Here is a 144,179-nt window from a genome sequence, read left to right as displayed (position 1 = left end):
GCCGCCGTCTCCGCTGCCTCCATCACCTCCGACTCCGACTCCACACCCGCCATCGTCTCCACCGTCTCCTGGGTCACTGCGTGCGGTCGCTCGTGAGGTGGACCCTACACCCATGGACGTGGATGCCTTGTCCGGGCCAGGATTCTTCTCTCCCGCCGACCCGGGGCCGGACATCGACATGGGCTGGCCGCCGATTCAGGCCGTGGGGGTGGGGGGTAGGTCTGCTGTGGCCTTCTCCACCAGACATCACGGCGCCTAGAGTATCAGCAACCAAACTGACAACCTGCAGAAACGGGTTGCCCTCTTCGCAGGCACACGAAAGCACTACACAACCGACAGGCAATATTGATGAACGGCCACAACATCAACAACAACAACACAGCAAAGACACTACCAGCCCATAAGGAAGAGGTCGCTGCAGATCCCAGAACTATTTTCACACGTCAAACCACGTGATGGAAAATAGTTCCGAGGTACTCATCCGCCGAAGTGCTATAAAGGCTGGCGCTCGGCCGCACATCGACAGTTCATCGACCGCCAGCAGACGCGGATAGCTGCCGCCGCGACAGCCCGGCTTGGATCTTCTTGCTGATCTTTGGATTAGGCTTGGTATATCGAACTTTGATTGTTAGTTTCTTCAGCTTATGCAGACATATCAGTTCTTTCTGCTCCTGAGTTATGTAAGGAAACCAGTTCCAGGAGACCTACTTTTGCGAAATTTTCACAAAGAATTTACCTAAACATTTTACTTGGAAGAACGGACTGAAGTATACTTTGATTATTTTAGACCCCAAAAACCAGTTTCACTATCAAACGTAGCGAAATGAGCTCTGATCGAATATGACAAGCAAATCCAAAAGCATATGTACTGCAAAATCCTGTAATCTCTGTGTAAACAATAGTGAAACAGACTGTAACATTACTTAATCATAAGCATGAAATTCCAGTATAAACAAAGAGTCGCTCGAACACGCTGTGAACATAGTTCTTGTAAATGGTCAGTTGTCAAATATAAAGTTTCCATCGATTTCATTACTTGTTCCAGTTTCAGTCGAATAGCCTTGCTTCCATTGCTCAGAGCCCAGAAGCTAATGGTAGACGCCACAAATTACGCGATTTAGCACAAACAAACTGTAATACGTAACTGTATATAACAGAAACAATGCATATGTGTCAAAAACGTCCTCTTCAAAAAATACGTAATAACGTTTGAATTGAGAACCAAAACAAAATATAAGAGAATGACTACATTTCATTATAGGTTAAACAATATCAGAACTAAATCGTGATTGTTCTCATTGAAAAACTACACTCATTTACAGCAAAACATGATCGTAAAATCTACTCACAAAAAGTTACAATCGCAATCCTCTAAAACGTTTTCTGAATATTTATAGAAAGAAAGAGCTTTGTGTTTCGGCTCATCTGTCACGTAGGTATTGACATGCGAAGGCGTCGGCAGCTTGTTGGTGGTGGTGACGACTTAACTAAACTACTTTCGTTGGCGATAAAATTTACCCACCTTCTTGCTTGTTATGTGATCCGGTCGGTGATGGTGTTATCCTCCCGTCATCTACCTTTCAGTGTAGGACGATAGGTTGTAACTGCTAATGCTGTTTGGACTGGAGTCCATTAGTGTACGCCAATAACGGTACTGACACACTCGCTACCTCTTTTAACATTAAATTCATGGCTTCGACGGAATGTAATATCCACTTTACAGTTTTAGCAATATGTAGTAAATAGTTTGACAGCTTCTGTGGTGACGGTTAATGATTTACCCCGTAAGGAAGTCCGTTATGTTGCAAATCGAATTACGATTTTAGAGAACCTACGTTAGTCTCTACAACTCCCTCTGGTGTAGAACAACATGGTTCCCAGGACAGCAGTCTCTGTCCACTCGCGTGCGACCTGTCACTACTGTTTATAACACTCCACTAAGATTCAAGCAGTACAACATTCTTTTTTTTTTTTAAACATTCAAATCATAATCAACATCTACGTGATTACGCTGCATTTCACAATTAAGTTCCTGGCTGAGGGTTCATCGAATCACCTACAAGCTAATTCTCTGCAATTGCACTCTCGAATAGCGGGTGAGGAAACTAACACTTAAACCTTTCTGTGCAAGCTCTGATTTCTCTAGTTTTGTTATGATGATCAGTTCTCCCTGGGTAGGTGGGCGCCAAAAAAATGTTTTCACGCTCTGAGGGTAAAGTTGGTGATTGAAATTTTTCTTGAGAAGGTCCTCCTGCAGCGGAAAACGCTTTTTTGTTAGTTATTGCCACCCCAAATCTTGTATCATATCCCTGACGCTCTCTTCCCTATTTCGCAATAGTACAAAACGAAGTTTCTCTTTGTTCCGTCTATCCTATCTGACGCGGATCGCACACCGCACAGCAGTACTCCAGAAGAGAGCCGACAACCCCAGTGCAAGCAGTCTCTTCAGTTGCCCTGTTCATTATTCCAAGTGTTCTGACGGGAAATCATAGTCTTTGGTTTGCTTTCCTCGCAACATATTCCCTGTGATATTCCAGTTGACTTTATTCCTAACTATAATCCTTGCATACTCAACTGAATTTATAACTTTCATATCTGTGTAATTTATCGTGTAACCGAAATTTAGCGGATTCCTTTTAGTACTAACGCGAATGACAACAATTTTCATAATTAAGAGTCACTTACCCCTCGCACATTAGACATATCTTGCCTAAATCGTTTTGAAAACTGGTTTGATCGTCTGATGACTTTAGAAGAAAGAAAATGACACTCTCATCTGTAAACAGTTTAAGTGGGGTCAAATGGTTCAAATGGCTCTGAGCACTATGGGACTTAACTTCTGAGGTCATTAGTTCCCTAGAACTTAGAACTACATAAACCTAAGTAACCTAAGGACATCACACACATCATGCCCGAGGCAGGATACGAACCTGCAACCGTAGCGGTCGCACGGTTCCAGACTGTAGCGCCTAGAACCGCTCGGCCACTCCGGCCGGCGTTTATGTGGGCTACTCAGACTGTGTCGAAAAGCGTTTATGTAGACCAGAAATAGCAGAGAGCGTATGACTCTTCCTTGGGGAATGCCAGATATTAACAGTAGAACATAATAGTCCAAAACAGCATATCCCAGAACAGTACGGAAACAGTAGGTAACAGATTGGACGGTGACCACTTGTTCACGAAAGAATAACAGGTCAGCCGGGAATATGGCGCCTCGTGTTGCACATCGTAAGTGTGGCAAATGAAGTTTGATTTTTGTCAATCACGTAATTATTCCTAATAGCAACAAGTTGCAGAGCAGACGAGCGTTCCGTGCGAACAGGTAGGCCATCGAATTTAATTACCATCAAAGATCATGTCCTTTGTAGGGCACACTGATTGTCAGAGTGTATTTGTGAAAATAATACCATACCAGTTCAGAGACCTAATAGGAGTAGAAGATTTCATTAAAGTGTCATCTACTAAATTTGCAAGCAGTTTTATGAGAAATCCAGATGCGTTAATTTTTATGCTCATTTGTTGTGTGATTACAGAAAGCGTTTTGATGCAGTGACTATTAGTAAGACTAAAAATGAAGATTTGCAATATTCAGGGCCAACATTTTAAGAGCCATTTTGTTTTGCAGTCAGATGCAATGGTTTATTGCATACCAAAAGTTTGATGTACGAGCTAGTCTGGATTTTGCATCGTGTAGGGTGAACTTCACATATTTCCGTCAAAATAATATTTTCACAAAGTTTTGCTGAAGTGGCTTGAGATTTGCGTATTTCGATATCAAATGCTTACACATTTCTCTGAAACCAACTTGACACTTAAGAACACGAGTTCAAATTGATAAGAAATTTTCACACTATTTTATTTTGTGAATTTTCCAAGTCAGACGTTACACTTCATGTTATGTCACTTCCATAACCTACTTTATCATTGAGCTTCACTTAAATAGTTCTCACTGTGTACTCCGTTTATTTTGGGTTGTAATTAAATTCATTTTTATTACTTCAAATTTAGCTTTTCAGTAAGATAAACGTTTTCTTTATCGACACCAAGGGTCAGCATTGCTTAGCAGTTGAATACAATATCTAAAGCACGTTGTAATGTCGAACATTTAATTTGGCACATTAACTGTTATTGTTAGTGTTCTGCTTATACACATAGGCCACTGCATTTGGCAGAAGCAGAAGTGTACACATTTTGCAAGTGATTGTTTCAGCGCAAGCCGAAAAGGACACGAGGAGCACCAAGTACCTTACTGTGTCTCATTACTTTTGCAAACTCACTGGGCCACTTTGTTACAAAGTATCCTTGATATTTTGAAGGTCTCATCCCACTAATGAAGTACAGCGATTTCGAGAAACCACATGAAACCTAAACCTGAATACCTATACGGGGCTATGAACGCACCCAGGTCGCTCAGAATCTAATGGTGGAGCAAATAATTCCCACATTAGAGGAAGAATCTGGCTACTGATTACACACTGCAGTTCAGATACATGCAATACATTGTTTCCTCGTCGCCTTCGGCATCAATTTTGTCATTCAAATCTCATCAGACCTGCACACAATAGCAGTGCATTCAAACGAACGGGGCAGGCTAAGGCTAATGACTGCTCCTCACTCATATATTGGGAAAGGGGTTGTAATGGTGGTCTCTAGACTAGGCTTCTTTGAAAGTTGTGTCGTGCTTTTAAGCTTTGAAGTCTAACGAACTACAGGGCTTCGAAATTCAATTAATCTGCACTCAACTAACTACACGAGAGAGTTGAGGAACAGAATTTTAATGAGCATTTTGTAGGAGCGTAAGTGAAGGAGGCTAAGTTAGCAGGAAATTTCTACGCATTCATGTAAGCGTCTGTGACGTGTAAAAATTCTGAGACAGAGACAGGAGAAGAATTATTCATATGATCTTACTTTTATTTAACAACCTATTTCCACATGTCTCTGACGTGTATTAAATGTCGCAGGTAAACACGAAGCTCTTTAGTTTAGCTCCTCTCACATATCAGCAAACACGTAACTCGGGAAAATGCTTTTTGAAAATTGAAATCCCTTCTTCATTCTTTTTATTCCCAAAGGCCTTTAATTGCAATTAAGGGTCCTTAAGTGGTGGACTATTCATTAAGCTTGCCTTCACTGAACTTGTTCTCTGTACACTGCTTAACCTACTTCTCCATCCTTATTTCTTTCCTGGTTTACCGTAAACGTACACTTTTTCTGCTTTTCCTTGTTCTAGCCGATTTCACTATTTTCATTTGCCCAAAAGCATTGTATTACAATCCTAGACGGGCACACGTCGATAATAACACTGGTCTTGAATCTGCCTTCTCTCATTCTCCCTGTTGCGGCAGTCCAAGTAATGTTGCAGCTTTAGATGGAGAATGCACTGGACTACGATGTAAGGATATAGAACAGTGTGACATGCAATTCTGGGGCTGCCATCGGAGCATGAACGGATAGTTGAAGTAGTTAAGACGACTGTTCGCGATAAGTGAGAAATCCAAACTCGGTCTGGCAGAAATTTTCATATATCTACTGGATTGTAGATCCCTGTCTAATAGAGCTAATTAATTTCAAATTACTTCGTCGTTGGAATGTTATTTCATTATTAGTTTCATTTCTGCTAGTCTTCACTGCTCTCGTCTATCATCGGTTACTCTCAATCCGTATTCTGTACTCATTAGACTGTGCACACCCTTCAACAGGTCCTGTAATTCTCCTGCACTTCACCGAGGATAGCAGAGCCATCAGCATGTCTAATAACTAATATTCTTTCATTCTGTAATTTAATATCACTCTAGAACCTCCCGTTTAGTCCAGTCAAAACTTATTTGAACTGCAGAGGTGAGAAACTACATTCTTGTCTTACAGCCTTTTAAACCAAGACCTTTGTCTTGGACTTCAAATGTCAGAGATAGGGTATTACCTGCTTTTTACTACACCTTTTACTATTTCTCTCAAAGTTTCAATCAGCTTAAACTATTTTACATTGTCAAACGCTTTTTCTATGTCGACAAATCCTATGAATGTGGCTTGATTTTTCTTAAGTCTCGCGAAGAAAGGCTGATATGAACAACACCGACAAGAGGAAGCGATAAGGTTTCTTAAGACATTAGGGAGTAACTTCCATATTATTAGACGGTTTTGTAGAGGGTAAAAACTGCAGAGGAAGTTGGAGATTGGAACAAATGCAACAAACAGACGAGGAAGTGCTAATGTGAAATGAAGAGGGTGGCACAGGAAACGAAATCGTGGCTGTGCGCACCGAACCAGTCAGAAGTCTGATGACTCAAAAAAATAAAATAAATAAATAAATGACATTCTACATGTGCTAAACGGTTTCTTCTGTAGTCGACAAAGGCTGTGTCGTGAAAGTCTGGTCTCTGGTATAGTTGTCTAGCTTAATGGTTGGATTCTGCTTCCGGGAAAATGTGACTTCACCTAGCTTGCATTTTATTTGATGTATTTATTTTTGCTACTCGATCTGATTAGGTTCAACAGGCCCGTTCTTCGATCGGACCAGGGTTTTGCACATACAATACCGTTTTTAAGTTACCCGAGAAATAACCATTACAATATGTGAAATAGTATTAAAATAATTTGGGTGTTTAAAGTGACAATGTAAATAAATAATGGTGGTTATTAAACTACTGGCAGTACTTGCTCTACTACAGCTGCTGGCACTAATACTGACAACGGTAATGACATTATTATAAATAATGATAGTGGCAGCTATAAGAAGAATTTATGGGTGTACGAATCAGGTGTTTTCTAATACAGCGAGTTCCGGGTAAAGGGAATTTAAGTTTACTACGCCACCTATAGATAATGGGAAATGAGGACGATACAATAGTAATGAGTGCATACGGGGACAATGGTAATCATTTGTGTTTCTTTGGTACATATGTCATTAACTGTCTTTTGAAGCTAGAGGTGTTTCTGAGTTCTCAAACACAATGTGGGAGGTTTTCCAGGAGTCAGGTTCCTGCTAGTAAGAAGGACTTCGAAGAAGTGACTGAAAGATGGAGTGTGACAAAGGATTTTGCTCCGATGGGGACGGCTGTTTCTGCAGTGTTGTTCCGACGAGGAGAAGTATGAGGGATATGAGGGACTGTGTACGTTGATAAGAGAGTGGAAAAGACGGAGGGTATGTTATGCGCTTGTCGGCATGGAACCGGAATAGTTATGCTTATGATGGTGAAATATGACGAAAAAGTCAAACACGGATATCACACTGAAAACAGACTATCAGAACCAGCTACAGGGGCCTTGAGTGTTGTATCCTGCCTACTTGTCAAATATTGCGTGCCTAGAAAACCTGCTTTCTCAGATCGCTAGACAACACTTCAAACAAATAAGCAAATCGTTTTAATGACGTTTATTACAAAAGGAAACGTTTACAATACTTAACTTTATGAAGTACAGATGTGTCACAGGCAAAGGGCGACAGACAAAATAAGAAATCTCTTCAGTATGTACATGTCCTAATACAAGTAAAGTAACACAGTTCGCAAGCCGACGCTATACAAGTGCCTATTCTTGATGCCACTGTGGAAATGGGCCGCAGCTGGGCGGTGCAGCTCTTATGTCCTCTTCGCATAGAGGGTGCTGACGTTGCGTTGTCGTCCCGGTGAGGGGTCGATCAGTGTGCAATTGGCTGACGTCATCTCACAGCCCACTCTGCTCTAACGTTCCCGCCTGGCTTGCCAGCGATCGACTTCACGCTGGACCGTTGAGATTTCCTGAGAAAGACCTTGCGGGATGACATCGCTGAAATCACTAAATAGAATAATTATTGTTTGCAAAAATTTATTTTGCAGCTGAAGAGGGAAGAGCTTTTTATATTTTTGTAGGGCACAGAGAAATACTGTGCCTTGTATCGCATTGTAGTTACGTGCTCAGTCCAATTTAGGTTTTCATCTATCATCACTCCTAGATTCTTTGCTGAGGGAGAGAAGTTGATATTTCTCTCATTTAGGGTTAACGATGGTAGACATTCCCCATATTTCTCGCCACTCTGTTTAGAATAACCAGTCAGTACCGGTTGGGTTTTGGTCGGGTCGAGCTTCCACCCTATACCCCGCGACGATTTTGTTAGTACACAGGTCAGTATTGAGATTCTCGGTACTTGTCTTCGGATTTACTGGTTTTACACTCACGTAAGCGGTGGCCGAGCGGTTCTAGGCGCTACAGTCCGGAACCGCGGGACTGCTGCGGTCGCAGGTTCGAATCCTGCCTCGGGCATGGATGTGTGTGATGTCCTTAGGTTAGTTAGGTTTAAGTAGTTCTAAGTTCTAGGGGACTGATGACCACAGATGTTAAGTCCCATAGTGCTCAGAGCCATTTGAACACTTACGTACAACTGGAGATAATCATCGTATATCATCTACTTGTAGTAGGACAACCTTATTGACATACAGTGAACACAGTATAAGACCTAATACCGAACCCTCGCAGAAGTCTGATACTACCTGCTTCCATTGTGACTTCGTGGTATCGCTCATGACGCTTTGCTGGCGATTCGCCACGGATGACCGAAACTATTGCACTGCACTTGTCGAGAACTTGAGGCTGTTAAATTTGGCAAGTAAAATATCAAATATCACAGTGTTGAAACATGAGATAGTTGTCTTGTGTGCATTCTTGGCGAACTTCAGGTCATTTGTTATTTTTATTAAGACAGATGTTGTGCTGTGATGTTTAAGGAAACCTGACTGGTGTTCGTCTAATAGGTCGTTTTAAGTTAGTTAGTTTGTTATGTAGTTGTGGAGTATATATTCTAAGGCCTCGGACACTGCTGGATGATTGCAACTAGGTCTGTAAGAAGAGGTTGCTGTGGCAATGGCCTGTATTGGCTGTTTCCAGGTCTCAGAAGAAATATTTGTGGTTAACGAATTGTTGAAGATTTCTGTTACAGTGGGCCATAGTGTGTCGATGATAAGCTCCATCAACGGGGTTGTTATATCATTGCGTCTAGTAGACGCTGTGGATAATGATTAACGGATTTTTTGGCGGAACTGCGTACAACATGCTTTACACAGAATATTTTGTTGCAACAGCCGTTTACCCCCATAAATTAATCGAAGAGTCTCTGCTTCGTTTGTGGTTCAGTTGTGATTGAAGGTAATGCGAGATACCGGTTCAGTTCTTCTGCTGGACAATGTGTCAGACGCAATTTTATGTTTGTCTACACCAAGGCCCCGCAAGTTTTTGCATTTCTCTCAACTTCACTTTTTTCTGTTCCGCTTCTGCTTGTAAGCAATATGTTTTTCAGACGTGGTGTGCAGAATGCCCGATGCCCGATGTGTAGCGCCTCCCTGAGATTCACGAGCTGTTTTACTTTTCAGTCACCCAGGGTGCAGGCCACCTTCTTACTTTTCCCATCTTCAGGAGAGCATATTTGTCATATAGTTGAGTAGAGGTGTTAGTAAATCCATAAAGTTTTACGTTTATGTCAGACAAGGGAATAGACGACATCCCCTAAACTATTTCTTGCCCCTCAGTTGGAAGTTCAGATAAATCAATATCTCTGAAGTCTTGGTATGTAGTCAGCTCTGGTTTCTTTCTGGGACATTCTAGCATGAAACTTATGACATGGGCAGCCATGCGAGTTGCAAAAATTTGGCAGAAACGAATTACTCTGTTTGTGGATCCACTGCATCTATGAGAGGGTCACCACTGTTCGTACGCTACGTAGGAACTAGCTGGGGTACCGATACGTTTGAAGAAGAAAGCATCTCTTCACACTGGAAGGGATATTGTACTGAAAATTTATGAGAGTGTCACGATCTGTAAGCATACGGTCGTATGTTCATTTGAGAGTCGAAGGAGTAGTTTGAAAGCAGGTAAGCCCGCCTACTTTAGGATCTTTTAGAGGACACATACCAGATATTTTTATTTGAAGGGAATTGACCTGTATGAGCATATATTCTGCTTCTTTATCTTCATTATTGTTGGATCTGTGTAGTGTGGTAGGTGATAAATTAGAGTCTATGTACGCCCCTACACCAGCCCTCGTTCTTCTTACATCTACTGTTAGTTGGTTACTTATGAAACACCATCGCATCTTTGACAGCACATGGTTTGCATTTTCTTCCAGCTCCGGTATGGGATCGGCAGAGACCACCAACAATACTTCATCGACTTAATTCATCACTCTACTCGTTTCATGTGTTCCATCCAACAGTTACTGCAGCAGTTCGGTTGACAATTCCCATAATAACAGTGACCCCACATATCGAACTTTGTGTTCTGTTCTTGGTAATCTCTCTGTTTCGTTGTGGCGCCCAGAAAACTATTCTACTGTGCAACCGTTACCGTAGTTCATGGAACGTAGATGAAGGCATTCTAGGACACGGTGACTTCTTAGGCAATCGAACATCGCTCGTTCCCATTAAAGTCAAAGACGTCAGTAATGCTGGTTATAATGGGAGCAAAATACTTGTTGTTTACCATGTTTACCAATGAGGAAGCCTGTCTGAAGGAGTAATCGACCGATTTACCTCTTCAGGAGCTAAAATGACATCAGCTCTCTGCGTGTTACACAACAGCTGCGTTTGAATTTTTCATAAGATGTCTTTTATACATTTACGTCTATTACTTTCTTTTTGACGAATTTGGGAACACATATAAAGGGATTAGAAATAAAGGTTTACTACAATCGTGTAATTTGAAAGTTGCTGGATTGTACGGTGTGAGAATGAGACTTGGGCATGAGACCAATTTAGAATAACATAGGAAATGGACTTGTGGATTTCGGCTGTTTGGAACAATAACCTGACATGTCCAGGAGTTGCCTTGTCACTACATCAAACACTAGTCAGATACTGCCTTGTGAAAAGAGTAGAATATTACGCAGGGATATCTGCAGTGACATTTCTGTGAGCTGAATGTCACTGTGGTTGATGTGACGCAGTGTATATATTTAGACTTCTCATCCCAATAAGATATACGTTTCATTCTACTGTTAAGAGTGCTGATAATGAGAAACAGTAACATCAGAAATTGAGTCCGCCTTGATGCAAAACACCTTTTTATTCGCTTATTCCTTTATTATCCCAAACTAGTTTCGTCGACAAATACCACCATCATCAATGGGATTTGTTAATCTAAATCATGCAGAAAATGGTATGGTTGTACAAATACAATAAAAAAGATTATTACATTTTTACAAATCGTCTTTTGAAATATAGTTTTATATTGATACTTTCATACTACCTTATTTAATGTATATTACAGCATGTTTTAAGCAATTATTGGAGCTGTTTGTGACATATTTTCTGTGCTCTTTGTTTCTGTGGCCGTCTTTTTACTTAGCGAACATCATGTCATCTGCAACCAAGTGAGCGGCTGTTAGTAAACAAAACCAGTTATTTTGGTGTGTATTGAGCTGTTGCTTAGCTATTGTGTACTCACGTTCGTTGGATGGTATGTGGCTGCTTTTTACACAGAAAATGCAAACTTTTGCACTTTGTTTCCGTTCCAGAATATTACGTCATCTTGCTGTTCGGGTGTGTCGCGAGAGGCGTATCGCATGTGGCGAGAAAGGCTATGAAAAACTAGCGCGAATTACGACGACTTCTGTTCATTATTTATGTCTCCGTGTGTGATGGGGAAGTGGTTCTTTAGCGTGTGTGCTTTCTGTTCTGTGTCAGGGGTCAGTTCTCTCAGAGCGGTAAGGAGTGTGTTGTTGCAGTGTGTTGTGTTTTCATTTATGACATATTTCCCTTCGACTATAGCATTTTGTATGTGGTAATTTTCTTTTATTGTTAGTTGTCGGTATAGACTGTTGCTGTTTCTCAGAATGTGTAGATCCTTCGCGATATTAGTTGGGTTAAGGTTTTTGTTCATTAGATGTTCTGCAAAAGTTGAATGTGTGCTGTCACTTCTTAGAGCTCTCATGTGCTCTGTGTACCTCGTTCGGAAATTTCTGCTTCTTTGTCCTATGTAGTGGGCCTGACAAGAGTTGCAAGTCAGTGGATATATTCCAGCGTTGCTGAATTTGCGATTTTTTTGACTGGTCTTAGTCTTTTCTGAACTGTATTGTTTGCTATTCAATCTGTATATTGAGCAAGCAGTAAAGGAAACAAAAGAAAAATTCAGAGTAGGTATTAAAATCCGTGGAGAAGAAATAAAAACTTTGAGGTTCGCCGATGACATTGTAATTCTGTCAGAGACAGCAAAGGCCTTGGAAGAGCAGTTGAACGGAATGGATGGTGTCTTGAAGGGAGGATATAAGATGAACATCAACAAAAGCAAAACGAGGATAATGGAATGTAGTCGAATTAAGTCGGGTGATGTTGAGGGTATTAGATTAGGAAATGAGACACTTAAAGTAGTAAAGGAGTTCTGCTATTTGGTGAGCAAAATAACTGATGATGGTCGAAGTAGAGAGGATATAAAATGTAGACTGGCAATGGCAAGGAAAGCGTTTCTGAAGAAGAGAAATTTAACATCGAGTATAGATTTAAGTGTCAGGAAGTCATTTCTGAAAGTATTTGTATGGAGTGTAGCCATGTATGGAAGTGAAACATGGACGGTAAATAGTTCGGACAAGAAGAGAGTAGAAGCTTTCGAAATATGTTGCTACAGAAGAATGCTGAAGATTAGATGGGTAGATCACATAACTAATGAGGAGGTACTGAATAGGATTGGGGAGAAGAGGAGTTTGTGGCACAACTTGACCAGAAGAAGGGATCGGTTGGTAGGACATGTTCTGAGGCATCAAGGGACCACCAATTTAGTATTGGAGGGCAGCGTGGAGGGTAAAAATCGTAGGGGGAGACCAAGAGATGAATACACTAAGCAGATTCAGAAGGATGTAGGTTGCAGTAGGTACTGGGAGATGAAGAAGCTTGCACAGGATAGAGTAGCATGGAGAGCTGCATCAAACCAGTCTCAGGACTGAAGACCACAACAACAACAACAATTGTTTGTTCTGAACGTTACTGGGATCCCTTGCTTTTTTAAGATGTTTCCTATTCTATGTGATATTTTGTTATTGTGTGTTAGTGTGTACCATCTCTCTCTTTTTTGTGAAGCGTTGTGGTCTGCTGTGTTGTCTGTGTGTGCTGAATGTTTTTGTTTTACCTTGTTGTTGAGTTTACTTATGATGTCTGTTTTGCAGTCGTTGTCAACAGCAATTTGTTTGAATATGTTTAGTTCCTGTGTGTAGATTTCTGGTTTAAGAGGTGTTCTGTTTATCCTGTGGAGCATGTGTGTGAAACTGGCATATTTATGCGGAGTCGGGAGGTTGGATGAGCTGTGGATAACAGTGCTTGTGGATGTAGGTTTTCTGTAGATGGAGAATTCATGTTGGTGGTTGTTTCTTGTGATTGTAAGATCAAAGAAATTTAATTTATTGTTGTTTTCTATTTTCATTGTGAAGTGGATTTGTGGGTGTACTGTGTTGATGTTACTGTGGGGCTCTGATATTCTGCTATGTGTTCCATCTACAAGTCAGATTATGTCTTCCACATATCGGTACCAGTAGATTATTTTGTACCCTCCTTGTTTTACAATCTTATTGAATATTGTGTTCTCTATATAGTCTACGAAAATGTTGGCTAAGATTCCACTGATGGGGGATCCCATGGGATGCCCCGATTGTTGTAAGTAGATGTTGTTGCTGAAAGTGAAGTAGTTTTGTTCTGTGATTAGCCTAAGGATGGATGAGATATCCTTTATATGTACATCTGGGAATTTCTTGCATTTTAGCTGTTGTTCTATAATAATGTTTGTGTACGTGGATGTTATGTTTTAAGCAACTATTGGCGCTGTTTGGAACACATTTTCTGTGATTTTTTCCCTCTTCTGTTGCCGTCTTTTTACTTAGCGGACATCATGTCATCTGCAAGAAATAAACAAACAACAAGGTGTTTTGCATCAAGACGGACTCAATTTCTGATATTACTGTTTTTCTATGCAAACACGGACAAAATGGAAGAGTTCCAAGGTAATATTATTGATAATGAGAAGTTCATTATTCTTCCTATACTCCAGTCAATACCAGCATCTAGTTCGCTGTAGTGCATCAGTGTCACAACTTACCTATCACGATTTCGTCATTCAGAAAGCCTCAATTACATTGACTTTTTCTGAGAAATAACTTTATAAAGTGACAGTTACATTTGAGGACGTGCCAAGAAATGTGTGCCAGACTCAGATACAGAATTTTATAATAAATTTGTATGTGACGGAACTCATAAGGACGCTACATTTAGATCATCAGAAGGAGAAGCACAATGAACTTCTTATTAACCTTTCACAGCTATTACATTTATTACCGAATTACCTTTTTATAATTCCCTGAATCCTTATAATATTCAGTAACCTGGGCAGTGACATCAGTTGTAGTTTCTTTGGTTATCTGGTTATTCATTCGACATCATATTCATAATATAAAGTTGTTTGGTTCACGACAGAGAGAAGTACAATTTTTAAGGAAGAATAAATGTCATAATAAATCTAATGTAATAAGCTATTACGGTGTGCTGGTGGTGTAAATGAAATTTTGGAAAAGAACACAGCATTTAGTTATCAATGGAGAGACATCTACAGACGTTAAAATAACCTCTGGCGTGCCACAGGGGAGTGTTATGGGACCATTGCTTTTCACAATATATATAAATGACCTAGTAGATAGTGTCGGAAGTTCCATGCGGCTTTTCGCGGATGATGCTGTAGTATACAGAGAAGTTGCAGCATTAGAAAATTGTAGCGAAATGCAGGAAGATCTGCAGCGGATAGGCACTTGGTGCAGGGAGTGGCAACTGTCCCTTAACATAGACAAATGTAATTTATTGCGAACACATAGAAAGAAGGATCCTTTATTGTATGATTATATGATAGCGGAACAAACACTGGTAGCAGTTACTTCTGTAAAATATCTGGGAGTATGCGTGCGGAACGATTTGAAGTGGAATGATCATATAAAATTAATTGTTGGTAAGGCGGGTGCCAGGTTGAGATTCATTGGGAGAGTGCTTAGAAAATGTAGTCCATCAACAAAGGAGGTGGCTTACAAAACACTCGTTCGACCTATACTTGAGTATTGCTCATCAGTGTGGGATCCGTACCAGATCGGGTTGACGGAGGAGATAGAGAAGATCCAAAGAAGAGCGGCGCGTTTCGTCACAGGGTTATTTGGTAACCGTGATAGCGTTACGGAAATGTTTAGCAAACTCAAGTGGCAGACTCTGGAAGAGAGGCGCTCTGCATCGCGGTGTAGCTTGCTCGCCAGGTTTCGAGAGGGTGCGTTTCTGGATGAGGTATCGAGTATATTGCTTCCCCCTACTTATACCTCCCGAGGAGATCACGAATGTAAAATTAGAGAGATTAGAGCGCGCACGGAGGCTTTCAGACAGTCGTTCTTCCCGCGAACCATACGCGACTGGAACAGGAAAGGGAGGTAATGACAGTGGCACGTAAAGTGCCCTCCGCCACACACCGTTGGGTGGCTTGCGGAGTATGAATGTAGATGTAGATGTAGATGTAGATTTAAAATTTTTACAATTTGTGGACAGTTTTTTGTGTTTTACTCGAAACTATCTTAACGTGGTTGTGGCACCAATCCTTCATTTCGTAGTCTCAGGTAGCCTGCCTTGTCCCAGTGCGTCATTCAACACATGCGTTAAGAGCAGCACTATGACTGATCTTATCTTCTGTGTCGTTTTCTTCTGTTCGCCTTCAAAACGAAAACGTCCGAACCGATTTGGCACGTTTTAGTGTGACTATAGCTACAGTTACTTCTTCCTGAACAAACCGGAGTAGGAAATCCTTAGCATGCATCGAACTCATCAAGTCACAAGACGTTGCTCTTTGTCTGGTGTTTGGCAGAGGATACTATGGGTTCCCCTGCCATTTCCCCTTTTTCTGACCGAGTCGCGAATAGTTCTGGGAGGGAACGCTTTCTCGTAAGCCTCCACGTGAGATCGAAAATTTCTAAGTTTCGCCTTCGCGGAGTTTCTCCGAGATATATGTAGGATGATGCCAGATACTGCTTGGCTGAGGTACACTAGTCTCTGTCGTCACCTCAACAAAATGTTTGAAATCGGTTGAAAAATTTCACACACACCAAACTTAAGAACAGAAAATATTTATTTAAATAAAAATCAATTTTCATTACACTGACAAAAAATATAAAGTAATTTCAACCAGCGTCATGAAGATTGCTAACCTCACACTGGTGGTCCTCAAAATTCGTGACTGTGAATTTTTAATAGCAATGAAAACACTTGTAAGACTGAAAACGAAAAAGAAGTTGGGCGCATGCAGTACGAAAATTATGCATGAATAGGTCACCTCCTTACTATTTTCTATTGGTTGCGCATACGTTTTTCTCTATAAATTACGCAGACACTTTCCCATCTATTACAAACTCACGATTACAGATTTTCAGGAGTATCAATAAGGAGTTACTTTTCTACATAATTCCGACCCATATTAGGGCGCTTATAGAAGGGCAGTCGTACAATTCTGCCTACTGATTGGCAACAATTGCGTACAGCTTACTTCTTGACACTTGAGGTTAAGCATCAGATAACGTCAATATCGTAAAACGTCTGTTCTCTCTCATTTTTCGTATCAACTTTCTGCTGCAAATCGTCAATAATGACTGCTGAAGGTCACCCACTTTGTTCCTAATCATGCACATTCGTACGACCATCTTTAAAAGCTCTGATCTTTTTTCCCGCCGTCCCATCGCTTATTGTGTTTTCTTCAAACACTTCACCGGTCTGATGATCAATTTCAGCTTCTTTCGCAACTTTAGCACTAAGAAAACAAATCGCAGATCATATTTCACAGTCAGTGGTATTATCTGTCACAGGAGGCATTTAAAATACAGACGAATGCAGACACGCCTTATATTGGAGGGAATTATGTAGAAAAATTGATTAACGTACAGGATTTTATGTAAAAATAAAATTGCTAAAGTATTCTACTTATTTATTTTTGCCTGCAAACAGTACTTATAAAATTACGCTTCGTATTTAGCCTTCTCTCTCTTAACTCCCACCATACTGAGCGCTGATAATTCCTCCTTACGTTACAGAATATTGTCTGCGTCCCTATGTTCCTATTCCAAAGTGTCCTAAGAACAGCCCTGTATCACCTTTCAGGATGTCATTTGCTTGCATACGTCCAAGGAATTCAGTAAAGGCATGCTGCCTCAGATCTACGTTCTTTGCTAAATGGTGTAGGTCGGAAAAAGCTATTTCTATTTTAAGTACATTCACGTTTGTTGTCTTCAAATACTAGTCCTCCAAGTACGTATCGACTACACTATTTTTAGAGCTTCTGTTACTCTTCTGACATCAAAACATAACCTCCCATTACGTAAAACTATTGCCCGCTGCGGGATGTGTGCTTATATGTATTGGTCTCTGCACTGGTACTAGTTGTAAATATGTCAGACTGCCCTTTATTGATTACAGTCATACCGCGTTCGTCTATTGTTATATTATAACAAAGCAATGTCTTTGCTTTCACATCGGCCCCTATTAGGTGATACGTATCACAGATGATCATTGTCGCAGCACTTGTTTTGCTATAGGGGAAAACGCACTTGCATTCAGTTAGGAATTAACGTCTCTCTTTCTGGACTAGTGAGACATATTTGAATTTCACTGCTCACTCATAACTGCTGAGTAGCCCATAGGACTGGTCTGCGGCTTTGGTATGAACATGGCACATAGATAAGACTAAGGTGACGTCGATACTAAATCGTCCATGGTATGGATGTTCATGGCCGATAACTACATTGTCGGGTGTATAGAGCTTTCTGATTAAATCATAGAGCTGTTTAATATTTGTATGGAGGGTACTGCAGACGTTATCTGGCATGCATATTATTTTGGGTTGCACTGTCAATTCTGTTTCTTACGTAAGTATCGATATGCATAGCTCATACAGAGCAAAACCATGTAGCCACTTAGTCTATGATTGTTGTTACAATATCTTTGTGTTACTACACTGCCTCTGCAAGAGAGCACTATCAAAGTATCGATATGCATAGCTCATACAGAGCAAAACCATGTAGCCACTTAGTCTATGATTGTTGTTACAGTATCGTTGTGTTACTACACTGCCTCTGCCAGAGAGCACTATCAAATTCACGTGCATTCTAATTGGAGCACTGTTCATCTACAGTCCTATTTCGAAGAATGGTCAGGAAATTTTCTTTGCGAGTGTGAAATGCGATTGATGGAATGTGAATATCTTTGATGATAATGACGAGAGAAGCTAAGGAGATTATTTCTGGATATTACTGGAATGTTGAAAAATTGAGGTAAGCACACAAGTACCTAGCATTCTTTTGTGTTACTGAGATTGTAGTAACGAAGCTCAGATAGTTGAATTTTTGTATGGATTGCTCTGACGGGAAGATGAGATTATTTCTTAAAGTAATCTAAATAAGATTGTGAACATTCAGTTAATTTTTGAAGTATTACTATTGAATATAAAGTTTCATTTGAATTTTTTTGGAAGTCATTTCTTACTAGTTTAAATTCCCACCTTTTATTCAGTTTATTATTTACAGCCGCATGTTGCACCTTGTGGTACGGAATTTTCAGTCGTAGTTTTTAATGTTACTTTGCTGCTGTATGCCGACTAATGCCTTCATCACAGCCGTCCCACGACAAGTTTCTTTTCGTTTTTCATTTCCCAGTTGTTATTATACTCAGCATCTCTCCGTTTAGCCCTCAACGTTTCAACTTCCGGTGTGTTCCCGTTACCAATATAAAGAATTCGTATTGACGTTACTCAGCGTAACTCGTCGTTCAGCTGAGTAATACTTAATCGTGCTAGATGAGAGTGATGGCCTTATTTGGTCAGTGATGTTACATTTCAGAGCCTTCACGAAAACGTCATTATTTACAGAAGCAGCTTACTGTCGAAAAGTGATCAGCACCGGATTTCTAGTTATGAAAATTAAATATTGTGGTACTGGTATGAATAGATTGAATGAAATAATATTATAAAGCATTTTGGATATTCCTGATTACAGAAAATCATGAACAGCCTCTTGTGATGGCCATGATTAAAGATTCTATGATCAGGTAGCTTCTCAAGAGGAATCAAGTTAATTTCAACACCGTGAAAAACAATTTCTCCTCCTTTGCATCGTTCTGTCTTCACCAGCTGTATCACAACATTGCTTAGAAGAACTTAATTTTAGCGTCGTAGTGTAATTTTGCACCTGCTTGTTATATTTTTTGCACGAAAGTACTTGCTGCAATTTACTTTGTGTAACAATGATGCCGTGTGGAAATATACTAACGCTGATATAACTATCAAACAAACAACAAGTGCCATAGGCTTTATGAGTAACAGTTGCAGAGTTCCCTTTAAAATGACTGTTTGCATAAGTTCTGTGTCAGTCTGTTTTATGGCAGTTTTCACATATGAAAATCGCTTTCATGGTGCGTGTTTCAATTAAAAGCAAATCAGACTAGTAACTACTGTTTGCTGCATACTCGAAACGGGAATAGACTGTTAATTACAGACTAATAACGAAGTTAATGAACTGTGGAAGTTTTTACACTTGTAATGTTTTCAGCCTAATGTTGTTCTCAAAAAATTCATATCTCTTTGTAAGTAGGCTGTTTGGGTTTTTTTTATTGGTAACGCCACCTCTGTATGAAAATCACTGGCTGTGCTGTGTGCAGTCTATGGCTGCTTTGCATTATTGTAATACTCGCCATTGTAGTGTTAGGCAGCTGGCTGGGAACAGCGCGTAGCATTGCGCAGTTGGAGGTGAGCCGCCAGCAGTGTTGGATGTGGGGAGGGAGATGGCGGAGTTTTGAAATTTGTCATGAACTGCGATATTTATATATGATGATATCAAGGTAAATACATTGTTTGTTCTCTATTAATATCTTTCATTTGCTAACTATCCCTATCAGTAGTTAGTGCCTTCAGTAGTTTGAATCTTTTATTTAGCTGACAGTAGTGGCGTTCGCTGTATTGCAGTAGCTTGAGTAGCGAAGATTTTTGTGAGGTAAGTGATTTGTGAAAGGTATAGTTTACTGTTAGTCAGGGCCATTCTTTTGTAGGGAATTTTGAAAGTTAGATTGCGTTGCGCTAAAAAAATATTGTGTGTCAGTTTAAGCCCAGTCCTGTATAAATGTTCAAAGGGGACGTTTCATCTTCAAAAAAATCTGAAGAGTGGTAATTGGATAATGTTGCGTAGCATTTCCACGCCCTTCAGGATGACTGATCACCATAGCAGCACTCTTTAATCGCATTATTTGGAAATACGTAATATGGCCAGTAACTGGTCAGTCTGAGGTAAATATCCCACTTCTACACTTCTTTAATGAATACTTACTGGAGCCGGCCGCGGTGGTCTAGCGGTTCTAGGCGCGCAGTCCGGAACCGCGCGACTGCTACGGTCGCAGGTTCGAATCCTGCCTCGGGCATGGATGTGTGTGATGTCCTTAGGTTAGTTAGGTTTAAGTAGTTCTAAGTTCTAGGGGACTGATGACCACAGTAGTTAAGTCCCATAGTGCTCAGAGCCAGCAATACTTACTGGAAATGGCTTAAACTGTTATTACTTATTTGAAACTTGTACTTCACAAATTATAAGTTTGGTTGTTCAGATATTAGTCTTTAACTGTCATCAGCTGGTAGCAGACAATTTACTATTACACATTCACTCATTTGAGACGAAAGTAGTGTTCTCATTCACCTACAGATTAAAAAGAAGCACCTTCGATTAAGAGACTTATGTATGTAAATATCAAATGTGTATTCTGATGAGTGTGGGTTCCCTTTAGGCGTTGCGTCTGTCACAGACAGTATTCATTGAATGAGATACGTCTTTTCATTTACCTTTATCGTTACCTTCACTGACCTGCCCATAAAAAGTATGTGGGGTATGCTGCAGTGAACAATGTTGCTCTTCAGCTATGGAGAAAAGAAATTGCTGATGTATAAATTATTTACAAACATTTTAAAAGTATTCACTCACGCTTATTGTGATTTTTAAGATTCTTCTGACGAAACAACATTCTAGTAACGCGAGGTAATGCTGGTTAAGTTTTATTTCTTGCCCTGAAAAAGGCCGTACCACATTCATAAGAGCTGCCCGAAGATAGATGGACACTCATTGCAGGAAAAATCCAAAGACGTCAACGTCTTTTTTTAACACAGTGCTCAAAGAATAGTGATAGCAACGGAAGCACTATATTGAGAAGTACTGACTGGCATCAGTGAAGCATTATTCAGGTGTGGGACTCTTTAATGGTTTGCATTGGTGTATGATTAAGTTTAGGATTATATGTAGACGTAGCACCGGGTGAACTATTGGTATGCTTGTAATTTAGTATGAGAGCCAGAAATAATAGAGGGATTGTCGGAGATGTTGGAAGCGCTGACACGTCAGGAAAGCTGTTGGCAAGTTGTTTAGATAATAAGTACTTTTTCAAAGTGACTACGGGTATTTCATAAACTGGTAAATATATTGACTTTCACTTAAAGCGGCTTAGAGCAAGCCGTTTCTATAGCACCTAATAAGTTATAGTTAGCACAATTTTTAGTTATAGCAGTCGATTTAAGTGCTGAAAATTGTCATCTGACAAAGTAACGTAATGTACATGAGCGCAGAGTTTGCACCCAGTGGAGTTTGGGAGGTTAGATGTGTCAGCTGCTGCACTGTAATGGGAATATAACACAACTACTTTTATTTTCACAAAATCATCTATTTTAGACCACAGGTTAGTTGAAGCTTCCTGGCGGATCCAAACTGTGTGCCGGACCGAGACTCCAACTCGGAACCTTTGCCTTTCGCGTGCAAGTGCTCTAACAACTGAGCTACCCAAGCACGACTCATGCCCCGTCCTCAAAGGTTTACTTCTGCCAGTATCTCGTCTCCTTCCTTCCAAACCTTTCAGAAGCTCTCCTGCGAACCTAGCAGAACTAGCACTCCTGAAAGAATGGATATTGCAGAGGCATAGCTTGGCCACATCCTGGAGGATGTTTCCAGAATGTGACTCGAACTCGGGTCTCGGCCTCGGTCCGGCACACAGTTTTAATCTTCCAGGAAGTTTCATAACAGTGCACACTCGGCTGCAGAGTGAAAATCTCATTCTGGCACAGATAAGTTAATGATGGCTACCATTTACAATACACATGAATACCTTAGCCAAATGTTATTGAGGTAGAAGAATTTAGCTCTTTTCAGTGAAAATTTAGGTTGAAAAACAGTTAACAACCTAAGGGTTGGTTTCCTGCGTGTTAGTTAAGACTGCCTTTGTGATAAATGGGATACTTAATAGCCAAAGTTTTGCTGGGGATATCTTATCCTGAGTCTTGAATAACGCAGCGTTAAGTCATACTGTGTAGTAGAATGCACAGATGCGAAGTCTCTCCTAACAGGGTTCTGTCAAAGTTTCTTTATCTTCCTGGCGACCTGAAGAGATTCATTGTGTGTGTCTGCTTACTTTTGATTAAAGAGTTCAGAGTGTGGTTCTGACATTCGCGTTCTTTGTTAACAGCTTCCGTGGACCTTTATGACAATTTATTTCGATTGGTCTCAACAAAACTCTTATCAAAATGTATTTCCAGCAAAAGGATTCCATAGCAACAGTTAGTTTCTGTCTTGGAATCTGGTTAGATGTGAAACTTTGTGTTACAACTGTTCAGCTTTATTTCTTCTGAAGAGATACGTCGCTGATAATGATTCGCAAACCAACAAAGTCGAAATTCCTCCGATAACTGCTATCATGCATTTAGAGGAAGAAAGAGCGGCTTTGCCTGACGATATTTTTTTCAGGCAGTTTGAGCTCAGCCAGTGTACACACATATCTCAAAGCTATAAGGAATTTATATTCGGGGGTAGCTGGAAATGACAATCAGTATATAACGTTAGAAGATTTGAAGAATCTGAACTATTTACAGATAGCAGAAGTCAACGAGACATTGACTTAGGGAAGGCTAGATAGAATTTGGCTTTATAACGAATAATGGTAGACGACCACAATTGAAATATTATCACAGCTCGTAAGTTTAATCCATTTTCTAATGACTGTTTTTTATTAATAGGTTCTACTTCAGTTTACGATTCTCATTACTCTGGAAAAGTTGCATTTGTTATTTCGAAGGACACTTTTTCTTAATTACTGCCAGAGTTTGATAGCAGTATACCTTAAAAAAGGAACTAGTGCAGAACTCGTGAATACTGAGATTATCATCGAACGTTCGGAAGAAAAGTGAAACCTTACGGAGCCTCTTCATGATATTTGGAATGTTCTTGTTTTAAACATAGAAATACAATAAATCATGTTTACTAATAAAAACTTGGTTGCAAGAACTAAATTACAATCGACCAAAGTATCAGCGCTTAATAGTGGGATGTATTTAGGTTCAATTAATGAGAAGGCATATCTGTCTTCATCTTCAAAAGAACTTAAAAATAATTTAAAAACGAGTAGTAACTAATGTTTACCAGCTAAGCTTCAAAACCAGCTTCTCAAGCATATAAATTACAAGCACACATAAATACCTTTACATATATACATGGATATTCAACCAGCTTTGATATATTCCTGGTGACAACAGCTCACTAAATATTTAAAAATTTAAATGTGACAATTTTAATAAAACTGTATTTGGGCTAACATTGCACTGCACATTTAAAAGTGTGTTAAATAAATAATACTTTTACTAAAATATTACAATGGTTTCACATTGCCTAAAGACACACAACGGAAACACTAGGAATCGATACAAAAGCACTAAGCTTCATACTATTTCCCAAGCAAACGGGATGAGTTAGAAGCTCTGAACTCATATTAAACCTACTCAGCAGTACAGCTTGAAGATACACTATTTTCTTCGAGGAGGCAGCCTCATACCAGACCCACCAAAGACACCATAACTAAGAAAGACAACGCCGTGAGAAACCAAATGCTTAAAGACCAACGACGCACAAACTCCGATCAGGCACAATATAACGTTCCTGTCCACTGCAATGCTTCCACGCCAGGAATGAATATACTGATTAGCCTTCATCAGTAACAGATACATTATTGAACACCGATAACTTGCAAAACAAATTCCACAACTCCGCTTCTTGCAGTCTAATTTCACTGGCAACCACAACTGACAATCACGCTAGCATGGTTGGTTGGTTGGTTGGTTGGTTTGGGAAAGGTAACCAATCGGCGAGGTAACCGGTCCCTTCCGATGGGAAAAGGAAATCGGCCGTGGCATTTCAAAGAAACCATTCCGGCATTTGCCTGAAATGATTTAGGGTAATCACGGAAAACCTAACTCAGGATGGCCGGTCGTGGGTTTGAACCGTCGCCCTCCTGAATGCAACTCCAGTGTGCTAACTACTGCGCCACTTCGCTCGGTCCGACGCTATGTGCAAACTGAATCTTCAGCGTCGCTTCTGTGGAACCGATAACTAAGGTCGTTCCCCAAACAGCTCAAATATCATAAAACTTTGATCATAGCTGCTAAGGTTCAGTGACCGTGTCAGAATTGTATTAGAACAAATAAGCCCTCGGTCACAAATAATAAGTCAAAATTGGCCAGGTTTCGACGCTACTATGAGCGTCGTCTTCAGAATTAAACTAACTGTTCTAAACCCGTGTTCACTCAGGTACGAGCAGCCCTTAGCGGCTCGACATCTTATCTTATTTACAACTTTTAATGACGTCGCCTTTAGGGCTTAGATTTTTTTAGAATGTGACTTGTAAGTACTGCATCTTTTTCCAGTCAGTACACACTTTAGTTTATTAATGTCTTATATACCTATTATGTTATACAACAGTTAGTTTAATTCTGAAGACGACGCACGTAGGCGTCGAAAACTGGTCAATTTTGACTTAATATTTGTGACCGAGGGCTTATATGTTGTTATATAAGCTCAAATATCATTCACACAGTATTGAAGAAAGCAAGATTGAATAAAAATGAAAATTAATATGAAAGTTAACGAAATGGAAGAGGTAGTTCTACCTTTATGCGTACTGATGGAGGTAGGAGTTTAAGAAATAGAAGACACTTTCATTGTTTCTGTTGAACATGACAATGCGAAGTTCAGCAATAGGTGGAAAATCTTAAGAAAAAAGCTATACGCTGCCGGGAAAAGTACAGTGTACAATATTTGCAACTAGGAGAAAACGATGAGATTGAAAGACCGAGAGAGAAATACTTTACCGTAACCTGTAAGACTTGATGAAGGCAATAAAACGAAAGTCTGATTAAGAGTTTGGATGGACGACCATCGTTGATAAGATTCGCTGATGACATTGTCTGCCTCCTTAAGGGATGCCCCTTTAATCGGATGAATAGCCCGCTGAACAGAGAAACTGGACTGGGAGTAAAGAAGGAAAAACGGAAATATGGAGGAGTACCAGAAATGTGATTACTGATTAGCGACATTTTAACGTCTTAATTGGAGAGCATATTTTAGATTAAATGTAGGAATTTCGTTGCTGTGGAACGAACACAACGCATGGGGAAGGATAAAGGTTTACATAAAAGGGTAGACTGGCACACGTAAAGGGAGCATTTATTGCCAAAAGAAGTCAAATATAGGCTTCGTTTTAGGAACAGTTTCACCCCAAGCGACACCGACCACCGCATGGGGTGCCAATCTGAGAGCGGTGCCTCACTCATCACAACTGTAATAATTCTATACAGTATTAGTCATAATCAGTACCGGCCGTTTGAGAACCAAGCTGAGCGGCAAGCCACAGGAGCGAAATGAAATATTTGTAAGCAATGTTTATCAATATAAGTAGCTAAAACTGACACAGGTGGAAGCATGAGAGGTAAAAGATGTGGGGAAGGGGTGCAAAATGAGAAGTAGCTCGTGTGGAAAAATGTTGTCGAGTCGGCCTCGCTTCAGTTAAAGAAGGAAATTTCTGAGGTTGCACGCCTGGAGAACAGCCCTGTAAGGAAGTGACTGTTGACTGCTGGAAAATCGGAAGAGAATTGTAGCGTTCTAACATCGGCTTTACAGGAGTCTGCTGGCACTTAAATCGGCTGATAATGAAAAAAAGGATGCCGCATAGATTGTAAGAGAAGCAAGAATTGCTGGCATCATTCTGGGTTGAAGAGTCAGAGACAGTATAGGAAATCATCACTGGCTGCACCGAACCAGTCGGAAGGCTGAAGGTTAAGAAGAAAAATAATTTGTCACATGGAACGTGGTACGTATGAAAAACTGATTTAATTGTGCCAGGAGACTGGTATAAAACTTGGCCTTGATTTTAGTTGTTGTAGGTAAGTGGCTTTCTAATTTCCATACTGACTGTGGCAGCGAATCTACTGTTTTTGCTTCAGATTCCAACATTTCCTATCGACTTTACTTTGTCGGTAGATTACAATGTTGCCCCTTCATCACTGTATTCCTGTCACGTTCTTGCGCAGGCAATGGCTTATTAAATTTCACTTACGATCTTCATGAGATATTGCGTCAGCCATTTTGCGGTGCAGCCAGCAATAAATGCAAATTTAAATACATCCAACAGAAGGACTACTTGTCCTACCATACCGACACAAATATGTAAACTATGAACTTTATACGCAATCTAGAACAAAACTCTACTAACCGCTTCATCAGAGTTTCTTTTCGAAAGAAATTCGTGTGTAATGAGATGGTTACCCCATGAGGAAACAACAAAGACAGCCCTAAGCCGATTTCAGTTTCAAGCTCATTGTTCCGCGCTAAATCTTTGTGTATTGAAAAAACTTCTCAAATAAATTGTGTTAATTTATAATACACACGGTGAAATTACAAGGATACCGCTTTGTGCACATGAGATCGGTATTCAATGCGAACGCTACAAGATACCAGAAAAACCACCAAGAATACGTTCGTGAACTGTTATGCAATGCCGACCGTTGTGGCCGAGCGGTTCTAGGCGCATTACTCCGGAATCGCACTGGTGCTACGGTCGCAGGTTCGAATCCTGCCTCGGGCATGGATGTGTGTGATGCCCTTAGGTTAGTTAGGTTTAAGTAGTTCTAAGTCTAGGGGACTGATGACCTTAGATGTTAAGTCCCATAGTGCCTAGAGGAATTTGAACCATTTGTTATACATTTCCTTTCTCCTCCCAGAGTTTTGACATTGTGCTATTTTCGCTATGAACCTAGAAAATAACATACTTGCGTCACACCAACACACACGTGTGAGGTAACGTACACCAGATCTGGTTCAAATGGTTCAAATGGCTCTGAGCACTATGGGACTCAACTGCTGAGGACATTAGTCCCCTAGAACTTAGAACTAGTTAAACCTAACTAACCTAAGGACATCACAAACATCCATGCCCGAGGCAGGATTCGAACCTGCGACCGTAGCGGTCTTGCGGTTCCAGACTGCAGCGCCTTTAACCGCACGGCCACTTCGGCCGGCACACCAGATCTGTAACATACATTTAATTCCCTTTGTTGATTCCCACATCGACAACTCCTTACATTTTCCAAGCCAGTACGGACAAGGTAAGAGAAGACTTCTTGAGGTGAAAGTATGATCAATTACATATATATATATATATATATATATATATATATGTGTGTGTGTGTGTGTGTGTGTGTGTGTGTGTGTGTGTGTGCGTGAAAAGATTTCTCTGGAGAAAACTGAGACACTTTTCTCTTTCCTTCAAAGTCGATACGATGTAGCTGGTCCTAACAGAGAAGAGTACAGGTCCGTAATATTAAAGAAAATAACTGTGCCAGGCACGCAAACTTCTTTGGAATAAAAGAACCCTTGCTAAGTCTTCTCTCCATCCAGCTACTGTAAAACCTGCTATTTAGTCCTCAAGTGTCTGCGTTGTGAGTGCAAGACGCCGTTAAAATTCTACTTTATAATATAATTTCCCTTGCGCCACAGTGCACTCACGCTTTCGAGCTGGCTGGATTCTCAGATTGTCGTAATTGGCGGCTCTTTTTAAGGAAGTGCTTTAAAGCGCATTTCGGTGCCGCTATTATGCAGGAATAACAATAGAATCACAAGAAGAAACGGCACACCGACTCGGTGGCATTAAAAGAACTAAAAAGTTCTTCACAGGCAACCGAAAGCTCACTCTTAGTGTTTGAAATTGCACGCGTAGCTCCAGAAAACTCGGAGGGAATGCCGGTGGACGTGGAAGGGGTCGAACATTAAGAGGCGTGGCCCAGTGGGCACGGCTTAATGGAACTATTAAGCCTGCGCCTCTAGACGCCTCCAGAGTCAACGTCGACTGGAGTCGGCAGCTGGCTGCGTCCCCATTACCGCCCTATTACTCCGGAACAATAGACAATGGACGTGTCGGCACAGTGGGTGGTCAGTGCTGGGGCTATCCCAGCACAGTCCGCGCCCAGGTCTCTACTCGAGTTCGTAAGCTTACCAGCTGCTACACACTCATTATCCCTCCTATCTTTCCAACGTTACTGCACTGGTCGTGAGATCTTCAGAGACTAAATACTGGAGTACTGGGTTACTGAATTCGTTTCTTTTTTTTTTCCACAGAAGATACCCACGTGACGCTAAGTCAACGCTAATAATTACGTGGTAGCTGAGAAGCTGCGCTCTTCAAGCTATATCTACAGTAATAAAAGCTGAGATGCGCGGGAACCTCACATCGTACGGTGACGTTATAAACCACTGTAGAACGCTATATCAGTCCACTAGTTCATCTTCAACAAATTTCGACTCTTGGCTGAATTGGTGTCGTCAAGATGCTGGGGGAAGAAATATTTTTACTGCTTACGTAATCGTGTTGCACCGCAGAAATTATCGCACTGCTTGGTCAGACCGAAACCATCACCCTACCTCTTCACATCCTCTCTACCACTCCTCTTCCCCTCCTACTTGTGCCCAATTCCTCCCTCCCCCTGTCAAAATGGCTCTGAGCACTATGGGACTTAACATCTATGGTCATCAGTCCCCTAGAACTTAGAACTACTTAAACCTAACTAACCTAAGGACAGCACACAACACCCAGTCATCACGAGGCAGAGAAAATCCCTGACCCCGCCGGTAATCGAACCCGCGAACACGGGCGTGGGAAGCGAGAACGCTACCGCACGACCACGAGCTGCGGACCCCTCATTGTCTGCCCATCTCCTCCTGCCCCCTTCTCTCTTCACATTGCCGGCCGCTGGTGGCCGAGCGGTTCTAGGCGCTTGTCTGGAACCGCGCGACCGCTACGGTCGCAGGTTCGAATCCTGCCTCGGGCATGGATGTGTGTGACGTCCTTAGGTTAGTTAGGTTTAAGTAGTTCTAAGTTCTAGGGGACTGATGACCTGAGATGTTAAGTCCCATAGTTCTCAGAGCCATTAGAACCATTTTTTTTCTCTTCACATTATCACGCTCACCGCAATAGAACTCTCATGGTTCTTACTCCGACAATATTTCTTTCCAGACTGTAGTAACGAGCTGATATCTTTCCAGGGATTAAGTATGAGTTTTTATCCGTGCCTTTACCGCATACGCACAAGTCAAATATACTTCACATGTACTTTATATACTTTACAAGTATTTTTACACATATTACGCCTGTATCTATAGCGAATTTTGGTATAATTTTCACGATACTCAGTGTTTAAAACGTCCTATATCTTGAACTATAGGCTGTATAGTAATAGACGTTAGCGGGTACATCTAGGGGTATATGAGGCTACTGTCTCAGAAATATGTTGTGAATAATGTTAGTAGCAATGGAGTAATACATTAAAAGTCTTAGATTATGCGATATTTTTCATGCGTCTCATTGTTCATGTCTTCCTATCTCCTGAAATATGAGCCGTACAATGATAGATTTTTCAAGGTGCATTCAGCGGCATGTGTGACCAGTGTCTAGAAAATGTGTCCGAAATATCCTCAGTAGTAAAGAAGTAATAAATTAAAACGACATGCTTCAGTTTTAGTCCATGAACAGTGAAAATGTAGCAAGCGATAAAGGTTTTTCATTTCATCATTTATGGGAGTTGTCAGAGCTGAAAGTTTCGGAAAGGTTTGAAATTATATGTAAGAAATGTGTGGTGTCACCGCCAGATACCACACTTGCTAGGTGGTAGCTTAAATCGGCCGCGGTCCATTAGTACATGTCGGACCCGCGTGTCGCCACTGTCAGGATCGCAGACCGAGCGCCACCACAAGGCAGGTCTCGAGAGATTGACTAGCACTCGACCCAGTTGTACGACGACTTTGCTTGCGACTACACTGACGAAGCCTTTCTCTCATTTGCCGAGAGACAGAATAGCCTTCAGCTAAGTCCATGGCTACGACCTAGCAAGGCGCCATTAGTTACTTCATGAATCTAAAGAGTCTCACTTGTATCATCAAGAATGCTGTAGACCAAAGGACGATATAAAAGTTAAGTGTTCTAGTAGCTACGTTCTTTTCTTAATCACATTCATCACATATCCTGTTCCAGACTTCGCGCCAGTCGGCGTGTGTGTACGCGTGCCCTCTCGGCTACCCGTCACTGTGGACTGTCTGCCTTAACAGTCCACTACATTGGCGACGCGGATTAATCAGGATCTTGTTCTTTCTCATTGCTTACGTTTACTTGTCATGGCTTCGCCACATTCTCCAGATGTACTGTCCGAATTTTATCGCTTGCAGAAGCAGCAGACGCAGGCGTTATTGGATGCCCTGGGACAGCTCGTCCAGGGTCAACGTGCGCTGCAACACGATGCGGCCGCCGCCGCTTCATCGCTACCGCAGCCACAAAACGCAGTTGCACCGTCCTTCCGTAATTTTGATTCAACCCAAGAAACATGGACTGAATAGTCCCGACAATTTGGATTTCATCTCGCCGCCTACAGAATTCAAGGTAATGAGCGGCAGCCGTTTTTGCTTTCGTGTGTAGGTGTGTCCACCTACCGTGTGATAGTGAAATTGTTTCCCCGACGTGACGTAGCAACTCTGTCATACGAAGAAATTTTGTCAGCTTTGGATGCCTATTTCAAGGAAACAGTCAATGTCGTTGCAAAACGGTATACGTTCTTTCGTACAAAACGTGCGGCCGGTCAGACTAATAGGGAGTGGGTTGCAACATTGCAAGGACTTACTAGGGAGTGTGCATTTGAATGTGAATGTGGACTCCCTTATTCAGATACTATGGTGCGTGATGCAATTGCACAGAACGTTTCTGATGTTCGCATAAGGGAACAGATTTTGAAACTAGTCAATCCCTCCCTTCAACAAGTGATAGACATATTGGATAGGCAAGACAACTTGACTTTGCTCAGGAATCATTTGCAACTTCGCCAGCCGTGTGTCACATTAACCGACCCGCCGGGCCCGCTGCACAGAACGCTAACCTGCCCTCGCGCACGTCCGCGCAGCCACGTGTCCCGCGCAAGCAAGCAAATGCAGTGAAATCATGCCCGCGGTGTGCAACTCGACATTCGTATGAGAATTGCCCGTCACGCCAAGCTATTTGCTTTTTCTGTAATAAGAAAGGACGTGTTCAAAGTGTTTGCCAGCTAAAGCTCAGATCAGACACTCACAACCATTCCAGGCCCTTGGCTTCGCGCCGGAATCGAATCACGGACACACAGGCTCGTGAACCTTTGCCCATGGACATTCATGTCGTTCATGCCACTCCGCCCAGTGTTCCTCTCGCTAACAGTGACTGTGTTCGTCCCACAAAAAGTGTGCGTCGACGTCGACGGAAGTCCCGTTACGTCGCGCGTGATTCTGTTCCAGTGTCTGTTCATGTTGCACAAAACAGTCGCTCTTGTCGTCAGCAGGACAATAAACTTTTTGTAGATTTGGACTTTGCCGGACAAGTGATACCATTCCAGCTCGATACCGGAGCTGCAGTTTCATTGCTCAATCACGCCACGTACAAACAACTTTGCGCACCACCGTTGCGTGCTGCACGTGTTCCGTTAAATAGTTATTCCGGACAAGCTATCCCTGTGTTAGGACAGTGCACTCTTCTTGCTACATACAAGGAACAAACAAAACTTGTCATTTTACGTTCTTCGTTCTTCTTCTGCTGTGAACTTGTTTGGGTTAGATTTATTTCAGTTGTTTAACATGTCTATAGTAAATCAGGTCCTATCAGTGAACGAGACTGCCTTCAGACAATGTTTCTCGTCTATGTGAGGAATTTGCAGACTTTTTGCACCGGGCTTTGGTTGCGCTAGGAACTATGAAGCACATTTGGAACTGAAAGTTAACGCGCAACCGAAATTTTTCCGAGCGCGCGATGTTCCCCACGCACTGCGTTATGAGGTCGCCAACCGCTACGATATCTTGTATCGGTCCACTGCTAAGCACGGAAACGCCGATGCGTTGTCCCGTTTGCCTGTTGCTGAGGATCGAGCTTTCGATTCTTCCGAACTTGCTTGCATGTGGTCGAATCGTTTCCGATTGATTTTCGTCGTGTAGCTACAGCCACAGCTGCTGACCCTGTCCTTGCTACTGTTTTGCGTTTTGTTGCTACGCAATGGCCCTTGTCAGAGTCATGGATCGAGAATCCGTTGGTTCGCCGATTTTTTGCTCACAAGGAGAGACTTTTTGTATGACGTGGTGTTTTGTTGTTGCGTTCTGATAATGATCAGGCCAGAGTAGTGGTCCCACGTTCGTTACAGTCCTCTGTCTTACGGCTCCTTCACCAAGGACATTGGGGTATAGTGCGCACGAAACAACTTGCTCGTCAGCACTGTACTTGGTTCGGAATCGATGCTGCGATTACGAATCTGTGCTCTTCTTGCATGGCGTGTGCCGAACAACAATCCGCACCGCCGCGGAAATTCTTTGCATGGCCGAAAGCCAGTTCCCCTTGGCAACACTTGCACATAGATTTTGCCGGTCCATTCTGGAATGCTCGATGGTTGATTGTGGTCGATTCTTTCAGTAATTTTCCTTTTGTTGTCCGGATGTCTTCCACGACGTCATCTGCCACCATACAAGCGTTATCCGCTATTTTTTGCGTTGAAGGTCTTCCGCAGACTATTGTTTCCGACAATGGCCCACAATTCATGTCCGCAGACTTTGTCATTCTGCAAGGCCGATGGTATTCAACATCTGACATCCGCGCCGTTTTCGCCTCAGTCAAACGGTGCCGCTGAACGATTGGTCCGGATTTTCAAGTCACAGATGTTGAAGTTGAATGGGTCGCATTCTCGGGAGGACGCGATATTGCTCTTTTTGTCTTCGTATCGCTCTCAGCCCCGCGATGGTCGCTCGCTGGCTGAGTTGCTCCACGGTCGTCCTCATCGAACCTTGATGTCTTTGCTGCATCCGCCGCATCAGGTTCCTGTGCAGCGGCAGACTCCTGCTTTTGCTCCTGGCGACGTTGTCTATTATCGCAACTATCGCGGTTCCCGGCGTTGGCTCGCAGGGCGCATTCTTCGCTGCCTCGGCCGCGCGATGTATTTGGTTTTGGGGGCCTCTGGTGAGGTGCGTCGGCATCTCAATCAGCTGCGCCTCTGTCGTCGCCCGGGTTCTGCCGCTCCCCGTCTGCTTTCAGCGACGGTGCCGTCCGGTCAGCGCCCTGGGGACCCATCTACTGGCTCGCCTCATCCCCAGGTGTTACCGACGATGCCTTCCATTTTGCCCCATGGCGACGCGCCGCTGCCGCCGCCGCCGGCGCCGCCCGCAGTGGACGCTTCGCTGCAGCCGCCCAGCGCCTCCCTGGGTCGCGCGCCGCCGATCGCTTCCCGTGACCAGCTGTACTCCGCCATGGAACTCTTGCCCGCTCCGGACCAGATGTCGTCATCGCGCGTCGGATCCCCCGACGCAATGGAGGTCGACCCTTCGGCCCCTCCTGTCTCATTACGGGCGCATACACCGCATGTTGACGTGCAACCTGGACTTGGTTTTCAGGCGTTTCCTAGCTCCCCTCGGACCAAATGGCAGGGTGCGGGTGGCACAGCCTCACCTGTTGTTAGGCTCCCCACCCCATCGCATACGTCAAAATGGGGTCCTCCCCACGGCGGGCGGAAGCATTATCACACGACCGTTCGCCGATTTGCGGGGGAGGAATGTGGTGTCACCGCCAGACACCACACTTGCTAGGTGGTAGCTTAAATCGGCCGCGGTCCATTAGTATATGTCGGACCCGCGTGTCGCCACTGTCAGGATCGTGGACCGAGCGCCACCACAAGGCAGGTCTCGAGAGACTGACTAGCACTCGCCCCAGTTGTACGACGACTTTGCTTGCGACTACACTGACGAAGCCTTTCTCTCATTTGCCGAGAGACAGAATAGCCTTCAGCTAAGTCCATGGCTACGACCTAGCAAGGCGCCATTAGTTACTTCATGAATCTAAAGAGTCTCACTTGTATCATCAAGAATGCTGTATACCAAAGGACGATAAAAAAGTTAAGTGTTCTAGTAGCTACGTTCTTTTCTTTATCACATTCATCACGTATCCTGTTCCAGACTTCGCGCCAGTCGGCGTGTGTGTACGCGTGCCCTCTCGGCTACCCGTCACTGTGGACTGGCTGCCTTAACAGTCCACTACAAAATGTTGCATGTTTATAGGCAATCTTGTTTTCAAATACTGGATGATTGGAATATGGGCATTCGTGCGTCGTGAAATACGTTGGTTTTTCAACCCCACACAAACCCCTTTGAATGGCAGGTGATTCTTACCCCCCACAGTGATTCCAGACATTACGGACTTGCTACAAAAAGTGCGCGCGTACGGTCTATCCAAAGACATATGCGGTTGGATAGAAAGTTTTCTAACAGGCAGGGAGCAGTATGTCCTCCTGAAGGGGGTAACTTCAACAGAAACAAGAGTAACTTCAGGTGTGCCCCAGGGCAGCGTAATAGCTCCTCTGCTTTTTACGATTTACATAAACGATCTGGTTGATTGTATTGACGGCGGCCTTAGACTGTTTGTCGATGATGCTGTAGTCTACAGGAATGTAGTATCACACGAAAGTTGTGAACATATCAGTGAGGATTTGCAGAAAATAAATGCATGGTCTAATGACTGGCAGTTATCTCTCAATATTATTAAGTGTAACCTACCGCGTATAACAAGGCGAAAATCCCCATTAATGTATGAGTGCAAAATAAATGATCAGACTTTGGAAGCTGTAACATCACTCAAGTATCTGGGTGTGACTATTCGAAATGATCTCAAATGGAATGATCAGATTACACAAGTAACGGTAAGGCGAACTATAGATTGCGGTTTATTGGTAGAATCCTGAAGTGATGCAGTCCTTCAACAAAGCAAATAGGTTACAATACGTTAGTTCGTCCAGTCTTGGAGTATTGTTCGTCTGTATGGGGTCCTTACCAGTTGGGTCGGATTCAAGAGATTGAGAAGGTCCAAAGAAAAGCGGCAAGATTCGTGACTGGTACATTTAGCCATCGCGAGAGCGTTACAAATCTCATTGAAAGTTTGAAGTGGGACACACTTGCAGCTAGACGACGTGCTAAACGGATGGGGCTGCACACTAAATTCCGAAATCCAATCTTCACCGAGGATGTAGAGCATATAATATTATCACCAACTTTCAAATCGCGCAGTCGGCGAGTGGAGCAGAATGGGGCGGGAGAGGGGGGGGGGGGCGGAAGTATGGCTTTGGCGAAAATTTTGCCCTCCGTCACACACCGCTCGGTGGCTAGCGGAGTATACATGTAGATGTAGATCTAGATACGTCACATGTGTACCATGTTCGGTTGATATCGTTGTAAGGGTTCAGGAGAAGATGTAGAACATACATACGTTGATGTCTACATACTCGTGCATTCATTTAGACTTTACAACATGTATGGAAGGTAACGTAGGAAGACGCTTCAGTTATCACCCCAAAAGAAACAGGCTACTACCACGAAAGGTGGTGATGGGACAAGATCCTGCAACCATAATTGCGACACATTTTTCCTTTTAATGGTTGACGTGGTGCAGGGGTTGGTTATAAAGGTCCACATATGGGCTGTTTAGGAAACGTCCGACTTTGAAAATTACCTTGTTGTCATATTGGAAATGTCTGCCACGCAGTAAGTTCTTCATATGAGGAAAGAGGAAGAAGCACTGGGTGAAACTACGAGGGGTGAGGCAAAATTTGATAGCTGAAAGCAACAGCATGTCCGACTATGCCATGTGCACGAAGAACAGTGACGCTGAAGTATGTGGAACCCGGTTGGTGGCGACCTTTGTGGTGTTCAGAATGTACAAGACGTTGAGAGCCGATCCATGACTCATCGTCACGTCATCCACTATCAACCTCATTGTAATACCCTGATCTTGCACCAACAGGGCCATCACTTCTCTCGTTCTCTTTCTTTTATGATAAATTAAGAAATATCCAGTTGTACAAGCAGCCATATTACGACAAAGAAATGGTTCAAACGGCTCTGAGCACTATGGGACTTAAGTTCTGAGGTCATCAGTCCCCTAGAACTTAGAACTACTTAAACATAATTACCCTAAGGACATCACACACACCCATGCCCGAGGCAGGATTCGAACCTGCGACCGTAGCGGTCGCGCGGTTCCAGACTGAAGCGCCTAGAACCGCTCGGCCACACCGGCCGGCCATATTACGAGAAATAAATATTTTCTCTCTCTCTCTCTCTCTCTCTCCGACACAGACGCAACACATAGACACCTACAAAAGAGTATATATGGTACATGAATAGGCGACTTAGGCCCATGGCAGAAGACAAAAATATACAATTACATGAACATAAAACATAACTAAATTATCAAAATATTAAGTCCACGAACCCTGACAATAAAAATTGTAACATCACAGTTACTGCTTACATACATTCGTCCATTTACGTCTGTCTAGGGCATCCTAAATGCTGGCTGTTGGATCAGTTTCCAGCGTCACCAATGTTATGTCTTTCAACCTCGTTCGCATATGAGCTCTTGCAAGTCTGCCTATTGGCTGATGTACTAGCATGTACTAATACTTTGATAGGGGGAGAACCCTCTGCTCGGAGAACATGTTCTGCCCACTGTAGTCTTCTTCTTGCAATCACTCTCCCAGTATCAGCATTCTTAAACCTCGCATACAGATCTCCACTGTGCCTTCTTTCGGATCTTACAGTTTCTGTGTTGCACATTGGCCCATAAATGTTTCTTAAAATTTTCTTCTCAGATGCACGGATGAGCTCTGTATTGTCAGTGTACTTGCCCTTGTCTCATACCCATACAGTATCACCGGTCGCACTAGTGACATGTACAGATGTGTTTTGCTTTCCTGGGATACAATGCGTGAAATGTATAGGTGTTTCGAACGGTAATACACCAAGTTCTCATTTATTATTGTTTGTTGAATTTCCTTCTCTAGCTCACATTTATTCGACAATATTGATCGTTCGAACCTGAATGTTTCGAATCATTCAAAACTATGACCGTCTGTATTGATGGCATCCATATCACTTTGTCAACAAGATACTACCATATACTTTGTTTTATCGTCGTTGAGCAGTAACACGATTTTGTATGCTTCTAGCATAAATCGGAATGCATTTGCTGTCACCTCATTCAGTGTTTCACCCACATTACCGCATCATCTGCAATCGGAAGGATCGTTTCACTTCCAACCATTTCCATCCTTATATTATAGCCAACTGCCCAACTCATCTTTCCCGGCACCAGAGAACAGAACAGAATCGCCCTGTCTCAATCCATTCCTTACTGTGAACGGTGCCGACAGTTGATACGCAAGGTGTACTTGGCAACTTGAACCACTATAAGAAGCTGCAGTACTTGCTCAGTATGCTGGATTCCTGCGTTATCCCCCGGAGGGCTGGGTGATTAATGTCTCGTATGCCTGTTGGAAGTTAATGAATATAATGTGCAGGTGTTTATGAAAATCATAAAACATCTCCATCATTTATTTCAGTCTGAAGATGTGGTCGGTGGTTGACAGTCCTGGGCCAAATCCACACTGATGTATGCCTACAATCCCTCTGATCAATGCCTTTAGTCGACATAGTGGCAGAGTAGTGTAAATTTTTATGTCCTATCCCCAGCACCGAGATGCCTCGGTATTTATACGCTCTCATGACATCGCACTTTTTAAAAATCGGGCATGCAACAGCCTTTTCCCACTCCGCAGGGATCTCCTCAGCTGGCCATATTTCTGCCATAAGCTGTCTCAGACCTTCTATCGCCGCTTCCACCCCGTCGCCCCATCCCAGTACGGAAACAACTCCGTCTTGAAGTCAATATCGCCTGGAGCCTTATTGTTTTTAAGCGCTTCCAGGATGGTTTTTATCGCATCTGATGTTAGCTCGAGAACTTCTTCCATTATCTGTGATGTCTCCGGTTCTTCGATTTCTACATAATCTTTATGTTTTAGTACTTTGTCAAAAAATCTTCCAAAGGCATCTACTTCCTGCACTTGAAGGAACCATTCTTTACTCATTATCTGTTACGATGTGATCTATAACTGCCTCTGACAATACTGCACAGCAGAAAGGAGCATGATGATTTCCTTGAATTCTCAGTCTGCTTCAATAGTTCTTAGGCATGTTCTCGATTCTTCTGCCATATGATTCTAGCTGTCCGTCTTCTTTCGACCATGTATCTTGTCTTTGTTTTTCAGTTAGATTCTTCAGCCATTCTAATTTAATAGGTGGTGTAGTCTTCACAGCCTCTTTACACTCATAACATATCACCGCTTTTTCATTGGCAATTCCTTGAGGACATTCTGAATAAGTTTAAAAAAGAGTTGATGGAAGAGAACACTTCTGACTGACTTCATTTTATTTGTTCTTTCTATCCGCAATTACTACATAGCGTAGCAAAAGGTTGAGAGCTAAACACATTCGGAGACTATTTTATTCTTATCGACAAGGTACGAAGTTACTCTTGGTCGCAAAACGTGAGGCGTCCTTGCAACTTATGAAAGAGTTCAGAAAGTCAACAGTCTCCTAAAAAAATCACATGTAAATAAGTATCCAACTGAGCTGCTGCAGAGCAAATACGAGAAAATATGGGCTTCTGGTGTCTGGTACACCTTGAGCGTGTTCTGCCTCTGTATAATGTGTGCGAACTCGCTCTCCAGACACGCTAACCAGCAGGATTCATGCCGAGTCTGGTTGCTGACACGGCATGCTGTAAGCTTACATACAGTCTGATGCTCAACCCTTCACTCTTACCCTCTTCCGCACTGGCACTCTTGTTCTCACTACTTTAACATGTGAAACGGGAGAAACTAAAAATATTTTGTTTTGTGCCCACAACGACGTCAATCGTTCAAAAAACCAAACAGAATCAGATGTTTATTGAAATAATCGGTAATGTCTGCTTAAAAATGTAGTAGAACTTGGCAACTGTGTAAGTACAGAAATTCTGATAATTTTCAGGCAGTTGTAAAGCCAACAGTTGCAATGATTTTAGAAACTAACTCTCTAAGACTCTCGTCAAATACTGCTGGTAATATGCTAATCCAAACTCGGTAGGTACGAGTACTTCTCGACCGTAAGCGTAACAGATATTTTGCTACAGTCACCAACTTATCCAGTCACCGATGACTAAATGCTTTCCCTCCATTACAGTTTTCAATTGAAGTTCTTGGTCAATACCCACCCTCTTAGAAGTTTTCCTGTATGCGACTTTATCAAAGAGGCTTATCATAAATCTCTTTGTAACATTTAGTAACCAACGGACAACAGTCAAAGCTTATTTTATTTCGTCACTTTCTGAGACATCGGACTAGAGGCCCTACTTACTTTGCGGCTAACTTTTCCTGGTAATTTTCTTTTCTGTTCGCGCTTAATCCAGGTTCACCAGAGTTCATATTGACACTGCACGGGAAAGCCGATTCATTCACAGTAAACAACCAACTCCAAACACAAAGTGCCACTTGCGGATATTAACAATTTCAAGTAGTATTATCTACCACTGAGGCCACTTGTCTAAAATACAAATGAGGCGCTGAGAGCCATAAGGGCCAAAAGCACAACGTCTTCGACGCCCAAAACTCCCCTTCCCCATATTTAAGTACATATCAGAGGAACCAGAGAGACAGCTTTTCGTGAATGTTCAGATACACGTATGATGTGGACCTACAGTACGGAATCTGACACACCAATAAGATCAATAGAATTCAGAAGCATGAACAAATGCTACAGTCTCATAATATGGTTCTCAGCGCATGAAATGGGTTACTGTATGATAGAATCCAAAACTTAATATACTGTATCGCATTCAGAATTGCACAAAACAGGTTTTTCTCTCAGTGTAACCATAACATATACTGATGCCTGATCTAATTTTACTATATAGTGAGTGAATTGGCGTGTCTGCCCGCATCTCGTGGTCGTGCGGTAGCGTTCTCGCTTCCCACGCCCGGGTTCCCGGGTTCGATTCCCGGCGGGGTCAGAGATTTTCTCTGCCTCGTGATGGCTGGGTGTTGTGTGCTGTCCTTAGGTTAGTTAGGTTTAAGTAGTTCTAAGTTCTAGGGGACTGATGACTATAGATGTTAAGTCCCATAGTGCTCAGAGCCATTTTGAATTGGCGTGTCTGTGGAGTCTGCTACCGCCTAGCGAGATTTATGGCAAACGAATGTGGGTACGTCTCGTGCAATGTGCTTCCACCTGCTGGCATTGATGTCAACTTTGTTGCAGAGTGTAAGGACTAGAAGTGCAAGCCGTGAACCGTGCACATTGTTTGTCAAATCCGTTTGCATTTGGCCCGTTAGGAAATTACGTCAAGCCAGTTGCACATGCGTAGAAGCTCCTAAAAATGTCCACAGGCGAAGGTGTGCTCGCGTCTCTGATGCCAAGTTTCACCGAGTCTAGAGGACCCATGTATCACAGCGCGGTTGACTTAGTGCCATGTATTTCAGATTACTGCATCTACATTACGTTTAACAGCATTCAAAGAAAAATAACCAATAAATCCGCAAAGCGTCAAAAGTTGGGGTGTTCACGTGCTTTTCTGCTCTTACACAACTGTCATCTTTGATGGCTACGATTAAGCCAACTTTGCGTTATAGCTACAACAATAGTTAGAGAAGTTGACACTTCGTCAGAAAGGTACCCAAGGAATTTCATAGAATGAGAAAGAAGAGGCAGATGAAATACACACATCAAAAAATGTTTTGCATCACCTCGGTTCCGAGAGTTACGGAAGGTGTACACAAAATCGGAATACAGATCAGCATAAACATCATTTCCGCCATTTTTATTGTTCATGAAAACCACACATTACATGCTGTACCAACATACAGCGAGACCTTCAAGGTGGTGGTCCAGATTGCTGTAGACACCGGTACCTCTAATACCCCGCAGCACGTCCTCTTGCATTGACGCATGCCTATATTCGTTATGGCATACTATCCACAAGTTCATCAAGGCACTTTTTTATGTGTGTATTAGCATTTTACAAGATGAGTCAGTGGAATGCGTGGTGTCGTATATGCTCGACGCGAGGGCAACGTACATGAGGAGTACAATGATAATGTTATAGACTTAATATATGGCAGTGATATTGAAGCAATAGTCGCGACATGTAGTTCATCGTTCTTATCGGACAGGGAGCCACAAATCCCCTCTCCAGTGAAATGTAGTAAAAGACAATCGTTGTCCAAGGAGCGTGTACACTGAAGACCATGTTAGACGAACAGTAAGTTCTAATTGTAATAAATATAGTATTAATTAGTAAGAACGCGTTCAAACTAAAAACGGGTTTTCACTGTAATATATATACAGCATGTTTCACAATTCATGTTACACGCTACTAGATGTTGTAGAGGGGACTTAATACATCAGGGTTTACATACGAACCCATGTCGAGAAACAGTTCACTCCCCTGTTACAAATGAAAGAATATGTACAGATTTCACTCCTGCTTACTGAGATATTACAAAGTTTGTTCGATATGATGACCATCAAGTACGGTACACACAGTGTGTCTGCGCAGTAAGTTCACATAAACTCTCTACAACTTGCATCGTGTATGGTTATCCACTTCTGCCACTGCCATGATCCGTGCAACCATATCTTCCTCCGGCTGGACAGCAGTCTCGTAAACTTCATACGGCCCAACAAGAAAACGTGCAAAGTGATAAAGTCTGGGGATCTTGGTGGCCACACATGTGCTTCTCCTCGACCAATCCACCTCTCCGTTTGGACTGTGTTCAGATGGTTTCGGAGGCGAACTACAAAATGCACTGTCGCTCCATCTTGCTGGGACCACAATTTGTGTCAAACGTCCAATGGCACATCTTCCATAAACTCCGCCAGCACCGGTTGCAGGAATACTTAAGTTACACTTGGCGTTAGCGTTTTCTTGATCCAAAATCCGTCTATTTAGAGAATTCAAAGCACGTTTCCCGCTGAAAGACGCTTCGTTGGTAAACAAAGTTCGCCTTGAAAACTGAGAAAAATCCCCACAAGGATGCGAAAAATAAGTGCAGAAAATGATAAGTGGCCAAAAATCCGCCGGTAACCGGGCACGTAGCTTCTCAGGGTGATATGAATTGATTTGCTGTTCATGCAGAATTCGCCAGACAGACGAGTGAGACACATACATTTCAAGTGGAATGGCTCGAGAACGCGTCGATGGGTTCTGTTCAACTTGACGGAACACTTTCTTTTCAAATACGACAGTGCGCCGCCAGTTCTCTCTATCACCAGTGAGTTTTTTCCACTACCGTTGCCTTACTCTGGCAAACATGGGATGAGACGGCGTCACACGATTTGGAATGTACTTGTAGTAAAGCCGTTGAGCTTCTCTTCGATTACGGCAAACTTCACCGCAAATTAACAGCATATCGGTGAACTTAGGGAACGTATACTCAAGCATCCTGTTAATGTAGTATTAATCATCGTAATGTCAACTGACGCATCGCCAAGCGTGAGGACAACGCAGAAGGAAATAGGGAACATAACACGATATCATCTAATCGTACCATTCATGAATGTGGGTAGCCAACCATAACAGGCGAACTGCGTAAGAAACATCTACCGCACGATTGAGTAGCTCTTGATTTCCTTGCAACATGGAAACGAACCGTTTAGTGATTGTGGGTTTCTCTGAAAAAATTGATCTACTAAGTTCCCTCTACAACTTCTTTTAGTGTAACATGAGCTGTGAAACACCCTATATTAACGTCTAAATTTAACTATATTTGGATGTAACGTGACTCTTATTGTGTCGCCACTTTGTAATGGGTCTTCTCAGAAGTCAGGACAATGCCATTAGAAGCTGTAGGGATGCACTGGAGTCACCTCGAACGCATAGCCTCGTCAGGGCGGACAATAAGCCCCTCACACAACTTCAGACGGCAATTATTTGTTTCGAAAGTCCTCCTAAATAGAAACAAAGTCAGCAGTAATAAATAACACGTGTTATGGAAATGATGTGCACGAATTAATCATACGACGAAACCGTAAAGAGACTGGTGGAGAACACCTATAGAATTACATTTGATGTCTCTATCGAGGCCCACATGGCTACCGTAAGCTGTTAATATAGATTTACAGCCTGTGAACTATAAGTCTTCTTTGCTGAATATTGATAAGAGAGACATCTAGAAGTTATCTTCTGGTCGTGCACCTGCCGTCAGATGATCTTACTTTTATGCAAAGATTATATTGATCACATACAACTGAAGTGATGATCTCAGTGACGCAAACTAATTGTCAATATAAAAATTGATCCGTCTGTCAACTTTCTGGAGGTTCAACATGCCTCTGTTTGAAATACTCATTCAAACTACAATCACGATTGGGTAAGAAAATGTGGTAAGCAAAAATGTATTCCTTAAGGCCAAGAAACATTATGTTGCTTCAAGAACAGACACCAGTGTACTGACGAAGGACGTTAAATTTGGAGGTCATTCATCTCAATTTTCCTTACTGCTTTAGATGCATTTACTTCTAGAACAGGTACCAGCTTCAGTATCCTTAACATCATTAATCTGTAAATTTTCGGCCAGCAGTCCATCTGCCGAGAGCCTACTAATGTTCCCCTCCATATTCCACACACTCTCCGTTTCAGATTCAAGTATCTGATGAAGATATTACGAGCGCCGACTTCTAAAATCAGCTGTGTGCTGAATATGCAACAAGTTGCGATAGACCGTGACTAACGACAACTATCTGGAATACTCACTAACTCAGGCGTAGGGGGCGCCAGTACCCTTGGTGAAATACACTCCATTGCTTCACCTTCAACAACACAGCGCCGAAATAGACACGTCACGGATTTACGAGATTACCGGTAAACTCGTTGCTCTATATATTCTCCATTCAAATCGCCGACTGCAATTGCTTGCACAGTGGGACCGAGCGGCAACAAAAGCTTAATTTCAGTTCAGTATCTGCTAATGTGACAATACCTAAAAACTGTCTTTAATGTTGAGCTCAGTAAAAGTTGACGTTATGTACAATTATTTCTTTACTGTATCATGCATATGTAGCTGATCTTTGTAACTGTTGATGAAAAATGGTTCAGATTTCTTTTTCTGTTGGGCGCCGTGAATGCATGTCCATGGAATATTGTAGCAGTACGAGGTGGAATACCACAGAGTTCGTTCATATTTTCGCAGGCATAGTCCTTAGGAATTTATTTATTCCTTTGAAAATATGTAAAAACTCTAGACGTATTCAAACACGTGGCCATGAAATCCCGGTAGAAAGCCTGAGTACACGAATTGCGAGAAGTCACTATCCGGAGAACCAAGCAGGCGACTTCGTGTAGCGTGGCAGCCTCGCTTACCTACCTGGAAGAGGCAATGCGGCCTTTCTAAGCCGTCTGAACGCCATTAAACGTGTTGATTGCGGCCATATTTAATTCCAGAAGCCAGGCGCGAAATTCTCGTTAGCCCGGTGGGACGTCCATTCAGCCGGTGGCGCGCCTGAATGTTAATGCTGCGCCCGTAAGTAAATGCTCCTCAATAATTCAGCCCGCCGCAGCCCAAGTTAAGTGTTGATCCATTGAATGGAGGGCCTGCCGTTCATTTGACTCAACAAAAGACGCCGCCAACCCTCGGCTTCGCCCGCTCTTCTGTCGCAGTCTGCGAGAAGCGGTCTGAAGAATCTGTGAGGCGCGCCTATCTGCATCGAGGAAAATCACTGGTGGCTTCCACAACCTCCCACTCTATTGGTTTTCCCAGTCCTTTCAGGAGTCCGAAGCTGTGTCGATATTTTTGGCAGTCGATGCAAATATGAATTGGATGTTAGTCACTTGGAGTGCTTGACAAAGAAACTGTTAAGCCGCCCTCTCACGGGACGTGAAAACGCACGTGGACGAGGAGCTGGTGACGTCACCGCATGGAATTGCACCGTTCCACTACACTGTGGAACGTGAAATGAATGTGACATGTCAGATTTTCGTTTAGAGGCGACGTACTTGTCCAATGGGATGCGACACATTTTTTACCTCACAAGCTGAACTGAGAAGCCGTAATGTTGTATGGCATTAAATTACGTATTTTGTGGGTTTTCATCCTCATAGAATGTGTGGTATGACTATGCTCTGAGGTGATAAATATAGCTTTTACCTGGCGTAGTGCAGCAACTCGAGATGACATGGACTGAAAAATGGTTGGAACTTCCCTGCGAAAATATTGAGCCATGGCTATATGGTCGTTCAAATTGCCAGAGTGTTGCCGGTGCAGGATGCTGTGCAGGTATTAACGTCTCCATTATTGAGCCGTAGTTGTGTCCGGCTCTTCGAAAAGCGCGCCAGGTGGAGTGCTTCCGTTTCGCGTCTAGTGTTTGCGTTGGCGCTTTCGGTTTGGCGCGCTGTTTGGATCGCTACCGCCCTCTGGCGGGAGGTGGAGCAAGTGTAGGGTCGCGTGACGGTCGAGGAGTACGTAGTGGGCGGTGACCGAGAGAGGGGGTGGCGCGAGTGGGGCCCTGTTGTTGGGGGTCGTCAACTGCTCGCCACGTGTTTTGGTCGACCTCTTGGCTGTCAGCGGCTAAGTCTGCCTTACCCGTATGTACGTGGTTTATGATGCTCAGAAGCCGTGGTGTAGGAGATCAGCGCGTGGGACCGTATGTCTTTTTATCGGTCGCGGAGCCGTGCGACTGCTACGGTCGCAGGTTCGAATCCTGCCTCGGGCATGGATGTGTGTGATGTCCTTAGGTTAGTTAGGTTTAAGCAGTTCTAAGTTCTAGGGGACTGATGACCATAGATGTTAAGTCCCATAGTGCTCAGAGCCATTTGAACCATATTTTTTAATCGGTCGTTGAAACCACTGGCAGCAGTTGGCTCTGACGAGCATAAGGAAATGCAACGTCTTCCCGGCGCTGTAGTGGAGTGTGAAAAGTTGACTACTCATTTTATGTAACAGAGTTATATATCTATATAAAAGGTGTTATCCAAGTTCTAGTGAAGTGTATGAGTTTCTTCACTAGTGGTTTTGTTGGGGTCTTCCCACCACAGTTTTCGTTTGCCTGTCCGCGGGAATGTGGTAATTGTTTCTTGGTCGGGCCGTTTCATTCACACCTTGATTGGGTGATTTAGGGTCGGTGTCGTGTGTCTCTGTGGTTCAGAGTCTGTACAGGTACCGCCCTTGCTACATCTTCTGGTTTTGGGTAACTCGGTGAGATGGTGGCTTGTATTGCAAGTTTTGGGGCTGACATGCTGTGGCCCTGTAGACCACCAATAACTATTCCGACTATTGTGATCTGGGCCCCTTTAGACGTGTCACTCCATCACCGAGACATGGAAAATTTTTTGTGACCTGCCTTTAATGTGACGGTTTGTGTGCTGGCTTATTCACATTTATCTTGTAACAACTGACTGGTGTAATGTAAGTTATATAATTGGCAAGAAGCTAGCTACTTCAAGGTTTTTTTAAGGAATTGGTGTGTGTGTGTGTGCGAGTGTGTGTTTATAGAATTAATGTTAGGATTGAGCGACTAACGTTGGATGATAAAGCTAATAAGAAGATATTCGAAGATCAGGGAGCACTAGAGAAAGTCCGCCTAGCTTGCAGTAATAAAATGGGTGCATTTGACCTTAATCCGCAGTTTTCTACTGGTGTTCCATGGCGTAGATATACTAGGAAGAATAGATTTAAGTTTGTAACATATTCTAAACCTGAAACTAGTGCAGATATATCTAAAGTTAAATTATGGACAGATCTAGAGAAAGAATGTAAAGTTAAGAATCGCCTTTTTCAAGGTACTAATCCATTTTATATTGGACTTCAAATAGCTGGAGATGAAGCTGAGAAGTCTGAAAATGTTCAAAGCGAAGTTTAATATGTAACCTATGTAGTAAGAAATAGAGTGTATATGACATTTTGTAAGGGGAAAGGTAATGTTACTTTCTGAATAATTGTTATTGTTTGCAGCAAATGTCTGCGTTGGAATTTTTTTATGCCAACTGGGACCATATCTCATATATATATATATATAATTAGGAAGTTGTTAACGTCATACCTTGTAATCTCCTTTTCATAAAAAAACATTTTCAGCTATTGAAAATTGTTTTTATTATTGAGAAAGTGTTTTAAAATAAAAGGGTATATTTAGCAGTGCGTGTTATTTCACCAGCACCTCCTGGGCCCTACTTCCACGATAACGTTTTGGAATAACATGTGTACTTGAGTAGTTGTTTGTGAACCGCCATAATTGATGGTTCAATTATGTCCCATAAATGTTCGATGACATTCATGTCATGTGGCCAAATCATTATCTCGAATTGTCCAGCATGTTCTTCAAACCACTCACGAAAAACTGTATCCCAATGATATGATATCGTTGTTTGGGAACATAAAGTCCATGCTGCAAATGATCTCCTAGTACCGGAACGTAACCAATGAGTGGTATTGGCTCCATAAACTTTTCCGTCGTAGTGATTGTTTGTACTGAAGTCTGTTCTCCAGCCGGAAAATATCTGCATCTGGACACAATATTTCGGCGGTCCATCTGGCCACCATCTTCAGCTGAGTAGGCCGTCGCACTATCTCGCCGGAACCGAAATCAAATACGGCGAGGCGGCTCCTTTATACATCGACCGTGGGTCCACCGATCGTGCGCGAAATTCACTGCCCTCTAGCGACAGGCACAACGCACCGGTGGTGAAAGTTCGCAGAAACGGTAAATCGATATGAAACGCTACTGACAGTTTTTGATGACCGAAACAAGGACCGTTGATTCTTAATGTCAAACGGAACACGGCTCCAACTCTTACTTAAAAGGGCTGGCCGCGGTGGTCTCGCGGTTCTAAGCGCGCAGTCCGGAGCCGTGCGACTGCTACAGTCGCAGGTTCGAATCCTGCCTCGGGCATGGATGTGTGTGATGTCCTTAGGTTAGTTAGGTTTAAGTAGTTCTAAGTTCTAGGGGACTGATAACCACAGCAGTTGAGTCCCATAGTGCTCAGAGCCATTTGAACCATTTTTTCTTACTTAAAGGGTAACCCCTATCTTTGCTTATAATTTTGTCAGAGAGCCGGATTTCAATGGCTTCTTTCACTACGGTCACAATAACGCGACGCAGGGACAGTCACTTGTGTCTCATCGTACAGCATTTTATGTCCTTCAGTAGTACACTGTTACGTCACTGCAAATTTTTCTGACTGAAATAAACGGATGTGGTGATGATGCACCACGCAGCGATCCTGGACTGTACGAATCGTTTGTCCAATACAGGCTTTTCCACAATGGGAGGGAATCTTGTAGACCCCGAGCTTTTTGAAACTCAAATTATCATTCACTGAGCCCAGCGGAGCTCTGGTCTCAACTGGCAGACGGAAGACACTTTAAATCAAATTTCTTTAAAATTCTTCCTATTTTTAAAGATATGTTCCCCGCATAAGGTAGGAGTGCCAACGATTTGCTTGTATCTTCTGTTGGTTCCCGCGAAAGTCCAATCTGTACAGCTCGACGGATCTGATTGTCAGTATAACTATTATCCTTGAACACAGCTTTTAGATGATCCACTTCTTATGTCATACTATCTGCGTCTGAGATGGCATAGGCTCTTTTTACCAATGTACGTAGGACCCGTTGCATTGTTACCGTGGCTTAACTCAGTTTAAAACGGAAAATGGAATGAAGAGTCAATTAAGATAACAGAGAACTTCTACTAGTATGTGTGTTAGATCGTTGTACAGCATTATTCACTGTTCAAGCCGTCGATGAGTGCAGCATCTTATTCGTGACTTCGTTTCTTCTACAGTCACTAACGTGATTAACACAGCTATTTAGGCGCATCCATGTTCGTGAGGAAACTGTGTGATTTACGCGACAGATGCCGCAGACTGCCGTCGGAGATCACTGAGGTGGCAAATCATGATGAGTACGTCCTGTGAGAAGTATAAAGGTCGTTTCACAGCGTCCAGCAACCACGACGGACTTCACGTCTCCTTGCTTCGAGATGACCAACTCGTTCCGAGCGTGATGTTCTCTACACTAAAAATGGTTTGAGTGGAATGCAGGAAAATCTGACGGATTCAGAACTATGCAGCACCTTATACATCGAAAGCATCAGGAATAAACGGCACAATACACGAAAAATTGTTTAAGTGGAATGCAGCATAACGTGACAGCATCATAACAATACAGCACCTTCTACACCGAAAACGTAACAAGAAAACGGCACAATACACGAGATACGCCCTTAAAAATTGTAATCGTTTTCTGAAATCCGTCTTGCAAAAGACAAATAATAACATCTTGCCTGCCAGCGGCGAAATGTTATTTTGCAAACAAAACGGTACTACAAACAATGTACTAATTACTGTAACTAGGTTACACCAAAGTCACAATGCAGTTTATTATACTAGTGTATTGAAGAAGGTTTTTTTTTCTTTTAATCTACTGTTGTTGGAATGTAAAATAACGGTTTAAATCCTTCATGGCAGTCTAACAATAGCTCGTAACATTTATATTTTCCATATTTCCGATTGTAATGGTACCACAAAAAGACGGCAGCGGACGAGGGAGGCAGACCAACAAACACTCAAACATCACAGAGAATATGAAAGCAAATATTTGAATTTGACAATGGGAAAAATATTCGAAACGCCTCGCGCTGTCCGTGAACAAGCGTTAAGTGCAGTTTCTGCAGTGCTCGTCCAGAGCGTTCGGGCCATCACAATCTGTCCTCAGTCCAACTCTGATAGATCGTGCACCCTCCCCATTCTACACCAGGACAGCATGCTCACTGATACTGATTGCCCCATGAATGTCTGATTAGCAGCCACTCCTCGTCAGGTGACGGTGCTATCGCGTGGACGGGCTTATATGGATAGAAGGTCCATGGTAATAATGTTCTGGACGATCGGTGTTTGTGATCTCTCTCTCTCTCTCTCACACACACACACACACACACATATATATATATATATATATATATATATATATATATATATATATATATATATATATATATCAGCAAAAGATTTTACGTACATACAGTATCTCCAAAGTTCAGTGCAGCAGATGCCTCGAAGAATGAGAGAGAGAGAGAAGGCCACAGCTAGCTGAGCATTTCACAAACATCTATATCTAAATCTACATCTACACACTGTCGTGCATGACAGAACGTCCCACTGCACCAGTTATTAGGATTTCTTCCCGTTCCATTCACGTATGGAGGGCGGGAAGAATGGTAATCTGAATACCTCTGTGCCTGCAGTAATTACTGTAATGTTAACCTCACGATCCCTATTTGAGGGATACGTAGTGTATTCCTGCCGTCATCACTTGAAGCCGGTTATTGAAACTTCGTTAGAAGACTTTTCGGGGTAGTTTACGTCTGTCTTCTAGAGTCTTCCAGTTTAGTTCCTTCACTGTCTCTGTGATACTCTCTCATGGATTAAACAAACCTGTGACCATTCGTGCTGCCCTTCTGTGTATATTTTCAATATCTTCTGTTAGCCCTATCTGATACGTGTCCCGCACACTTGAGCAATATTCTACAGCAGGTCGCACAAGCGATTTGTAAGAAATCTTCTTTGTAGAGTGATTGCACTTCCCAAATACTGTACCAGTAAACCGAAGTCTACCACCTACATTATCCACGACTGAGCCTCCGTGATCATTCCACTTCACGTTCCTACTAAGTATAGCACCCAGTTATTTGTATGAATTGGTCGATTCCAAGGATGACTCATTGATATTATAATCATAGTATACCACATTTTTCAGTGTGCGAAGTGCACAATTTTTCATTTACAAACATTCAAACAAGTTACCAATCTTTGCATCACTTTGAAATCTTATCGAAATCTGACTGAATATTTACGCAGCTTCATATAGATATTGTGGTTATAGAAAACTGCTTCATCTGCAGAAACTTGAGGTTACTACTAATTAATATTGTTTGTTATGTCATTGACATACAACATGATCAACAAGGATCCCAACACACTTCTCTGGGACACCTGAAGTTACTTCTACATCTTACGATGACTCTCCTTCCAAGATAACATGCTGCGTCCTCCATACCAAGAAGTCCTCAGTCCAGTCACAAATTTCGTTTGTTCCCCATACGTTCATACTTTTGACATTAAGCGCTAGTGTGGTAGTGCCTCAAATGATTTTCGGAAGTCAATATATTCTGCATCAAATTGACTGCATTGATCCAAAGCTTTAACTATGCTATGTGAGAAAAGTGCAAGTTGGGTTTCCCATGATCGCATGATCGATGTTTCCGGAATCCATGCTGGCTGTCATTGAGAAGCTGCACAAGGTATCTAGTTAAGTTTCAGTTTAGAATATGTTCTAAGAGTCTAAAACAAATGGATGTGAAGGATGTGGACGATAGTTTTGTGGATCACTTCAGCTGCCCTTCTTGTAGACGGGTAAGATCTTTGCCTTTTTCCAAGAACTGGGCACGGTTTTTTGTTCTAGTGAAATACGATAGATTATAGTTAGAACAGGTACACACTGAGTATAGAATCTGGTACCTATTCCATCGGGCCTTCGAACTTTGTTCAATTTCAGTGATTACAGCTGTCACGAAGTTATTACATTCATCTTGTCAGTCGTACAGGGGATAAATTTGAACAGTTCTCCCCGGGTGTTCCTTTGTAAAGGAACATTTGAAAACGGAGATATATATTTCAGCTTTTGATTTCCTATCCTGAGTTTTAGTTCCCGTCTCATTCGCTAGGGTCTGAACACAAACTTAGGTGCCACTAACAGCCATTACGAGCGACCAAAATTTTTTTCGGTTTTGTGAAATGTCATTTGACAATATTTTGCTACGCAGACATTGAAGGCATCACACATAGCTGTCTTGACAGTCAAACGTGCATCATTCAGCTTCCCTTTATCCATATCCCCGCACTTTGTTATAGAGTTTCTTTAGAATTTTCTTTACGGTGACTGTATAGCATGGAAGTTACCTCCATCACGAACTGTTCTACTGGTTACATATCTATCCAGTGTATTGTCAACTGTTCTTTTAAACATAATCCACAGTTCCTCTATATGCTCCTACCCAATGCTGGAAGTTTCAAGCTGCTGTCTGAGAATTGACACTACTGATGTTTTATCTAGTTTGCTGAACATAGGTATCTTTCTGCTTGTTTTAGTTGTCGTTTGTACATTGTTCACCATTGTTACTTCAACTGTGACATAGTCACTGATAACAGTTTCGATGTGGACATCTTCAGAGAGGTCAGGTCTCTTTGTTGCCATTAGATCCACCATATTTCCATCTGGGTAGGGTTCGGTACTACCTTTTCTTGGTAGTTTTCAGAGAAGCTCTTTAGTAGTGTTTCACAGTATGTCTTATCACCCCTACCACTAGAAAAACTGTAATTTTCCCAATTACAGTATGACTGGGGAATTTACGTACAAGTGAACTGTGGTTTTCTCTAAAGTTTTTGCTTACATCAAGAGAGTAGTCTGGTGAGCGGTAGAAGGATGCAATTATCATTTCATACCAACCCCTGCTACTGATTCTTGCCATAACAACCTCACATGTAGCTTCAGTTTCTATCTCAGTGAATTTAAGTCTCTTTTCTATTGCTACAAATACACCACCTCTATTTCCCATATGCCTATCCTTTCGATGTATACTAAAATTTTCCCCAAAAAATCTCAGTGCTATAATTTCAGGTTTCAACCGAATTTCTGTACTTAGTATTATGCGAGAATCGCTGTTTTTCATGAGCATTCCAAACTTTGCCACTTTACTGTGAATGTTTCGGCAATTTACCTTTAGAAGTGGGGGTATTTCTTCTGACTTTACACTGATACTTCTGGCTTTCCTACAGCTTTTGTTATCTCTATTGGATGGAGAGTCGCCTAATATAAAAAACCCTTGTCTGCGCCCCACACTCAATCAGCAGCAGCCTGTGATTTGTACTGCACACCTGATCCATTTGATCCATTGAGGAGGCGTCTTAACCCTATGGTCCTAGTCCTGGAAGTCACAGTCTTTCTTGTCACAGAACTTTCGAAGTCTCTGGTTCACTCGTTCTGCTGGACTAAGAACGAAAGGGCCAAGATCAGTTCTGGAGACAATTCTGCAATCTGTGAGTTTCGTTGAAGCTCCATGCGCAAAACTGGTCTTCTCAACCATCTCTGTCAGTAGCTCGAATGAACCAAGTGTGACCTGAAGCGCAGATGACAGGCAAAATTTGTTCCAACGTGCACCACAATGTGTAGTTGGTTGCACCATATTCCCTCAGTGGCTGCTGGTATAGCCTCTTCAACATGTTGACTGAAGTCCCCAGGTATACACACTGAGTGCATCTGCTGTCGTTTCCTGTCGATTACTGCCTTTCCCTAAGGAGTACCATCATGCGCCACACATTTCAACTGCGACGATTAATAGACCCTACCTTTTCGTGTTTTCCCCCTCTTGGGACCAGACAAACAAGTTCCCCAAAACAGGTTAAATGGTTCTCACTGGCTCAGTTTCAGTGGAAGACAGCACCTCAGACTTATTGGTTAGGGGGTCGGTACAACACCCTCAGTGTTCCGTGGTCCCCGTCCCCCCTGTACACGATGCCTAGATCTACCACTGCCACGCCACTCACAGTCAAGTGAACGACTCCTGTACTCTCTGCAGAAGAGACAGGTTCTACGGAAGAGCATAATACTTGAGGTACCTCTGATACTGGTATCACAGGTACAGGACTCTCAGGAGCTCTTCCAATACACCGATTCGCAGCAGCTTCCAATAGTTTCACAGTAGTAAGGGCGATTTCCATCAGCTTACGAACGTCAACGCATGTTGAAAGTTATCTGATAACAATTATTTTAATTCAAGTGGATCTGTAATGTTGTTTGTATTTTTGATGTCAAAAAGTCTATTACACGATAAATTATGAGCTTCGTGGTTTGAAAGGTGTACATACCAGATCTTGAAGCTTGTAGCTTCCTTAATGCAAAGAATAGCTCCGAGAATGTGTAAAGGAATCTAATTGCAAGAATAGCAAGAAAATCGCGCCCTCTCTGAAATTTATTGTTATCATAAAAACTGACGATGAACTTTCATGAAAAACAAATTACTTTGAAGCTTAAGTCACTCCCTGTGAAACTTAATTAAAGAAAGAACCTGTTTTCTACACTATTTGGATTACCTACTCTACAAACCGCTCTAGTACCTATAGCGCATCTCGTGCTGCAAAATCTAACTTCTCAGATATTCAAAGATGCAATGTGATCTCTAGAAACATTACTATAATTCTTTTTCATAATTTAATATAATGGTTTGAATAAATTAAAAATTACTTGCCTCTTGGGATGTGGACAAAGACTCAGGGTTAAATTAACTCAATAGTAACCACGTAAGGTTTGACTTAATAACATTTAATGAAACTTCAGTGATAGTTAAGCTTTATCCCAAGACTTTCAAAAATTAAACTTCACATTTATGTTTCCTTAAACAACATTCCAAAATGTAATTCTGAAAACTAATTCTCTTCCAATGATCGATAAATCCTTATGAAAAACAATCAAAAGCAACAAGGTTCCTGATCTGGAGGTCCGACGAACCAAGGATGTCGCATTATCAAACCCTGTCGCAAATAATCCATTTTACACTAAGGGTATAATCGTTACAACAAAAGAATACATTCTTTTTCTCTCCACAATACAACTTCTATTAATCCATGGCACAATTCCTAAAAATCTCCACTGTTTGCTGCTTACTGCTACCAAACGAAAACTCGACTGTTCACATCTAACAACACAGCTCAACTGCCTGTGTCGTTTCGTCTCCTCGCGATCACCAGATAGATCTGGCGAGCACCTTCGCAGAGCGAAGATCACTTCTAACTCATCTCTGAGCAGTGCATCATCTCTGCTGCGGCAGTGTACCCATGTCGAAGCAATTCACGCCTTACGAACGTGATTCTAGATATCCAAACCAAGAAAAATTCCTACGAAAATTTACACGCCTTTCAGTGTGCTAAGGCCTTGTTAATTCAGCAGTAGATGCAAAGAGGTGACTTCAGATAATACTCGCAGATGTTGTTGCTTGCATATGAGTAAATAGGCTAACACCCGATTGTTGACAGTACTTGGTGTCAATTCGATTACTTATAGTTTGGTAAGTTTCAGAGTTTTATCAGAAACTGAGACGAAGCTACGAACTTCATAGTGACTCCATTAACTTTTAAAGGCGCTATGCTTTCAGACTAACCATGTCAAACCACTTTACAAAGCGAGTTGGTCATTATAGTTAGTCCACAAAAAATGGTTCAAATGGCTCTGAGCACTATGGGACTCAACTGCTGTGGTCATAAGTCCCCTAGAACTTAGAACTACTTAAACCTAACTAACCTAAAGACATCACACACATCCATGCCCGAGGCAGGATTCGAACCTGCGACCGTAGCGGTCGTGCGGTTCCAGATTGTAGCGACTTTAACCGCTCGGCCACTCCGGCCGGCATAGTTAGTCCACGCTAGGGTAAAGAGCCATATCTTGCAGTATAAAACATTTGGCACATTTTGCTAATAATGCTAACTTATGGTGTCGCACAGTAGAGACCGCATGTCACATCGATGAAAGAATGTCCTGAACGGTAGCTTATGGCCGCCATTACCCCTATTGCATATAATATTAACAAGCGTAACAGTACTGTCCTACGTTTTCTGTGATTGTTCTGTCGTTTGAATCTTGCACCATATCGATCCATTCGAAAGGAAGTTATGCAGTGAAATGTTTAACTGTCTTTATTCATGAGAGTTCTACCACCTTGTTCTACAACACAACCTTCGTAGGTTTATTTGTAAATAGTTAAGAATCGTATTACCACTTGTTTTTTATATCTTCAAATGGTTCAAATGGCTCTGAGCACTATGGGACTCACCATCTTAGGTCATAAGTCCCCTAGAACTTAGAACTACTTAAACCTAACTAACCTAAGGACATCACACACACCCATGCCCGAGGCAAGATTCGAACCTGCGACCGTAGCAGTCCCGCGGTTCCGGACTGCAGCGCCAGAACCGCTAGACCACCGCGGCCGGCTTTTATATCTTCCTCAGTGCATCTTCAATCCCAGTACTACTTTTAGTCTCATTAGAGTGGTGACTAATGTATATGTGCAGTAAACATCAACTACTGTTGACTTTTTAAGATATTTCGGTTTACATACCGATTAACACTAGATCAAGGATGTAATATCTCTTTATATTCGATGAATTATTCTGATACAATTCTACCCTTGAATGACGTTTACTAATTTTATATCTCCATACTCGCAGAATCCATGCGCAAAGCAGTTTCATACAATAGCTATTCCATGAGCGTATAATTATTCTTTGTAGTACTCTCTCTGGTCTTCCTGCCGATTAGCCAGAGCATTGTTTGAAGAATTGTAATCTGAATATTGAGATTTATGACAAAAGATAACTGATACGAAATTGTACGATTAAAAGGGAAATATATATGCATTGCTCCTTCATACAAACGGTGTGTAACAATTTACGTTATTTGACATTTTAGAATTAATGATATTCATCGATATATTGCGTAGTTGTTAATCAGAAGGGAACATCCGAAAGACTGGTTACGAACCTGCATTTAATAATCCAAGAGCTCCATTACTTCTTCGGAAGGTTAAACTTCATCATAGCCAAATATCCGCTTGATCTGAGGTTTCCCGACCGATTATGCAACGGTCCAAAAAGTAAGAGGCATTTTATTTGTACAGATTAGCAGACTGCCGCAAAGCACGAGCCTGCAGAGAAGAAGAATCATCGCCTGATTTCATTGTAACAAGTAAAATTTCTGAATCATTTAGCGTGACTGAGTTATGACTGTGTTTCCTATTATGAATGATTGATTGCTCGAACGAATTGAGAACTACATAACTACATAATTACATAGATAGGAGGAAAATTACAAGGTCATGTCGAAATCAGAAATCAACAGCAGAATGCTGAGAGGAAGGGAAGATAATAAACGAAACCAACAAAATGCTGTAGATGAAGAGCTATTATGAAAACATTACATGTCTTTCTTTTTTCATCTACAACTAAAGCTACACTCTCATGAATATTAAACACAGAAGCACAACAGACGTTTTAATTGAATAAATGTTAATTTCGCTTATACTTCGCCTACACGATTCCCTACGTGTAGGCATTGACATTTTGTATGCTTATAATTTTCATTAATGGATACACAGTTATTACTAAACAAATAAGCAAAAAGAAAATACTTTAGTTCGCATGATTTGAAGTCAACTGTGTCCACATTGTTTAGTCTGCTCTTATAACTGAAACATTTGTTACCATTATGTGAAAATGACGTGTCTCATCACTGATAGCTTAATAAATTGCTGGTAAATTGACCTTACAACTATTTAAATAAACTAGCAATGCTGGTCCAGATTTGGTGTTGAAGCATCTTGGCTCAAGATCAGGTGTCTTTCTTCCTTCTCCAAATCATTCCGTCTTTCAGTGAATTTTACACTTCCTTCTTCACCCAAATGTTTCAAATTCTACAATATGGAAGCAGCAGAATCTTTGTTTTCTAGGACTGCAGCAATTGTTAATGAAAAAGCACATTTTATTAGCTATGGCGATAGTAATATCAACAGCAGTAGAAAACGGTAGAACTAGTTAAGAACTGGTAGTGATGATAGAGTGTAAGTTACTGTGAACAGTTCAGTTATAGCATTGTTCTCGTCCGGATCTACAGCAAAACAACATCGGCAATAATACTTCAGGTATACATGCTGACCTCACAAACAGAAGGTGAAGAGATAGAGAAAGTATGTGAGGATACTGAAAGGGAATTCAGTATGTAAGGGCAGATGAAAATCAAAGTCATGGGCAATTGGTATGCATTTGTAGAGGAAGGACTAAAGGACTAGAAGAAACGGTTATGGGAGACTAATAGAGTTCTTCAATAAATATCAGCTAATAATAACGAAAACTAGGTAGAAAGAGTACATTGAAGGCCTCTATGTGGAGGAAGATTGGTCTGAGGTGATAGAAGGAGAAACAGCAGTCGATATAGAAGACATAGATGATCCAGAATCAGATTTTAAAAAGCTTTGGAAGACTTCAGATCAAATGAGGCAGAGGGACAGATAACATTCCATCATAGTTTATAAAATCATTTGGGTGAAGTAGCAACAAACTGACGATTCACATTGGAGTAGAAAGGGAAGAAATAGGGGATCCAGTACTAGAATCAGAATTTAAGAGCTTTGTCGAGTTAAAATCAAACAAGGCAGAAGGAATAGGTAACATTGTATCGGAATTTCTAAAATCATTGGGTACATATTACGACTTAAGATAAAAACAAGGTAGAAGGAGTGGATAATATTCCAACGGAATTTCTAAACTCGTTGGAGTAGGAGCCAACAAAACCCCTATTCACGTTGCTTTGTAGATATTACGAGAGTGGCGATATAACATCAAACTTTTCGAAAATATCATCCACACAATTCCTACGATTGAAAGAGTTGACGAGTGCTAGAATTATCGCACATTTAGCTTAACAGCTCATGAATCCAAGTTTCTTACAAGAATAATATGCGGAAGAATAGAAAAGGAAACTGAGAAACTGTTAGACGACCATTAGTTGGATTTAAGGAAGGTAAAGGCACCAGGGTGGCAGTTCATACGTTGCTATTAATAACGTCAGCACGACTGAAGAAAAGTCAAGACGCTTTCCTAGGATTAGTCGACCTGGAAAAAGCGTTCGACAGTGTAAAGTATTGAAAGCCGTTCGAAACTCTAAGAAAAATTAGGGTAGCTACACGGAAAGATGGGTAATGCACAATATATACAAGAAACAGGAAGGAACCATAAACTAGAAGACTAAGAACGAAGTACTCAGATTCAATGTGTATAAAGCAGGGATGAAGTCTTTCGCCCCTACTGTTCAATCAAAAGGGTGTTTGTTTTCACTTGAGACAAATTAATCCCCAAGAAACGACGTATCTAACAAAGAAACGTTCTAGGTGGAAAGTTTATATTAGTAAGGGTGTGCGGTACAACTTGCCACCTCTTAACCGACTCTACTGCGTGGGAAGCGTCAACTTTGTATTTTCAAATGGGACAGCCCCATTTTTATTGCATATTGCATATTCAGATTCTACGCCAAAAAATCCTTACAGTTTACACAAATCATTGTTTTCCATTAGTAAGCAGAGGGCGCTGTAACTAACATATATAAAATGTGCCTGTTTTTGCAATAAACAGCCGACGCATTTGAGTCTACATTTCTTTTACATACTAAAAATAAGACTTCGTGATCTAACGATTGGTGTTATTGCACGGAATTTAGTTTTAGTGTTGCAAATTTGATTGTCCAATACAATATGGTTAGTCGTTTGAGTGTTTGGTTAGAAACTACTTTTAGCGTGGTCTAGGAACAACGTGACTGTTATACTTGCGGTGTGTCTCCTTGCCTCTCCCTATAAATGTAATTCACAATGCATTTAAGTTGTATACATGCAGCCCATGCACAAATTAATAAATGTACCGAAGTGAGTCTTTGCCAGTTTGAGCATTTACTGTGAATTACAATAGTAGTTAGAGGCTAGCACCTTGATGGTGGGAGGCAATGGGAGTCACAGATATCAAGCATCTCGACGGGAACAGAAAACTAGTACATCCACGTCGTTTTTCTGTATCATGATAAACATAGTTTCTAACCAGATACTCAAACGGCTAGCCATACTATAAAGTAAATCAACATTTCAATTCCGAACGTCAATTTCGAAGATAAATATGCCGCCAGAGGGAGTGTTAGGACTGGATTAAGCAGTGATTGGTTTTTTTCCCCGTTGCCAAAATAAATTTTTACTTGATTTAAAAATCTTTATTATTCATTTGCTAGTATTTAAAGTGAATTTAAGTAAATTTTAAGGCAGTTAAACTTGCCAAAATTAGAAACAGTTCACTATTGAAGAACTATTAAGATGTAGGAGAGTAATAAAACAATCTACCAGAACAACCATATAGCGGAGAAATAGTTTAAAACCATTCCACAAACGATATATGAAGTTACAGTGGTGCTTCGCTATTAATATCAATTGAAATTAAATCCTCAGTAGCAAATTAATTGATTTAAATCTTGAGAAAATAATTTCCGAATGATAATACAAAGGCCGCAACTGAATGTTTCCGCAAGGAATTTACGAGAGGATAGCAACACGATAGCACAAGCTTAACCCGACACTGAACGGTTAAATGTACCGTAATAATTTGCTCACAAATGTGTCAGTATTTTCCATCAGTCACGAAAACAATTGTGCAAGGATCAAATTCTACTTAACATTTTAAAATGAAGTAGACACATTCTGCTTAAAGTTTTAAAATAAAGCGCACAATATTTCTTAAAGGAAATACACAATAATCCAGACAGAGAACACTTGACGAACGTATGGTGTGGACCACAGGGAGAAATCTACAGGCTGTGAAAACGTTTATTAATACGGCCATTGCGCTAGAAAACCATCCACAAAATTCAGGTGAAGCCTGGCAGTTAAATAAAGAGTTGTCTGAGTATAGAAAACATGAGTGGAAGCTCAGATGACATCGGACTGTAAGGGGGCTAGACGAACCGGCAAATCACAACTTTGGTATTCCATGTGGACAGTTCAGACACGTGGACTCAAATAAAATAGCGAATATAATATATGCTGATCAGGCTGAATTACACTCACAAGAGGAAGCGACGACTTTTGGATCACAGATTTACTGTAAACTTTGCACACGTTTAGCAGACCATTAAAACAGCATAATAAGCAAGTAGTAAGGTGAACTACTCTGACAATTCCGAGAAAATAGCAAGAAAAATTTTACGGTACTGTTAATGGCCATATGTATCTGTTCACAGACGGTGGACGATAGAGTTCATGTTGGTCAAGCAACTAGTGTTCGAGCCTCGTAAGACAAACATATATAAGGTGACGATTCGATTCCCGCTCAAACTTAACTAATAATGTAATTTTTCATCACTGAATCATATTATTTAATTTATATGTCATTTTAGAGATAATATAATTAAAAAAGCGCGTGTAATTGCACGAAGTATATGCATAAAGTTTCAATTTATATTTTCCATGTCTCTATGACAGATACGACCTGCAACGTGTGATGTCGAGAGCACGTCCGACAAGTAACTGTACATTACTCTTGTGGTCTGGCACATTGTGACTTACTGTATTACAGATTGTGAATAAAGTAATTCACATCATTATTTATCGATGTTTGGCTGGGGCTTTCCAAGTCTATCCCTTGTCCTTGAAAATTTAGTTACAAATAGTAAACAGTGAATATATGAAATTCAATACAGCTTCTTGAAAATGCATGTGGTTTCTTTTTCATTATATTACCTCTCAAATGTCATATAAATTCTTTTTCAATGAGGAAACGCTAAGCACTGAGCTACCGTAGCCGCGTCACTGAGCAACAATGACTTCTCACAGCCATCGCCTTCCTATAGATACATCAGTTACGTAATAGACGCGTAAAATTTCTCTCGTGATTTTCTCGGAATTCCCAGAGTAGCGCACCTTACTCCTTTCACATTATGTTGTTTTAACGGCCTAAGAAAGGCGTACATAGTTTGAAGTAAATCTGTGATCCCAGCTTCGTGGCCTCCCCTTGTCACTACATACAGCAGCCAACAACTGACATGTTATAACATCAGTAGACACCCAACCAGCAGAGAACAGTCCCATCTTGCAACACATACATAAACACCACACACACACACACACACACACACACACACACACACACACACACAGGCAAATTCGTTTTCTCCAGATTCTGCTTGCGGGAAAGACCTGCCAGTGACCATCAAGCAAACTGCACCCAGACTCGCCGTATAATAAGTATTCGGACAACTCCCTCCTTGTTGCAGCTGTCCCACCGCGGCAGCCATTCCGTGCAGTCAAGTCCAACGGTCGTTTCCTCCACTTTTGTTTGTCCGCTTTGACGTCGGTGCCAATACGTTACGTCACATACAAAAAAATTACATATATATTTTATATATTTTTATTTTTAATTTATCAGCACGCTTCCTTCTCTCAGGGATATTGTCTTTTCTTATCATTTTTACTTACGTGCATAAGTAAATATGAAACGGGTTCTTGAAAGGCCTCAGTTATTCATGTACCAACTTTAGATTTTGAACGTGATGACTAAAATATAGTTGCCGTTAACTGAATAGAATGTAATTTTGTTAATTTATATTTATTGATTGCAAAGCAAGGCTTGAGAGAATTTCGATAGTTGGCGTGGAGCAGCCAAGATAAAACTTACCGAACTCGTGGAATCTGCATAGTTTAAAAACATGAACTTTAACGTAAATTAATTATCTGTTGCAATTTAAAAAGGTTCTTATAACGAAATCTCTCGCATTCACAGTTACTGTTACCACTTTGAAAAATAAATTAATACTTCGACGCGTAATGGCCGACCAGAGGCTGCATCGGATGATGAGCTTCTCGCAGCCCAAATTACTGAAAAAATGCTTACTAAAAATAATTAGCCACTGCGAGCATTTGAGGTGACAACTATTACAAAGAAATTCATTTTGTAATAATAATAACAAGTTTATTTTAGCAATAGATACGAATAACTTACATAAAATACGTGTAGCCGCTCAATGGCTGCCTTCCGTATAGCGAAACAAAACAGTGTGTCTACCACAAAATATGTCCTTCCTCCTCGGCCGTAGAATCGCGTCTCTTTTGATCCTTTTTTATTTTCATAGACATTAAAGAAAGATGCTACTCTTTAATTATCGCTGCTTATCAGTTGTTTCAAGAACATTAACTATATATTTTACACTAATTATATTCATAAAATACATAATTACGGTTTACAAACGATAAAAATGTCAATATTTATGTGACGTACCGTCACACACTGCTTGTTTCCCGCTCGCTCTCCATCGCCAGAGTCCCCTTCCGTTTCTTCTGTCCTCCACCTGTCCTCGTCGTGGCGCCTACGTCGCGGCGCCCACGCCCATGTGCCGCCAAGGAATCACTCCTCTGTCACTTCAACGCCGGTGGCCTCGCTTTATAACAGCCGCGGCTGCGTAACGTCTTACGATGCCATTATAAGTATCAACCGTTAGAACGCAAAAGTTTATATTAACATTGCAAATGAAACGTAGAATCAAATGTGGTCGGTACTTAACTGAAAACAGGCACATTTGATATTTGTCGATTACAGCGCAATCTACTACGAATGGTAAGCAATTGTTTGAGTAAACAGTACGCATGTTTTGACGTAGACGACCCCGAATACGTAATAAAAATGGTGGTTCCCATTTGAAAATACGAAGCTGATACCACCCACACTGGCGTGGTCATTAGGAGGTGGTCAATTGTATCACAGATAGATGTCTCCTCCACTAATATAACCTTTTGACCCAGATCCTTTTCTCGTACGATGAGTCGTCGCAGAGATATTTTGCTGTCTCAACTTAAAACAAACGTTCTGTATACATCAGTGAAGCCATGACGTGAACTAATGTCCAAGACAGTGAAATGTCTGAGAATGTACGTTTGGAATGCAGTATTGTATGTGACTGAAATATGGTCTGCGGAAAAACCGCAACAGAACAGAATTGAAGCATTTCAGATGTGGTGCTACAAAAGAATGTTAAAAATTACGTGGACTGGCAAGGTAAGGAATGACGAGAAGAGGTTCAACGCAGAATCGATAGGGAAAAGAACGCATGGAAAACACTGACAAGAAGAAGGGACAGCAAATAGCACGTCTGTTAAGAAATGAGATAATAACTTCCATAGTACCAGAGGGAACAGTAGAGCCTAAAAACTGTAGGGGAAGACGGAGATTGAAACACACCCAGCAAATAACTGAGGACGTAGGTTGAAATTTCTAAATTGAGATGAGGAGGTTGACACAGGAAAGGAAGTCGAGATAGGCCGTGTAAAACCAGATGAAAAAAAAAAAAAGTTGAATTGTTCTAAGCCGTTCCTCTTGCTCGTGATGCTTAGTGTTTTTGTATTGATTGCTTTCATCAGTGCACCAACAAGTCCGCGGAGTTGAAATAAACACTGTCTCTAGGTGGCGCAATGTTTAACGCAACTGCCTAGCAAGTGTGACATCCCGGGATCGAATCCTGGTTCGGCACACATTTTCACTCGTCGCCACTGAATCCTTATAAACTCCCAATGCAGCTGACATCAGTAACTCCTTCCCTTTCCTTTGTCCCCCTTCACCTTCATTTTACTTAATAACATTCTTAGTAACAGTAGAAGCCAATTCTATTGCACATTATATGCACTGAAATCCACTGAAAAAGCATAAAGAAATGAAGTTCAAAGTGGGCCTTTTGAGAAAATTGGCTTAGGAGGGTGTAAAACTTCATCCCCGAAAACAAAACTCGCTATGTCTTTTACATCTGGAAACAGAAAAGGAAAACGATCTATTTTTTCTGAGACATGACAATAATAGATCAAATTGTATTTGTAACTGACTATGGGCACATAATAAACTACCTGTTTCTTCTTCTCAAGGAGGAAATCACAAAGAGCTATTTTCTCAGGACTGGTAGCGTCCAACTCTTCCCTACCTTCTGCATCATATTGCCATTCTAAATCCTCCCCTTCATTCTTGCTTAATGCCAAGCACTCATATTGACTTGAATCAGAATCTGACAGCCATCGTAAATTGGAGGAGAAACTTTTCTCTTCAGAATATCTGTCTTTTTCTGCTGATTTCAGCTGATTGTTCTCCACTTCAATAGTTTCTCTTGCCGTTTTCTTTCCTTTCCTTCGTGTAACATTTGTAGCTTATCCTTTTTCTGGTGTTTCAGTATAAATCGTTGACTTTTTCTTCTCTCTTCCTTTCTTAGTCTCTTTTTCGTGAAACACTTTTGCTAAGTACGGCCCTACTGCTTCTGGTGCCATTAATAGAGTCGTAGAGCTTGAAGGAAGAAACTCGTAGAATGTAACACCATTGGAAGGTAGAATGACGTTTAGAGATTCAGTAGCATCCGGTAGTTTGCCAAAAGGCTCCACTCGGTGAGTTATCGGTTGTTCCGCTTCGCAACTATCAATAAGTTCAGCATTTTGACTTTCTCCCATTACCATGTAATTCACTTCCTGTCTTTCCATGTCTTGTACGTTGTCATCATTTCCTTCTTGAGAACTCACATTAAAATCCTCCAAGGGCTCAAGATCATCGTCCCCAAACACAAACCAGTTAAATGGTCAAATTTTCCGGTTCTGAGAAGCAATTTGTAATATTATTACCAGTAGGCCAATTTTGAGAGTTCTTCTATGTTATATATTGATAAAGTCTGTCCATTGTTTCGAATGTGCCGATCTTTGAACGCTATTTCAAGTTTGCATTTTAACGGGCCGAAAACGCTGACATACAGCGTTTGTAGCTTGTGGGACGTGTGTTGGGGGCGGGAGGCAAGTAGATAGGTCAAACACAGCAGCAACTCCCCATTCCCCATACAGAGGCCTGGGTGCATCCATAACAGATAACGTTATGCATCTCATGGAACAGCGACAGTGTCGTTTTCTTCGAACAGCTTCCCAGATGTGTAACCGTCACTGATGACGTTTATTGTTAACAACTGAGACGTCTTGGAGACGCATTCCAAGAATAACGACCAGAAAGACTTCTTGAAGTACTGCTACTCAACGACAACGCCCTCCCGGTTCATGCTACTCTGCCAAAAAGCACTACACAGGAGTTGGGTTGGGAGATCATTCCTAACCTGATTTTGCACCCTCTGATTTTCAACTCTTACGCTCTCTATGGAATGGTCTCCAAGGAACTTCCTTTCTGGACGAAAGTGAGTTCCGAAAATGGCACGAGTTCTTCGCCTCAATAACGCGTGATTCCTACAGTCGCGGAATGGAAAGGTTATCTCAACGTGTTCTGTTATGTTGATTGAACTTGCGTAAAAATGCTACAAACTTATGCACCAACCCTATAAATTTTATATACTGAATCTGTCCTTCTGATGGCCACGTCATTTTCCCATTCTGCACACATATTCTGAGCCATTTCAATTTAGCTTCCTTGCTCTTCGTACTGAACTCACTTCTGTGACTGATAAGGCTGTTTTTCATAATCTTCATGAATGTTTTTATGTTTCCGTCTTTCATCGACCAAATTAAGCATTTCTTCTGGAATTCAAAATTTCCCAGCAATTACCTTCATTATTCTTACATCTGTATATCCAAAGTCCATACAACTCTTTTTATACGTGACAATTTCTTCTGAAATGAACTACGTACTCTGGTATCACAGTATGTATTACAGAGAATTTTGAACTTGCGTTATCATTTTTTCAATAAGTATTATAGAAAACCAGACAAAAGAGCAAATTTCTCTTTTTCTCTTTTTCCTTTTAGTACTTCAGTGTCGTACTTTCTTGCAAGTTGTTCCTTGCTGTAGAGTGTCTTAAATTTCAGCATACTCTTCATCACTAAATTACGAGTCGGGTTTATATTTGCTCACGTGTATGCGTTAGAATCTAGTACCGCGTTTCGGAATCTGTATTTCATCGTGATATAGTCTAACTAATTTCGTCCGGTTGTTCTTATTCTTGTCCATAAAGGACGCTTACTCTTATGATTTTTGATTGTCCTATATGTAACTGAAATGTGTATCAGAACTGAAGCAGTAGTGCACCCCCTCATTCCTATTATCAAGCACATATTCTCCCATAACTCTGACTTCCATTCCTTGCTCTCTGTAGAGACCGCTGCTCCATGACTATTAGATAATCACCAATTTATTCTTTCACTTCCCTCATACACTGCCGCTATAATATTACCTTCAGCCTGTGCCATCGGGATGTACGTACAGTTAACTTAAACACTTGACATTGGTTACGTTTGGGTGCTTATCGGAATAATTCCATCAATGAACTGTTAACATTGAGAGACACTTCGGCGAATCTTCCTGTTCATAAGGATTCGTACGCTCCTATAGCGTGTCCCAGTACCGTTGATACACTATGTAATCAAAAGAATCCGGACACCTGGCTGAAAATGACTTACACGTTCGTAGCGTCCTCCATCGGTAATGCTGGAATTCAGTATGGTTTTGGCCCACCCTTGGCCTTGATGACAGCTTCCACTCCCTCAGACATACCTCCAATAAGGTGCTGGAAGGTTTCTTGGGGAATTTCAGTGCATTCTTCACGGAGTGGTGCACTGAGGAGAGGCATCGATGTCGGTCGGTGAGGCCTGGCACGAAGTCGGGGTTCCAAAACATCCCAAAGGTGTTCTATAGGTGTCAGGTCAGGACTCACTGCAGGCCAGTCCATTACATGGATATTATTGTCGTGTAGGCACTCCGTCACAGGCCGTGCTTTGTGAACGGGTGCTCGATCGTGTTGAAAGAAGCAATAGCCATCCCCCAATTGCTCCTCAGCAGTGGTAATCAAGAAGGTGCTTAAACCATCAATGTGGGCCTGTGCTGTGATAGTGCCACGCAAAACAACAAGGGGTGCAAGTCCCCTTCATGAAAAACACGACACGCCGTAACACCACCACCTCCGAATTTTACTGTTGGCACTACACACGCTAGCAGATGACGTTCGACGGCCATTCGCCAAACCCACACCCTGCCATCGTATCGCCACATTGTGTACCGTGATTCCACACTCCACACAACGTTTTTACACTGTCCAACCGTCCAATGTTTGCGCTCCTTACACCAAGCGAGGTGTCGTTTGGCACTTACCGGTGTGTGGCTTATGAGCAGCCGCTCGACCGTGAAATTCAAGTTTTCTTACCTTCCGCCTAACTGTCATAGTGGTTACAGTGGATCCTGATGCAGTTTGAAATTCCTGTGTGATGGTCTGGATGAATGTCTGCCTATTACACATTACGACCCTCTTCAACTGTCGGCGGTCTCTATCAATCAACGGACGAGGTTGTCCTGTACGCTTTTGTGTTGTACGTGTCCCCTCACATTTCCACTTCACTGTCACATCGGAAACGGTGGATCTAGGGATGTTTAGGAGCATGGAAATCTCGCGTAGAGACTTATGACACAAGGGTCACCCAATCACCTGACCACGTTCGAAGTCCGTGAGTTCCGCGGAGCGTCCTATTCTGCTCTCTCACGACGTGTAATGAGTACTGAGGTCGCTGATACGGAGTACCTGGCTATAGGTGGCCGCACTATACACCTAATACGAAAAATGTATTTTTGGGGGGGTGTCCGGATACTTTTAGTCACGTAGCATATTTTTCTAAATTCGTCCCAGCAGAGACATTTGCCTTTCCAGCTTACTTTATTGACCCATTCTATGCAGTATATGTTCCTTACCACATTTCGATTCATAGTGTGTTCTCCTTTGGTAGGTGTTTCAGTCTTTTCCTTGTAGGCATTCTATCCTACGCATATCTCTCTAGGAGAGCTAAATGAAGGAATAATCTGGAATATTTAGCCTATAGAGAGAACACATAATGCATGATAAAGCAGTGAGAAGTCCTTTATCCACCAGTAGACGTAAAATGACTAAAGTTGCTGATAATTCTGGTGAGTTTCTTTTCAATAACCAGATCGCTTCTGAGACTTGCGTACATTTTGTCTGACTAAAAAACCCAAAAATGTAGACGGTTATTGTTTTCCTTCATACTGAATTGGAAATTACAATTTTCACAATTCAAATGTTGTATAAACTACTTATCATGGAAATATAATAAGAGAAAATGGTGCTACAGACTACATTTCTGTCATGTGCATTCAACAGTTGTTTCATATGTCTTAAAGACAAATGGTTCAAATGGCTCTTAGCACTATGGGACTATGGGACATCACACACATCCATGCCCGAGGCAGGATTCCAACCTGCGATCGTAGCGGCCGCGCAGCTCCAGATTGTAGCGCCTAGAACCGCTCGGCCACTCCAGCCAGCTCTTAAAGACATATTTGATACAGTAATACGACGCATTTCGCATCGTTAATGTAACTTGCTTGTTGTTATACTTTTCGATTAAACAAGAAGAGAAGCATGTGATGTTAAAAGCCTTCTTTCGCCATCCAGAATTTCCCTTAAGACGTACTGACGCAAGTGATGTTAGGTTGAAGTCCTATTTCCAAACATGCCGACAATGTTCTTTGCTATCTTTGGTATGTTTTCGATCTTTCCTTCTCACAACGTTCACCCAGAGAGGTTTTCGAGTTGCATTGATGGAAGAGATAAAGGCAAAGGACAGAAACGAAAGCACAGCAGGAAAAGTAAGTAGTATAATTAGAAATCACATATGTAAAAGAACAGATTATCTAGTAAACGGTATGAGTTGTAATTAAATTCGATAGACTATAAGTAGACACCAAGGCAAAGCCGAAATTTATTTCCAACGACGAATTAGAGTGAATGCTCGGAGCTAGTATAGGGACTGCGAGGTACTAGCAGTACACGTTTAGCTCAACGGAACAATCACAAATATTTCCCTAACTGCTTGGCCAGAAATATGAGTTCGGATAAAATGTAGAGAAGAATAAAGAAAATCTTTAGTAATTTTTTGTTAATATATGAGAACGACCAGCTTTTGAAGAGACTGCTCGTAATTTAGTGATATCCAGTATATAAGACACAGCTTCGTTACTAATTTCTGTCAGTATTGGATCCACTTCGCTGGTAGATCCAGATTACAGGTGGATATCCAAATGGACTATATAAACGTATACATCTGCACAGTGGACGTGCCGATTCGGAACGCCGGCCACCGCCGTTAAAGGTGCAGGAGTGACATTACAAGAAAAAGGCCAATTTCATCAAAATCGTCTTCAGAAGAAGAATTTTGTGTGTTATTCAGCTTGTATTTTCAGTATAAAGAAGAACAAGAATTAATCAATTTTTTTCGGTTCTGAAAAGGTTGTGGCGTGTGTCATCACCTTCGCACGGGGCCAAGAAGATATCCGACATGTTATTTTTCCAGGGCAATACGATGACTTTAGAAAATTCAGCTACATTTTAAAGGCCACTACCTTAAGGCATGGTGTATATCCCTTATTCAGACTATCCTGACAGAAGACTCATTTCTCATCGGAGATGCAAGAACACGATAAAGACGTTCAGTTATTAACTCCATTTTAAATTATTTTATCGTAATATTTTGTAATGTGGCTTCAGAAATACCACTCCGTTATGTAAAATGTTCGTTTATGATTGTGTGGAACGCAAACTCCCAAACTACTACTTTCATTTCGTTTATAAATGATTAGTTCTTCTCTTGTAAATCCACATTACGCTGCTGAGCATATTTTAGAACGCAATATTCAAGATAGTTATCGTCTATCCGTCATTTTTCATCAGACTTTTCCGGGAAATATTAAAGCTTTTGTCTCTCCGTTTGTAATAAAAGTTCATTACAGTCCTCTCTCCATCCTCGCTTCATCAGGTGACTGCGAGGGCAAAAATAATAGGAATTTATTAGACACATTTGGCTCTTCAACATAATGGAAAATGTAGTCTCCGCTCATATACTCAAACGGAAACGTGTCTGTGTTGTGTACCAGGAAATCGTTCCTCTTGTAGTGGCACAAACGTGTACAAAAGAATCATCGGGTTGAGAAAATAAGGGTTTATACGGAGTTCCGGTGATTTCATTACTATAACAACGTACTTTATGAACATCAAAAAATGAAAAGAAAGTCACTTCTATCCATTGGTGTCATCTGCCATAATTCCCAGATGTTTTGCCAATTATCTTCCAAACTAATGTCATTCATTTCGTGTTTATAGTAGTAAAATGATTCGACGACAAAAAGGAAACGTAATACTGTTATGTGACTGAACTGTCCTCAACATAAATACTTAATATATTGAAAATTACTAGTAATTCAGTCATACCCGGTTGTGTGGTTAAGTATTCGTCAACTTTACAGCGATTACAATTACTGGTTAAATAAAACTAAATTTATGGTTTATATTGCTTTCTTGTTACCTTGTTACCGGGAAGTCATTAAAGCACTTGCATACGAATATATGTTTGGAACAGTTGTATCTCCAGTGTGTACAGTGACTATTGAAACTATTATGTTGAACGAAGGCGAACGTGAAAATATGCCTGCATCAACAACGAAAATTTTAGATGTTAAGTGGAAGAGTTTCACAATATTCGGATCTTTCATAGTGGAGTGAACCCTCTCCCACTTGTCCCATATTACTATTTTATCGGGAACGTGTGCGTTTACAGTTTTTAGCTCAATCATTCTGTCCACAGTATAGGATCTGATGGGTATCAAACCACTAGCCTGAAGCGGTTGCTGGAGAAATAGAGACAGACAAAGAATATGGCTATTACAATCAGTAAGTATTAATTTGATATCAATTTGAAAGACACCGTTCTTTTATAAATGTTTTTTCGTGTTGCAGGCATTTCATGCTGTTCATCGTCATTATTGCTCATAATGTCTGATCAGGCTGCATTGCTTTGACTTATTAACACATTCTTTTGGTGTCTTCTAAACTGAGCTGAAGACGCTCGTTATTGATTGAAGCTGTTTACTGAATAAAATAAAAACAGCATGAGATCCAAAGCTGATACAAGCACTGCAACTTCAAGCATATTGAACAAGGTGACGGCTGGGTACCCCACCTAGGACACTAAATAATACTCGGAGCACATCAGACCACACTCTGTCACTGAGCCACAATGACGGTCGCCAGCTTCCAGCTGGTAGGTAACTTGATTCCACTGAGTACACTCTCGTACAAAGTCTGTGCACCCTGTAGTCCGCTTCCGCGCAGTTAGACAGTGGGAAACAGTGTTCGATAATTGTTATATTTATCGCCTCGAGTTGCTTTTAAAATGCTATACTTAACAACCAGTTTCAGTCGACAAGTCATCATGAACATTTACAGCATCATATTAGGAGAATATAAAATTACTGACATCATATAACGTAACAACGAATTTGTCACTGTTGTCACACAGTAATATAAGTTACACCGTCACTATATATAATATGAGCAATGCACTTCATTCTTTCATGTTAGTTGATGTAACATAAAAGAGTGCGTAACAATGATAAATTCATGGTTCGATTATATGATCTCAGTAATTTTATATTCTCCTAATACGATGCTATAATGTATCGGGAGAAACAAAGCTGGCGTTCTATGGATAGGAGCGTCCAATGTGAGATCCCTTAATGGGGCTGGCAGGTTAGGAAATTTAAGAAGGAAAATTGATAGGTTAAAGGTAGATATAGTGGGAATTAGTGAAGTTCGGGGGTAGGAGGAACAGGACCTCTGGTCAGGTGAATACAGGCCAATAAATACAAAGGACTTGGAAGAGAAGTTGAACGGAATAGACAATGTCTTGAAAGTAGGATATAAGGTGAACATCAGTAAAAGCAAAATGAGGATAATCGACTGTAGTCTAATTAAATCAGGTGATGCTGAGTGAATTAGATTAGGAAATAAGACACTTAAGGTAGCAGATGAGGTTTGCTATTTCGGAAGCAAAATAACTGATCATGCTCGAAGTATGGAGGCTAAAAATGCAGACTGACAATTGCAAGAAAAGCGGTTCTGAAGAAGAGAACTTTGTTGACATCGAGTTTAGATTTAAGTGCCAGATAGTCCTTTCTGAATGTATTTGTATGGAGTGTTGCTATGGGTGGAGGTCAAACATGGACAATAAACAGTTTAGACGAGAATAGAATAGAAGAATTAGAAATGCGGTGCTACAGAAGAATTGTGAAGAGTAGACGGGTAGATCACGTAACTGATAAGGAGGAACTGAATACAATTGGGCAGAAGAAACATTTGTCTTACAATCTCACTAGAATAAGGGATCGGTTGGTAGGGCACATTCTGAAGCATCAAGGAATCATCAATTTAATCCTGGAGGGAAGCGTAGTAGGTCAAAATCATAGAGGGAGACCAGGAGATGAATAGAGTAAAATGATTCAGATGGAGGTAGGTTGCAGTAGTTACATGGAGATGAAGAGGCTGACACAGGATAGGGTAGCATGGAGAGCTGCATCAAACTAGTCTTCTACTGAAGACGGCAACAACAACACGAATTCTGGGGCACCATCCCTTCCGCCCTCCAACCCCTCCCCTACCGCCCATCGATAATAAATTAGAAATTAATGTCTAACGAAGCATCAAAGGGTAAGAACAATCAGTCACATAAAGCACTGCTTTTTCAAATCATTTCTCTCTAAGTACATGGCTGGGTCATAGTGGGCAGAAGAGTATGCCAAACTAGCGGGAAAGGTACTCGGAAAAGACATTGTTCCCGACCACAACGGAATGGTATTAAACAGTACGTCTGAGGAACGTGGTGAATTACGTAGATCCGAACGAAGATCTTTTTCCTAGACTAGAGGATACCATAAAAAGAAATCGGCTGTGCCGTCGAAGCTTCTTTGCGTCCTCCTCCGAAGGTTCAGATGGAAGAAGTAAAGCAGGACATATCAAGAGTTCCGCGGATAGCGAAACCACTTTCAGTGGTAACCTTAATTGTACTCTCATTTCTTGGTGGTAGTCACTTTACTTGCATTTATTACTTTAATGGAATTTGTTTGCTGTGCATGGCAGTTTTTACAAACACGGTTCCATAACATCGGTACTATTATACACTGCTGGCCACCGTAAATGCAACACCAAGAAAGACAAGAGGTAGCACAACAAAATTTATTTTGTAGATAACATGTTGACCAAGTATCCAATGATTACGTTTACAGACGTCTGTGACATGTGGTTCCTGCTAGAATCTGTAGCCAGAGTAGCCGCCATTGTTGGAGACCACCGCTGCCACACGTCTCGGCATTGAATCAAAGAGACGTTGGATGTGTTCCTTGTGTACAGCAGCCCAAGCAGCTTCCACACGTTGCCAAAGATCATCTGGTGTGGCAGCTGGGGATGTAATCTGGGTCACTCGTTGAGCAACCATGGACCACATGTTTTCTATCGGTGAAAGATCCGGAGAGCGAGCCGGCCAGGGAAGCAATTCAATCAGGTTATTTACGAAGAACCTTTGGACAATGCGTGCCACGTGTGGTCGCGCATTATCCTGTTGAAATATGGCTGTGGCCGAGCCCTGAAGGTAAGGAAGGACAACTGGCTCCAGCACCTCGGATATGTAGCGCCGGCTATTTAAAGTACCGGCAATGCGTACTAGAGGCGTGCGAGAGTAATATCCAATACTGCCCCATACCATAATACCCGGTGCAAGACCAGTGTGGCGGTGCATAATGCAGCTGTCCAGCATCCTCTCTCCACGGTGTCTCCACACTCGAATCCGACCATCGTGGTGCTGCAGACAGAAGCGTGCCTCGTCAGTAAAGACAACGTCATGCCATTCTGCCGTCCACATCCGTCTGTCATCACACCATTGGCGATGGAGACGTCTGTGGTTCTGCGTCAATGGTAGACGAAGCAATGGACGTCTTGCGGACAGACCACTCTGCTGTAAACGGCGTCGAATGGTACGCGCAGACACTGGATGATGCGTTACAGACGCAATGTGCTGTGCTATGGTTCGGGATGTCACTGAGCGATCCGTCACTGCCATGCGCACAATTTGCCTATCAGCACGTGCAGTGGTGCACCGAGGTGAATGCGATCGACCACGTCGGTCCGTCGTATCCTCCTGCATCCAACGGTCACATATCCGCACTACAGTTGTTTGGTTTCGTCCAACACGACTAGCGATTTCTCTGTATGATAATCCACAATCTCGGTAAGCCACTATCCTTCCTCTGTCGAACTCGGATACATGATCAAACGATGTTCGCTGTTGTCTACGAGGCATAACTGATCGTCTTGTGAAACAACCACAAGGTAAACACACGAGCCGAACGTACACTCGTCGAAATCGCCAAGCCGTAAATCGCGCTATGAGGTGGCGCCACAGGCGCGCGTGGTGTGCATCTGCGCTGAAATTCTAATCAGTTGCATATCTCATCGCTGCAAACCCATGGTGTAAATTTCACTTGATTCGGATGCTTCCTTCAGGGTGTTGCATTTACGGTGGCCAGCAGTGTAGTTGCAAATTTGTGAAGATATAATTACGCCAAGACTCGTCATACTTTAAATACATCAAGGAAATTTTCAGTTATGGAGCATTAGGTTTGCATGCTCGTTGAGGAACAGATTAATAAAATAAGTGGAAGGAACTCTGCTAAGGGTACATTCTACAATGTAATGCATTTACCCTTATTGTAAGTCACCATACATTCAGCAACATGGCCAGTGTAAAGGTAAAGTTTATTTCATGGACTTTTAGAAGGAAACATCAGCTCGCTAGTTTACATTCATCCTTTTAGATCAGTTTCAGAATTATTATTACTTATTCAAATACTTCATTCACACTCGTTTTCTTTAAACAATGACATTGCTTCACTATTATCACTCATTCAATGGCGCCTTATTAACTAATTCAGATATGCTCTTTGTTGAAAAGAGAATTGTTAAGTCACATTCACCCTTACGTTTTATAGTTAAATGTCCCCTGTCATTCGATCTTTTCGACAATTTGTGCGCATATCAAAGGATAAACAATATATATCAAAACACGAGTAGTCCAACTGCATATGTATACATGTTATGAAAAACCGTTATCATTTTATGTTTTTGTGTGAATAACGAAAATCAGATTCATGTTATAAACGGTGGCACATCAAAATGATGTTACAATTATACTGAAGTATATCTTTAGGGTATATCAAATCACAAATGATATATATGTGTACCACATGTAATTCAATTGTATGTGTACACAGGTAACGAATAAATCATTTCCAATATATGTTTTCATGCGCATAACAAGAATCACGTGGATTCCTTTGAATAGTGGAACATAAAACGGCGTAAGAATTATACTAAAGCATAAAACCAGATTTAGTCCTCAATATTGCATACCATTATTGATCAGTGTAAGATTTTTCCGCTAATATTCAATTATTCATGGATTGTGCTATTATTAATTCGCCATCAGACTGTCAGTAGCTTTATATTAGAGTTGCAATACACTTATTGTTCATTAATAGGTCCCATGGCCAGTCCCCTTGAAACAGTTTAACAACACACACAACAGTTAAAGTTCATTAATCAGTCCCTGTAGGAGAAATCTGAAACACAAATCTCTCAGTATTTACAGGTCTTTTGTCAGTTCATCATATGGAAGTTAAAGTTCACTGGTACGAGGCTGGATTCCAGTGCAGTGAGGAATTGGTAACCTTCAATTGTCGATTGAATTGCGAGATTTATCTTAGATCAATGTTTCTCCTACCTTCTTCTCGTCATGCTGTACATTCAGTCAACTAGGCATTTATATTATTTTTGACCACATCCTACCTACATTCAAAACTGTTCAATCTATGACTCCGTCACTAGTGTTCTGATAGTTCTACCTGTGTACAAGTTTACGGTATCTAGTAAATGATCCGTATTTCAATAATGCTAAACATCTAATTTAAACTTAAACATGTTACAGTGTCTTTCCACTTGCCCAAGAGTTCGAATATTATTTACCGCTTTATAGTGAGATGCATTAAACTTTCCCTTATCACTTGGCACACAACATTGGTTCAAGATAGAAAGGGTGTTTGTACCTGTTAAAGATTTTCCTGTGCCATGCGTAAATTGTCTGTCTTGCACAGAACTTTGTTTCCATAGTCGCCATAATTAAATATTTTTATAAGTGAAGACGAGTTGATTGGATAACATGTAATGAATCCTTTTGTATTATCCCGGTGTAGACCCCATGTAAACATAGTTATCAACTAGATCTGCTGAAGAAAGTCTGGCTTGTTTATTGTTGGTTTTGTGATCTCAACTGAGTGATTGCTCGTGGCATAGCACCTGCAGCATTCCAGTGTGGCTCCATGTAGAGTCCGCTCACGGCAGCAAGCAGCCGTCAGTTGGCTGATTGCCCCGGTTATACAACCAGTTCTTCAATTGTGTGGTTTCTCAGTTTGTCGATTTGGGTCAGGTGAGTGTGTTAAGGCGTAGCAACCACATGACGTTCTGATGCCAAACTCATTTTCTGGACTCCAGGCATGTGGATGAGGTCATCGGCACTGACCCACTCTGGTGTTTCAAATGTCTCGTGCCCTGTGATGTTTATCTCTCCCAGCTGCATCTCTGCCCCGCTCCCCCTCTCTCTCTCTCTCTCTCACACACACACACACACACACATACACATGCCTCTTCTCACTGCAAATTGTACAACCACAAACAGTGTCACATAAAATGCAACACTAACAGAGAATAAAGAACAACATTGTATCCTTTCATTACAGACTGTTCCTCTTCCCTACAATTATTTCATGAATATAATAACTTAATATTTGCTTACAAACTTTAATGTAAGCTTTCCTATAATCTTCTTAATAAATATTTAGAATAAACGATAATCCAAAAGCCGCGCGGGATGAACCGAGTGGTCTCAGGCGCTGCAGTCATGGACTGTGCGGCTGGTCCCGGCGGAGGTTCGAGACCTCTCTCTGGCATGTGTGTGTGTGTGTGTGTGTGTGTGTGTTTTTGTCCTTAGGATAATTTAGGTTAAGTAGTGGGTAAGCTTTGGGACTGATGACCTTAGCAGTTAAGTCCCTTAAGATTTCACACACATTTGAAAATTTTTTTTGATAATCCAAAAGCATAATTTACACTGATTTTACCTACAGACAGATATACCATGAAGATGGTGATGCATGTGTTTTATTTATTATTGAGTAGAGCATACAACTATTCTAACTTTTCAATGTATGTGGTTATGTGCATAACACACAGGTGGTTTAGCTGTAATACAGTTGTTCATTCATTCATGCACTACGTTGGTACACCTGAGATGTCTTCTGATACTAGTGCAAACGCCTCACTATGAGCATCTAGTCCGCAATTAAATTATGCACCAATGCATTTAATGTGTCTGCTCTACTTATACTGTCAATTCTACCATATTAGTCTTCTTGTTCATTCTCGTTGCATCTGTGGTGTTCCAACATTCGTCTGGGGTCCGATTTCCTCATCGCAACCTAGTAATGGCTCAATTACTCTGTACTCTCCAATACTGCCGGCAGAGCGGTACTTTGTGACTAGCTTACTAAAAGTCACCATCAATAAAATACACCATTATCCTTATTTTACTTCATCCAGTGGTTCTTCCTATACATCTCCTTTTGGCATATTTTACATAGTCTGCATGACTCCATCTGACGACGATTAGCATTATCCTGTAAATAGAACCACTAAATATGACGCTATGACTCCACCTTACATGGATCAGACTACCTTCTATTCAAATATCACGTTCTTGTAATGGATACGTGAATGGACATACTGTCTTTGCATCTTCTTAAGAATTTTCTTACTCCTTAAACATTTGTATGTGAGAAAACTCTGTCTTCTCTTCCAGTGGCGGCTTCGTAACGTCTCCACTTCCTCCACATTGTCGTGTACAATTATTCACACATGTCGTTATCTATAAAATATGTGAAAGAACTTCCTACATAAGCATTTACTATTGTTGGGACTTTGCTTTGTCTCCCACATACAAATTCATTTTCGTTTTGATTCTTCTGATCTAAAATCCATATCTCATCCACGTGTGCATTTCCGATGCACATTCCCATCGAGCGCAACCCATCTGCAGTCCCTGTCCGGTGACTCCATGTTCGCTACTCTGAGATTCCCACGCCTGGAGTCCAGAAAATGAGTTTGGAATCAGATCGGAATTATTTGTGCATCTGCACTGAAGAAGGTGGATCCATTGCCTACCTAGGCGTACCAATTATATGAATGCATATTGTCTGTTCTTTCGGACATGTCCGAAAGAACAGCTTCACGCATTCATACAACACAATTATTCTGCATGACATAACAATACTCTCTAGTCTTGTCAACACATACTGCGGATACGTAACAGGTTTCTACTTTAACATGTTACTCTGCGGGATGTCCTTGCTGTCACTGTCCAATCTTTTTGTCGTTACCTTCTTTCTCCCTTCATGCTTCAGTCATTAGCAAAGTAGAACTTCCTTTCGCTGCAGTATGATATTCCTCTTGAACCCTTGTCTTGCACTCACCGTTAATTAATTTGCCCTCATTTTCAGTCATCTCCTCATCCTCTATGGGTGCGTCCAACAAACCCTCAATACTTAAAAACGTCAAACACAGGGCCATTCTCTCGTAATAGATTGTATCGCACATGTTCTGTCCCTTCGTTATCAGATTCACTAGTAGTCATGTCTCCCCAGTCTTTGTCTTAATTGCATTCTTCTTCATTATCTGTTTCACTTCACTCTGTGCATATTGAACACTGACCATTTCTTCTCTCTGTTGCACATTTCATACACCTCTTCATCGGTCATCAGCACCTAGCTCCCTGGGCACAGTACACGTTGGGACATCTTACCGCCCATACTGACATTCTATAACTGGGCTCGCAACATCTTCCATATTATAGTCTAATTTCATTACTCTTCATGACAATGTTTTCTTTTGCTCATCACAATTCAGAAACAAAGTTCCTGACAGGCTACTATCTTGTAATGGGATCATTTACTTGTTCCACATTCTACTGATATCTTCTTACTTAAAGCTCTCAGCCAGCCAGCTGGGTCATACCTCACCAGTCACCACACACACACACACACACACACACACACACACACACACACACACACACACACACACCAGCGCAGGGGCTCATTATTTCCTTAGTCGCATGATGGACGAAGAAGTTTTGTTACTTCTACGGCTGCTCAATGGCTCTGAGCACTATGGGACTTAACATCTTAGGTCATCAGTCCCCTAGAACTTAGAACTAGTTAAACCTAACTAACCTAAGGACATGACACACATCCATGCCCGAGGCAGGATTCGAACCTGCGACCGTAGCAGTCGCGCGGTTCCGGACTGCGCACCTAGAACCGCGAGACCACCGCGGCCGGCTCTACGGCTGCAACATCAGTCGAATAGTACAGGTAACTCTGACTCCCAACATGATCTCAACGCTGCCACTGTTCAAGCGTACCTGGCAGGCATTCTGGAACGGAAGGTGAATGATGGGCTTAAGGATTTCGTTTGTTTGTAGAGTAACGTCTATCAGAGGCACAATCCTTCGGAAGAATAGTATAAGGACAACATTTCTCAAACAACACAAAATGGAAGACATCTTCTGAAGTACAATGGACATGGCAGACCGCTTCAAAACGCAAGTGAGTTCAAAGTGACATATAGCATGTATCGGCGAGACTGGAAACACAACAAAACCAAGCACTAAAGAGCATTGAGGGCAAACATATTTAAGACAAAATGTAAAATCGGCGGTAGCAGAATACCAAGAAGGATATGACGAGATTGTGGATTATATAAACATCCGCATGCTGTATAGAGAACGTCAAAATTATGGAACAAAAGTCCAAGAAGCAGTTGAAATATCGGAGATGAGTGCAGCTTCAACAGAGGTTATGGGTACAGATTCCCGACTTTGTGGCAACCAGCTACAAGGTAGTGAACACCCAGCCGCGGAAAATGAAGAACACGAACAATTAGCAAGAAACAATCAAGATGGAGCAATGACGATAATATTTTGGATTCCTCTTCCTTTCAATATCTCCTTCCAGTATACCCAAATACAAAGACGGCTAATCAAAGGCAGCAGGAAGATTTTTAGCTAGTAATTCCACTTCTCTGGTAAAAGCGCGGGAAGGTAGACTTTTATAAGTGAATGCGACACTGTATTTGTACATCCGTCCACTTCCTGCAACTTGCGTCCTGTACCAAATCTCTATTAACCCTCGTCAAATCGCTGCACCTCACAACATACTTCCATTTTCCTCCCTAACCCTCCTTCCCCTTGTTGAATTTTAGTCGTTATTTGCGGTTCCGCGGGTCCTCATAGTCACTCAACATTCCACCCTGACCGTGATTATTTTCATGCATTACCAGCATCACCGTTATACCGTAGCACCTTTCACATCATCAGTGACAATATTTTAACTGTACTATAAAATCACCTATAAAGTTTAAAACACCATCAATATTGTCCACGAATGTGTGTTTTTAAAAAAATACATTTCTTGTTGTTTTTCTATACAGTATATTCAAACATCTTTCAAATTAGTCTGACCTCTCTCTCAAGGGCAGTTTTGTGTACTGTCAGCCCACCAATAAAGCAAAAAGAAAAAAGGAAGGTTTAGCGACAAAGTACAGCTACACAGGGACACCAGTGCGGTCCAGAAGTAGCGTCGCGACAGAGGAATCGAAATGTATAGCACTGAAAAAAAATCTGAAGAGGAATACTGCATGGGGGAACAGCCCCCAAAATGTTACCATGAATAATAAGAAGTGACTTTAGTAGCAGTGTTAAAGGTTTCATATTAGAAACCTCATTACAAATGTCATTACGGAATAGTCCTTGATTCAACATGGAACACATGGGAAAGTAAGCTAAAATGACAGCACTGTATTTGATATAAGTAATGATGGAACTGTAGCAACTTTCAGTATAATATTGTAATTTAATTGACGTAAAGAATTGTGGTATCGATAGCTACGATGCCACTGCTTAGGTTGGCACTACGACGGATACGGACGACAGCGCCCTCTAACCAGCGCTGGAGAGCTCTACGAGCATCGCTACAGATTTTGCCCTTTTCATCAGGTGCAGCCGGCCAGTACACTTCGCTTGAGCATCGCACCTACAAACAAAGTTATGTAATCGTTTATCACCTTGTTTTTGCACCAGTAAACCACGTTCTTGCAGTACCGACTTCTATTACCTTTTTCCGTTCCTACCCACGTGCCGCCTCCCGGGCGGGATACAAAAAGAATAGTAGAGAGAGATAGTTAAGAGGCACTATCTACCAGTGGTTCCATTTGAATATTTCTACAGGTTTAAGTTTAAAAGTTACCTGGGATATAATTTTGAACAATACAAAGAGAGTATAGATTTACTTAAAGAACAATTGGGGTCGTTTTAGTTCTTCAAGTAACTATGATATAAATTATTTTACCCTTGAGAATGGTGCTGGGTGAGCACATTTCCAGACGCTGGTAGCTGTTTTGGAGCGAATGTATCCTTCCCCGTCCGCACTTAGAAAGTCGAAGTGTCTGCACTGAAAAGGTTATTCAGTCTTCGTCAATCATACGTAATGTGCTAAGCTCCGCTAGAGAACGAGCCGTGATTCTGTGTGAGTCAGTTTCCGTTTAAACCTTGGATAGCGTGAATGACGACTGACATGATTGTTTTTCGATCAATTGAGGTATTGCTCCGTATATCTTGTGAAACAGTAAAAATGCTTATTCCGATTAATAATTTTATTGCAAAGCCCATGTTTCGTTTTCGATGTTTCATTCCTTGTGTCACCCGCTATATTATAGAAAACCACAAGGCAAGTGTCTGAGGTTATTTAAGATGAACAATTAGAGTTACGCAATTGGGAACAAAAAGGAGAAATTATCTCTGAACTGTTTCAGGTGCTGAGTACTATAGGACAAGCTTTAATGATTTTTAAAACTAATTATTTTGCTTGTGAACTTTAGTTAGGAAATGCTGCTCAGTTAAAAGACAGTAGATTTTTATTTACTGGCGTGGTTCCTGACTCCTCTGCATCATTCCTAGAGGATGAGAACATTAAATTTCCATTTCGGCAACTGAACTGTAGATCGGTGTAGTGAATATTATGGAAAGCATCTTCTCCAACACTTTCTGGCCGCTCGCGCAAATAGTTTTCAAGACCTTATACACTGATTGACAGTTGCTAAGCAACAGAGGTATTTTCGGGCAGAAATAATCACAAATGATGACTGGTGACATGAAGCACAGTACGTACGTAATAGAGGTGGCGTGTTAGATTTATAACGAAGAACATTACAGAGTTCAACACTGGGAAAGCAGGATAACAGACATAACGGGTCACACTCGCTCGATGTAGGACTATCGATAAGGAACATGCGCTCCTCACACACTAATGCTAATTTTGCAGCTGTTATTGACCATGGCTATCAAATTATTGAGGATTCTATGGGCATAAATGAAATAAGCGTATGGCATCGTTGGTCAGGAGGCTCCTATACGGGGAAGTTCGGCCGCCCAGTGCAAGTCTTATTGCATTCGACGTCACATTGGGCCACTCGTACGCTGGTGATGAGGATGAAATGATGATAAGGACAACACGACACTCAGTTGCCAAGAGCATCCCAGAGGTTAGATTTGAGGAGTACGTAAGCCATTCAATAGGCTCAATATCTTCACTTTCTAGTGTGTACGACATCTCATCCGTCTTGTTCGAGCGGCCCTTGTCGTCCATAAATCGGAATTTGAGACCTATCGCACCCTAAACAGACAGATCTGATGCTGAATAATCTCCCTGTAATACCACTGTGCTGTAACGGTGCTTCTTGGAAAAACTAAAAGTTAAGCCTGTAGGGGCTACATAAATAGTTGATTATGTTGGAATATTTTAAGTGTGCTAACAACATCTACTTTTTCTTTAAAACACACATAAATTATGCTAAACAAGTAATTGATTGAATACCGTAAACAACCATCAGGTGATACAAGACTACACTGGACAAGGATCCTGGGTGGCAGAGACCTTGTAACTAGTGGAGTGAGTCAAGTACTCTGGCCCTAAAAATGCGGATTACGCAATCTGAATAGATCTGACGCTGAGCAGACTTTGATTGAACAAATCTACCGTGGGTTCTCTACATAGGTGCCGCTGACAGCAAGTGGCGATTGAGATCTGCACGCCCTGACAATGCCGGAGCGGCAGTACGATACCCTGATTTCTATGTGCGGCAATGTAACTTGCAGCTGGCGAGATGTGTGCGGTGGAGGTGAGACGTGGTGGCGGCACCTGTGAATCTATCGCGGCAATGGAAGAAATACAAAATTCTCACAGTCTAGAAATCAGGCAGATGGATCGCAATTTATTGTTTCACAGAGCCCTGAAATCATAGTAGATTCGAGTGTGTGACACACCCGTTCGCTGGTCGTACCAAGGACCAATTTCGCTCACTTATATGACAGAGCGCACAAGGATACCAAACGTCATGACTGGTAAACCAAAAACAAATAAGTGTGCCTTTGGCAAACGAGCAGTCCGAGACATTTGAAGTCACACTATCGGCACAACAAGAACTTCACCACAGGCTCCCCAGTCCAAACTACAGGAAAGTGAAGTCAGTCTCAGGACAGGTCCCAAGTACCAACCACACACGCCAGAGCCTCGACTAGAAGTACTTTCAAGTGAAAGTCCCACAACCGAGTGCTTCGCACCATTCTAGAAAAAATTCCGTTTTCCCGCAAAGTGCACGAACGACACAGCCTTCACCCTGTCTTTAGCCAATCACAGGACTCTAGAGGCCCTAAGCCTCCCCTAGCACATAACAGCACAAACTCACGTAGCAAGAATGCAAGAGTTAGGAAACCTGCATCTCTGTAAAAAAAACGCCAATTACTGGTATTTTTAAGTTTTCGAAGAAGGGGAAGATGATTTTCTCCAAAATCGTGTCGCTTCCCATTGCAACAAGCAAACAGATACAGTCTTAAAGACCTTTATCTGATTCGCTTGTGCCTTGGAGATTGTTAGTCCTAGCTATGAGGTGTAACAAAGATGCTATCTCTAATCGTTTCTCAGACGCTGGAGTGTCTTAGACAACCGAGGGGTCCGATGGAAGTGGTTCATAGGCCTATTTGCAGTATCGGCGAACACGAAAACTTGTGAATTTTAGTTACACTTTGCTGTGCACATAATGCCTAGCTTACGACTCTTCTGTGTAGAAGCGTTCCTTCAGACTGTCACCCCCAGCCCAGGCTTTGGCTGGCGTCTTGGCAGGTTCTGCAGGGGACCTGTCTCAACGAGGGGCTGTCCTGTCTGTTGTGTACTGCTGTGGGCCTCTGCGGCAAGATTTACTAAGGGATGGGCTCACCGCCAATTGTTTTCAACTCCCAACATGCCGTTTCTACGAGTTAGGAGCCATAAAAATACCTCATGCTTTTAGCGCCCTGCCAGGCTCCATCAACATCTGCTCAAGCTGTATAACTCAAGGAGCATCAGGTTTTAATAAAATCTTGAATAATTTTTCGTATGTGGAAAATAAATGAGAGAGAAACTTGTCAACTCTCAAGATATGCAGCTGTGTTTGGTCACTGTGCAATAAAACCTGCACACACAATTACGCCTAAGCCATACCGATGACTTTCATAAGCATTCTGTGGTTTGCAACGTGTTTGCCTGTCTCTACTCTATCTGGTGGCCAGAATGACTTGTCACTGTGGACACTCCTCTGGACTGCGGTTGGAGACCCCCAACCACCTCGCTCCTTACACCAACGTACTTCGACAGTGGGGTAGTTGAAGTGAGATGAATTTGACAAGCTTTGCAATGTACAAGGCAGCCTGATTTCATCGCCACGAAATGGTTCTGGCAGACACACGTGTTTTGTTACCTGTTGCAAGGTCTGCAGTGTTCTGCCTAACGGTGAGATGTCTGATTCTTTTCACGAGTAGGGCTCCATATGGATGCTCTTGCTGTGTGGTAGTCCATCTATGACTACCAGCATGCTTTCTCATTTCCATCTTCAACTGCCATTTTTAATGTGAGATTACATTTCTGGACACACCCATTACTGTGGCCACAGTACTGACACTGTTATCGGCTCGTCCACGATCATAACCACTCAAATGATGTCTTGCAGACATACCGCCGAACCACATGGAGTGTCGGAGTAATCGGTTTCACAGCAACCTTCTTCGAACATCATATTACATGAACTTTCGAATGCATACAAAGTTCTTCATCCACAGGCTTTAATGCAGTTAACACATCCTACCCTGTATGTTTCCTTTTACTGTCATTGATCAGTAGTTCCGTAGGAATTCTCGGTTCTTCCACAGCTATTGGCAACTGCTCCTGAGCAAGTGCCAGTTGTTCTTTACCAAGTGTGAAATAGTGTAAAAGGCTGTAGCATCCAAAAATTGCAGAAAACTGCCAAAAATTTATAGTTACAGCTTGTAAAAGTTCATAACCAATCAAACCATAGAATTCTACACAACAAGCCACAAGCAGCAGGACAAGCAATCCGTGGACCGGAAGAGATGTGATGACTGCAGAGTACAAGATAGTTTCTACTCCTATTGAAAGCAAAACACACGACAGGGCCGCTCAGTAGGATTCTTTTGCAATGAAGGGACGGCCAGAATTGGAGGAGACCTGTCTGATTACAGTCGACTGACACGATTGGTTGGAAGCTGGTGCTGGCTCATTTGGCGACGGATCATCAGACAGGGCGCCGGTTAATCTAAATAAGCCCCTCCCTCGGCCCGCGCAGTCCCAGGAAACTAATTTCGCGGCCGGCGGCATCCAGCGTCTGCATATCTGCGAGGATCAGCGCCAGATTGCCGGCGCCACACCTACGCGCGCCGCAGTGTCTCCCGCTGCGGCGAACCGCCGCTAACTCAGCCTGCCGCCGAGATTAGCTCCCTTTCCGAGTGCTCCGCTGCCAGAGCACTGTGCTGAGTCACCGTCATTTGATAACCGTATTTATCAGCATAAGGGAGATAAACCTAGTAGACAAACCTAGTAGACAATCATACCACGGCACCCAATGAGTGTTTAATGATGACTGTAGCAATTACCACAGGAGCAGATTAACTTGATAGATGGAATACTGAGATTCCTTAAATGGCCTTTAAACTAGCTTCTAACGTATTTGTTCCAAAACGTTTAATACACACATGATAATATCTACATGCACATAAAACTCCGCAAGCCACCATATGGTGCGTGGTGTAGAGTACCCCGTACCACTACTAGTCATTTACTTTCCTGACCTACTTGTAGACAGAGCGAGGGAAAAACGACTGCTTATATCCGTCCTTAGTGGCCCTTACGCTATATACTGACTGACGGCAGTAGAATCGTTCAGCAGTCAGCTTCAGATGCCAATTCTTTAAATTTTTTCTGCAGTTTTCCTCAAAAAGAACGTCGCCTTCCATTCAGCGATTCCCATTTCAGTTCCGAAAGTCATCGTAGTACTTGCATGTTCTTCGAACCTACCGATAACAAATCTAGCAGCTCGCCTCTGAATTACTTTGATGTCTTCCGTTAATCAGACCTAGTGTAGATCCCACACACTCCAGCAGCACTCAAAAATGGGTTGCATGAGAGACCTGTATGCGGCCTCCTTCACGGATGAACCACATCTTCCTAAAATGGTCACAATAAGCGAAATTCGATCATTCTCCTTCTCTGCTGCAATCCTCACATGCTAGTCCCATTTCATATCCCTTTGCAACGTCACTCCCAGATATTTAATCGGCCTGACCGGGTCAAGCAAGACATTATTAATGCTGCATTCCAAATTTAATAGTTTCTTTTAGCTAATCATTTACATTGACTTACATTTTTCTACATTTAGAGCTATCTGCCTTCTGGTAATCTGCCCACTACGGTTCGTGAAAATACTCTAGGACTCAAAGTTTATAACAAGCCTACCAACGCAAGTAGGTGTTTACACGCCGCCTCGCATATGAAACCAGTCCACAAGCCAGTCACTCTCAAGAGTTTTTGTCTTCGATTGCATACAGCGTGCAGACTCGAGCTGATAGTACGCACTTCTTTGCTGCGTTCGGTTTCAATTGGCACACCGTCATAGATATTTTAAGATAGTTGAGGTCTCAGTATTTAACAGTTATTGGAAAACTCTATATTTTAACGTAAAAATGTCTTACTCCATAATTCATAAAAGCTAAATTGTTACAATACACACTATTGCTCTATTGTCGACCGGTATTTTAGAGTTCAAAAATTTGGTTCCAAATCTGCCATTGCGGAGAGAAGTACAACTTCCATATTTCCGAGATCCAGCGATAATTTGTCTTCGACATAAGAGTAACCTTTACTTGCTTCTTTTTTCAGTATAGTTTACTACATAGTGTATTGATGTCAGGCATTTTCATTACATTGATTGTATTTCTACATTCACTTTTCACTTAATAAGTTCGCTTTGGTGATAAATAAATATTAGTAGTTTTCCCACTGTCACCGTCTCCAATACTACATTCCCCCCTGAATTTTCAATTGCATGCCTCCATTACTATTGCTATTGCAATAATAACTTTTTCTGTTTTATTTATATTTATTTATTAATTTATTCATCATGGAAAAATGGAGTCATCAGGCTCTCTCTCATATCGAAACAGGCATTCTACACATTTGAGAAAATGTTCATTTTGACAGGTATGTTACAAAACGTCTTACATCTGCCGTAGGATCTATAGCAGTTTGTATTCGTTCAAGTGAAGTAGAACAACGAAGACAAACTAAAGGCAGACAGATTCATGTTATGAGGTCTCAATTGACGTAATGAAAGTGGCGGGAGTGGGTCACAGTGCGGAACGTCACCAATCACAGGAAATTAATGCAAAGGAAAACAAAACGGCTTGAGTAAAAGAGAAATAGAAACAAAAAGCGCATCTAGCAGAACGTGTGAGCTTTTTCTCTGTTGTTTGACTCAGGGAAACTGCTTAATTTTTACAGTGGCCGTTTGCCCTGTCTATTAAGTCAAACTTCCAACTTCGACTTTCGTCATATATGATTTAATATTATACTCTACTTTGATGTTAATGATGGAATTGTCGAAAACTAATTACTCTTCGCTCAATTGTTATAAGACGCAGCACGTACACTAGAAAAAATAATTACTTTGTGAAATAATGTGTGCAAGAGCACCTCATATTCCTTACAGATTCTTATATGGACTTAGCTGAGTATTTTTATTCAATGGTTTCTAGTTCTTCTTTCTGTTAGAATTGCACATTCAGAATTCGTTACACTTATTAATATTCAGTACAACTGTCACTAGATTATAAAATTGTCCCTGCTACACTAATGGTTTTAAGTCCTATGAAATGACGTCTACTAAATGACTAATTAATCCAACTAAAATCACGGTAACATCCACTGGTTTTTAATGATTCATCAAAAGACCTACAACAGTATTTGTCAATTCAAACTTCACACAAAAACATTAAAATGAACCTATTTTATTATTCCATATACAGAGTACCTCAACTAAATTGGATTACGGCTTCATAAGTCATTAATCTCTGTAGTTAATATGCAAAATCTTAAAATTATTTTTCTACTGACTCTATACCTTGTCAAAACGAAAGTCTCCTTGCTGTAAATTGATTACTTTTCTTAATATAATATTAAAAAGCTTGAATAATTCGTAGAAATGCTAAGCTTCTCTGAATAAAAATTATCCCTCTGGCTTTTGTCTATATCAGCAATGTTAATAGCATATTTCGCTCATGGAAGCAAAAAGAGAAGGGCGCTGGTACTATACACTTTTTCTTTTTTTAAGTCAGAGTGGGAGGGGTCTGCGCCATCTTAAATGTCTTATAACATTAGCTGACTACTGTTTACGACTGCTTCTTGTTCATTATTTCTGCGGTGTGCACACAACAGCTGTTTTAAATACTCAAAATTAGAGTGCTTATATGAATAACGCAGTGTAAGGAAAACAATTTTAAACGCTTTTCTGTTTTCAAATGCGTATTGTTCTAGTAATAAGAGACATTTGGTCACGTAAATGTAACTCGTTTTTTGTTGATACATTTCGAATAAACAAGAAGAGAAAGTTGTGATGAGAAAAGAATGTTTCTGTAATGCGTGTAATTCCACTTATACTGTATTTCTATCGACAGCAAATGAAGATGGAATTCCAAAACCAGTGCTTGTTTGTTTACTAGCACTGCTCCTTGTTCGTCAAACATTCAGCTTTCAACTCGTATGCACAAAATTGCTTGTGTTCCCATTTGCAAAACAACTTAGCTATGTGTTCTTTGCTATCTCATAAACGTGTACAGTGAGGAAACAATCGAGATATGCTATCGTTTATTGTGCAACTCAATACAATGAACTGTTAAAGAACCAGAACTATGTAGAGATATGCCTCCGTGTAGAATAAATTTCTTGTTTTATTAGACTGCAGTGCATTAATCTGACTTAATTTACACACCTTCACACTGAAATATTACTTGTGATGCGTCATTTCAGTGTGTTGCTAATAACAGAATTTACAGGGTAAAAACACGATATACTTTTTCAACATGTATCAGAATTGTGAAATCCTATAAATGTGATTCAGAGAACGGTCTCAAAAGCTTAAGACCCCGAAAAATGAATATTTTTGTTTAACATGTATGCAAGTCCTTTTTTTAAGTAATTATAGCCTCACCAGTGTAGTATATACAACGGTTTTTGCAGCACTAGCCTATTTGCGTCTTTCCTGGAATATTTCTCGCCAGGAAGTCTGTAATCAAATATAAGGAAAGGAAAAAATATATCACAATTGCGTCTCCAAATAGTCAAAGCACCCAACTCGACTGGGCACAGGCACGTCAGAGTGACGTCACGAGGAAGTAAGACCGCAGTGAACCATGGAGGTATAACTGCGGTGAACCTAATTTTTTTATCTATTTAGGATGGCAGACGTCGGCTTCAAGTAGATGACGTCAGCACAAATCCCTTTTTTCTTTTTACCTCCATAATTTCCCTACCTCAGTTCATTCATACCAACAATGTCTCTGAACTTTGAGTATGTATTACAAAAAAATTAGGATATTCAATATATTTCCTGATTCCAGTTAAATTATTGTTGGTAACACCGGTCCCAATCAGATCACCGAAGTTAAGCGCTGTCAGGTTGTGCTAGCACTTGGATGGGTGACTATTCAGTCTGCAGAGCGCTGTTGGCAAGCATGGTTCATTCAGACCTTGTGAGGCAAACTGAGGAGCTACTTGATTGAGAAGTAGCGGCTCGGCTCTCGGATACTTACGGCCGGCAGAGCGCTGTACTGACCACATGCCCCTCCACATCCGCATCCAGAGACGCCTATGAGCTCAGGATGACACGGCGGCCGATCAGTACAGTTGGGCCTTCATGGCCTGTTCGGGAGGAGTTTAGTTTTTTTAGGTTAAATTATCATAGGAAATCGTGTAGTGATAAATTTCGAGATTTTCGATTTTCTACGTGCCAGTCCATTAGTCTAATTAAAGAAGTCACACAAATTTCTCTGTATTTTATCACTTGACGAGGGAAGCACTCGAGTGACAACCTCCTTAAGACTTATAGGATGAAATAAAAAATACTCATTTGGGGTTTCTGATTTTATAAGGTATTATTATTCGTTTGTGCTTTATTGTTATCAGTTAGGTTTAGTATTTTAAACCGTTCGCAAAAGCTATGACCGAGTACCATAACATAAACGGAATCGAAAGAACAACAAAAGTAAAACAAAAACATTAAGTGTCACCGGCACTTTACACTAACCTTAAGACAATCCTTAGACAAAGCTTAGTCAGCTCAGGCGTCGACAGACTTTGAATCCCACTCATGCACTCAAAATTAAGAACGGTCACTCGTCAGTCCATCACTCAACGAGTTACTGCGCAGACATACATTTTCGTAATAATATTCCAAATCGGAAGTGAAATTTACTAACACACCTAGGGAAGATCACCGCTATACCACTATTCAACGCTCTCTGCAGCCTTTCGTCATAAAGTTTTTTGATTTATTCATTCCTAGGGTGTGTTATAGCAAATATAATAACCAATTACGCACCTCGAGACGGCACCTTGATCGAGTAGTCTAAAACCACCAACCATTAAATCAAAAGGAAGCTCTCACTCAGTTTCCTATGAGCTGAGCAATTGACCCACTACCTTTAAAAGAAAACAAATCGGATCCTCCATCCGTCCAGATCCACAACACTAATCAACATTCGAAGTTCTCCAAACATAATAAGAACTGCAGAAGCTAAACTTTTTATATTAACCAGCTTATTCGTGCCAACGATTAAAAAAGATAATCGTAATTGTATTACGAGCTATCACGCATCAACATTTCGGATTCTGTAAAAATAACCTGTTCTTCAGGAATCCGAGAAACTTTATAATAGGCTATTCGTGCCTAGCGAGTCAACTCGGCCTTCATAAGCGTAGGTACACTTACCGCTCCTGCACTGGAAGTTCTTGACCTAAGTCCTCTTTCCAGGACGATCTCAGTATGTAATGGTCAAGAAAGAACTAACTATCTCATAATCTTACTGCGGTAGGAACCATCCTTTTAGACAAACATTTGTGTCGATACAGTAATTTTACAATAATCACTTAATTGTATTGGATGGCTGTTGGTAAGTCCTGCAGCGGACAGATTGTAGCGCCAGTAGATAATCTCTGGACTCCGCAATTGCGGTCTCGTACGCTGTTTCGCTACGTCGAATTTTTGGAAGCACTCATCCTCGTACTAAATTTCCATAATATATTTTTGAACAAATTTGTAAACCATTATCTGCACACAATTTTGAATTAAGTTCCTCCGTAATCCACTATTTCGTGTGGAGGCGACAAGTAGACCAAAACCACATATGAAACAAGTTTTCAGCGGTCAGTTATGAAGTTTACAAAAGGAAGTTCTTCTGTATTTCTTAAATGCAACAGGGCATTGCATTGTGCACGGAGAGCTGCGTAGCTTGTTCCAGAGAAGGACACCAGCAACAGAGAATGTTTTGGTGTTTGTCGATGAGCGCAGCTACGATACTAAATAACGAGATTTTGTGTTTTGATTTCGAAGAGAGAAAAAGTTACCGGTGTATGACCACTGACAAGCCGAGGAAGTAAAAACAGTGTTTGATAGTCAAGTAAATTGTCAGTTGACAATCCTTTAGAAACATGGTCAAATGGACGGATGTTGAACATTTAAATTTCTTTTTCTCTATTATCATTTTGCACCCATACAAGGTGGGCTGGCAGCGGAATATTTTACTCCACTCTTCAGCCACAAGCAGTACAATAAAAGATAAAACCAATGAAGACAGAAGAGTAACATAATGGTGGTTAAAAAACAGTAGATATAATAAGTAAAAAGCATGAAGCCATTCACACTCGACGAAAAACAAGAAAAGTGTTGGCACTGTGCACAAACACTGATGATTTAGAAGACACATGTGAACGAAGGTGCTTGGGCGGCCAAAAACACTAAATCACAAACACGACGGCACACACACGAAAAACTGATGACGATGATCTCCAGCGCGCAAATGTCCACTTAATGTGTGCGAGTCCGGGGGCCTGCCAAGAGGGGAAGAAGGTGGTGGGGGATGGAGCGGGGAGAGCGGAGATGCCAATGGCAGTGGAGATTGGGGGAAGAATGAAGGTATGGGGAGTAGGGGAAGCCCGTAGGAGGAGGGGGGAGGAAGGGAGGAGGGAGAGAAGAGAGAGAGGGTGCCCTGAAGAAAAAACACAGGAAATGGGAGGATCAGAGTTGATAGGAGGGGTAGATGGAGGGGAGGAGGGAATCATCAGGGAGGGGGAGCTGGCGGAAGCCATAGTGGGAGAGGGTAAGGAGTGTGGAGAGATGGAGAGCATGTGGGACGTGGAAATACAGGCGCGGCAGCGGATGTGGGTGGAAGAGGTTGTGTTAGACAAGTGGGGGAGGGGGATCTAGTTTATGGGAGGTGTAGAGGATCTGTATCCGTTCGAGGAAAAGGAGGAGGTGGGGGAACGGAATAAGGTGCAGTAGGCCAGGCGAAGAGCATGGCGTTCGAGGATTTGAAGGGATTTGTAAACGGTAGGAGGGATGGAGATCCAGGCAGGGTGGGCATAGCAGAGGATAGGGCGGATGATGGATTTATAAGTGTGGAGGATAGTGGAGGGGTCCAGACCCCATGTATGGTTGGAAAGGAGCTTCAGGAGATGGAGTCGGGAGCGTGCCTTGGCTTGGATTGGTTGGAGATGGGGGGTCCAGGAGAGGCGACAGTCAAGGGTGACGCCAAGGTACTTAAGGGTGGGGGTGAGGGCGATAGGATGGCCATAGATGGTGACATAGAAGTCGAGGAGGTGGAAGGAAGGGGTGTTTTTACCTACAATGATCACCTGGGTTTTGGAAGGCTTGACCTTGAGCAACCACTGGTTGCACCAAGTGGTGAACCAGTCAAAATGGGATTCGAGAAGGTGTTGTGAGCGCTGCAGGATGGGGGCAAGGACAAGGAAGGCGGTGTCATCGGCGTACCGTATAAGATGGATGTGGGGTAAACGCCGTATACAAAAGGTACAGAAGAGGGGAGAGGACGGAACTTTGGGGCACACCGGAAGAGTGGAAAAAGGTGTAGGAATCCGTGTTATGGAAGGTGACATTGTACATTTAAGGAACACAAGCACCCATATGTTAGCCATCTGCGGTATTCAGTATTGATACCGTGTTAGATAATGATAATAATAATGGCATCCATCCATCCTTGAGGGATGATGGTGTAGCATGCTTGGTTTAGAGTCTGCAGCGTCTGCTGTGGCTAAAGAGTCCCACTCGAGAGTGGCAGTCCCTACTGCAGTTTGGACATGTGAAATTTGAGGGACTTCTCTGTCTCTTCGCTTTGTCCTCTTCCTGATTTGTTCCTGTGTGCGTTCGTCCTCTGAGAGCTTGACGCCGTTGCGCACAGTTACTCGCCACTTGACACGGTCATCTGCAATTCTTTCCCAGCGACTTGGATTGATTCTGGTCTTGGTCAGGTCTCTCTTTCAGACATCCTTGAAACGAAGACGCGGTCGTCCCACTGGCCTCACACCTTCCTGAAGTTCGCCGTAAAGCAGATGTTTCGGTATCCGTTCAGGATCCATGCGCCTGACATGTCCCAACCATCTTAGACGTCGATGACTCAGGAGTGCAAATATGCTGGTTGTGCTTGCACGATGAAAGACTTCGGTGTTGGGTACTCTATCTCTCCAAGAGATCTGAAGGATCTTCCGGAGACAGCGGAGATGGAAGCTGTTGAGTCGAGATTCATGCCTTGATAGAGTTGTCCATGTCTCACAGCTATAGAGAAGGGTGCTTATAACACAAGCGTTGTAGACTTTTAATTTGGTAAGCAGTCAGTTGTTCCATACTCTGTTTTTCTATCTAGCCATGACAGATGATGCCTTTGCGATTCTGTTAGTAAGTTCAGTGTCCATGGACAAGTTGCTACATATCGTAGATCCCAAGTAGGTAAAGTCATCAACTATCTGGAGAGGATTGCCATCAATGCTAATGGATGGAAGGTTGGTAGTGCTCTGCGCCATGATCTTAGTCTTTTGAAGGCTGATGAGTAGACCAAACTTTTCACAGGCATTTGATAATTTGTTGATTATATACTGCGGCTCATCTTCTGTGTTCGCTACTAGAGCTGCATCGTCCGCATATAACAACTCACGTAAAACAACTGTATTTACTTTGGTCTTGGCCTTGAGGCGAGCAATGTTGAAAAGATTTCCATCAGACCTCGTATGTAGATACACTCCCTCCTCACAGTCTTCAAAGGCAAATTTGAGCAGAAGGGAAAAAAAAATCCCAAATAATGTAGGAGCTAACACACACCCCTGTTTCACACCGCTATTAACAGGGAATGCTTCTGATGTTTTACCGTTGAAGCAAATTGTTGCTTGTGTTTCCTCATGGAAAGAGACGATTATCTGTAGTAGTTTAGGTGGGCATCCAATCTTCTGCAACAGTTTGAAAAGCCCATTTCTGCTCACTAAATCAAACGCTTTAACAAGGTCAATGAGAGCAATATAAAGTGGCCTCTGCTGCTCACGACATTTCTCTTGTAGCTGTCTTAAGGAGAAGATCATATCTACGGTTGATCGGCCAGGCCTGAAGCCACACTGAGATTCTGGGTAGATTCTGGAAGCTAAGATCTGTAATCGCATTAGGATGACTCTTGCATAAGCTTTCCCGGCTGCACTTAGTAATGAAATGCCTCGGTAATTGTTACAGTCACTTCTGTTCCCTTTCTGTTTATATAGAGTAACTATCCTCAAATTCCGCATACTCATCGGGACATAACCTTCTTCCCAGCTGGTTGTGATAAGTGAATATAAATGTTTAAGAAGAACAAACTTGTTATACTTAATAACCTCTGCAGGGATCCCATCTTCACCTGGGACCTTTCCGCTAGCAAGAGAATCTATTTCTCTACTAATTTCTTCCATAGTAGGCATTGCATCTAGTTCTTCCATAACTGGCATTTGTTTAATGGCGTCACATGCATCCTTGCTAACTTCATTCTCGGCTGCATACAACTCGAGGTAGTGTTCAACCCAGCGTTCCATTTGTTTGCCTTCATCAGTAATGACTTCACTTCAGAGGAGCTGTTTTTCTGACAGTTGGTCCAATTGCTTTCTTAATACCATCGTACATTGCCTTAGCATTCCCAGAGTCGGCCTCTTTCTGTATACCTGCACATAAATTCAGCCAGTAGTTATTTGCGCATCTCCTGGATGTTTGCTGTGTCCTGTTCTTTGCTTTTCGTAGGTCATCTCGAGTTCTTTCATTTGGGTTTCTTTTGTAAGCAAGCAGGGCTTTCCGTTTAGCCTCAGTGACTGGTTCCATTTCTTCCAAATTTTGCTCGTACCAGTCCTTATATGTTTTTCCTTTTATTCCATAGGCCAATACTGCTGAGTTGTAGATTGCACCCGAGAGTTTTGCCCATTTCTTATCAACATTCCTTTCTGCTTGCACGTTTCCTGGGAAAGCACTTTCAAAATTACTGGCAAAATCCTGCTTTCTTTGTGTGTAATGAACATGATCTGTGTTAGATAACAAGCCATTAATCAATGTTGAGTAGAATGAGTGACTCCACAAGTTTACGATTCATTCGTATTCTGTGGCATACCAAGGGGCGTTCAATAAGTACTGCAACACATTTTGTTTCTCGGTCAGTTTCCTTTGCAAATATTTGGAATTTGTTGTGGGACATCGTAGAGTATTCCTGCTTTAGCCCCTACAGTTTCATGAAATTTCGATAAGTGGTGGCGCTGTACGTGAGGTGAGTCGCAAGCAGAAAGTAGAACATTGCAGATATTGATAGGCGCGAGACGCGAGGCGTATGACTTTGTTTCAATAAGGTCCTGCAAACCTGACCGATTTCCCTCGTACCGGCTGTCCACTCACAGCAGCCTCATTTGCAGTGTTGAAACGCGAGGACACTCTCATTCGAGGAGACCGATGGATCACGACCGAACACCTCACCAAACAAATGGACATCTCTGTTAGCAGTGCTGATACATTCTATCACCAGTTGGGCAAATCAAAAATGTGTGCCCACTGGGTTCCTCGTTGCCAATAGAAGAAGCTAAAGAGCGAAAAAGGATTATGCGTGCCGAATTGCTTGTGCCTTAAGAGGCTAATCGTGAAACAGCGTTATAGACAATGAAACATGGGTGCATTACTTCTAACCGGGAGTTCAATGCCTCATACTCAGCCAAGAAAGTCATGGTGACAGTCTGGGACGCAGAAGGGGCTATTCTGTGTTATGTCCCTCCTTCATGGTGCAACGATCAACTCTGAACTGTGTTGCGCTATACTCAAAAAATCGAAGACATGGTTTCAGCGCGTTTGTTACTGGAAAAAAACGCAAACGAACATTTGCTTCTCCATGAAAACGCGAAGCCTCTCTCAAGTCGGCGCACGCATAAAACTTCATGAGACTGTTCTTCTTCATCCAGTCAGGATCACGCACCTTCTATCCGTCTCGCCCAATGAAGGATGCGCTCCACGGGAAGCAGTTTGTGGATGATGAGGTTACTGATCCAGCAAGAGGTTGGCTCCTACTTCGACCCGTGGAGTGGTGTCATGCGGGAATAAAGGCCCTCCCCGTAAGGTGGTTTAAGGCCGTCGCATTGAACAGAGATTGTATTGAATATTAGAGATCTGTGGCCAGTAGAGAGAGGAATCATATAACATATAGGAATCCTGAACAAAAACAACTTGCTATCAGAAAAGAAAGTGTGTTGCATTACTCATTAAAGGCTCGTCATATGTTCCGTAGTTGTGGAAAACATGGAGAAAAGCAGGTCTTCCAGTCCCGTTAACGTGATAATTCAAAATCACGCAGAAGTTATGCTTTAAGTGAAGAAGAATAGTAAGTAATTGTTCGTATAAATCGCAAATAATAAATTCTAAAGCTAATTCTGATTTTTGCGCACTTAGTTTAACACCCACAACGTTGCGAACTCAAACACTAAAGCCGAAACTTTGTTCCTCTGATCAAAGGCAGTATTGGTATCTTCAGTCCTAGTTCTTAGGCAAAGAGGGAGGTCGTCGGCATAGATTCAAATGGCTCTGAGCACTATGGGACTCAACTGCTGAGGTCATTAGTCCCCTAGAACTTAGAACTAGTTAAACCAAACTAACCTAAGGACATCACAAACATCCATGCCCGAGGCAGGATTCGAACCTGCGACCGTAGCGGTCTTGCGTTTCCAGACTGCAGCGCCTTTAACCGCACGGCCACTTCGGCCGGCTCGTCGGCATAGAAATGACTGCTCTATTATCGCACATTTTATTGAAGTGTTTTATTACACCTGGCTACTTACAAATAGTTCATTCTATCAGAGATCGCTAAAAATCACTTAGTTACTGCACAGTTCGCTGGTGCATGGGAACTGCAGTTTCTCATAGCATCCATTTCTGTGCACATTGTCAAAGCTTGCACTTTCTTGCTGAGTCGTTTCTCGAATATCTCTGCAATCTATATCAAAGGGGATGAGAGTGACTGCTATGTGGTGTATGTTACCTGTAGCCGAAGCGGAAGTGGAGGAGCACACGCTCGTGCAGATTCACAGTAACGGCCTGCCTGAGGACGAGAAATTTAACACAGTATCAACCGTTGTGCGATGGGGAGCCGCCGGCCTATGTAAGCAATATCCGTCGTCAGACCACTAAGGCACTTGGGCAATGCCGAGCGTTTGGCAGGATGTGAAGGGAATATACACACACCAAAACAGTTTTGCATCACCCCGGTGCCCATAACTCCTGAAAATAGGTTGACTGTGGGTATCGTATCACAGACACATACCCTTTGGCTGTCCAGAGATGTTACTAAACCCGCCCAAAGATGTGAACAACCATTCATGAGCAGCGCCTATTAGACGGAGGGGGTCCGACAGCCGATCAGTTCGAGGGCATTCAAGCAGGAAGAAGGTACACGGATCTTGTTGTCTGTAGTTCAGCCGTGCGTAGACGTTCAGCACGGCGATTTGATCGCGTCGGCATTGTTACTTTGTGCCAGTAAGGGCTCTAAACAAGGGAAGTGTCCAGTTGTCTCGGAGTGCACCAAAGCGATTTTTTTCGGGTATGGAGGAGATACAGAGACACAGGAACTGTTAATGAGATGCCTCGCTCAGGCCGACCAAGGGCTACTATTACAGCGGATGACCGCTACCTACGTATTATGGCTCGGACGAACCCCGACAACAGCATCACCATATTCAACAATGCTTTTCGTGTAGCCACAGGGTGTCGTGTTACGGCTCAAACAGTACACAATAGGCTGCATGATGAGCAACTTCACATTCCCAGGTCCATGGCGAGGTCCATCTTTGCAACCTCGACACCATGCAGCGCGGTACAGATGGGTCCAACAACATGCCGAATGGACAGCTCAGGATTGGCATCACGTTCTCTTCACCCATGAGTGTCGCATGTGTTTGGAGGCAACCCGGTCAGGCTGAACGACTTGGACACACTGTCCAGCGAGTGCAGCAAAGTGGAGGTTCCTGCAGTTTTAGGGTGGCATTATGTGGAGCCGACGTACGCCACTGGTGCTCATGCAAGAAACTGTAACGGCTGAACGACACGTGAATGCGATCCTCCGACCAATAGTGCAATGATACCGTCAGCATACAGGTGAGGCATTAGTCTTCATGGACGACAATTCGCGCCCCCATCGTGCACATCTTGTGAACGATTTCCTTCAGGATAAAGACATCGCTCGACTAGAGTGACTAGTATGTTCTCCAGACATGAAACCTACCGAAAGTTCCGGGGTTGGATTGATTAGGGCTGTTTACGGATGATGTGACCCACCAACTTCGAATCACCGATGACGAGTGGGACAATCTGGACCAACAGTTCCTTGATGAACTTGTGGATACTATGCCAAGACGAATACAGGCATGCATCAGTGCAAGAGGACGTACTATTGGGTATTAGATGTACCGGTGTATACAGCAATCTGGACCACCACCTCTGAAGATCTCGCTGTATGGTAGTACGACATGCAATATTCGGTTTTCATGAGCAATAAAAAGTGCAGATATGACGTTTACTTTTTTATGTGTGTATTATTTGCTCGCTGTTGTTCACGGCGTCCGGCGTCTGGATGGATGCGCTGCAGGTACTAGCTATGAAAGAATGATTCGTGCCTGCCTTTGGGCGCTATCGACGCGGAAGTGACGGGAACATACTAACATGGTTTCCGGTTGTACATCCAAGAGGAGAAATAGCCACCACATTATTGGCCGCGGGACCGAAGTTATGGTCTATTTACTGTGATTCACTGAGCGTCTCTTCTGTTATAGCCTGTCTGTTTTCCTCTTTTCTGCTGTGTACTGTTACAGCAGGGTCGTGTTGTAGTTGATACATCCTATTTGTCTGTATTCCTCTTTGCTGTTGGGTGTTTGTATAGCAGTGTGACATTGTCCTTGTCAGTGGCATTGTTTTGGTTATGCCGGCCGGAGTGGCCGAGCAGTTCTAGGCGCTACAGTCTGGAACCGCGCGACCGCTACGGTCGCAGGTTCCAATCCTGCATCGGGCATGGATGTGTGTGATATCCTTAGGTTAGTTATGTTTAAGTAGTTCTAAGTTCTAGAGGACTGATGACCTCAGAGCTTAAGTCCCATAGTGCTCAGAGCCATTTGTTTTGGTTAGGTTAGGTACACCTTTGTGTTGCGTTAGTGTTCCTTCTAAAGTGAATTTGTTTCTACATATTACATCAGTTAATGCAACTGTGTCTATCACGAATGTGGGATTTGTTTACAATGACAAGGTTTTCCCTCGTCGGTCCTCGATTTTTAATTAATATTAACTTTGGCTTACATTTCGTCATGTGGTATGAGTTTAAGTGATATAAACAAATCAGATGGCTCTTGAGCTATGGAAGGAGTCCACAGATGTCTTTTATATGTTTTGTGTGCTGTTAGCTCCGAGAGTGTGTGTATGGGTTATTATGTACATTAGAGAGTCAAAGTGTAATTTGATGGTTACCAGGTGACTGTTTTTCTCACGGTGCAGCTGTGTCATAGATCAGAGTGCTTGTTCCGGTAGGGCTGTCTGAAGGATTTAAGATCTGTGACGTAATTTGATACGGTTCAAATGGCTCTGAGCACTATGGGACCCAACTGCTGTGGTCATAAGTCCCCTAGAACTTAGAACTACTTAAACCTAACTAACCTAAGGACAGCACACAACACCCAGCCATCACGAGGCAGAGAAAATCCCTGACCCCGCCGGGAATCGAACCCGGGAACCCGGGCGTGGGAAGCGAGAACGCTACCGCACGACCACGAGATGCGGGCAATTTGATACGAGTTTCCTTTTTATTTTATTTTTTGTGGGTAGATCGTATTCTTAAAGGCATGGAGAACTTCTAAATTTTTCTGTTACTGGCAAGATAAAATATTTTACAACTTATTATCTAATGTGACCAAGTACAAATGCCCGTTAATGTGGGTCGTGAATGTAAAATCTTTCGTGCCACCAAGTGTAATATGATGATAACATTTTTCTTATTTTTTTGGTAACACGGAACTCTGCGCAGTCAAGTCTCCAGAAATTCCGCTGACCAACACCCACGTTCCCCCTCTAACACATAACTTGCACTTCCCGGCAGCAGCGAACATGACTCTAGTTAAAGGAAGCATTTTATATCTGCATGGTAACCTACGGAATCTCGAAGTTTAGGATTATTCGAGTATGTCGGTAATAGACACCACATCTAATTCAAAAGCTTGGTTGAAAGTCATATTAACCCTCGCTGTATAGCTCATTTGTTACTGATTTATGATAACACGAGTGTGAAGATACTGATCTCGTTTTTCCTGCTACTTGGCAGAAATAAAAGGAGACTGCGCCAGATAACTATTTTTAATGGCGTGTTACAATTCGATAATTTCCTTATTTTCATTTTTCGTTGCAGTATTTTGCGTCATTAGTGAAAATCGATCGGATACTCATTAGTGGTCCAGAGTTTTGCATACACATGATCTTGAGTTCCAGCGAAAGGAAAATGCAGACGGTACTTCTACACGTTCTCAGAGATCACGAAATGCAGAAACGTTTTGGCCGGTGAAACAAACGAATGCAAATGCATGTGGACTGAAGTGACAACAAATTCGGACGTTACCGCCACTGACTGAAGTGTCTGCGAAGTACAAAAAATTGCGTCACCTGTTTGGTATCTTTTGACAGACCTAGAACACCTCTTTAGTAATCTCTGGTAAACAACTCGCCCTCCACCGCTGAGTACATAGGTCTTGATTGTATTTCACTTATCATCTGGACACATCTCAACGACAGATGTAGTGGTAGCGTCTTTGGTTAGTAATAAAAACGTCATCGGTCTTGGGATCGAAACCCCCCCCCCACTTAAATGTCGATTAATAATGAGCGTAGGCAGCCGAAGACTTCCGGCATAAGAAGACCCCTTCATTCTGCCAATGGCCTTCTCAAAGAGTACGGAGGAACGGACAGAGTTTCTGGGTACTCTCTTGTCTTAGAGGTGGGAAACTGCTCCTAAGGTTGTAAGACTCAGCAGTGATCAACGTCGTGGGACTGCAAAAGGCAATGGAAAACGCTGCATTGAAGACACATAACTCGTATCCATAGAACAAGTAGTTGTGATGAAGAGCAGGCTGAAGTTTAATAGATTAGTAAGAAATAATCAATATGCAAAAAAGTGGGTTACGGAAGTACTATGGAATGACGAGATATGCTTGGAGTTCTCTAGGGCTATGGATACAACAATGAGGAATAGCTCAGTAGACAGTACAGTCTAAGAGGAGTAGAAATAGACATCTCTAAAAATAGCAGCCACAGAACTTGGAGAGGAACACAAAGGTACAAAGTAGGTAATAGCGAATGAACCATGGGTACCGGAAGAAATGAAAGATTGAAGTACAAAAATGTTCAGGGGAAACTCACGAATAAAGAAATATAAGACACTGAGGAACGAAATAAATAGGAAGTTCAGGGAAGCTGCATGAAAAATGTGAAGAAATCGAAAAACAAATGATTGTCTGAGGGACGGACTCAGCATATAGGAAGGCCGAAACAACCTTCTGTGAAATTAAAAACAAGGGTGATAAAATTACGAGTGCTACGGGAATTCCCCTGTTAAATGCTGAGGGGAGAACGGATAGTTGGAAATAGTAGATTGAATTCGTCTGTGAAGTGCAAGACTAGTGATCCACATGAGTTCCAAAAGAAATCCGTTGGAATTCGATTGCTCTATAAATAGTACAATTCTCAAGGCTGTCAATTCAACTAAGTACCTGGGTGTTAAAATTACAAACCACTTCAGTTGGAAAGACCACACAGATAATATTGTGGGGAAGGCGAGCCAAAGGTTGCGTTTCATTGGCAGGACACTTAGAAGATGCAACAAGTCCACTAAAGAGACAGCTTACACTACACTCGTTCGTTCTCTGTTGGAATATTGCTGCGCGGTGTGGGATCCTTACCAGGTGGGATTGACGGAGGACATCGAAAGGGCGCAAAAAAGGGCAGCTCGTTTTGTATTATCACGTAATAGGGGAGAGAGTGTGGCAGATATGATACGTGAGTTGGGATGGAAGTCATTAAAGCAAAGACGTTTTTCCTCGCGGCGAGATCTATATACGAAATTTCAGTCACCAACTTTCTCTTCCGAATGCGAAAATATTTTGTTGAGCCCAACCTACATAGGTAGGAAAGATCATCAAAATAAAATAAGAGACATCAGAGCTCGAAGAGAAAGGTTTAGGTGTTCGTTTTTCCCGCGCGCAGTTCGGGAGTGGAATGGTAGAGAGATAGTATGATTGTGGTTCGAAGAACTCTCTGCCAAGCACTTAAATGTGAATTGCAGAGTAATCATGTAGATGTAGATGTGATAGAAGAAGAAACAGTAGTCGCTTTAGAATATATAGGGATCCAATATTACAATCAGGATTTAAGAGTGCTTGGGAGGACTTCAAATACAGAAAAGCAGACGGAATAGATAACATTGCATAATCATTGGAGGAAATCGGTGTGTAGAATGCATGAATCTGGCGACATACCATTTGACTTTCGGAAAAATACCATCCACACAATTTCGCAGACTGCAAGAGCTGACAAGTGAGAGTTATCGCACAATCAGCTCATAAGGTCATCCATCCAAGTTGCTGACAAGAATAAAATACAGAAGAATGGGAATGAAAATTGAGGATGTATTAGATGATGATCAATTTGGCTTCAGTGAAGGTAAAGGCACCTGAGAGGCAATTCTGACGTTGCTGTTGGTAATGGATGAAGGACTAAAGAAAAATGAAGAAACATTCATAGTGACATATTCGCTATTTTTGACTTCATTAAAACAGCAAATACGAGTAGTTACTACTTTCAGCCAGAAGGCAAATACTTGTTTATAAATAATGATTAATGTATAATGAGGCGTCGCATGGCGACGGTGGAATTTTCTAAATAATGTAATTCGTCGTCTTTGTGCGGCAATATAAACAGAAAAATACGGATAGATATGCGATCCTTCACTATTTTGTTCGCTGGAGAACAAATGAAGCCTTGAGCGCTAGAGACTTGTACTGTTTTTTCTCAAGTAAGAGGGACGCAGATTTGTGGCAGTCTGATCTAATTTTTACTAAATGTATAAAAACGTGTTATGTCTAAGTTTGAGTGAAGTGTAAAGAACTGTTCTAACTTACCGTGACGACGCACGAGCGACTCAAAGAAGACAATGGTTATATAAAAGAGCGCTCAATGGACATGATACGGACATAAAAATCTACCGTCATTGTAGTACTAAGCTTAAGGTACGATATACACTCCTGGAAATGGAAAAAAGAACACATTGACACCAGTGTGTCAGACCCACCATACTTGCTCCGGACACTGCGAGAGGGCTGTACAAGCAATGATCACACGCACGGCACAGCGGACACACCAGGAACCGCGGTGTTGGCCGTCGAATGGCGCTAGCTGCGCAGCATTTGTGCACCGCCGCCGTCAGTGTCAGCCAGTTTGCCGTGGCATACGGAGCTCCATCGCAGTCTTTAACACTGGTAGCATGCCGCGACAGCGTGGACGTGAACCGTATGTGCAGTTGGCGGACTTTGAGCGAGGGCGTATAGTGGGCATGCGGGAGGCCGGGTGGACGTACCGCCGAATTGCTCAACACATGGGGCGTGAGGTCTCCACAGTACATCGATGTTGTCGCCAGTGGTCGGCGGAAGGTCCACGTGCCCGTCGACCTGGGACCGGACCGCAGCGACGCACGGATGCACGCCAAGACCGTAGGATCCTACGCAGTGCCGTAGGGGACCGCACCGCCACTTCCCAGCAAATTAGGGACACTGTTGCTCCTGGGGTATCGGCGAGGACCATTCGCAACCGTCTCCATGAAGCTGGGCTACGGTCCCGCACACCGTTAGGCCGTCTTCCGCTCACGCCCCAACATCGTGCAGCCCGCCTCCAGTGGTGTCGCGACAGGCGTGAATGGAGGGACGAATGGAGACGTGTCGTCTTCAGCGATGAGAGTCGCTTCTGCCTTGGTGCCAATGATGGTCGTATGCGTGTTTGGCGCCGTGCAGGTGAGCGCCACAATCAGGACTGCATACGACCGAGGCACACAGGGCCAACACCCGGCATCATGGTGTGGGCAGCGATCTCCTACACTGGCCGTACACCACTGGTGATCGTCGAGGGGACACTGAATAGTGCACGGTACATCCAAACCGTCATCGAACCCATCGTTCTACCATTCCTAGACCGGCAAGGGAACTTGCTGTTCCAATAGGACAATGCACGTCTGCATGTATCCCGTGCCACCCAACGTGCTCTAGAAGGTGTAAGTCAACTACCCTGGCCAGCAAGATCTCCGGATCTGTCCCCCATTGAGCATGTTTGGGACTGGATGAAGCGTCGTCTCACGCGGTCTGCACGTCCAGCACGAACGCTGGTCCAACTGAGGCGCCAGGTGAAAATGGCATGGCAAGCCGTTCCACAGGACTACATCCAGCATCTCTACGATCGTCTCCATGGGAGAATAGCAGCCTGCATTGCTGCGAAAGGTGGATATACACTGTACTAGTGCCGACATTGTGCATGCTCTGTTGCCTGTGTCTATGTGCCTGTGGTTCTGTCAGTGTGATCATGTGATGTATCTGACCCCAGGAATGTGTCAATAAAGTTTCCCCTTCCTGGGACAATGAATTCACGGTGTTCTTATTTCAATTTCCAGGAGTGTATGTTTTAGTTGTAATAAGTATTTGTTCTGGGAATACTGAATCATTTAGCAGTGCTCATTCCTATTATCTCCTCAGTATTATTTTCATTTTAATTATGCATTTTGCTAATATTACAGACACCAAGATCAGCAGCTCAATGTGAGTGTTACATTGATAAAAAGAAAACTGTTTTATCGTCTTCTTGCATCAGCTTTAATATTGCATTTTCCTTTTGTGTGATGTTACAGTTGTTATTGCGCCCTTAAGAACTTTGTGGTCCCTTAGGAAATTGTTTTGTCATAACAATAACTTCACAACCGGGTATGATCATATCTACGATCATGAAGTAATTAGAAAGACGATAACGCAATTTCTTAATCAATAGCACGCTAGTTGTGACTGCCTCAAGCCACGCGAAACTGCAAGTAAAAACTATTCACATCTCATAACGCAATATTTTATGACAATGGTCAATCCATGATTCTTACGCCAATTGTGATTGATAAAACAGTAAGCTAAATCTCAATTTCCAACTTTCCATTGAATAACAACATCACTTTTATTTTGTAACATCACACTTGGCGCCCGAACAGGGACTTGACCAAAAATTAGTTCAGATACTTGGAAAATTTTCTATGTGCTTGTGTTAGTAAATGTTCTGTCGTTTCATGTACACATCACCTCTCTGTGAGAATGACGGAAAATATGTTGGTCAATATCGCAGTTTAATTACCGAGAGAAAAGAAAAGAAACGAGACGTGAAATTTCTGAGACAACATAGCGGTAATCAAGCCATCAAAAAGTAAGTCAGAATTTTGCATACGCAGTGTAGTGCTTCAGTAGCAACGTTGCTTTTCCAAGTCGATCCACATCCTTTCTATCTCCTTCCCGCTATAGAAAATCTTGCTTTAATTTCTTTCAAAGTAAAATTCTTCGTAGTCTGATAACAGAAATTATTTTTCTCCATTGTTAGTATAGCTGTATTACATTTTCAACATGGTGGATATTTTGTGCAATTTGCAGTGAAGAGCATCTTCATTCATTTGTCTGAAACGTTTAGGTTCCATCTTCTCGTCAGATAGAATTTCATTTGTTGCTCATGCGAGAGCGGTGCTCTTAGCGGACTCACCACGTCACTGACAAACGACGAAAGCCTTGCGTAGCACGTGATTTACTGACGAAAATGGCAGATAGTAGACAGAGACAGGTGACAACAGGAGACGGGAGTGAAGACGTTAATAGTATTCCATACCCTTTACGATCGCGAAAGGTAGGTTCCTGTGTGGAAACTGAACTAACCATGTCTGTAACAGGGGAAAGTGACCCTAAAGTCCAAACTCTTCCCGCTGCAGCTACAAATGACCTCTGTGCGTTAATGGAAATGCTGAAACAACAGTTTGACGCAGTAAATGAGACTATAAAAACACAAAATGAGACTGTTAACGCCCGATTAGATGCTGTAAGCGAATCAGAAGATACACAAAATGAGACTGTTAACGCCCGATTAGATGCTGTAAGCGAATCAGTAAAAACACAAAATGAGACTGTTAACGCCCGATTCGATGCTGTAAGCGAATCAGTTAAAACACAAATTGAGGCTGTTAACGTCCGATTAGATGCTGTAAGCGAATCATTAAAAACACAGCTAGGCACAATCAAAACAGATCTGCATAAAGAAATTACGGCTGAATTAAATACCCATTTGGGTGAGGTGCAAACTAAGATCAGTGATCAAATTCAGAAAATGCAGAAACAGGTGAAAAGTGAAATAGCTGAAGTATCTGGAACATTAAACACAAAAATTCAGGCAGCTACCAAAGAAATAAACTCAGTTAGAAATGCAGTATCTGACATTGAAGTTGTAGTGGAGGATCTGTCGAGGCAGATAGACTCAATCCATATTGAAGAACAGGTTAAGAGCACCGTGAAAGCACACGCGGAGGCATTGTCGGAACACTACGGTGAATGGATAAAGGGTAAAGATATTTTTATCGAAAAGAAGGTCAGGGAGGAGCTTAGGGAGACTGTCAAGGATGTAACTTATGAAATCTTAGCTGCCCCTGCTAAGTCGGGAGACACACTGGTTTCTGAATTGGGACAGATTCGGAGGACACTTACACGGGATCTTCCCGAGTGGAAGCAGCAAGTAGTGGACGAAGTCATAATGCTGAGAAACTGGGTAGAAAATCCGCGCAAGTATACGCAAGCTATAGGGAACAACTCTTTAGACGGTGACGAATGTCAGTCGACTCCTTATCGTTCACCGCCTGATTACATGCAAAACAACAGTCCTGTTGAGTCCCGAGTAGGGAAAATAAATGATCCGCCAACAATTGTGAGTTTAATGCAAGAGGAAAGTGTGATTAAGCATCGCACTTTTCCTGTTTTTCATCCGCAGAAGCGAGAAATACACCCCATCGTGTTCTAAATAATTTTTCCGGCATATTTCCCAGGAGCTGGACAGACAGCGTATTCAGTTCGTCACTGGCTTTATTTCTGGTGATGCAGCATTATGGGGAACGGAAATGGTAGACACGTGTAGGAATTATGAAGAGTTTGAGAAAACGTTCTTGGCAAAATTTTGGAGTAATGGGGTACAGCAAAGATTAAGGAAGGAGGTGTATGGTGCGGAAATTTTCAATGAGAAGCATGGAAGTCTCCGGCGATACTTCGAGAAGTATCTAGCAAAAATTAAATTCTGGGATTCTCCGATTTCTTCCAAGGACGTAATTATGATTCTCAAAAGCAAACTCCCTGTGTCTATTAGAGAGAAACTAGTAAATGTGTCCGAAGAAGACACGGATGTATTCCTTTCTGTGCTGGATTCCTTAGATTTAATTAGCGAGGATGTGCGCTCCAAGGTTGGCAGCGGCAAATTCTTCCCTGGCAGCCAGCAGAATGCATCGCACGCGGACAACAATGCGCCGAAGGAGAGAGTGCGCAACTGTGATCGCGGGTACCAACCTGCTAGCCGTTATGAAAACGCAAACGGCAATAACTTTAAACGGAAGCAGAAAACCAATTACAGTAATCAGCAGAGATACCACCCAATTTACAACCACCAGGTACAACATCAGTACGGAAACCCACCCTCTAATTCTGCGCCTGAGCAGTATGGAAATTCTCCAAAAACGATTGGTAATTTTTCAAATGGGCCAGTGTACAATCAAAGTTATAGGTCGAAAAATAGCAAGTGGCATTGGCAATGCGGAGGCCACCCAGCACATCAGAACAACTTTTCACAGAATAGAGGACCGCGGAACAATTTTCAAACGGCACCAAATGCGAACTTTCCTTCACAAGGAAATGGTTTTGCCGGCAACCAAAAGATCGGGCGACAGCAACCGTCTCAAGTATTCTATTCACAAGTGAATGCACCCAGTGGATTTTACCCCTTTACACCGGCATTTGTACCACATAACCAGCACCAATATGAAACGGAACAAACACTTAAGGCCATGAATGACAAACAGGTTAAACATCCTGCGGAAAATTAGAGGCAGCGCTTTTCAGCCTCCTAGAGGTCGCTGCCCGTTCCAGTGGGAGTACTAACGAATACTCTGAGTATGCTAATGCGATACGGTACGACCATGAGACCGAGACCATGAGACCTTGCACCTGACATACAAGCTCAAGACATTAATGACATTTATGATGAACAGGTCCAGGCTTCGATTCAGATTTCTATTGCCAACGTTCCTGTCACAGCCATTGCTGATACAGGAGCAAACATCAATGTCATGTCATCATGTCTCTTCAGACAGGTGTCTTCTGTTTCAAAAGTTTTATCATTGCCGATTCAGGGTTGCTCCATATCGGGAGTAATTGGTCCATTGAAACAGATAGTTAGTTTACAGACACAGCCTCAACTGCAGATAGAATCTGTTTTGGTTTCTTACCTCTTGCTTTCTCTGCCTCGTGATGGCTGGGTGTTGTGTGATGGCCTTAGGTTAGTTAGGTTTAAGTAGTTCTAAGTTCTAGGGGACTGATGACCTAAGATGTTAAGTCCCATAGTGCTCAGAGCCCTTACCTCTTGCGTACTGGAAATTTCCGTGTGTGAACTGTTAATGATAAGTATTGTGTTGAACAGCGCACTGACTACACGGTAACGGCTACTACATGTAAACTTTAAGTATTAAATGTTAAGTATGGAAAAATTGTTTATAGTGATGGACATGAACTGATATTTCTTCAACAAGCTGAAGCAGGAAATTAAGGTTGCAGAAAGAATTTCAATTTAGCTTTAAGTTAGTATAAAAAAATGTGCTTGCGAGGTGATTGCCAGGATCAATATAAATATGTAAAGGTGAGAAATGGAGGAGGATGCGTAAATAAGCACTTCTCTCAAGGTACAAGAAGATTTATAGATTTATTTTTAGTAATTTAAGTACTTGAAGTTCTGTTGTAAAAGCCCAAATTACCTGCTTAAAACAAAAAAAGTACATGTTCAAACAGTCCAGATAGTGGACAGGAGTAGAAGAAATAGCTTAAAGTTCAGTTAAAGCGTGCTGTTAAATGTAAAAACAAGTGGTAAGTGTTCTCGCAAAGAGACAATAAGCTGTAGTAAACTAAGTTAGGTGAAATACAGTACAAATAGAGGCAAACCATGAAGCATCAATAATGTAGCGTAAGTACTCCACGAGGCCATTAATTGCTATGAAAGTAAACTATTTCCCTGTGATCTGAGCCTTATGTAAAGAGTATATGAGGAGTGTTAGCTGACGAATTGATTTCAGTAGAGTCAAGGTACTAAATAACCACACAGCAAGCCCCCTGTATCATAAATAAGTCCAAGTATAGATCTTCAGAAGATTTGCAGTGTAATCTAGCGACCATTCAATACCCTAATTGAAGGCTAATCTAAAGAACAAGCAATGCAGTGATATTTAAACTTAATACTGACTATAACCAGAGTAAGACGTAGAAGTAGCAAAGCATGCTGTAATGAAAGAGGTTGAAATTTATATATGTGCCTATGTTTATTATGATAATTTTATTTACATGCAGATTTTATTGCAAAAATGTCTCCTAAGACACTCCTCTTATGAAATCCATTTTCCTTGTGCCCGTTCCTTTTGATCCTGGTTCATTAGCCCAGACCAAGGGTCGACTTGTAAAAGGCACGTGTGCTTCGAGGCAAAGCAGTGCTTATGAGAAATGAGACACGTAGCGTGATGAAATTCGCTAGCTTTGGTAATGTTTGTTATGGACCGGTTGCGTAAACCCAGTGAACTGTCGGTAATTCCATTATGCGAAAAATAGTAGACACGCGTTACCCTTTTTTTTTTTTTTAACAGAGAACGATTGCTGAGTACATGAAGCGAAGAGGCAGACCTATTGTTATCCAGTCTGCCCTCAAATATAAAAAAAATTGGCAAGCACAAAGGAAAGCACAAAAAAAATGATTCAGCATTAAATGCGTACTCGTTAAGTAGTAGATATGCTGCGTGACAGTAGAAAATGATCTTGGGTGCACTAAAGAATAAATGCAACTAGTGTTGCGAAATCTGTAGTTTTCATAATGAGGAGATGAGCCCTTAAAAGAAAGTTTGAAAGAATATTTTTAGGTTCACTAGTGAAAGTAAACCTTGAGATATAAAGAGTCCATTCATAAAGCAGTTGTTCACTGGACTTAACAAAAGGAGTGACCATTAATTGTAAATATTAGGTCGTAAGTGATCTTTTGTAAATAGTAGAATATAAGTCTTTCTGTACCAATGGAGGAAACCTGCAAAATTTATTGTTTTGTAAATGAACTCTATTGGCGAAGGAACTAAGCACGAATGCTGCGTGAAGATGCACACTAAAGTGCGACGTGCATAATAAAAATAAATGTGCACTGTATATTAGTGGTAGTGTTGTACTGCAGGTGTAAAAAGAAGTCAAGGCTACGACAACAGGTGCAACGCAAAGTTCAGTGTTGATCTAAGTGCAGCGACAGCTAAAACATTCGTCGTCACTTACCTGTGAGCCTCATGGGAGGCAGTTGACAGAGAAGTATGGAGGCAGCTTCAGTGTCCGGCTCCTCCGATGGAAAACGCGCGCGAGGTGTTTGTATCGATGCACTCGGGTGATACGGAGTTCACAAAAAGAAAAGGAGCAATCGACGACCAGCAGCTCTGTTACAGCCTGAGCGCGAACGGATACTGAGTATTGGAGCTCACGCAACACTGTGCAGCCGCTGTGAGTGGCTGACGTGTGGGTGACGAAACAATCCAAACTTTAAACTGCTAACCGCCATGACTTCCATCGTACATACTGGAGGAAAGACATTTGTACACTTGGGTGACTACATTTTCATACGTAAATTAAGCAATTTTCTTGAGTTGAACTTAAGACGAGTGAGAAGTAGATTGTTAGATTACTCAGGCCTTAAAGCCATTAATACCGGCACTCCTGAACACTGCTAAAATGAATTATAATCCTGTCTCTTGATGGACAAAGAAAATGAATGTGCACTATAGGAAGACCCTAAACTCCAGACCAGTCCCGATCCTTAACAAATGTATCCAATAGGTTGTAAGTTATACTAATAATTTTCCACTTCTTTTGTTTCATATTGTAAATAAAAACCCGGGAAGCCACTTGAATTCCTGGCACCACAGTGGAAAGGACAGATGTACTGCATGATGAACGCCGTAGACAGCTAACACAGAAAGTGAAAGCATCACGAAGTGTAGTGCTACGTTATTAAACTGTAATTGAACCACAATGAGTCAACAGATGCTCGAACATTGTCCACTCTAGTTTAGTGAAAATAAGCACTCACTGTACTCATGTATTAGTTGTTAAGCTCAAGAGAAAGTAATTTCTGAATTCTATCCCCTGAAGTGCGAAATGAACGTTCACTTATTGTTATAAGCAAATATGGACCAAACTTAAATATGCACATAAATGTTAATCTCGGTATTACGGAATGAAGTGACTGATGAACAAAGAATGAAAAACTTTATTTTGAAAAATGATAAATATCTGATATATGTTTATAAATGTAATTTCAATTTATGTACATAGTACGCCAGTAACATTATGTACATTTCACACCAAAAATCACGAATATCTCATGAGGACATGAGGATCGAGGTAATCCTTCGGCATTCCCTCTCTCCTCATGGGAGGCAATGTGATATTCGCTATTTTTGACTTCATTAAAACAGCAAATACGAGTAGTTAATACTGTCAGCCAGAAGGCAAATACTTGTTTATAAATAATGATTAATGTATAATGAGGCGTCGCATGGCGACGATGGAATTTTCTAAATAATGTAATTCGTCGTCTTTGTGCGGCAATATAAACAGAAAAATACGGATAGATATGCAATCCTTCACTATTTTGTTCGCTGGAGAACAAATGAAGCCTTGAGCGCTAGAGACTTGTACTGTTTTTTCTCAAATAAGAGGGACGCAGATTTGTGGCAGTCTTATCTAATTTTTACTAAATGTATAAAAACGTGTTATGTCTAAGTTTGAGTGAAGTGTAACGAACTATTCTAACTTACCGTGACGACGCACGAGCGACTCAAAGAAGACAATGGTTATATAAAAGAGCGCTCAATGGACATGATACGGACATAAAAATCTACCGTCATTGTAGTACTAAGCTTAAGGTACGATATATGTTTTAGTTATAATAAGTATTTGTTCTGGGAATACTGAATCATTTAGCAGTGCTCATTCCTATTATCTCCTCAGTATTATTTTCATTTTAATTATGCATTTTGCTAATATTACAGACACCCAGATCAGCAGCTCAATGTGAGTGTTACATTGATAAAAAGAAAACTGTTTTATCGTCTTCTTGCATCAGCTTTAATATTGATTTTACCTTTTGCGTGATGTTACAGTTGTTTTTGCGCCCTTGAGAACTTTGTGGTCCCTTAGGAAATTGTTTTGTCATAACAATAACATCACAACCGGGTATGATCGTATCTACGATCATGAAGTAATTAGAAAGACGATAATGCGATTTCTTAATCAATAGCACGCTAGTTGTGACTGCCTCAAGCCACGCGAAACTGCAAGTAAAAACTATTCACATCTCATAATGCAATATTTTATGACAATGGTCAATCCATGATTCTTACGCCAATTGTGATTGATAAAACAGTAAGCTAAATCTCAATTTCCAACTTTCCATTGAATAACAACATCACTTTTATTTTGTAACATCACAATAGGTTTTGTCGGCGTGGATGAAACGTTCGACAACGTCAAATGGTGCAAGGTTTTCGAAATTCTGAGAAAAATATTGGTATGCTGTAGGAGGAGATGGGTAATATACAATATGTACAAGAGGCAGTTGGGGCTAATTTGATACAGTTCGCTAATGACAATGGTAGCCTGAGTGAAAGTGAACAAGAATTGCATGGCTGATGAATGGAATGAAGAGTCTAATGAGTACAGATTATGGGCTACCAGTAAATCGAAGAAAGACTAAAGTAATGAGAAGTAGCAGAAATGAGAACAGCGAGAAACCTAACATGAGGATTGATGCTCACAAAGTAGATTGTACTACCTAGGCAGCAAAATAACCCATGACCAACTGAGCCAGAGGACACCAAAAGCAGACTAGCACTAGCTACAGGGATATTCCTAGCCAAGAGAGGGCTACTAGAATCAAACATAGCCCTTAATTTGGGGAAGAAATTTCTGAGAATGCATCTTTGGAGCACCGCATTTTGTGGTAGTGAAACATGGACTGTGGGAAAACAGAAACAGAAGAAAACTAAAGCATTTCAGATGTGGTGAATAATGGAAAAGATTGACCAGGAGAAGAGACAGGGTGATAGGACATCTGTTAAAACATCATGGAATGATTTCTGTGGTACTAGAGGGATCTATAGAGGCCAACAACCGAGGAAGAGAGAGACTGGAATACATCCAGGGAATACTTGATAACATAGGTTGCAAGTGCTCCTCTGAGGAGGTTGGCACAGAAGAGATATTTATAGTCTGGTGCATCAAACCAGTCAGAGAATTAATGACTCATATATATATATATATATATATATATATATATATATATATATATATATATATATATATATATATATATCCACGATCTCCTCCCAAATCAAATCAGGCAGAGAAACAGCAGGCTTCTTGAGCATCGGCTAGGTCTTAGAACCGCCCAGCTTAAACAGGAGCAGAGATATTGGCCAGCCCTGGCCAGCCCCTGGCATATAGTTTGCCCTGCACAACAGGCATATTGTGTGGGAACGATATTTACCACTCAACTTAAATTGATTTGCAAGACAGCCGATAAGTGAAAGAGTAAAAACAATTTTCTGGGCCCCAATATGCATGCTCCCCAACATGACAGGCGTGTTGGGGCAGTATTGGTGTGCTTTATGGACCAGCTTTGCATGGTGGCCTTTATGTCAGAGGCAAGTAAATTATTTTCAAGCCCTTGACGTGCAGCCTGACCCGTATGGCAGGTGTGTTGTAGAATTGTCCTCCTTTACTGAAATGAATTACAAGGGCTAAATATGCTGACAAACATGGCTGGGGACAGGTCGATATGAATATTGGAGGGGGTGGACAGAACAGGCAGGTGTGTTGTGTAAGTAGAATTGTCCTCCTTTACCGAACTGAATTGCAAGGGCTACACATGCTGACACACATGGCTGGGGACAGGTCGATATGGATAGTGGAGGGGATGGACAGAGCAGGAAAAGGAGGATATGGGCAGGGAGAGGAGAGGAGGGGGAGATGCATGAGGCAGGTGAAAGTGCAGAGGTTTAGTGGAAAGGTCGAGAAAGAAGAGGGGGAGGCAGAGGTTTAAAGAGAGAAGACGAAGAGGATAAGAGCATACGGATTGGTTTGGAAGATGGAGTCAGAGACACTACGTTCAGGAAATGAAAAAACAGAGGAGAGGAGAAGATGAAGAGACAGAAAAATTGCAGAGGAGGAGAGAGCAGGGAAGGCTGAGGTGTATTTACAGAGGGAAGAAGAGGTGGACTCAGAGGAGCAGGAGGAGGTGTGTTCAATAATGTGTCGAAAGCATACATGGATGAAGCTGAGGGGAAAAGACTAGTAATGATTGATTCATTTCAGTCCATTATTTGATCTGCACAACAGCTGCCCTTGCATAGCTACAGATGTGTTTAGTTTAAATCAACTAAACAAAGACGAACGAAATTAAAGTAAGAATTCTACGTCCCATAGCGATCCAACTCTGTGGGGAAAAATCACCTAAGAAGTAATTTAAGGGAACGTTGAGACAATCCTTCAAAGGGATTAGAAAGCCAAAATTACGCTGCTTCAGAGAACGAGACTGTTTCCATAGCGACAGTGTAACCAGCGTTTCCTCGTCCTATTATGAGAACGTAGGGTGACGCCAGTCGCAGAGCAGAGGAAGGTGGCCGTAGCAGAGTTCCGCTTCCACCCACGTCCAGCACTCCTCGCCGCGCGCTCAGTGAATGAGGCTGAGGCGGCGACCGCGAATGCTCCCAGTAGCAGCAGCAGCCAGTCTCGGCCGATGATTTATCGCTCGTCGGTGGCGGCGGCGGGATTACTGGGCCGCCTATGTTGATTTATGACTGGCCGAGGATTCCGCTTAATAGGCGCAGATTACGGTGAGGCGCAGCCAGCCACATGCTACCCGCTCGCCCGCTAACCGGCGCCTGCACAATCTCTCCCTGCTGCCTTCATAAGCTGCCACCGCCGCTCCCTCGTTATTGCTATCCGCGCATCTGCCAAGGGGCGCTTCTCGCGCTACAGAGTATAGAGGAAGGGGAAGCATCAAAGCCGCGAACGTTTCTTCACCAGTCAGTTGCAGCTCTCTATTCTTCTCTCGTTAGCCTGTATTTTTCGCTTTGAACTTAAGTAACTGAGCAGGGTTTCTTTACACAAAAATAAATGTTTCCCTCTTCATCTTCAAAGAGGACCATGAGTGCTACCGGTCCTGTTATCGTCGATTTCAAAGCCCATGAACATAAAAGAGACTGTGTACCGGGTGATTCAGTTGTACGTTTCGCAGTAGTTTTATGCAACCCGCTATATTATACCTCGCCTCCAAAAACTGCGGGAGAGATCTTCATATTCTCTCGCTTACTATGCTTACTATGCGCTTACTTCTAGAAAAAATGAACAGGATTTTTTTTCTTTTGCAAGAAATTTAGCGTGGTTAAATTTTGTACTGGAAGTAACGGTTCTCCTAATTATTCAAGAAAAAATTACAAAAATTAACTCCAACCTTACTTCTACCGCCACATTAACCCCTCACCAATCAGGTTTCCTACTCGTACTATGTTGTTCGTGGCACTTCTTCGTAACTCTGTAAACAAAATTCCGACCTTACGAATTATTGCTCCCAATATTCAACCTCTTTCGGTCTTTGTTGATTAGTTTATTACGCCACCAGTATAGCCAGCTATTTCGTTAACATTATTAGTAAAACCTGCCCCTGAGAATACTGAATGAGAAACGACTTTTTTAAACGTTATGCTAAAACTAATTACATTGACAATACAATCCAAACTGGCCCCTTGACCCCTACAAGCACAATAGTATCGTAGGCAGAAGGGCTGACGAATACAACGACGTAATTGTTTATTTTATGCTGTTAAAATTCACAGAACTGTTAGGTAAAATTTAGACAAATGCAATTTTTTTAATTTGTAAGTATTTTACTAAATTAGTAGCGTAAGAAGGCGAGTCAATGAAGGCCAAAAATCGAAATGTAGGAAATAATTAATGCAGTCGCTATTTATTGTATAGTGGTAAGAGGTAGAGCCATGAGATCGTGACCGGCGAGGTCTGCGAGTAGGAGTGAGGTGCATTAGAAGGTCATTTTAGTACGTTTTTCTTGAGTAACTAAAAAACTACGGCCTCCAGCGAAAACTTATCACGGTACTATATTTAACTACTTAAATTTCGCCTGCCGAAGTGGCCTAGCGGTTCTAGGCGCTTCAGCCTGGAACCGCGAGACCGCTACGGTCGCAGGTTCGAATCCTGCCTCGGGCATGGATGTGTGTGATGTCCTTAGGTTAGTTAGGTTTAAGTAGTTCTAAGTTCTAAGGGACTGATGACCTAAGATGTTAAGTCCCATAGTGATCAAAGCCATTTGAACCATTTTGAACTTAAATTCCTTAAATGAAGGTCTCCTTCATTGTGTCTGTAGTTCGCGTGCAACAATCGAGGGAATATGAATATTTCACTTGTGGTTTTTGGAGGCCAGATATAACATCGTGGTTTGGATAAAACGACAGTGGTGGTGCAACTGATTCACTCTCTATAAAGCGAGGGGAGAAGAGGAACGAACTACTTAAAAGGTAAACTGACTACCAGTATTATACTCTACAATAGGTTTCGCCAGAAGACCGTGGACTGCGGATTAGATGATAACTAACATCTGGCACGAGTATTTGGTTCCACCATATCAGCTTAGCTGGCTTCCCCTCAGAAGTCAGAGACTCATTGACTTTTTCGTGCCGTTCAACATAGGAAGGCGATTTACATGAAGTGTTTTTTGTTTTTCGTGTGAATGGTACACCGATCAGCAAGTGATGAAGTGCAAGATCGTAAACTAAACAACACACCAATTCCCATTCGTGTCACAGCTGTCTTCATATCACAAAATATCATTCACGGAAGATTGTTCGACTTTTTAAGAATTTTTCATCTTCAAATGATAGAGGCCTCCTGTGACAACTCAAAGAATTTCAGTTGATAGTCCTATATAGGGTGAATCAGCTAAAATTGCACCTGAAATATTGCGAAAATGGAAAGTGCTATAGTTGTGTGGTTTTCACAGAATCGATTGGTAGTTAAGGGCTCGTATCGTTAGCCAAAAAACAGACTGTAATAATGCTTCGAAACAGTACTTTTTGTTCAAACACACAACTTTTTAAATGGAACAATGTCTCTTGATACTAACAGACTAAGAGTAGGGAAAATTACGATGTCATTGATGTTTGTTGCAGGGTTCAAGTCTGAGTCGATTACGGTGTATCGTATTTTGAAAAGAACACACACCGGCACTTGTTTGTGCCATTTAACCTGCGTAGTTGCTAGGTACAATGTTGTTATGTTTGCTTATAGTGACATGCTAGTCCGTTAGTGTTGTGTACATAGTTCCGCGTAGTCAGCGCGTACACAACTTTCCCACTAGAGCGCGCCCCGCTAAGCACAACAGCGCAGGCGCAACGCTCGTCCGTCTCTGCACTACGAGATGCCGCTGCCTTAGAGACGGACCAAATTCTGCTTCCGCCGATCCGCGTATTAATATGTAACGCAGGCAATGAGATTGCTGCTAACGTAGAACCTTTTCTCCTCGCGGATCACACTCGCGCAGTGATTCCTGAACGCGCGAGGTATTATAACGAGTTTACAGACCTACGATTAGTCAGTCTGCATTAGTCTGAATTTGTCTGTAGTCAAGTTTCAGTCTGCGCCTAATAAGATTATCATATTCCTGTACATAGCCATGAAGAGAAATGTATAGACACTTTGTCAAGTATCAGAGATATGTGAGAATAAGAATAACGTACCAAGACCAAAGGACTTCAAATTGTCAATTGTAAACAGCATCCAGAATCAGTTACGTAATATCTATGATTTTTATTATTTTAATAAATGTGTGTGAAAATTAATCAAGTTCTGTTTAAAGTTGGTCCCCGTCAATCTGCTACTCTAAGCGTGGAAGTGGCATTTCTATCGTCTGACCTAACGGCTAAAGATAAACACGCCACGATAAGACCACGAGACATATTGCTGACACTCGCCTACTTCGTTAGAGCGACAAGTCAAATAATCTGATGGTGTGTGTACCGAAGATCTTACAGTACGCTCACCACAGTTAATGTGTTACAGTCCAAGCAGTAGGTTGTGAATGGACATGGGATTTACCAACACAGAAAAAGCAGACATACTCATAGTGTATGGAGAGTGTAGGGAGAATACAGTTCGCTCTTGTACGGTGTATGCGGCAAGATAATCCAATAAACGTCAACCATCTCAGCAGTTATTTATCAGCCTCTTCAACCAGTTACGTGAAAGTGGTAGGGTAGCACCCAGACAGCATAATAGTAGGAAGCAAGTAACGACAGGAGAGGAGTAAATTAATGTTCTTGCTGATGTTGCAGGCTGTCGCGCAATTGTGCGAGGAAGTGGCATGAGTCAGACAAGTATCCTACGCATTCTGCATCGACATAGGTTACATGGCTATCATATCTCTGTCTGTCAAGAGATGCATGGAAACGATTATGAGAATCGTGTTAAGTTCCGTACACCAGCATCAAGATAGATTATTCCAGATGTATCATGTCTCTTGCTTAGCATGAATCCACATTTACTAGTCATGACCAGGGAAACTGTCGAAACTTGCACTATTGGTCTGTTGACAATCCCAGTTGGACCACCTGCTCCTAAGGTGGTTTTTTATACAAGGGACACTGAACGCACCCTCCTAACTGACCATCTGCCAAGGATGCTAGAAGACGTTCATCTGCGGACTTGGCGAAACCTGTGGCACTAACATGATGGCTGTCCATAGTGCACGAAGTACTACAGCATGCCTTCACCAATTTTTGCCAAATCATCGTACTGGACGCAGAGGACCAGCACATTGGCTGTTCAGTTCCCCGGATTTGACGCCTATGCACGTTTTCCTGTGGGGAAAGCTGAAAGACATTGTCTACAAAGACACACCAATACTCCGGTTGGTATGTGACTACAATTATATTTCTGTTGAGTGGTACCGCAGCTGAAGTAATCCAAGTTTGGCATGTTCACATTCTCTTTTAATTCATCATTTTAGTATTTTGTGGTTGTTGAACGGTATTTTACCTCAATTTACTGACGCTAAAGATATGAGGGGTAAATGATGGGCAGTATGGAGACGATGCACAAGTGCAGCAGTGAGAGAAGAGAAGCGTTACGGCAGTACATTTGGAGCAGTCAACCAACAACGATGAGTACATGAAGATTGTCCTGGACACAGGCCCATAAGAGTGGCAAGTTTTCCGGTTTGGAGCGGCTACGCGATGGGTAGCCACATATGAACTCGTCGGTTCTCCAGTGGCACTTACTTGTTAGATGGAGCATTTCCATGGGGAATACAGCTTCTAATTCCGCCGCTGAAGTACCTCAAAGAGATGTGCTTGCTTCGTGTCCATTGTATGGTTATCACCAAACAATGGAAGTTTATGGTGGACTCAGGTCTGTGTAGTAAATCTTAATTGGGGACAAAATGAATGAACTTATTTTGTTGTGATTCCGTGTTGACAGTGTTTGTTAGTGTTTGGCTGCCTCAGCTTTTAAAGGGCCTTTTGTTAAAAATTTCCAAGAGGGAGTGACAGTGGTAACTTACTTGTTTCTTGGTTGCTTCTAATAACTGTAGCTAGGCACCATTTGGGCTGCAGGTTAAAAACCGCTGGTTGGTGATTAATCCTTTGAACTTTCACTCCGTCTGTTGTTAATTCATTTATGTTCTTAAATTGTTAGGGAAAAAGAGTGCAGGATCTGTGCCTTATCTCAGATTATTTACTTAAGATGGTATTTTATGTATTGCATGGGGGCTTAATTAAAATAGAATGCAAATAATTTTAATTTTTTGTAGCTGTTTGTCCGATTACGAAGTCTCGTACCGGTTGGCCCTAACTCGTATTATTGTACGCAATCTGACTGCATAGAACAACAACAAAGAATGAAATGAAAATTTTCGTTAACACAATTAATTAATTAAGTCCCCAGCAACTATAAAACCTACGAAACCAAAGCACAAGTGTCACTGTTCTGTGTGTGGAAGTGTAACTCAACGTACACATCTGGCACGGTTCTTCTTCAATAAGACAAGAATTTTCAAATACCATTTATACTGAAGTAATTAAAGAAAATACAAATACTATAATTACGCAAGAAACCCAGAATTACACTCTAATACAAGAACACAAGCCAGATGCTTTGTTGACTGAACCTGTAATGAAGCATTATTTACGACATTAAAATAATGAAAAATAAATCAAGTTTTGTTACCTTCATATATTGATGAAAAGCACTCAAATCATTACAATATCTCCATTGGAACAACATCTGCTGTCTATCCATCAAACAACTACATAAAACATGGAACAAACACTTTTCATTACGACATCTAAGCGAGCACTGCGCTCCGCTACCTCTCAATAGTCACAGCCTACTACGAGTTCTAAACAAGCTCTGCCTACCACGACATCTCAAGAATCACTGCCAGTGGAGGCGGCGGAACAATACTCTCTAGCGCGATCTCTGGCGCTGTGGCTCAGTGTAGCCACCTTTCAGTATGTTTATGTTGTTGTACTTCTGTTTTATACCTCTGAAACGTAATTCCACCGTCGTAAAACTGGCGGGACTGCCTGGGTCCCAATACTCAATGCAAATACCGGCTTCTGATTATGCGTTCAGGCAGATCCCATGGCGTTCTTCGTCGGTTAGACCTAGGCTGTAATTTTAAATATTTTGCAATACTTTTGTTATTAAAATAATTTTGATAAGTGATCTAATCCCTTTTGGGTGCTTTTAAGTAATTACTTGATATTATTACTGTTTTGCTGTCGTTGAAACTTTTTGTATGCTGGTGTTTTTAATATTATATTGATAAGTGGTCTAATCTGTTAAGAGCGCATTAAAATAATTCTTTGATATTGTTACAGATTGGTGCCGATGAAATCATTTTGAATTATTGGTGTTTTTAAAATAATTTGGATAAGTGGTTTAATCTGTTTTGGACGCATTTAAATATTTCTTAGGTAACGTTAGTTATTGACACCTCTGAAACTATCTACTGTTACTGTTTTTTTTAAACAATTTTTTTGAGTGGTTTAATCTCTTTCGGTAACACTAAAATAATTTTTATAAGTGATCTAATCTGTTCTGGGCGCACATAAAGAAGTCTTACTGTTTCATATCGTCACCTCTGAACTATTTTGCATTGCTGGTGTTTTCAAAACAATTTCTGAAAAGTGATCTGAACTGATTTCAGGCATATTTAAGTAACTCCTTCATATTGTTAGTTATCGGTGCATTAAAGGATTCCTAGGTATCGTTCATTATTGGCGTGTTTCTAATATTCTTGTTTCTGGGAACATTATAGTGCAGTAACTGTATTACTAGAAAGAAAATGGTTATGATACGGGCGTGTGCTCCATGTAAATTTATCGTACTGAAATAAAATTGTTTAAATTTTCTGCTGAGTCTTGGCCAGTAGTTTAGCACTCTCTGAATCCCACGTCCTGAACCATTTCGCATAGCTTAGGACTAGATATACTCCTACAGTCTGCCAAAACATCTCTGCTAGTTTTTGAAGCTAACACACATTTTCCAGAGAAACTCTTACCACTGACAACCGTAGAAAAAAAGGACATGCCAAAACCTAGATGTTCTATCCAAAATGACTTCTTTACCGTCAATCGAGATATGGAACTGCTTCCTAAGATTGCGAGGGAGACACGCCATGTAAAAGTGAAGCTTTGATCCATGACAAATGTAAGCAGACTGACTGTGAGGGGAAGGCCTCCGTGCCGGCATCTGTGGCCGAGCGTTTATAGGTGATTCAGTGCGCAACTGCTACGGTCGCCGTTTCGAATGCTGCCTCGGTCGTATATGTGTGTGATGTCCTTAGGTTAGTTCGGTTTAAGCAGTTCTAAGTTCTAGGGGCTGATGACCTCATATGTTAAGTCCCATAGTGCTCAGCGCCACTTGAACCACTTTGGAAGGCCTCCGTGACTGAATTCCAGATCCCACAGGCAGCTGAATTAAGGAGCAGTAACGAGACCTGTTGATTTATTTATGATACTAGACTGCTATTCAACTGGACGGGTTTCAGTGACGTAACTTGCGTTCTCTTTACAAGCTGTCAGCAGTTGAATTTTGCATTTCCAAAAGGTTTCTCATAAACTGGAGCAGTGCATCTTTTCAGAATTCACACACCTCTCTGATATTTTATCTGACAGCAGGATCTCAACAACTATATAACGGATATGCCACATGTCGTTACCAGGTCTATACACGATATGATAACATTTTATTTGGGTTTTAGAAGGCTTTTTTTGTTTTGACAGTTGTTGAAACTTCTCATTCCACGTGTTTCGCTCATTTAAAGATGTCGCGATTGCTTTCTTAACTTCGAGAGCAAGAGTGGGCCAATATGTAACCCATATCGAAATCGATTTTATAGAAAACCTGAATGAAGCCTTCACATCCATTTCTACCTCCTACAACGTTCCTTATTTTTGTTTCTTTTTTAGAATTTATGTGAATAAACTGTTCATTACATTTCATATGCTTGTATTCGTGTGAGGTCAAGGAAATTAATTGTTTGGCGTAGAGGTATACACATTTACGCTGAAAGTTCTTTGTTCTTGTTCTCATCAGTTATGCTCCACTTTAGATAGAGCAATATGTGCCCTACTTACGAGGTTTACCGGATTTTACCCATTAATTCAAAAAGGTGCTCGATATTGTACATAGGGAGACCATGAAAAGAATTCCACAGCCTGAGTTGAATGTTTTCGTTATAAACATTCTTTACCAGCGTTGATTCGCAAAGTACAAGTTCAATTTTGATAACTGTGATGAAAAAGTGTACATTACGTCGATCTGGTTTTGATGAGGATTAGAGACAGAGAGAATAAGTAGAAATAATCTTAACATAACGTCTTCTTGCAGACGTACCACTGACAATGATACCTTATCATGTAAACACGACAGTGCGGAAAGGTATGTGGTTAAGGCTAATTCATCGCCACATACAAACTGGTGTCCCAATCTAGCTGACGAAAGTAACTTATGCATGATGTGCCACTACCAAATAACATAGCTCAATGACATTTTGACCACACATCGAAAGAATCGCTACAGTGTAGTACAGAACGAAACTGAAAGAGATACGCAATGACAATAATTAAACGGTAGTCAGAGCGATTCTTCATCCCTGATCCTTTGCACACCACAACACCTGGACCACCAAAACAATCATGTTCGACAATGTCGGACGTAACCTTGTGTGGCGACAGATTGGGATAATGTTCAACATTATTGTGACCCTGTACTCCTTTCCAAAGCACATTTTTCCAGAGGAGCATTCCACCCAGATTTCATTTTTCTGGCTCACGGTGCGCGATCACATCGAACTGTGCACGTGGACGAACTCTTGGATCGATAAGATATTCAGCGAAAGGACTGACCTGGCCGTTCAGTCAGCTTAAATCCCATCGAGCACTTGTAGGATGTGTTGGGAAGAGGTACTGTAGCTAGTCCACATGCACCAATGACAATAGAGTTGTCAACCACGTTGGTGGAGGAATAAACCGCCCTACAGCAAGAACTCCAAACCACCATTGTAGCCAGCGTGAGAGTGCGTTGAAGAGTATTTACTGCCGTTCGTGATGATCACACACCCTACTGAGAATCATGTTCTGCTCTTTGCAATGTTCAAGGGATCTTCTTAAACCGCGGTGACTTCAATGTAATTATTGCGTTTCCATAAATTTTTCGTTTCTTGCTGTCCCACTGCTTATTTCTTTAAGGTACCTTCTGTACTATGATGTAGCAGTTCTATCTATCTATGGTCCAAGCTCCGTTACGTGGCAGTGATAGATCATGCGAAAGTTACTTCCGTGCGTAAATCTTATACATCAGTGTGTAGGTGTATTGGACACTGTTTTGCTAGCTGTCACTGATATTTGCTCGCTCTTGCTTCAAATCACATGTGTGAGCTTGTTGTCTCCATACACATTCTGGAGTAAAATATAGCTACGTCGTTTGTACTTACTAGACAACAATCACATTCAACAAAGGAAAAATTGCAACAGATGCCAAGAAAACAGTCCTTCCCAACTAGAAAGTTGATACCGCACCTTGTGGTGTCCCAGCAATAAAATTGTACCAGTAAGCTACAACCGATCACCTCAGCGGCAGTGAGGGAGCAGTCTGTTGCACACGAGCTCTTTCGCTCAGCTGGGTAATGTAGGTCGTATATGAGTCCATACGTGTTTCCATTCGTTTCTTCCATTGCACTAATTATTTTTGAGTTTCAGGTACTGAGAGTCCGCGTAGAAGTTTCCTCACCTTTGCGTTCAAGTGCAACACAAGAACACGTCCTAAGTAAAGTGATAAATCTCTGCTACAATGGCGATCGCGGATATTTAAACTTAAGGCAACGTTAAGGACGCACTTAGATGTACAGGAACTTTCAGTCATCGATAAGCTACGAGTTCTTTAGTAACACGTCTCGAGTACTTTTCATGCAACGAGCACCATATTCCATAAACGGTACCTCTTAGGATTCGACGAAATTTATGGTAATACATACAGAGCATGTAGTAGGTGATAACAGATTACTGTAGTAAGCCTCGTGGTGACATAAATGCGTCTTTTGCAGATCATCCTGAAAGTTTCGGTAATGTAGAGTCAAAAATACGTTCTGAAATGATATTGCGATATAATCACTCTGCTATGCTATGTCTTAGGTCAGCTAGAGGCTAAGCTAAATGTTAATACAGGTTGAATCACCTAAACCTCGCACCACAAATATTGTGAAAATGGAAAGTGCTATTGTTGTGCGGTTTTCACAAGACATATTGGTAGTCTGGGGCTCATATTGTCAACCAACAAACAGATCCTAATAATAATTAGAAAGTGTATTTTTCTGGGAACACACGCTTTTTTCAAATGGAACAATGGGTATTAACGTTAACAAACTAAAAGTCAGGTAGATTAGTATGTCACTGTTGTTTGTAGCAGGAGTCTAGTGCAAGTCATTTACAAGATATCGTATTTGAAAAAGGATAACACATGTGGTTACACACACGAAATAACACAAGTCCATAGGCTACTAATGTGGATTCCGACCAGTAACGAGACGATTGACAGGTTGTGTCCAAAATGACCACCTGCAGTGGCAACACGCGCTTTCATTCTGGTGTGGAACGACTGCTGCACACGTGCTAGCGTTTCAGCAGAGATGCCCGAGCACGCCGCATTAATGCATCGTTGCATATTTTGGAAATAAACCGCTTTCGGCTATATATGAACTTTTACAAGAATATGACCAGTTTCGTTATTTCATATCGCACTTTCAAGCGTAGATGTACAAGATAGGAAACGTATAATCGCCATTATGATAAAAACAGCCACATGCTCTATGACAACCAATATGAAATATTCACACGTCAGTAAAACATTAATCCCTGATACGGGAGGGAGGGGGACTCAAGCTTCTGAAAATAAAATAGGGTTACTCGCAGCAAGCTGGCCGTTAAAGTTGGCACTGAACTGTTTAAAAACTGACATGTTAAAAGCACGTTTACCTGCAATGAAAAGAGCAAAATAAGAAAACAAAAATCGTAAAAGAAAAGAGCTAGCTCACAACACTGAAAGCCCATGCTTAAAAAGCTAACTTCATACCAGTTAGAGGCAGACAGTAACCCTCAACCGCCTCGCCGTGGAGAGCCACACTGCCAGTCGTCGTGTTATGGGCTTCATGGCAGGCGATATTAAAGGGAAGACTTGGTCACCTCATGGAACCATCCCAACATTTCGGTGAATGAGAATTATAAATTATTAAGGCAGATTTCAGATTCCTGTTAATGTGTTCCGCAGAAAAACTGCAGAGGGTAAAACGAGGTAGCTGTCAGGTGAGAAATTTCATTCCTAAAACATAATTTTTCGAATACACATGACGAAAACGCAAGATGATCGTCACTTACTGAAAATCGAGGCGGGCCAAAACTATCAAATACAACAGTAAGTACAGGATACTAACAGTGTTCATCATTATGTTACTAGGCACGAATCAGACAAACGATGTAAAGCCATCAACCACCAATAAAATACACTTATTAACAGTTTGGGTAGCGGGATGGACACCAGTTAATCTATAAAAAGCTTACCTATAAGCTGATATTCTCCAGTGCACTGCAAAATACCCGTTCTAGTGTTAGTGTTAGGCTTAGCGGTCTTGCGTCTTGACATTGACCCACTAATATCTTAATAATTGAGTCCATGCTTTTCCAAGTCAGTAGTTAATATTCATTCTGGTTCATACAACTCTCGAACAACAAATAACGGTAATAATTGAAATCGTCTGGGACAAAGCTTTCAGAAAGACGTATCTCGAGTTTCCTATCATAGCGACTACGGTAACATGACGCAACCTTCTTCGAGGAACAGCTGCATATCACGTCACCCACCTCCAGCTTTTGCCAAATTTTGCCCAACTCTTTGTCTTGCTTTTGTCTTACTGTACGATCAACAAACAGTTCATTTATCACGAAATCCGGTTTCTCTCGTGGATGTTCTCCAGAAACATGCGATTGAGAGCGTCTACGACTTGATTTTGTGCTCCTATAGCGTGTACTACTTCAAACAGGAAGGCTGATATTCAGACCATCGACAGCGCAGCTCTTCCCGTCTTATGAGGTCTGGCGAGAAAGCAACTCAGTGCTAGATTATCTGCTTTTAATCTAAAGTTACTAGGCTCCAGGTAGAACTTAACCTTTCCCAGGGTGAATACGATGGCCAAAGCTTCTAACTCGTAAACCGAGTAATTTATTTCCGCACTTGACAAAACCCTCGAAGCATACGCCAAAGGACTCCAGTCTCCATCACCTCCTTGTGTCACAACGGCGGCAAAACTGAATTTCCACATGTCTGAATGTAGAATTAACGGCGAATTAAATGATTCAAATGGCTCTGAGCACTATGGGACTTAACTTCTGAGGTCATCAGTCCCCTAGAACTTAGAACTAATTAAACCTAACTAACCTAAGGACATCACACACATCCATCCACGAGGCAGGATTCGAACCTGCGACCGTAGCGGTCGCGCGGTTCCAGACTGTAGTGCCTAGTAACGCTCGGCCACTTCGGCCGGCAACGGCGAATTAAAATCCGGAATACCAGCAATGGAGCACTGCTCAATGCATGTTTCAGGATGTCAAAGGCTGCTTATTGAGAAGCTCTCCATTCCAATTTCTTAATTTCGCGACGCATTTGATTGAGTGGGGACGCAAGTTGTGCTAAACTGGGGATAAAGTTTCTAAACCAGTTGACAAAACTGACACTGCCCGGATATCCATTTTGCCAATTTTCTATTACAGACGAAAGCAGAAAATGAACTTTGTTGCAGTGAAATATCGAAAAACGTCCTTTCCATGTATTCGTGAAAACACCTTTCGACGGCATAAAACAGTCGCACGAGGAATACGAATAATGTGAAACGTATAAGTACGGTATCAAATTTAAGACACATAGCAAGCAAAATAAAAAATTCATATACTGTTTAAGTCAGAACTTTATTACAAACAATAATTCTAGTTGTATATCCAGGCTCTAATATGAATAAATTCTTAGGTGAGTCCATCCTTGAGCCAGCGACATGAAATGTTCCTTGAGAGGAACATGGTCAGATCTACTCTGCAGTATTTAATAGACTGCCTCTGTGACTTATTAATTGTAATGGGAAATACAAGCCACTCCTAGCAGAAGGCTATTGTTTTCACCTACAGTCGTTTGCATTTCGCATTTGAAAGCTGCGAAAAACTCTGCCAGTTGACAGTGATTTTCTTAAGCTCACTCGACTGTAGGAGTAGAAAAACATAATAAATTTAAAAATCATGCACAATGCGACAGTTTTTCGAGCATTTCATTGTTTCTGACGCCATATATCCTGAACTATAATAAATAGGATAATGTGTAGCGAGTTTGGTAGAAATCGGTCCAGAGGTTTAAGAGAAGATATGGAACGTACACACATACATGCATCCATATTTATAATATGTATTCATTCACAATGTCTATGAATCTGACAACGCCCTTCTTGTCCGTGGGAAATGGGAGTTTGGAAATAGTTTGTGTACGGGACTGATCTCTGCTGATTCCTCTGACTGACACTATACGCACCAAAAAGGAGATTTCACTGGAGGTTAAATTCCCTTCCGACAGTTTTAAGGTCAAGCCCGCCTCCCTCAGATGCCCCAAAGCTTGCCTCAGGTGATCCAGATGATCAACAGACGATGCTATATAAATGACCTGTCATCTATGTAACAGCAGGCACTTGAATTTTAGGGCCCGAATCTAGAATCTCATAGCCGATACAAAACAGCATTGTCTATGGGGAGGCTAGAATGAATTCTAGTAAATTGAAAAAGGTTGTATTCTGTGCAGAAAGCTGTCAACGGCTTTGAATCATCAGTGAAGAGCGCCTGGTAATTGGCTTGCTTAAGAGCCAGCGCAGTAATAACACACTTCCCGGAAAACCACGTGAATGAATGTGTTGTCGGCCCAGATTGGAGTCCATTCTCTTACAGAATTAAAAAGTATTCCAGCTGTGGCCGTCCACTTCATAAATCGTAGAGCCTACTGCATCGGCATCCCGCTTCACGTCCAACTGACACCGGATGCCTGCATTACAGGGCGTATATTCACCAGGAAAACCTACGTCGTCTGTGTTCTTAAAAAAAAAAATACTTACTGGCGGCCACAACACAACACAAGGTCTCCACCAACGGCCGCCAGGGACCACTACCCGTTCGCAGAGACTGCAGAACATCTTCACCAGAGGTCACAGCTAGCCCAGGAACTACTTTTATACACGAGGCACGTGATCGCTAATATTTCCGGCAGATACCTCCGCCAACGAGCTTTATAGGGCGGCGCATAGCCGGCAAAAGGCAGTTGACGCACCGCTTGGAAGGATACAGAGTTGTCGCCCCGGCAGCCACGGCCAGACGCCTCTTCTAGCTGGCCGATCTCTTGTAGATGGACTTGGTATAGTTAACGAACCTCTTGACATTGTAGAATTGTTTATTGTGTTCACTCCCCGTGAAGAGTCTGGTCTTTTCTATTATTATTATTTCGTATTTTATATCTGTGTCGATTCGAAGGTGGAATCGAGTCTGTTGTTCATTTTGGTGATCCAATAAATTCTTTTCGGATTTGAGTTTTCCGCATTTGTGATCTGCTAGCGCAGATTAAGATTGACATAGGGAATGGACTTGTCGACGTCATGTATGGGACAAGAACCAGAGATACCAAGGATTTACGTTGTCATTACACGAAACATTATTTAGATTCTGACATGTGAAATTCATCCAATAGTGACTGATGATACACTAGATAAATGTTTATATTTCTTGTTCCAGCCAGAAAGGTTGTTTCGATCGAACATTAGAAACGCTGAAAGAGAGAAGCCCGCTGTTTCAAAATGCATGTTTATAGACTGGTCCACTGCACAGAAACAAACATTTCGCTGTGCTGCATCATTGTGGCAAGTCAGCTGTCAGTATCTCATCATTCAGAAAACCTGTACTACATTCACTTTTCCTAAGAGCAATCTGTATAAAGTGCTTCAGCCAGTTAAATATCCGAATGTCATGAAGCCTACCAAGAAGCATGCGCAAGCCTCAGACATGTAATTTTATAATAAAGTGTTTTGGGGCAGAACTGTAATGGATGCTACATACAGCTCACCATAAAGGAGGTGCTATATACTGTTCATCATAAGGAGAAACACAATGAATTTCTTTTTACCCTTCCTCATCAGTGAATTTTATTAGGCTGCCCAATTTTTAATTTTCACACCCCTCGTCATATCCTGGTCCGGAAACGACCGATTCGAGAGTTATAAGGGAAATATTTCTGATACCTCAGAGAATAGAATACATATACCGCTACTGTTCTTTCTAAGACCATAGGTCAGGCAACATTCAGAGGTGGTAGTATAGACCAAAATAAGAAAAAAGAAGAATATCTAGAAAACGTAGGTTCTAAAATGTATATGTTTCGAGTCATGGGAACTTTTTTCAAAAAATGGTTCAAATGGCTCTGAGCACTATGGGACTCAACTGCTTTGGTCATAAGTCCCCTAGAACTTAGAACTACTTAAACCTAACTAACCTAAGGACAGCACACAACACCCAGCCATCACGAGGCAGAGAAAATCCCTGACCCCGCCAGGAATCGAACCAGGGAACCCGGGCGTGGGAAGCGAGAACGCTACCGCGAACTTTTTTACTAGCAGATCTATGTTTCACAGTACAAAGGATGAGCCGGTCCTGATTTAGATTTTACGTGATTTCCTTAAATCGGTTGAGGCAAATGACGGAATGGTTCCCTTGAAAGGGCACGGCCGACTGACTTCCACATCCTTCCCTAATCCGATGCTCTTGAGGTAAGTACTTTAGAGCCAATCTTTACCAGCCAAATTGTGTTTCTTTCTTCCTGACTACCACCTCTGAAAGTTGCCTACCCTCCAGTCTTACCGACAGTACGGGTATATGTATTCCATTGACAAAGATAAAAGGACTGTTTTCGATTATAGCTTTCTGCTCGGTCGTTTCCGACCCACGTCCTTCACCTCAAACCGATCCATTTACTCTTCCCCAGCATCCGTGAACATTATCGCGGAATCACCCTATATACATGCTATATTCAGTGTTTGATGTTTAAGATTTATGTACGAAAAGGAAAGTGTCGTGTAAGTGTAAGAACTCCATGGCTATTGAATATTTAGTCTTCAAAAGAGTCAGAAGCTGTCGTTGGAGACAAAAGTGCGAAGGTATTTGATGTCTCTTACAACTCTGTAGACTGTATGACATTTCTTCGTCTGTTTCAACTACGTCAGTCGCTAATAGTACATTATGAAGCATCTCCAATCATCTTAAATATACCTCCATGAAGGCTACTTGTAACATCCTTTGGAACATTGGTACATCATTTTACAACACTATGGGGTCTGCCATTATGAATAGCACAAGAAAAACGAGCCAGCATGCCAAACACTCCGAACTTACAAAAATCAGAATTTTTCGTTGTCCTCAGATATCGGAAGCAGTCCCAACCAATGAGTAGCTGAGGAAGTGCTGCTGTGTTGATGCGTGAAACATCTTTGCACCTCTTACAGAAACTCTTTCCTGGACCCGATAAAAAGAACAATGGACGTTGTTTGAACTATATAATGTTGCAAATGTTATGAAGCCGTGAACAATTTATAGCTTACAAGAACACCTAAAAGCATCCTAGCCACATTTCGTTGTACATGAGTATGTTCCTCCTGAACGACAAATTGTGCAAATCACACCTGCCTATTAAGAAAGACGCTGAACCGTTCCACACAACTACCGTTCTTTGACACTCTCATCATAATGTAGTAGCTTCTCCGAACGTGTTAAGATTTCAAACGTTATGACATACCTGGAACAAAACAACATTTTCTAAAGAAATGGTCTCCAGGAACATCGGTCTTTCGAAATTGAGCACCATTCATCGCGTCTTTATGTATATCCACACTGCCGTGCATCAAGAAAACCAAATTAGCCAGATTCAATGCCTTAAGACTTTCAAAAGCATTTGATTCATAACCAAATCGCCGCTATCTAAAGAAAATAATGTCTTCCTTTGTGATACGAGCATGGATCAAAAAGTATTTTCGCCTGTCATACAATGAACGTACAACAGCGGGGTTAGTTCAGGTCGTCCAGTACGCTTTTGTGCTGTACGTGTCCCTTCACCTCACTATCTCATCGGAAACAGTGTAGCTATGGATTTTTAAGAGCGTGGAAATCTCGCGTACAGACGTATGACACAAGTGACACCCAATCATCTGACCAATTGCCAAGTCCATGAATTCCGCGGAGCGCCCCATTCTGCTCTTTCACGAAGCCTAATGACTATTGAGGTCGTTGATATGGAGTACCTGACAGTATGTGGCAGCACAAAGCATTTAATATGAAAAACTTATGTTTTAGCGAGGGCGGCTGATAGTTTTTATCAAACAGCGTACTTTAAATTTATTTTAACCTGATGAGTGAAAGAAGTCGGTGGGGAAGATGTAATGGACATCAACAATGTAAGATGTTGGGGGAAGAAGTTTGGTAACAGAGGAATGGACATTGCAGATAAACAGAGCTGCGGGCTACTGACGACATTTGTCACGGTTGCCAATTTGAAAACGTGCTGATGAAGTGATTCGAGGAGATAGACGGGTTTTGATTCGATGAGATAGACGGATTTGAGTTCACAATCAACAGCGAAACCTGTGTAACCACACTTGAGAAAATTAAACAGACATTAAGAAAAAGAGACCATTATGAAACGTTTATGTAATCAAGCTTCATCTGGACTATGCAGGCCACCACAAGTCAATTTCCGCAACCCAAGCGCATGTAAAAAGGGGTTGGTCAGTGGTGCCTTATACACCCCACACATCTAACTTTGACTCGGCTGACTTCTAGCTCTTTGGGGCTGTGAATGACGATCTATTTGACTACACATACAATTATTTGTATGAAGTTAAGACTGTGGTATCGTCCTAAGATCACAGCGCAACACCAAAGTCGACAACGTACATCGATACCACAGACATTAGCGATGTCTCACTGCAATCCATAAAGACAAATTGGAAAGGCTGAAGAAGACACGCCCTCTCACTCTCAGCACAGCAGTGCCATCGGACGGAAGTGAATATTGAGTCGAACTTGAAAGTGCTCTGCACCAGTTCGTGACCTCAGCCGAAGCAGCCAAAATCATCGAGTAACACCAAAGAGTTATTCATTCCTCAGACAGAAACGAATTTTTGTAAATGTTGAACATTGTACTTCAAGAAGAGGGTCTGTTAACTGTACGCATCAATGGATGCTTTAACATCCATTGTCAGTTGTAAATTATCAAGTACTCATGTGGCAAAGGACTGTATCAAGTTCTACATCTAAATCTACATCTACATGGTTACACTTCAATTCACACTTAAGTGCCTGGCAGAGGGTTCACCGAACCATTTTCATACTACTTCTGTACCATTCCGCTCTCGAATGGCGCCTGGGAAAAAGGAACACCTAAATCTTTCTGTTCGAGCTCTGATTTCTCTTATTTTATTATTCTGATCATTTATCCCTACGTAGGTTGGTGTCAACAAAATATTTTCGCATTAGAAAGAGAAAGTTGGTGATTGAAATTTCGTAAATAGATCTCGCCGCAAAGGAAACCGCATTTGTTTCAGTGACTGCTACCCCAACTCGCGTATCATATCGGTGACACTCTCACTCCTTTCGAGCTGTAACAAGAAACGAGCTGCCTTTATTTGCACTTTTTCGATGTCCTCCGTCAATTCTACCTGGTAAGGATCCCATATCGCGCAGCAATATTGTAGCAGAGGACGGACAAGTGTAGTGTAAGCTGTCTCTATAGTCGGTTTGTCGCATCTTCTAAGTGTCTTGCCAACAAAGCGCAGTCTTAGTTTCGCCTTCCCCACAATATTATCTATGTGGTTTTCCCAATTTAAGTTGCTCATAACTGTAATTTCTAGGTATTTAGTCGAATTGACAGCCCTTATATTTGTGCGATTTATCGTATACGCAAAATTTATCGGATTTCTTTTAGTACCATGTGGATGATCTCGCACTTTTCTTTGTTTAGTGCTAATTGCCACTTTTGGCACCATACAGAAATTCTCTCTAGATCATTTTGTAACCGGAATTGATCGTCTGATGATTTAACAAACGGTAAACTACAGCGTCATCTGCAAAAAAATTTAAGGGGGCTGCTGAGATTATCACATAGATAATTTATATAAAGCAGTAACAGCAGAGGGCATATGACACTACCCTGCGTAATGCCAGATATCACTTCTATTCTATTCGATGATTTACCGTGTATCACTCTATTCCTCTCTGAGAGGAAATCACGAATCCAGTCACCCAACTGGGACGATACCCCATATGCACGCAATTTGATTAATAGTCGCCGGCCGCGGTGGCCGTGCGGTTCTGGCGCTGCAGTCCGGAACCGCGGGGCTGCTACGGTCGCAGGTTCGAATCCTGCCTCGGGCATGGGTGTGTGTGATGCCCCTAGGTTAGTTAGGTTTAAGTAGTTCTAAGTTCTAGGGGACTTATGACCTAAGATGTTGAGTCCCATAGTGCTCAGAGCCATTTTTTTTTATTAATAGTCGCTTGTGAGGAACGGTATCGAAAGCCTTCTGAAAATCTCGGAATGTGGAATCGATCTGAGATCCCTTGTCGACAGCACTCATTCATGGGAATAAATGTTGCACAAGAACGATATTTTCTGAATCCGTGTTGGTTATGTATCAATAGGTCATTTTCTTCAAGATGATTCATAATGTTCGAGTACAGTACATGCTCCAAAATCCTAATGAAAATTCAGGTCAGTGATATGGGTCTGTAATTCAGTGGGTTACTCCTATTTCCCTTCTGAATATTGGTGTGACCTGTACTACTTTCCAGTCTTTAGGAACAGACCTTTCGTCAAGTGAGCGGTTGTTAAGTCGATACTCTAATGATTCATGTAATAATGTGAAGTAATCCGATGATCTCCTCCCAGAGAAATCAAAAGACTCGTGGATCCAGAAGCAAAATTAGCTTTTTTTGGTTTCCTGTAGTAGTTTTCCGAATTGGTATTGATGTCTCGGTTCCAAGATGGCACGCATGTGTAGAAATGCATGGTGGTTATAGTGATCTAGTTAAGAGGACAGTTTAGACTATAGTCTGCTCTAAATCCGCTGTTATATGTTAATAATTATTATTATTTTGTGGCAGAGGTGGCATTACGTTTTGATCCATCCCCGTAGGTAGCAAAAGTAGAGAAGAGAACGTATAATTCTTGTCAGACAGCACTTTGGTAGCTAACATCAACCACTAACGTTATTACCTTCCTATTGATTGCCCAGAAACAATGAGTTTTCTTAATGACGACGTTGCTTCCATAACTGACTGAATTTGTAATTTTTCCTACGCGCAAAAGAGCAAGACGTGTTTGAAAGTAACTGCAGAAACTGGTGCAGGGTTGCGTACAGAAGAGTAGATTTTAGAGGAACGCATCGTTCGCCGGCGGCGTTGATGTGTGATTCATTTGTTTTATTCTGAACACGTGCAGTCACGTACGAGAACAATGCGGCACGGGGCGGGCAGAGCGTGGCGGCGCTATCTGGCTGATGCACACATACACACACGCGCAGAAACACACACAGGGGCGGCGCGGCGCGACAATAACTCACGTCTGACGCAGACAGGCGCGACAAGCGCTCAGCAAACAGGTGCGCCGGCGACGGCGCTGGCTCAGGCGGCGCGGCCGCCCCTGGCGCTGGGGCGATACGCGGCGCGCTGTTTGTGTTTGGCGTCCCCGCCCCCCCCTTCGCCCCCGCCCCCGCCCTCACCCCACAAATCCCGTGCCAGGGGCCGCCAATCAGCCGCCCTCGCTGCCCTCACAATGCCGGGTTGACACGCCGTCTTGAGCACCCTCCCGGGTCTCTGCGATAGTAGTCGACCACCTCAGCTCTCCACAACACCGACGAGTAGCTGATCCCTGTAAATTGTATGTGAACAGCTGTAATGGGCTTCCGGTAATAACAGGCTCGCCGAACAAAAAGTAACTCTTCTCGAGGAAGAAACAGGAACTGTCTATTTGTCATTTAAATTATTGGACGCAAGGCAATTGGTACCTCTGAACTTCGCAAGAGAACCGAATATTTCCTACTTAAATCCACAAGTCATTGTACGCTGTGTAGATAAGAGTACTTGTATTCTCTTCTAAACTTTTGTGTCTCTCTATTTGTCTGTTTCAACACAATTCTCCAAAATTACTACACCTATTTTGACGAGGTTTCTGCAGATAACTTGAGAATAGTTTGGGGCACACAAAGGCTTTAGTTCCGTAGGTGTCGCCCAATCGGTGTTTTAAATCTCTGCTGCTTTGTCAGGATGCAGACATCAGTCCTATATAACGTCTTTACCGGCATTGAAAAAGTACTTAACGTTGTTCAGTTTATTGCTTTGGAGGCAAATCGTTGCAGTGTCTTCTACGACGGCTGGTACATACGTAATCCAGAGATGACTCTCTTGACTGCAATAGCGGACTCAAGGCTGCCGTGAACACTATCAGCTAGGAGTGGAAGCGGCTGTTTGCAGCCCGTTTGCAAGGCAAACGTGACATGTGGTTAGCCCTGTTTGGAGAGGGCGGTGATGGCGAAAAGTGTGCTCGATTCACACACCGTTTGGAGGAGTACTCAACCGCTCCCATATCACTGCCTGCATTGACGCATTAGGTGAAATGCGATGTCGGATGCTGTGACGTTGTGCTGAATACTGAAACGGGCCCGCCGATACTGTAGGCCGTCAGACTCGTGCGATGCTGGAGTTTCAGGGCACTTTCTGCCCTCCACCAGAGCTTTGTTGGTAGACCCCTACACAACACATCAGCGCTAGTTGCTGTGCCGACATCAGTGCTGGGTGCTGAACTCCATTATCCATGGCTACTGATAGCTGATCTTCTCTTAAGCAGCAAGTGTAAGATAAGCGCTGGAACAATCTCACACACAGCACGTTACCACCACATTACTAGAAAATGGAGTGCAAACGATGCTAACGACATGAACACCATCGACCCTACTAATCGAGTGCTCTAGGCTACTGAGCAGGGAGTATTTATGTCGCTAGGAGAGACCGCTCCACGACGTAATTTGTAATGACCGAATCGGTTCTGCTCTTCCAGTGTCGTTAGTGGTCTTCCTTTCCAGTAATTTGCTTACCGAATTTTTTACAGTGTCTTTACTGCTTATTAAAATCCCTAATAGGCGATGTTGCGTCCTACCTAGTTTCCTAATACAACGATATGAACGAAATTTGATCTGCACTCTTCAAACGATTTTCTGCTGAGCTCGCTCGCAGTCGTTCTCATGAAGAATGTGGAGGCTCTGTCTTTCTGTCCAAGTAATGGTATTGAAATATTCACTCTGCTTGGCTGGTGACTGTTGATACTACCGCGTGATTGAGTAACACCTTCTTTTCGAATTTCGGAAAGTTTACTCTCCCGCATCCTTATTAATTTGTTGCGTAGCACTCCCTTCCACTTAAAAAAAAAAAATCAACCAGAATTTTACATTTTTCTATCTTTTTGGTTAGTTACCTTACATATTTATTACATCTGATTTGAATCTTTTATACTTTTAAGCACAAAGGAAACTTTATCCTAGCTCACCACTATTTTTGTACCTTGCCTCTTTTTCAAAAATTTTATTCTAAAATCAATCCCAAAGGCATATCATGGACGGTTGTTTCCTTTTCATAGTTTATTCCAATTCTGAGACAAAAGTAGGCTGCACTAATAAAGTTGGGAGTCGCCGTAACACTAGCTGTTGAGAGACTGCAACGATAGTTTGTTTACACTTTTCTAGATTTTCCTGCACATGCTGTAACACGTGATTTACCTAAATTTGTCCTTCTTCTGTCATTAACTAATTCTCTTTTTCTCTTAGAAAAGTTCTATTTAGGAAGGTTTGGTTTTGCAAGGAGTAACATGCTAAAAGGTTTCTCCGGCAAATTCAACATTGGTTGAAGTACCCGTACATATCGTCTATCGTGATACGTGTAATCATAGCAGAAAGTTAAAACTTTGTTCCGCCTCTTACTTCGTTCCATCTGTTAATGATCCGCTTTGTTTTAAACCTAATTTTGGATCCCCATAAATCTCTATATTTTGCAGAACTTTTCTATTACTGTCTCTGGCGAAAATAAAACCAGTGCAAGCAAATCCATTGCAAATGTTGATAATTTTACCATGATTGGGCGCCACAGTCGTGTAATACTTTTTCAATGAAAGTTCCGCCGTTTGACTATATAGATCGTTAATTCTACGTTACAGTACAATAAGCGGCCTGTACAGTCAAATGGCGGAACTTTCATTAAGGAAAAAAAAGACACTGAAAATGTGTTTGTGGCATTGATAAAACTTTTTTACTCTCTGGTGCTTCCACATTAGCTATAGAACTATTGAATTTGACATGATCGGTTGTCATCTAGAACTACCTGCACTAAGATGACTAACTGTTCGACACAGTTGCTAAGACCTCGTATTGACATAATAACATGTGTGTGTCTGTTTGCTCTGACACGAGTAACACTTCATTAGTTTTCGCTTGTACCCAATTATATAATCTTCCATTTTATCGAATAGAGATGGACAGCGAAACATTGGTAAGAAGAATTTAAACTTGCAGTGGGAAACTGTGTGTTAATATATGTCCTATATCTGAACAGACTTTAAATGTAGAAACATGAAGGATGCATGCTATATTACTTTTCAATAGTGGTACAACGTGTCTTATGTCAACTAACAGTTATTTCGGTGTTCCTAGCCATTTCTTGCTTCTATTGTAGTACTTAAATTTGCGATTAAATAGTTATCGGCAATCTCTAATATCGCTTTTAATAAGAACAAGATTGCACTTTCCAATGGCTGTAGTATAATCAGTTCTGCTTCATTTTCGTGCATAAACGTTTTTCCATGATAATATATTTCGAAGTTACCTTAGACATCATCGAGGAGAAAGGAATTACCATGAATCCCTCACTACTCAGGATAAAAGCGTATCTTACTGAATACTACTACAGGAAACTAAAAAAATTAATAATCTGTAACTGAACATAATATATTGCCATTGTATCACTTAAACCTGGACGTAGGCTCATGAGGTGTACTCTATGCTACTCTCGTTCTGTCTGGTGTGGTGTGGCAATGGTCCAGGTATTTGGGTAACACATCAACTACTTACTTAAAAGGCTTAACTCGACTAACATGTAGAACCGATGTTTTCCTCGGTGACTGCAACTTGTGATTGACCGGTGAAGTGCTACCGATTACCTGGTATGGTCCTTGAAACCTTGTCAAGAATTTTTTTTCTTTGGGTGTACGGATTTTGCTAGTAGAACCCATTGCCCTACTTTATATTGGGATAATTTAAACACATCCTGCCCAATTCATTGTTTTTGTTCCAATATCTCTGTATTTACAAGTTCCCCTCCTTTCTAAACTTCTTTGAATGTTTTTGCGAATTGCTTCATTTATTTATGTTTCTAAATTTGGTTACACTAAATCAATAGGTCACAGCATCTGTCATCCATATACTACTTTGTACAGTGAAAAACTTGTTCCTGTGTGGATTTGTGAGTTGTATGCACTCACCATATAGCCTAAAGAGACATGCTAGTCTAAATGTTGATTATTCGCGTGGTGACATGACATTTTCATTATGGTACAGTAGACTCAATCGTTACTATTACCTTGAGGGTCGAAAGGATTAGTGGGCAATTTCTTTACTCTTAACAGCCGACATAACTTGACCTCTGACTATATATTCTGGTATATCAAATTTAAGTAACCAATTGCTAACTATGGTTTGAGCTGCAGTGCTCGCTTTTTGGTCTGGCACTCTTATCATTAGAAGATATATCTAAAAATGATAAATCGTAATCAATACATACTTCCGACTCACTAAACTTCTATTTAAAACTCCCATATATACTGCATTTCCAATAATTTGAAAAGTTTTCTCCGATTCTTGTCATAGCTTAAGCTGTATCTGCTGGTGACTCAAATCTGTTTTTTCAGCACACTGAATACAATTGCTTTCATATCTCTCCACACTACCACGTCAAGTTTCCTAACAAAATCTTTCTGTCTCACTGTTTGGAAAACCTCCAGTGGCTCCTGAAACCATGTATTTCCTACGTAGAAGTTGAGCAGTGTTGTCACCACTCACTCAATCTATTTTGTTTTCCTCTATTGTGCGCAATCTGTACACAGTGTTTTCTGACTCTTCTTGTCTGCGAAGTCCAGACTAACAACCAACATCTCTGCCCCAGTATCTCTATACTTCATTTTATTTATCTAAGCTATAAGTAACAATCCATCTCTGCATACATTTTTACAGTACGCAAATTACTGGGAACGCGTCAAGATGGAAAGAAGATTCATGCAGACGATTAACTGCTTCTTTTTGCGTTGTACTTAGCCTGTTTTCTAAACTCACAATCCAGAGCCGTATGCCCGAACGACACTGCTCCTTTTAATGCCCCTACTGACCACAAGGGTAACATTTCTTTACCAGTTCCAAATTTATTATGTTCAAGACGCCTCTCAGTTGTACCAGCCATTTCATACAAATGCATAACAACGCAAAGCGCTGTGTGGATAAATCCTCAGAGTTTTCCACTCACACACGTCGTGAAAAATCTGGGTCCTCCCTCTGAGAAACACGACCAATCTATATTTTTCCCTTCTTCCAGCAACACTTTGTCCACATCTCGTTTGCGCAGCAGCTCATAAATTCGTGCACTGATATTGCGTATTCTGTCAGAAAATAACTCCACTGTTTTATTAGCTTTCTTTGATAAACAATTGAATTTCACACCTACCCACTCTCCCCTCTGTGTTTAGCAGTGGAATTACTGTGTCACTCATGACGTCAGAAATCTTACATCAAATCTGTTCGAAGGTTGTTTTGATTTTCCTATTGTTCAGTCAGTTCTGAAAATCATTCCTTTTTCTGTATCATCACATCTTTCCTGCAGCAATTTCGCCAAGGCAGCGCTGTAATTGCTATTTATTTCATTGGCAAGGGATTTATTACGCTGTATTCCTGTCTTTCACTAAACGTTTTTTGTACTTCCTCCTTTCGTTGATCGATTGCAGAATTTCATCTGCCATCCAAGGTTTCTTCGCAGTTACATCCCTGGTACCTGTGTTCGTCTGTCCGACATCTATGATTGTCCTTTTTAGAGGTATCCACTCCTCTTCTACTCAATTACTTACTCAGGTGCCACTCACGTTCCAATCTCCCATGAGTATTAAATTTTCATCTCAGTTTACAAACCGAATTATCCTTTCCGTACCCTAATATACCTTTTCTGTCTGTTTAGCTTCTGATTGCGACGTCGGCTTGTATACCTCAACTGTCTTTGCCGGCCTTGGTTTCCTGTCCAATCTGATGAGAGCAATCGAGTCACTGAGATGTTCACAGTAGCTTGATCACTACCATAACGAATACTACTCCTTTCTTAACATTGTTTGTTGCTGTTGATATTACCCTACACCCGTCAGATCAAAAACATTTAACTTCTTTCAACTTCACTTCACTTACCACTATCCATTTAGATTGAACGTTTGCGTTTCCATTTTCCCATTTTCTAGCTTTCTTACAACGTTCAGGCTTCTGACAGCCCATGCTCCGACGTGTAAAATGTTATTCCGTCACTGTATATTATACCTGTTTTTTTTTTTTTTCTCGTGGTTAACTCCACACTCCACATGGTTGACAGTCCCCTCCACGAGATCCGAATGAGGGACTAATCCAGAATCTTTCTCAATGGAGAGATCATCATGACACCTTTTTTCTCATTTACAGGTCACATGTCTAACAGAGTTGGTTCTGTTGCCTTTTGCATCCTCGTACCGTTGATGATTTTTATCGAAAATTTAAGCAGTAGCTCGGCTGGAATCTGGGATCCAAGACGCTTTGATTAATAGTCAAAGACGCTACCCCTAGGTCATCGGTGGACCAAGGTAATTGATAATCATTATTTAAAAATATATTTGATATACGTAATTTCAGAAAACTTCTCAAAATCATTTAAAAGGCCTTATGTAATCAGTTTTACTTATAAAGTCAATACAGTGTCCCTTGTCGAATTTTATATCCAATTTTGTGCTTCCTTGACCAACTAGTGCTCAAAACCTTCAAAATTTTCAACAAATAGAAATGTGACACTTCTCACTATCAGCTAAAAAGTATAAAAAAACGTACCCATAATTTCCATTAGTACCTCAGCTACTCGTAGTTGGCACCATTTTAAAACTCCAGAAGATTTTAACTTACAG

Source organism: Schistocerca nitens, chromosome 8 (genome assembly GCF_023898315.1).
Source record: "Schistocerca nitens isolate TAMUIC-IGC-003100 chromosome 8, iqSchNite1.1, whole genome shotgun sequence".
Lineage (NCBI taxonomy): Eukaryota > Metazoa > Arthropoda > Insecta > Orthoptera > Acrididae > Schistocerca > Schistocerca nitens.
The sequence above is the reverse complement of the archived record's forward strand: the minus strand, read 5'-3'. Positions refer to the sequence as shown.